The sequence below is a fragment of the Magnolia sinica genome, chromosome 18 (genome assembly GCF_029962835.1).
Source record: "Magnolia sinica isolate HGM2019 chromosome 18, MsV1, whole genome shotgun sequence".
NCBI lineage: Eukaryota > Viridiplantae > Streptophyta > Magnoliopsida > Magnoliales > Magnoliaceae > Magnolia > Magnolia sinica.
The window spans coordinates 49,960,610-50,104,788 of NC_080590.1; the positions used below are offsets into that span (position 1 = coordinate 49,960,610).

General features: G+C 39.7%; 2 protein-coding genes, 1 non-coding gene and 1 pseudogene across 6 annotated transcripts; 3 read left to right on the top strand and 1 right to left on the bottom strand.

Moving 5' to 3' along the window:
* Nucleotides 1-14,454: 14,454 nt before the first annotated feature.
* On the top strand, nt 14,455-62,475 carry LOC131233969 (ubiquitin carboxyl-terminal hydrolase 8-like). 3 transcript variants are annotated; one of them, XM_058230881.1, is made up of 13 exons: nt 14,455-14,715; nt 16,586-16,828; nt 23,278-23,419; nt 25,256-25,315; nt 25,420-25,515; nt 26,130-26,489; nt 27,088-27,228; nt 27,356-27,526; nt 28,208-28,465; nt 28,705-28,853; nt 45,646-46,203; nt 47,475-47,748; nt 61,165-62,475. In XM_058230881.1, exons 1-13 carry the CDS (start codon nt 14,612-14,614, stop codon nt 61,294-61,296), a joined length of 2,688 nt encoding a protein of 895 aa, XP_058086864.1. In that variant the 5' UTR covers nt 14,455-14,611; the 3' UTR covers nt 61,297-62,475. The 3 variants fall into 3 exon arrangements, with proteins under 3 accessions (XP_058086864.1, XP_058086865.1, XP_058086866.1); XM_058230882.1 differs by having other exon boundaries at nt 14,456-14,715; nt 23,256-23,419; XM_058230883.1 differs by lacking the exons at nt 14,455-14,715; nt 23,278-23,419 and having other exon boundaries at nt 16,734-16,828.
* Nucleotides 62,476-65,246: 2,771 nt separating this feature from the next.
* Nucleotides 65,247-95,746, bottom strand: LOC131233120 (nuclear pore complex protein NUP1-like). 2 transcript variants are annotated; one of them, XM_058229724.1, is made up of 9 exons: nt 95,439-95,746; nt 93,135-93,181; nt 83,339-83,466; nt 79,504-79,708; nt 76,890-77,204; nt 76,709-76,798; nt 71,499-72,248; nt 70,809-71,269; nt 65,247-67,789 (listed from the first exon to the last, which is right to left on the bottom strand). In XM_058229724.1, the coding sequence occupies exons 1-9, from the start codon at nt 95,689-95,691 to the stop codon at nt 65,953-65,955; spliced, it is 4,086 nt and encodes a 1,361-aa protein (XP_058085707.1). In that variant the 5' UTR covers nt 95,692-95,746; the 3' UTR covers nt 65,247-65,952. The 2 variants fall into 2 exon arrangements, with proteins under 2 accessions (XP_058085707.1, XP_058085706.1); XM_058229723.1 differs by lacking the exons at nt 83,339-83,466; nt 93,135-93,181; nt 95,439-95,746 and having other exon boundaries at nt 70,809-71,224; nt 79,504-82,598.
* Nucleotides 91,824-91,937, top strand: LOC131234058 (5S ribosomal RNA; annotated as a pseudogene).
* A 30,751-nt stretch (nt 95,747-126,497) lies between the features above and the next one.
* Nucleotides 126,498-126,604, top strand: LOC131234155 (small nucleolar RNA R71). Its single transcript, XR_009165563.1, has one exon. It is a non-coding gene; the product is annotated as a small nucleolar RNA R71 (small nucleolar RNA).
* Nucleotides 126,605-144,179: the final 17,575 nt, after the last annotated feature.

The window sequence follows — 144,179 nt, forward strand, 5'->3', positions numbered from 1 at the left end:
ATACCGATACCAATGAAAAACCACTTGATAGATAGTCCGATCTACAAAATCTTAGTTATAAAAGTATCATTAAGAGAATAGTGGATCCCTTATTGGATTATATGGACCTCAACCGTATCTTAATTCATGGATATAGCAATACCTACATATGGGGCTACTATAATTGAATTCGTAAGGTGGGCTAAAGCGCATTACATCGGGAACTTGTACTCCCCATCTTTTCATATTTAAGGATGATTCAAAGCTTCTACACACATAAATCTATCATGGTCTAAATACGTGAATCTATTGGTCCAGAGACTTAAATGAATCCTCCAATGCACTGGTCCTACTGGTCCAATACTTGGTGCTTATTTGCATGGTTAACACTTACACCCTTATGTAGGGTAGGGCACAAGCGCACTAACTCGTCATCACACAGTAACACTTACACCCTTTATGTAGGGTAGGGCACAAGACTAACTCGTCATCACACAGTAACACTTACACCCTTATGTAGGGTAGGGCACAAGCGCACTAACTCGTCATCATACCTGATAGTGAAGACTTACATCTTGAATCATCATCGATTCCCTCACACAGGTTGACCATGTGAGAATGATAGTCATCGCAATTTTGTAGGTTGACCATATGAGAATGATAGTTACCACAATTTTGTACTATAACCTGTTAGGTAGTCGTGCAATAAAATGGTACTAACATTCATAAAGCAAAACTCTTCCTTGACAAATGACCATTGTGTCCAATCTCAAGTTCCCAAAGACAATTAGAGAAAGATGGATTTAAACTGAAACACAACAATTAAAGGTTTAAAAATATCATTTTTAGTATGAAAAATCTACTTGTTGTTTGTTGTTGTTGATCTCCTAACATATGGAATCTCTCCTCGATTTATCATGGGTTTATGAGGGTGAAAAGCCATGCAAGACCACTGGTAGGTGTCAATGGCTAACTTGAGCCGTTCAAGATGTGGATCCAACGCCAGGGTGTGAACATGTGTATGGGAGAAGAGAGGTGGGAACATCCCAGCTTTCCTCTCTTTTACACTCTGTCCTGCTCTCTCAATTGGACGCCTAAGGCTTTTCCATACCTCTCCCTCATAGATAGGATGTAAGGGAGGGGTTAGGGTTTGAGGAGGGGAACCTAGTATGGTGCTCCATCACCATACATGTTTCTGCGTACCCTAATATGAAGGAAACTTATTTACTTTCCAACTATCCAAATTCTTCCACTATCCGTGATCACCATCCTTGGGCAATCCCATGCCACCTAAGGAATGGATTAATAGATGTTAGCTATTGAATGTCAATCAAGCAAGGCTTAAAATAAATCAATGGTTAAAACTTAAAGTTAATGGTTGAACCTATAATTAACTAATGAAAAACTATAGAATTGCCAACGGCCTTTCAAACACTTGATGTACGGTCCAAACTAAAAGGTCAACCCACATACTAATATGTAGGGTAAACCAAGTAGATCCCATGTTGAATTGTGTGGACTTTGACGACCCTGATGAAACTATCCAACAACACTCACTTTCATTGGATTCTAAGTAACCTTATAAAGCATTAATAAGGATCTCTCCATCTACACATCCTCAAGTCAATAGATTTGACGGAGCTAGTGCAACCACAAAATCTTCTGGTTTGAACATGATGAGCCTCATAAACTAGGTACTTGCAAGTTATTTTGCTAATGTAAGTGATAAAAAGGCCCCAATTTAGGAAACCATCCAGCACACGTGTGCACACTCATGTGGGGTAGGGTGAAGGTGCACCAACATCGAGTCAAGCTCGATGGTGGAGACTGTCTATCTTGATAACAAGTTAGTCCTTTCACATAAGATGACCAATTTGTGTATTACAGGTATGTCCAAATACCTGTGCGGTCATGGCAAAGGCATCGAGATCCATGGATCATAACTTTCCTTGGCCGCAGGCTGTCGTGTCCAATCTCAAGATGCCTAAGAATAAGAAACCTACAAGTAAAAAACATGTTTCACACATATTAACTAGGCCAATGCATGCAGATGAGTTCATGCATAAAACAAATCAATGAGCAACTAAACATTGATTTTGTAGGGCACAACTCTAATAGATGAATGCCTCGCCTTTAACCCATATACATGTACAATTTGTGATATGCCCATATGTTAGTCATGATATTAATGACATGTCTACATAAGACTAATGGTTATTATGATCTACAATCAAGATCACCAAATCAATAATTAAGATTAACACATTGGCTTCACAAGGCACATAAACTAACTGATATATGTATCCAGTTGCACCCACTTTTGTTTACCTCATAAAGTGAGCCAAAGCATGTGTAATCAGGACCTTGAACTCTTTACATGTTTTCAGGTTTAAAGATTCATCAAAGCTTGCACATCCTCAAGTTGATCATGGTCTAGGCTTAATGGGTCTCCTGGTTTAGAGAATTGAACTCGATCCACAAATATAAGTGCTTAATAGGTCCAAAACCAAAAATCTCTTCCCATGTCAAACAAACACTCTTATGTGGGCTAGGATAAAAACACACCGACTCATTGTCATGCTCGATGGTGGGGACCCTCCACTCATCATCGATCCTCTCATAAGATGACCACATAATGATAACAGTAACCACAAGCCTATCTTATAGCTCGTTATGTGTTCATGGCACAAGGTATTGATATTCATGGAACTCTCACTTGGTCAGTGACCATTATGTCTAACATTACGTTTTCAAAGAGAAACAGAGGAATCCTTCTCTTTTAACTCATGTTCTTGTATATTTAAGGTGCGCTCACGTATTATCTATGGCATTGTAACATGTCCATTTCAGACCAAAGGTCATCATGATATGTGGTGAAGATCATCAATATTATTAGATATCATCCATGTCAACAATGGATAAGATTCACATTAATTTTTTCAGGGTATGGCTCCAACAATCTCCTAGCCTCAAAACCAACACGCTCCAGACCCTTAACATGTTTCACAAAACGGATGGACGGATTGGATTTCTCAAAAACATCACGTTGGGCCCCACTTAGGTTTTTAGCGCAAGAACTTCCTACGAAAGGCTTTCGCAGGATATCCGCGTCCTTCTAGCGCGGTGACTTCAAAAGCGGATTAGCTACTTATAAGTTGAGTAGCCAGACTCGCTACTGAAGTGACATCACCAGGTTTTGTGGGCCCCACCATGGTGCATATTTTGTATCCACACCGTCCATCCATTTGGAGAGATCATTTTAGGTCATGACCCAAAGAATGAGCCACATACAAAGATTTAGTGGACCCACCACATGAAACAATGGGGAGAGTAACGCCCACCATTAAAAACTTCTGAGGGCCACAAAAGTTTTCAATTAAGCTGATATTTATGTTTTCCCTTTTTTCATGTTTGAGTTAACTTATGAACACTTTGGATCTCAAATAAACATAATGGTGAACCTTAGGAAGTTTCCAACGGTGGGCGTCACTCTCCCCATTGTTTTATGTGGTGGGGTCCACTATAACTTTGGCTCTGCCTTATTCTTTGCTTTATGCCCTAAAATAATCTCTCCAAATGGATGGACGGTATGGATGTAACACATACATTATGATGGATCCCACAGAACTTGATGACGTCAGTTCAGTATCCAGTCACACTGCTCAACCTATCAGCAGCTAATCCGCGTTCGGTAACTTCTCGCGAAATCAGTGTGGATCGCATCCTACCGTCGCCGGTCTCTAGCTATGAATGGGAAGGAGCTTTGAGTGGTCACGTGATGTATGGGTTTTATCCACACCGTCCATCCATTTTTCCTTATCATTTCAAGACATTATCCCAAAACTGAGGCAGATCCAAATCTCAAGTGGACCACACCATAGGAAGCAGTTAAAATTTTTTTAGGGCCCACCGTGATTTTTATTTGTCATCCAACCTGTAGATTAGGTCATACAGACTTGGATGATGGCAAAAAACAAATATCAACTTTATCCAAAAAATTGGTAGCCTCAGGAAGTTTTTAATGGTGAGAGTTTAATCAACACCGTGTAGCCCACTTGAAATTTTGATCTACCTCAGTTTTGGGTTCATACCATAAAATTATTTAAAAAAATGTATGGACAGCGTGGATTTATCACTAACATCTTGGTGGGACCCACCTAGCATTCCAGCGAAAGGACTTCCTTCGGAGAGTTAGAGAATAGGGAGAAGAGGCATGCTAGAAACGGAAACTCGCTCTTTCAAACTCGTGCACAAGAGCGCCTTCATCCAGACCGTCTGCCTTATTCGACGGTTGATAGCAAGGTTCGCGCATAGTGACATGCGAACTGGTGCGCAGCTGAGCGTCTCTCTCTCTCTCTCTCTCTCTCTCTCTCTCTCTCTCTCTCTCAAGCCTAACCAGTAATGCTCCTACCCTACCATGAAGAGCAAAATGATTCAAAATATCAGGCCAAGCCACTCATCAGGTGGGCCACCCTTGTACTTTGGACCAAATTGATGGTCGTCCATTATTTTCTGATTTGGCCCCAACGATGAATGGTTTTGCCCACTTACACTTGTACTTTTGGACCACATTGATAGTCGTCCATTGTTTTCTATGATGTGGCCAACATGATGAATTGTATGGCCCACATGATGAGTGGGTATATCTAATTTCCGCATTATTGATTCTTATGGTGAGGCCGAACCTGATGAATGGTTTTGACGTCATCCGCACATGACATGTTGATCTAGGCACCAGTTGGATTATAATAATTGTGGCTGAGAACTCGTTATAAAATCTACCAAGAGTTAGGGCGCACTCGAGTGGTACTGGTACCGCCATAAGTTGACGGTGGTATAGGGAAAATGTGGGTCCCATGTGGCATTTTAAAGCCATCTAACTCGTCCATCAAATGGGTCACCTCATATTATCTCCAGAAATTAAACTGTTGCAACTGTTAGGCTCCAATTTAGACTCATGGCTGCACATATGGTGGATAGCCAGGATTCGATCATGTGTGTGAGTATATATGTGCCAAGCATATCAGAGTTATATGCAACTTGAATCAAACCAAATGCCTTGTGATCCCAGGCACCAAAATAGCCAGCTTAAGACCAGAGTTGTGAATATTGGCCAAACTACTCGGACATGATTGACAAGGAATCCAGCGATTTATGAAGGGAAGGGTTACACTTATAAATAGTTCTTTTGCCATTGGATGCAAGGACTTTTATTACAATGGTAATAGTTTCGCAGCATTTATCAACAAAATAAATGCTCAAAGAGAAATTGAAATAAGGGTGAGTGCCGATTTTATTAAACTAAATAAGAATACAATTGACATAAAAGTAAATAAAGTAGAAGAAATTACCGACGACAATTCGAGCTACAATCCGCTACGAAGCAAATCCAAAGCTCAAGTCAACGACATTACACAAAAAAGTGGGGATCGAACAATAACCATTGAAAAGTTTATCATGTATTGTGGTCCACTTGAGCTTTGAATCTGCCTGCTTTTTGGACTTGTGCCCTAGAATGATTTTTAAAAATGAATGGGCAGTGTGGATAAAACATATATTATGGTGGGGTCCACAAAGTTCGTCTCATTTTTCGAGTCATGAGCTACTTAAAAAAGTGTTGTTGTCACTGTCAAGTAGCCTCCATTCACCGAGAAATCCATATGATAAGTAATTATTGTAAAAAATAAAAATAAAAATTGTTAAATACATAGCAATTCACATGAAACATAGCATTTCAAACGGGCCCTTAGGGCTTAAGCTAACTAGTTTTAAAAGGATTAAAAAACTTTTAATTAGATGGATTTTAAACTAAACCGAAGTGCTTTTCTAAATTTTCATGATCGGTTAGTGATTGGTGCAATCCAAGCCATTCATTAATCAAGGTCGTTGCCCCAAATTTAAGAAAAATAATTTTATGATCATGTGACACAAAACAAAGTGTTTATGACTGATTTTTTAGTTTGGGTATTTTCACGGTGATCTAAGAGTAGAGGTTTGATTTGTACTATTAAATCGTGCCCAAAAGCTCAGGTTTAAAATTTGGGTTCACTCGGATCACTGAAAGTGGTCCATTAAATCATTTTCGGTGTAGGTTAATGTAAACCATTATAACTCTTGGGTTACTTTGGAAATCACATTTATACCTCTCCATTTTTAATTTTGACAGTAGATTTAGGGTTTATCAACATGGTGAAGAGAGTGGTCGGTTTACTTTCGGAGCCACATTTTTCAATCGACAGCTATGCTGAGTCGATATACTGAATCTCCATAATCTAGTGGCATGTTTGAGATTTTGGTTTTATAAAATTGTTCTTTTAGCTATTCTACGCTAATACTAAGGTTTACTTCGGAATATATTATCATTATTTGGTTAAAAGATGTGATAGGTCCATAAAGGCATTTTCATAATTTTTGCAATTTATGTTGTATTGGAAAGATAGCTTATTTTAATTGGAATTTATGTTTTGAGTAACTTTTATAAAAGACATTATTCTTAATACATAACAACGAAGGTTATATATGCCATCTTTCATACTGCGGAAGAGAAAACATCTTATAGTACATTTAAGCAAAAAATTTATATGTAATAATTCAAACTTTTTTTCTAAACTCGGGTGTGAAAAATTCGGATTATTCAACTAGTAACTTGGTAGTGATCTCATATGAATGAAAGGGAGCGATCTCATGTGAATGAAAGGGGGGGTTAATAATGCTTTAAGAAAAACATATCAAATTAATACTTAGAGCCTGTTTGTGATTTAATTTTTTTATTATATTTGGTTTCAGTTTTCTCCTTTGCCAATTTTTCACAATAGTTCCATGTTTATACAATGTCTCACACTTTGCGACGTGGAAATTCAATAAATAAAAGCTCTCGGTTACATTATTTAAAACATTTAATAATTTGCCTCTTTAAAGGTCCGATATCACCATTTAAAGGTTGTAAATTCGTTTTTATTATCTAATAATGAAATTTCAAATTTTTTAGAATTTATTTCTATTTTCTTATTTCCCCTCGTGGATTCAAGGTATATTTATGAGGAGTCTAGAAAAACTCTATGGATTTGAAATAGTTATCCTCTTGAGGAAGACGGTGATCGACCTCATCACCCTCATCCCTGCATCATTGGGATAAGCGAGGTAGTATTTAATCCATGTCGGACTAGGCCGTTATATTTTGTTTATATTTTTATTTTAAAATGACCTAGGTATGCTCTTAGATGACATATGCCAAAAAATAATAATAATCTAAAATTCATTTTATTTTCATTTTTACTATTTATAGGAAGTTTTAGTTTGATTATAACTCTTCATCTTTTGAGCTTTAAGAGTTGTGTACGACATGAAAAGTGCTTAGAAAAATTAGGAGAATAACGTGGTTAAGCCAAATAGGACACTTAAATAAAATGAATTTTCGATCGTCGATTTGATGGAATCTCACAAATTCGGCGTAGGCAACCCGACATTGCTGAGTTGGTTGGCTAAAGTAGCTTCTTCTATCCTTAATAGGGTCCCCGATAAGGTTATAAGTAAAACCCATTTTGAGTCATGAAATGGGAGAAAGTTAAGTCCCATATATCTACATGTTTGGGGATGCCCTGTTGAGGCCAAAGTCTATAATCCGCATAAAAGAAAGTTTGATCCAGAAACATAAATAGTTTCTTTATATGATACCCGGAAAGATCGAAAGGTTATCAATTCTACTATCATTCCCAATCCATCAGGATTATTGAGACTGAGAATGCATAATTCATTAAGGATATTAAAAATATAAGGAGTATAAACATTAAGAATTTTGTATTTGAGGAAGAAAGGACCATGACTCTTGTCATGGTCTGTAACTGTAACACCCCAAACTTTCAATACCCGAGTAATGAAAGTTCTCAAGAGTTATCATGGAAATTAACGTAATATGTACATGTGTACAATACCAATGTAGTTATCCTAACCTTACATCTATTCCCCACCACGAATCTAACCCTTTAGAACAGTCTCCATCCATAAATCAAGTCATCCGACCGTTGATCACGTGGTTTGATACATGTACATTTCCCTAACTAAATCAACGAATAACCCTTCATCCATAATGATTTAAAGGTAAGTTCTTTTGTAAGATCTCCAAAACAAACCCGGTTTCCCGCTGTTGAAAATTTAAACGGACAGCATCCGTTTGAGAGATTTGTGGCCCACCATGATCGTCCATCTTGATGATCTGGACCGTCCATCATGTTCAGGGGGGCAGATTTGACTATAACCTAGGTTGTTTCGCACATAGACAAGCTCCCACACACGCACAAATCCAACCACAGTTGGACTACTCCCGAACCTCTCCCTCCTTTCTTGCTCCCACGTTCAGGAAATTTGAACTCGACTAGGATAGAAGTTGCAATGGGCCACCATTTTAGGCCATCTCTCTCATCTAGACCATTCATCATATCTGAAAGAAGGATTCGATGGAACCCTAGACCTTCCACATCAAATCCATTCGAATGACCAAACAAACTCTCGTCCGCAAGTCCTTCCACTTTTCACGCCTTCCTCGCACGAGACAGGGAACTTGACTCCAATCCAGGCCATCCAAATCTAGGAAGAGGCTCTTCCGACCGCACCCATGTCGAGATTGGTGGAAAGAAAGGAATCCGGAGAGATTGCGCTCCCCGATTCCATGAAGACCACCCTAAAATGTGACAGTTGCGATCGTGCAGATCACATTGCAGGGCCACCTCTTGGTCAGTTGACTGAGCATTTTTACAGCCAAGAGCATGATCACAACCTCCTTCGGTGGGCCCCATCCAAGGAACAGTCCAGATCTGAAAGAATCTATGGAGGTAAGAAGGAAGATCTGGAAAAAGAAACCTGGCCCATCCCATCTTTTTTGGCAGCGTAAACAGAAGCTGTGTAAGGATTATTCTGCACTCGTGGCTGCACAACAAGAGCTACATAAGAAAAAAAGTCCAGAGACTAGGATGCATTATAAAATTACCTACCGCCTAGTCAGAGAATACACGGGAAAAGAGAAAAAAAAAAAAAAAAGAAAGAAAGAGAGAGGGAAGAAAGAGAAGAAAAACAAGAGAGAAAAGAAGAAAGAGAAACAGAGGGAGAGACACCTAGCGGATCCCTCCTACACTGAGAGAGAGAGAGAGAGAGAGAGAGTGGGTAAATTGCTGCACGAGCAACCGGTTCTGATTTTATTTTATCTTGTTTCTTTTCCTTCTTTATTTTCCCTTCCTTTCAACAAAAGAGGTGGAGTATTCCATCATGTATAACCGAGTTGACTCGGTGGAAGAATGCGCCTCCAAGTTAAAACTCACCAATGAAGGCGATACATAGATCAGAACTTGAAATTAAGTCCTCTCATATTCACTAAACCTAGTTAAATCTAACAAATTCCTTAACCAATTCAAGTCAGGCAAATTAAGACAAGATTTAATCGTAAAGGGCATCTCCGAACATTTAACCTTATTAGTGGACGATCAAACAACCAAAGGTGAGGGTTTTTTCTTTAAACTTACCTTAATTTAAGTTGATATGAATTATCTTGTCATTTACATATTCTCATGTTACTATGATTCTCTTTCTGCAATTGTTTAATTTACCATCTACAATTATATTACCCTTTGTGATTATGGTAGGATGATTACGAGTGATCTTTATGAATTTATGTGGGGCGATGGATACAAGCCTTGCCCTCGCCTTTACCAATTTTTGAGTTAGCCCTCGCTACTCTTCTTATTATTGAGTTGGCTATTGCCACTCTCCTTATTATTGAGTTGGCCATTGCTACTCTACTATTTATTGAGTTAGTCATTGCTACTCTCCTCCTTACCTTACTAGCTTTGTGCTATTTACCTTTTAGGCTTGGGTATGTGTCTTGATATTCCAGAACTCCCATGATTCAGTTTGTATTCTCTTTGACGCAAGTGATATGTTGAAGGTATCACAACTAGTTATTCAATTATTATATTATGGACGTAATACGCTCTAGGTAGAGACCCTCTTGGTCGACACATAATTCCATAGGTTTTTGGGTAGTGGTACACAAATCGATGTAAGTAATTCGCAATGCGTGTTACATCACTTCCGGGATTGGATATCGCAAATAGTCGCTCCATGAACAAATCGTGTCACACAATTCATCTGACTCATGTGTTTTGCTGCCTCAAGGTGTTCACATAAATCCACAGTAACGTTAGCCATGCCGGCGAATATCCGTAGTTATGGGATGTGGGTCGATTCGAGTTTTATATAAATTGTATTCCACATTATGATGATCACTATGTATAATGAACCGCACACACTTTGCTAGGCATGCATCTCATGTAGGTTGTTTGCGCATACTTATATCCCTTGTAGTAGTGGAGTACGAGGTGTATCAAAACCTTTACATTATTTTTATAACTCTCTTAAATTATTGTTAATCTTAAAGGATAACTATCACTATGAGTAGGGCATTAACCATCTCTAACCGTATAGATGATGCAGGTGATGTACAGATTAAAGACCTAAAGGACCATCTCCCTATGGAGGATTATATTAAAATAATAAGAAGATAGTTTCATAGATTAGTTTTATACTTCCGCTGCGAACTCGATAATTGTAATAAGCTCCCATTGAGAGGGCATTTGATTATTTACTGAATTTTTTTACTTTAATGAAATGATCAATACAATCGATTTTATTCTTGTGAATGTTACTTTCATAAATGTATCTAGATGTGATTTAAATGAAAAATAAAATAAAATAAAATTAGGGTGCGATTTTTAAAGCATCAAATTTATACATTGTTAACACCCGGTTTCTCGAGTATGAGTATAAACTCAGGCTGTGAAAATTTGGGATGTTACAGTAACGCCCCGAGTTTTTGAAACCAGAGTATGTGACTCGTTTTTCAAAAACCTGAGTGTTAACCTTTAAGGATAACCAAATTCCACATGTATTTTCTTTTCTTTTCTTTTATAGAGTTAGCAATTTAGGAGAAGAGAAACAAATCAAACATAAAAGGAATTTTCATATACATTTAAAATATATGAGCGGCTGCCCATAATAACTTATCAAATAAATGTCTCTTTGTTAACAAATATAAGAAATACACAGTTTAACACATGAGAAATAATAAAATGCATATAAACTTAAGCCGTAAGATCGCTCAGTTTCTTTTGGCAGATACAGTTATGCATCCCTGATAATTGTACCCTACTCTTCATCAATCTGGAATAGATATTATTTAAACCACCTGCACTACCTGTACGGTTATATATTCGATGAATGAGTTACCAACTCAGTGTGAATTCCCCTCAAGATTACACACCACCACATTAGTTAAGTATAGTTGTAAACAAAAAGACATTCAAAACAATACACGATGTAGTCTTATTAAATGCATGGAAGCGTGCATGCACATCAACTGGGGATGCTCATCCAGTTGGCTTTTGAGTAAAACTCATGCATGTGGTCGGTCACTAGCGAAAATACATCCCGTACGTGCGTAGTGCCAAACTCATCAAAGTGGGCCGATAGTCGGTGGTATGAGAGCCAGGGAAACGATACCACAACTAAGGCCTAAGGGCATGTGCTACAACATCCAGAATTAACCACCTGTCATCTCTTGTATGCTATGAATGCATGATTAGCCAAACTGTTATTATTCTGATTATAACCAACCAATTTAAGAAAGCTCAAAGGTCACTACGAGGCGCTCATCACCCAGCGTAGGCCAACAACTTAGGCATAGTGTCTCATAGCACCATCTTCGACTCATGAGACTTCAACGTTGGGATGTTTACTGGAACCTCATCGACTAGTGACCAATCATAGTTCAACATGTGGAACTTATCATCATATGGTTGTACAAAAATAATACATCAAACCCACATAAAGGCAAATACGAAAACTAAGCACATACGACAAATATCAAATCAAAGCCACATAAGACAAGTATCAAATCAAATGCCACATAGAGCAAATACCAAATCGATGCAATAAAAAGACCAACTTCAAAAGCCACGTAAACAAAACAATTCATGAATGGTAGGCCCACATTAATATTCCATTTAACCCATCATTCAAGTAGCCACTAATCAAATTACATCCTAAGTCTGAATGCACATATGTAAGTGGGGTTCTCTATTGATAAATGTACCAATTCAAGTTCCACAAGCAATCCACAGGTATTCCAGAAGCATGAGAAAATATACAAGTGCAACATATAGGTGTTCATGCAGGAAAAATATTGAGCACATAATCTAGAGTTCAATTCCAACAACTAGCATAAATAATTATGAGATAGAGATATCAATTATCAATCAAAATTAAAGCAGAAACTATCACTTAAGCTAATGGGAAAGCGAAAAGCTCAAGGGGAATAAATCATCACCTAAAATTTTAATTGGAATGGGTTCAACTCGGATCACCTCTACTAGCTTAAATCCAACGTGACTGGAAAACTAAATGATGATAAGAAAGAATATAGATAATTATCATAAAAACAAAAATTTTAATAACTAACATTCTTCTAGGAGGCTAATATACAAGGTTTTAACTCACCTTGAGGTGCGGTCTATTTGACATAACCTGAACTTAGCATGACAACTCACCCAAGTTGACTTGGTAGGTGCAATGACCACCCATCATTCCTCTTTCTCATCCCATGTTGGAATGTCCAGCTAGGCCTGGACCAACCCCAAGCCCAACTTGACTCAGTTGGACTCGGTTTCAGCCGAGTTGACTCGACAGCCACCAGGCCCAAGCTCCCCTTCTCTCTCTCTCTCTCTCTCTCTCTCTCTCTCTCTCTCTCTCTCTCTTCTTCCCTTCTCCTTTCCCTCTTCTTCTCCTTTTGCTTCTCTTTTCCTTTTTTCTTATTGGAACATCTAACAGAACATGGACCAAACCAACGACTGAGTCATGCTGACTCAACTGAGTTGGGTTGGTGCAACAATCACCGACCCAGCTCTCTCACGTTTCTCTTCCTCTCTTCCTTCCTCCTTTCCCTTCTTATCTGCACCGACCAGCAACTACTAGACCAGACCGCACCCGACTCGGTCTTGCTGGACCTGGTCCCGCAACTCAGCAACTACCCCTCTACCTGACTCGATGCGGAAGAGTAGCCGCACCTCCCTGCCTCTCTCTTTCTCCCTCGTTTCTCCTTCTTCTCTGCCATCCTCTCTCTCTCTCTCTCTCTCTCTCTCTCTCTTCCTCACCCTAGCAACTCGCACATGAGTCAGAGCGTCCGCAACTCAGATAACGGTGTAGTGCGACATCAACGTGCTGACTCGACTCGCTGCCTCCTTTTCTTTCACATTCCCTAGTTCTCTTCTCTCTCTCTCTCTCTCTCTCTCTCTCTAAGGTCTAGCGACGGCACTGGACTCAAACGAACTCATCTGACACGCTCGAACTCACCCCAACTCAACGTGGTGCAACTTCTCTTCAACGTGGAAGATACTGGTAGGTTTCTGATCTGTATCTGTTTCTTTGAAACGAGAGCATTAGACGACTCAGATTGATACCATGAAGCTTGAGGAAGTGAGAAATCACAGCTCCATGTTTGAGAGATGAGTTTTGAGGGATGAGTTTTGACGGGTTTCAAACTCATTAACCCTATGAACTATATAAATAGAGTTGGGTCTCCACGTCTAGGCATGTCTAAAGCTTTCTTCTTCTCATCTGGATGCTTTTCTAAGGGTGTAAGGTAAGGAAGATTCTGGCAATTTATTAGGATTATGATTCATATTTTATGTAATTTATTTGATCTCTATACTTTATCCATAAAATTATCTTTTTCAATTCAGCGTATATTACATCGCATCTCGTTAGCCCACGGGGGTGTGTAAAAACATGGATGCAAACTGGCCTCGTATATCCCTTGCACTTGCCTTTGATCCTAGAGGCCCACTACGACGGGTTGGCTAAGAGCTTCAATATTTGGACGGGGCTTTGGGGGATCCTGCTGGGCTCACCTTGATCTACGTGTCTTACATCCACGTCGACCATCCATTTCGCTGGATCTGTCTAGTGTATGAGCTAAAAAAATTGCAGCAGGTCCAAATCTCAAGTGGACGACACTAAGGAAACAGTGGTGATTGAACGCCCACCTTTAAAACTTCTTTAGCCCATCGGAATGTTTGGCCACAAAGACCTGGATGAAAGGACCACACAAAGATCAGCTTGATCCAAAACTTGTGTGGACCCGGAGAAGTTTTTAACGGTCAATTACCACCATTTCCTGTGGTATGGTCCACCTGAGATTTGGACCTGCCTAATTTTTGGACTGCTAAAATGATCTGGTGAAACGGATGGACGGCATGGATGTAATACACATATATTAAGGTGGGCCCCACAGTCACGGATCCACCGAAGCCGCGCCCCAATCTCTGGTCTTCTGTGGACCACTGCTGTAATTTTATATCAACCGTCTATTTGTATATCATTGATCCAAGGGTTAGGAATCTCCAATTTGGGAGATTTTTTTGGGGAGTACTCCATCCACGATACGCACATCAGACCAACGGTTCTCGATCACCGATTCAGAGACTGGTGCATCAGGACCCTAATATCGTTCTCATGCATCAGGACATCATAATTCCTCCGCCGTCTGCAAAATCCTTCTCTCTCCCTCCCCCTCTCTCTCTCTCTCTCGATGTCGAATTTCTCCGAAATGGACGGTTTTGCCCCTACAGACATCTCAAATTCCCTTCCATACCCTCTTCCCGACACGGGAAGGGTCTATCTCGTCCCTTACAGGTAAATCTCAGAATCTCCCAACTCCATTTCCCTCCCTTTCAATCTCGTCCGTTAATCATAAAAAAGACCCTTTTCCCCCGAAAAATCACAGCCGCATGCTGTCGGGTCTAGTTCGCCCGGCAACAAGTCTTTCTAAGGTCTACTGCCGGCCGTCGATTTCCGCAGCTTGCATCGGGAAACGGAATCTGAGAGATTGGAAGCTCAGTTAATGAATTTAGGGATAATCCATGCTATCCATGGGATTATGGACTTCGACATGCGATAGAGACTAGTTTTGTGGCATGTTTGGATGCTTGATCGAACCAAATTGTGATAATTCAACTCAATATAAAAGGGATGCCAAGCTGGGGGCCGCTGAATTGTAATTACACGCGTTTCAAGTGCGCCTGAAATGATCTCAATCGCGATCCTTTTGGGCAGTAATTGTTCATTAGGAAGATCATTTCCACACCATTCGATTGAACTATAGCCATTTGTCTGTTCAGTTCAGTTGAGCTTCCAAACGCTGACTTGATCATGTGCTCCGAGAAGCATACTAGGTGTAGTACTGCTCAACGTTCGGATGATGAGGAATTATAGGGTCCTGAGCCGGCACTGGGTTCGTTCATGTGGCGGCCATACTTCAGTTATCTGAACCATTGATCTGAGGTCCCACCATGGAGGTGGATGCCCCAAAATCTCCTGATAGGAAGATTGCAGCCCTTCATTCAATATGTCAATTGTCCATTAAACATGAAGTGGTACCTTTTGTTTATTTTTCTCTTCTTAATTGTTTGTCTACTTCTAGGCCATAGTTATCTGAACCATTGATCTGATTGGTCCCACCATTGGATGGTGGATGCCCAAAATCTCCTGATAGGAAGATCCCAGCCCTTCATTCAGTGTGCTCATTGTCCATTGAACATGAACTGGTACCTTAGAAAAAAATAAAAATCTCCCCTTAATTGTTTGTCTATTTCTAGTCTACTGATCAGATTGCTATCAACTGCCAATCTGGGAGATTCCATAGGCATCTCCTATGTACAAATGGGTCTCATCATATCAATGGTTTGGATCACTGAAATTATGGGCCCCGTGTGCATGAAATCCTGTTTTTCGGGAAACTATACATTTGCGGAGTGAGGTTCGAAAGCCTACTTGGATGATACACACAACATGCCGTCAATGATGCTGAAGGTGTTCTAAGGGATTGCTGTCAGGGTTTGTCATTTTGTGAAATTTCCTGTTCTGGCTTTTGGATTTCTGAAATCTCTGTAGCTTGTATTTGGATTCAGATGCTGAAAATAAGAGTTGTAGAGGCTTGGTCTGGGCTAGGCTTAATATATGCTATTATGCTATAAGCAATCTTTTATGGTTATTTTTTGTCATGTTTTGTGAAAATGTCAGCATGTTTAACTTCTTGGGTTCAAGCCTGTTGCTCAATGGTAGACAGGGTGTGTTTCAACATTAAGGTCTTGGACTTGAGCCTAAGTTAACTATAAAAAAATTATAAAAAATAACAATTTTGCAAGAACTTCTGCTGGTTCATGGGTACATGTAATCTCCATAGCCTGCATTTTGATTTTGAACACAAAATCAATTTCTTGAAAGCTCATTTAGTGGCATTAGTACAATTTTACTCTGATGGTGTAGCTAAAGTAATGTCTATCCTTCAAAAGAAAGAAAAAAAGAGAGTCATGTCTCATGTTTTATGGGGTCTTTTTGTGGTTGGGGTTTATTGCTGAAAATTGCTTTTTATAGTCATGTTCTTGAAATCTCCATAGTTAGCACTGGAACATAGATTTGATTTTCGTTTGTCTGTTCATTTTATTATTGGGTAGAATGTTTCTGGTTGATTTGCGGAATGGATCTGTTGAAAATGCCATTTCAGATGGTTGAAAGAAGCACAGGAATCATCTGTTGGTGACACGGAAGAGGAAAAAGGCATTCTATACATGGCAACATCTATCTCTTCTTATGCTAGTCCCATGCAATTGAACATCTCTACCCCAGATCTCCTTTTTAATTTAAGGCGAGAGGAGGATTTCGAGCAGACCAAAAACTCTGGAGATGAGGTTTCGGGTAGTGATTATGCTTTAATTTCAGAGGACGTGTGGCTGCAAACTCTCAGATGGTGAGACGATTGAACCAAATAATTTTTGCCATTGACTTATTCACATATAAAGTTTTTTCCTTCTTTGACACACACACACACATAGTGAAATGCTCACCTGCGCACCAATTCTCACGAGTTCTCGTGAGAACTTATTGAGAACTCATCTCATGTGATATGAGCCCAAAATTTGAACGGTCCACGTGATGCAGCACCCCATGAAACCCCCAGGACCCAACTTTTACCCTAATCCAAAACTTTGGTCGGCCATGGCAAAAGAAAACAATTTCCTCCCTTGATTTTCATCTCTCTTTGCTATGGCCCACCAGAGTTTTGGATCATGTTGAAAATTGGGCCCTGGGGGTTTCATGGGGTGCCACATCACATGGACCGTTTGGATTTTGGGCCCATGACACGTGTGTGCAGGTGAGCATTCCTCTCTCTCTCTCTCTCTCTCTCTCTCTCTCTCTCTCTATATATATATATATATATATATATATATATATATATGAGAAAAATGAATAAATAATGCTGACTATCAAGGAACCCTATGAACTAAATTAATAACCCATGTGGTGAATTTGATTGCAAATGTAAATGCATGATGATGATGCATGCATAACTGTATGGCATGAAATCTTCGGACATTAAATTAAACCACTACACATTACACAAGGATTTCCAAATGGAAATAGAGAACATATATTAATCATCTAATTGTACAAATCGTTTACCAGGGTGCCCCTCCTGCTTTGGATATTGCATTTCCTAGACATTTTGTGTCCTAAAATAGCATAGGTTGCATTTGGATGCAGAATTGGATTGCATGGTGAACATAAGTTCAATTAAGAGAAAATAATGAAATTGCAGTGGCATGTCCTAATATTCGTAATAACAAGTGGATCTCAAATTGCAGTTCCCTTTTTTCCTAGCCCGACTTGAATTAATGTAATATCAGTTGGAGCGTAGTCCCTCGATATGATTATTAAGGTGATTGTAATTTGTTCGCATATATTTTATTGCAATTCATAGTGAATCCAAATGTACCAGTAATGTAGCACTAGGATAGAATTGAATTCGCTTCAATAGAGTTGGAATACATGCCAATTTAGAGATCAAACTGAGATCCTGTCCCAGGGACTCCAATTGTTTGTCTACTGAAGGGGAGCACATAGGTGGATAATTGCTTTCCTTGTTTCAAGAAGAGACAATAGAAGGCAGAACTTGCTAACACGCAAACATTGAGAGAAGCAGTGGTTATTGCAACTTATTGAGGGTTGATCGTTCTCTGATACAGGATGGTTGTCCAGTAGCCTTTGCAGGTTGGATCTTGGGAGGTATAATTGGTTGTGATTTTATTCTGGCCTTGATTGAGCTGACAACTTAGCCTATTCCACATATGTAGTGCTTCAAAAATTCTCAATAATAACCAACTGAAGCAAAAAAATAAAGAAATAAATGGAAAGGGGGATGAAATGTAGAGTCTCCCCACACATATCTATGGGAATATCTTCCCTAGTTTTTTTTTTTTTTTTTTTGAAGAATTACTCCTAGAAATTGTCTCTAGCCTCAACAAACAACAAAAGAAAGCATTATTTTATAGTAGTTCCATAGGTATGTCTATGCATATATAGCCTTCTTTTACAACTGCTACTCAGAGTTAAAGAAACCAATGCTTGAAGCTCATTGGTAAATCCTTCCTATCCTTTCCTAATTTGTCTCAAACTATCCTCACTTGTAATAGAATGAAAAAAAAGGCATAACTAAACAAGGAAACAAAGAGTCCAAGGTGATGCAGGACGATTAACCACTTGCTCTAAAAGCCCAAACTAATAGAGCATGGTGAATCAATCCCTTTATCTCATAACCCAGGCCCCACATCTCATGGGTTAGGACCTCGGCCGAACCCCCCTCGTGGGCCCCACATCACACGGGTACTGCCTCACACAACCCACCCACCCCACACGGGTGGGGCCTGCCTCACACGGGCCACCCACCCCTAGTGTGCCCCTGCATCCCATAGGTAACCCCACTCGAGCCCGGTGTGAAAATGCCTCTGCATAACAAGGTATCCAAAATCCTACTAAGTAGGATGTACATACAAACTGATTGTACAAGCAGTATGGAGATCTAAGCTTATATGATTATACAGGACCTTATTTTGCACTCTGCAGTTTATAATAATGCCTTATAAAGTCTATGGTTGGACTAGTGGCTCCACAATCTGACCAATTGTCAATCTAGGCTATCTGATTGGATCTACGAATCGCACAGTCCAATTGGACCATTGATGTGGTCCTGTTCTTTCATCAAGACCCTTTAACAGAATCGGTTCTGCTTGTGCTTTGGAGATGCCAAATCGTTTGTTTTAGCTTTAATGTTATCCTTAAATATTAGAATTCTGCCCCGATGATTGTGCTGCCATCAACTTTTTTGTTGGCTCGTCAATGTGAACTTCGATGGGTTCCATCTGCTTATCTGTCAATCCATGTGCTGCTTCCACTATCCATCAGTGGATCCATCATTGATCCCCCACTGGATTCAAGAGTTGATCCAATTGACAATGCATAAATAAATCAATCCATTGCTGGTTTCATGGACCAATCCAACAATGGTTCCCTTAATAAACGCAACAGTGGAGTCATCAGCCAATCCAAGCTTCACTTCTATGATCTATCTATCCATTTGTGAACGTGTCCTCTAACCCCATAGATTCGATTGTGGATTTGCCTTCTAATCCGGCTATCGATCCATCCATAGAGATCCATCCCTAGAGTGACCCTTAAAATCTATCGTTCCCATCTCCATCAATTTGTCTTGCCGGGTGATTGTGAAAGAAATCTGATGAATGTCTTCTGGGAATTTTATGACTCAGCTCTCACTTGCAAGGCAATGGCTTCTTTTATTGCAGTTATCCCTAAAAGAGAGAGCGTAGATGTCGCTGTGGGTTACAGATGAATCAGCCTCATTTGCAGTTCCTACAAAATCATAGCTAAGGTTTTGGGTAAGAAGCTTCAGAAGGTCATTAGGAAAGTAATTTCATTTCCTTGGAGTGGTTTTGTCGCTGGCAGGTTGGTATTGGATGGCCATTCATTGCCAACGAGTTAGTTGGCAAGTATGTCAAGAGAGTTAGCAAAGGATTCCTTTCTAAAGTAGACTTTGACAAAGCTTACAAGTGTTAATTAGGCTCTCCTCTTTTACATAATTTAGTGCATGGGTTTTGGGAGGCGGAGGCAGATCTAGGTCAAACCTTGTGTCACAGATCCCTGGTTCTCTATTATTATCAATAGCTCCCAAAAGTTTTACCAAAGGAGAGAGGGGTCTTAGACAAGGAGATCCATGTCTCCCCTCCAATTTTTCATAGGTGGCAAGGCCCTCTCCAAGTTTCTTCAGAAAGCAGGCAGCAAGAATTTAGTAGAGGGTATGTCAGTGGATAATGGCTGATGAAAGTGTCTCATGTTCAATATGCGGACTACATCATGCTTTTTGGGAATGACTTGATCAAGAAAGGATGCTCGAGGACATCCTTACTTGTTTGAAGTGCTGTTGGGGTTGTGGGTTAATCTCTCTCAGAGCTCCATAATTGGCATCAACCTTAGAAGCGACATAGTCGAAGAAATTGCTGCAAATATTGGGTGCAAAGTTGCCCAGTTTCCGGCGAGGCGTCTTGGCATCCCTGTTGTTCAGGGCATGCAAGGAATAATTGCTGGGATGCTGTTATGGAGAGGTTTGGAAAAAAAAAAAAGGCGTCCTCGAAAAGCAAGCTTTTGTTGCTTGGTGGGAGAGTCACTCTTGTCAAAGCTGTTCTATCAAGCAACCTCCCAGTTTATATATATTTCGGGATCCCATCAATGCCGTAGCAAGAATTTGAGTCAATCCAGTAAACGTTTTTATGGGGTAACGCCAAAGAAGCTCATGAGTTTCACTTAGGGCATGTTTGGATTGAGGGTAGATAAAGGAAAACTAAGAAAGCAGATAGTTTTCCTTTGATGTGATAATTTCTCTATTTGAGAAATATAAAAAGAGAAGGAAATTGATTTTCTTTCTTCAAAAAGGAGAAACTTTTTCTTCAAAAAATCAGTGGTGGGAAAAAAATGTTTTCTTCCAATGTGACATTTAAATGGCAAAATTGGAAGGATTTGAAAATTGCAACACACTGAAAAATGCCAAGGAGAAGCATTTTCCAAGACTTTGTTCATAGCAAAACAAACAAGTGCAGAGGGTTTCCTTGCTCTAGTGCTAATTAGTTTACCATCTGCTTATGTGACACTTTTACTTTCCTTTCCCTTAGTTTACCAGCAATCCAGACACACCCTTAGTGGAATGGGTGGATGTTTGGAAGCCCATCAGGAATGAAAATCTAGGTATCAAGAACATCAAAACTATGAACTTGGCGCTGCTTTGTTGGTGGTGGCAGAGGCTTGGGAATGGGGAGTCATCATTCCTAGGGGATGTGCTGAAGCATAAATAGTATACAGGTTAGGCAACTATGGTTAGGATATTGTAGTAGCTTCCTGTAGAAAAAGGGTCATTTATCTGGAGGGCTGTCACCTGGGCCCAGGAATATTGCTGTAGCACCTTCATGTTCAGAGTAGGCAGCGTCAACTCAATGAGGTTTTGGGAAGACATTCAGATTTAGGAGACTGTGCTTGCAGAGCGTTTTGAGGATCTGTACTCAGTGTCAGACAAAAGAGGTTGATGAATCAGTGTCTCGAGCTCATGAACGGTAAATTTGTGTAGTGCCCCACCTTCTGAAGAAATCTAAAAGATGATGAAATCCATTCGCTCACCCATTTCTTAGATACCCTTCAATCGATTTATGTGCCGCAGGCAGGGGTACGTATTCAATAACGGTAATTGTGGCTGTAACAGCCACTGTAATTACTGTTATGATACAGGCCGTAATGGCTCTTACAGCCATTAACAAAGAACTGTATCGGCCCCATAATGGGCAGTTATGGTGTTGTAACAGCCCTTACGGGCCATTTTTGTCTGTAATGGCTGTTATGTAACCTATTTTGAATCTTGGGTAGGTTGCAGAATATGGAACCTGAGTTCGGACGGTATGTTTGGAGACTGATTGTCAGCTTTAGTGGAGTTGTGGCTGGAACTTGCCAAAATATTGGCAAATTAGGGTCAATCTAAGGGACAGGATTGTTGGCTGGATCTGGACAGTTTCTGGGACAAACTTATGGGCTGGTTATAGGCTAGAATTGGACAGGGATTGTCTTGACAGTTTGTGGCAGAAGTCAGGTTCACATTTGGACTATATGCGGATGGCTTCAGACAAAGGTTCTTAGGAACCGTTGAAAGTATAGTGGTTATTTGGGGTTTTACGGTGGATTGAGGGGTGTGTGTGGATTTTGGGTATGAGGGTAAAGCTGCTTTAAGTATATGGTTGGGTTGGGTTTTCATGTCATTTCCCAGTCGCCAAAGCCCACGGAACCTGACTCACTGGATAGAGAGATTTGATTCCAGCTCCCACCCAGCCTACTTTCCTCGGGCAACAAATCTCTCTCACTTAATGAGATAATGTTTGTGGTTTCCCTCTTGTTCCCTCCAAAGGATTCTCTTTGCAGTCTGTCAAGTCTACTGATCATGCTCTTCGGACATTCGGAAAGCAACCAGAGCTGATCTGATTTCAGTAAGTCTCTTTGGTTTTTATGTCTTAGAAAAGTTAGTAAACCAAAATTTGTTTATGTTGTGGAGCCAAAAGACACCCAAAATGCAAGAAACTTTTTTATTTGCCAATATATTCTTTTGCTTCCCAACATATCTTTATAACTTTTTAGAGCTTGGTTTTTTTTTTTGGGTAGATGATGTTCAGGAGGCCCCTCACCTTCAACTGGTATTGATTGACTAACTATCAAAGACCATTATTCATATAACGTACTTCTCAACTAATATCATTAATATGATTAATGTGATAATGGATATCATATGAGTATGTGTTGTAGCCTATGATCTGTAATGCATGGTGTATTGTACATGTAAAGTTGTATTATGTATATGTAATATGGGTTCATTTTCACACAAATATACAACATTTGTGCATCAACTAATTAATAAAAATAGTAAAACTAAAAAACCTATACTCTGAACTAAAGTCCATAGGATTGCTGAAAAATAAACTCAACATTTTCAACACTGGATAGACAGAGAATGCCAGCCATACCACAGTTGATTGCTACATCATAAAAATATACTGGAACACATAAACGTCAAATAGTCACTGTTCATTTTCTTTGATTTATCTGATATTCTTTGGGTTTTTTACCTGAAGAATTCACACCCAGATGACCACTATGTTGCGTGCATTAGCTGCTATGCTCCCCTATGTGTCAGTTTTGGAGCTGCCTATACATTCTCCAATACAATGTTTGATCCTCATGTTGAACTCATGATGCATATTTTTCTTGCCATTGGAACTTTGACTTGTGAGTATTAGTTTCGTCCTTTTTTAACTTCAGGCATAATGATTCAAATGCGGCAACAAGGAGTATTGGGAACCTTTCTGTTGCCAAAGATGGTATGGCAGATGTTTATCCTTTACAATTCAGGCTTTCTTTTATGCCGGAAGGAAATCAGTTGACACTAAAGATAAGCAAAAAGGTCTCTCCCGATATCCCCAGCGTTTTCATATTATTGTATGATTATTGTAGGCATTCTATACACACACTGGTAGTGGTTACCCACTTTAAACTTTGAGAACATAGTTTTCTGAAGCATGTATGCTCACTATAGGAAAAAAAATGAAATTTCAAATAAGCATGAGCAGGATCTAGCATGAACTTAAATGCATAAAAATAAATAATTCTTGAATATCTAACTTTTGGAACAAGATTTTGCAATTGTTGAATGGGTTATTGGAGAGAGTGATCAGGGGAGTGATATGAGCATTTCTGATTGTTAGATGGCAGGGCTCCTAGAGATTTGAAGCCTATGAATGTGTTGAGCTTAGCAACAAAGATGCAGGTGTTGAGGACAGTAGCAATCAGGAATGCAACCATATCCCCACTCCTGAATGAGCGTTGTGTTTGTTTTCTCTCCAAGTGAGACATCGAAAATTTACTGAGATGAGTTGTACCTTGTCCCTACTCATGGAATGGGTATTGCCATGTATTTTGGTGGCACGGATAGGGAAATTAAGCTTAGTTGCACAAAGTGGAGCAGGCAAGGGGATCAGGTGGAAGAGAGGCAAAGCAACGCTATTAAAAATGTAAGGACGCGTGAATACATAGGAAGTGGGAGCAGTAGCAACATCTTGGGTAGATGTTCCTGCAACTAAGAAAAAGAACCCTGTGTCTCATGCTCCCTAAGTTGTTGGTAGGAAATCGAGGAATAGCTTTGCTCATGTCCAGAAGGTTACTAGATCCAGAATTCTGTGTTAGAAAGGGTGAAGTGAAGCTACTCCAGTGGATCAACTATGAAGATCTTATTGCCAAATGGCTCTCTCTCTCTCTCTCTCTCTCTCTCTTTGAGTTTTAAGAAAATGATGCAGAGGAAGGGCTGATAGCAGGCCTAAATAATTAAGTCAACAGTCCAAATGTGGTCTCAGCAAGGCCACACGTGTCGGAAGACATGAGATTGAATTGATTTTCATCAATCTTGATTTTGGCCTGTGCACCAACTTTTGACTGCCTATCAAAGTTACCTTTCTGACAGAATGAAGCATCCATGTTGCCTACTTATTTTTGTTTGTGATCATGCTGAAACATATTATCAGGATCATGCTGAAACATATTATCAGGTGTCCAACTGTCCATGCTTCTTCTTCTTCTTCTTCTTCTTCTTCTTTTTCCCCCCACAGGAATATCACTTTTACATGGACTTTTGGTGTACCATGCCCTATTGTTGGCAACCGAATAGAAACTCAGTGTTTTCTAATAAAGAGTCCAAGAGGGAGATACACATCTCAAGTGGTTGTATCCTTGTTGTAGGCCATCATTGTACACACACAACACCTCACATGCACACATCCAAAAACAATAAGAAGCGAAAAGAAGAAATTTACCACCACCTAAAGAGAAAATAAGAAATCAAAACCTCCCTCTAGCCCAAAATGGACCAAAGTTGAGGCGATTCTGCGTTCAATACATCAGCTCCACCTTAAATGTGGAAGACCTTATCACAGCAGGTGTGCTGGACCCCGTCCAAGACACCAAATAACTGTAATTAACCTAATTAGAAATTGTGCCACCACTTAATAGGTTAAGATTCCAGTTCATATTAGACAGTCAACATCTGAATTAATATCCCATGCCTTTAAGCCCTTTACACTACTGCATATATGCCTTCTCATTTGATTAGGGAATAAATAACAGTGCTGCTTTCTCATGGTTAATAGTGTACAAGACCTTATATTGATGTCTTGAAATGTTCTTATCATAGTATGGCCTTCTTTCTCTTCTTCTTTGAATATTTTCTAATTAATTGTCTGTATTTCAGGATAATGCGGTAAACTTTTACAAAAGAGCCTGCAATATTTTCAGTGCTGAATCTGAGCCAGTATGTTGCCTATTCATCAATTCAGATTTGTTTACTTGAACAGTGATTGAGAATTTTCTAGCAGGTATTAGATGGTTCCTTCACTTACTCTTCTGCTGGTGCAGATACGCATTTGGGATTTCTCTGGGCAGACAAATCTGTATTTTGTTAATGAGCAGAATAGAACTTCTAAGGATTGTCAGCACCAATCAGATCAAGAGGTAGCAGTTGATGTCCAAGGTTTTGTCACATTTCCTTGTATGTGCCTCCTACATGAGAATGATGTGGTACTATTGTGCTATTTTTATTGCTGTAGACCTCTAACTACATATTGTATGCCTGCAAAGGTATCTGGCCTCCTTTGCCTTGAACAATGCTGATTATCTAACATGTACTGGCCATAATTCTAATGTCATGACATGCATGTAGGACATTGGATGTGTTAGATTCTGTAGAAGGATGGGAGCTTTTTTATTAAGTAGGTTAGGCTTGGTCAAACTTGTCAACATTGGATCAAAGGAGTTAGATTAAATAGAATTTCAAGCTTTTCAATGCCAAGGTCATCTCTAAAAGATTGGCTCTGAATGAGTAATATTCTTTTTTTTTTTTTGAAAGGTAACACTACCAGGGATTGAACCCTGGATCACTCACACACACTACGCTCTCTACCAGCTCATCTAATGAGTGGGAAATGAGTAATAGTCATTTATAATCGATTTTCATAGAAGACAAAAGTTGAAGGCTGTGACTTGTACAATTTATATGTGATTTCCTTAAGTAGGCTTTAGCTACTCAATCAACTGTATTCTTGTTCTTTTGGTATCCATCTGTGCAGATTCTTTTGGAGTTGCAAGTCTATGGGTTCTCGGATACCATGAAGTGCATACGTGCAGGAAAGAAAGATGAACTGGAAATGCAGCAATCTAAGACAGAAGTTTCCTCATTTCTCGGATCAATTGTGAGCAACGACTCCACAGGAAATATTGGTTCTGGTCACTTTCTTACCAACTCCCCAGCCTTGATCGGAAGCTCTGGAGGAATTGGTTCTTTGGGCTTGACAGGGTTACAGAATCTTGGAAATACTTGCTTCATGAATAGTGCGATCCAGTGTCTGGCGCATACGCCAAAGCTTGTTGAATATTTCCTTGGGGACTACAGTGAAGAAATAAATCAGGAGAATCCATTGGGCATGAATGTAGGTTACCATTTTTATACCAATTCTTTTCTATGCGTCATATCGAGGGTTTCTGCAGAGGATCACTTGCTTGATTGGAGGTGGAGGCTCTCTCATCTCCAGCATCGCCACCATACATGTGACACAATTTAGGGCTCTTGGAACTGTTAATCTGGTGGGTCACTGTGAGAAGAGCCTATTTCGTGGTTTCATTTTTAGTAGCCTGAAAATAAATGTTAATATAAAAGTTGAGCTACACAATGAGCAGTGGTTTATGTTCAATGGGAGAAATTTTCACTAATTGGATTGCTAAGATTGTCAAATCAATGCGATTCCTGTTCTATGGCCTGTTTCACATGGTGTCCCCCCACATCAATGTTTCATATTGTATTTGATGTATATGATGGAGATGATGGGGGCAAGCTAGTCTCCATCTCCAGTGAGTCTGTGAGCTCTCTTGCAAACTTCATTTTTCATATGCTTTGCATTTAGTGGTGATAGTAGCTTTCCCTTTAATTAGTTAGCTTCTCTTAATGGCCTTGGGAGAGGTTCCATTTGTTGTTGGAACATCTTTATGTTTGTCTGACTCCTAAGAGTATCCTGATTCTCGGTCATTCAGGGTGAGCTGGCTTTAGCATTCGGAGATTTATTAAGGAAGTTATGGGCTCCTGGAAGAACTCCGGTGACTCCGCGATTGTTTAAAACGACACTTGCTCATTTCGCCCCTCAGTTCAGTGGCTTTAACCAGCATGATTCACAAGTAATAATTTCTTGCTCTTAGACAGTACTTTTACGACCCCAAGTAGTAAACTTTTTTGATTTCTTTTCCTATATTTACAATCTCGCAAAGGGAACATTGGTAATTTACTTTAGTGATCCCTCCATAGGAGCTTCTTGCTTTCTTGTTGGATGGACTCCATGAAGACCTGAATCGTGTACAATGCAAGCCTTATATAGAAGCTAAGGATTCTGATGGCCGTCCAGATGAAGAAGTGGGTAACGAGTACTGGGCGAATCACCTGGCTCGCAATGACTCCATCATAGTTGATTTATACCAAGTGAGTGTCATTTAAGGCTGTGTTTGGATTTGTATTGATAATTTGATGTGAAATGCAATAATTGGTTATATTAACTGAAAATGACCAACATTGCAGATACCTTCTTAGTATTCAGGTTGAGGAACTGGGGTGCAAATTGGAATGTTTGCAAATGACAGCTGCTTCCTCATTATGAATGCTAATGGAGGTAATAACAATTTGGTCCTTTCCACTTAATTGGACTGAATTGAATGGACTAATTATTCAATTCATATCAAATCATCAGTGTATCCAAACACAGCCAAAGCTTCTCCATTATTTTAGATTAATGTTATGCCTTTGGATTCTGAAGTTAAGCAAAAGCTGTTTTGCCACTATCTTCCCTTAGTATAAAATAAATTACATTACTCAGATGACATGCCACACCATACTAACAACCTTTTAAATAGCTAATTTACTTTCTGTAGGACTTCCATTCAGCAAGTGCCTTAAACATGTGAAAATTGTTGATTACCTAAGAAGAATTTAATTACACATTTTATTTATTGAAATGCCTTGCAGATACAAGATGTTAAATGCTCCTTAATAATCTAGGGTGCTTTCTGAAGCAATCTGACTGCTCTTCATTTTCACTCTTTAGATTAAGTTTTTCTACCCTTCTTCAATGAAACACCATTTGTTCACCATTTTCTGTGATCACAGGGACAGTACAGGTCGACATTAGTATGTCCTGTTTGTGGAAAAATCTCTGTTACATTTGATCCATTCATGTACTTGTCACTGCCTCTACCTTCAACAACCATGCGGACAATGACTGTAACAGTCATCAGCACTGATGGCAGTGCTCAGCCATCTCCATATATCATAACCGTGCCCAAGAACGGAAAGTGCAAGGATCTGATTCAGGCCCTAAGCAGTGCTTGTTCTTTAAGGAGCAATGAGAGCCTCCTAGTGGCTGAGGTGTGTTTCATAGCCTTATTTCCATGAATCTGTCTTGCATGCAGCAACTGTTAAGACTTGCTCTACATATATCATCATGTGTAATGATTTTGCAGATGGAGTTGTGAACTCGTAATTTTATGTTTATTAATTTTGCCATGAATCTTTCTGGCATACAGCGACTTCTAAGAATTGCTCTACATAGATACTCATGTTTATTCACCTTGCAGACTAAGTTGTGAACTTTTTTCTGTTTGCAGATTTACTCTAATCGAATTATTCGTTACTTAGAGGAGCCATCTGATTCACTATATCTGATAAGAGATGATGACCGGCTTGCTGCATACAGGTTGCCAAATGATCTCGATGAATTCCCATTGGTTGTCTTCATGCATCAGCACATGGAAGAGTAAGCTCATTACAGTTATATTCAGTAATGCCACTGCTTAATTTTGTTGACATTGATTTCTATATCCCCTGTTGAGTGAATAAATTCAGTGTCCATCGTACTACTAATTTTCTGTTCGTTCACCTTATCACCACAATGAAACAATAATGCGTATCTTTTCATTTCTCGGCTTTAAAAATAAATAAATCTGGAAGCTATGGTTAAATCCATTCATCAGAAAGAAATGATACATAAAACAATCTGAACTTGAGGACTAGCATAGCCTTGATGCTAATTGTTTAAAGAGGGCCACTAATTATACCGACCTTATTGATTTGTTGGTGCAGCTCAGAGTGGATTGAGCATGTACCAACGGACTGTGAAGTCTGTGTGCCTCATGTGTCTAAGAGGGCATCCAATCAAGGTTGCCAAAATTAGGGCTTGGACTCGACTTGGTCCATCGACCAAACTTTACTCAGGCAAGCCAACACAGTGACTAGGCCAAGTCATGTTTTCCTAATTAAATTACTTTATTATTATTATTATTATTGATTATGAAAATACAAATAGAAATACCAATTACTTATATGATTCACGATTCAGTTTTAGAACTGCATGTGATTTGACCTTTAGTAATGTGGGGGCATTTTCACACCGGGCTCGAGTGGGGTGGCCTGTGGGATGCAGGGGTACACTCAGGGTGGGAGGCCCGCATAACCCATGGATTTGGGGCCCGTGTGAGGTGGGTGGCTCGTGTAGGGCAAAACCCATGGATTTGGGGCTCACGAGGAGGGTTCGGACGAGGACCTAACCCATGGACTTGGGGCCTGGGCTATGAGATAAAGGTATTAATTCGCCATGCTCTAACAATTCGAGCTTTTAGAGCAAGTGGTTAATTGTTATGCATCAAATTGGTATCAGAGTGGGAGGTCTCGTGTTCGAGACTCCTCATTGGGGGTGATTAATGCAAGGACATTTTCACATTGGGCTTGTGTGGAATGGCCTGTGGGATGCAGGGGAACACTCGGGGTGGGTGACCCACATAACCCATGGATTTGGGGCCCGTGTGAGGTGGGTGGCTCGCGTAGGGCGGAACCCATGGATTTGGGGGCCACAAGGGGGCGGAACCCATGTATTTGGGGCTCATGAGGAGGGTTCGGCCGAGGACCTAACCCATGGACTTGGGGCTTGGGTTATGAGATAAAGGTATTAATTCGCCATGCTCTAACAGTTCAAGCTTTTAGAGCAAGTGGTTAATTGTCCCACATCATTTAGAAGAGGAAATTATTCAAATTTTAGAAGAATAAATTGAAAAGAGTATAGCACCCCAGTTGTTCCGACTAGTGCAAGATCTAGGACATCTATCAAGCAGGTCACTTGCAAAATTGCTTTTCACAAAAGGTGATCAATTGATTCTTTGCCTCTCTATACATAAAACACTGTTTTTTCTGTGTTGAAGATGATCTAACATGAGGACTTAATCTGCGACTACAGTATAATAGAGCGAACCAGTTGCTCTAGATGAGCCAACAAGGGGGTGAAGATATCACTCCATATGATGATAATGCTACAAAGGAAGACTTAGAAGAAAATTCGCCATTTGGTGTCTACTTTGATTCTATCCTCCCCATTTCTAGAAATGAATCCCTCTTCAAGCCATGCAAGAAGATTAAAATATTTCACAGACTTGTCTATTATGTTTGATACAAACCAGGTCCTGCAAATGTGTGCATCTAAAGAGATCCAGAGTGGGCCCCACTTGATTACATGTGTCTGTGATCGCACAATCATTAGGATTGAGTGTTATGGTTATTTATTTAGTTATTTATTTTTAAATTTTATGCTTCTAATAAGTTTTGTAGACTAAAAATACCCCACTTATGGATCATTATGAGTAACCATAAGTGAGGGCAGATTGATCTCTTTACATTACATTAGTGTTTCCTTTAGGTTTTAGCACTATATAAGGTTATTATGGGCATGCAACTCTATAGTTGCTTGGCTATTGATATCAGAAAAGTTCTTTCTTTCAGTTTTATCCTCATGTAGATGGTAGAAGAGAGAGGGTTAAGATCATTAGATTTCAATACTAGCGGGGTCATAGGATTCATCCACACCCTTCATTGAAGCATCTGTGTTTCTTGGCTACATTAAGATTCCTCCAAAAAATTATATTCCAAACAAGTTTCCCCCCATGAACTCATAAAATTCCTTCACCTAGACCTCTTTTGACTCACGAGCCGATTTAAGTGAGGAAACAACAGGAACAAGAATTTCATTTCTAATTGAGTATCCTCCTAAAACCCAGTGTTTTAAGTAGTGAATGGCGTGTAGCATAGCGTTCACCCCTCTAAAGCGTGAGGCGTAAGCTACATAGCGTGTAGCTACGCTACACGCTACTTCTAGATTTTTAATCAAGGTTGCTTTTTGTTGCACCAATTCATGATATTCTACACCAAAATAAACTAATTAATAATGAAATTTAACAACATTTCATGATATTGATATTTTGTGCAATCAAACGCAACCTAAAGTAATAGGAAATGGCAATGATTAAGTATAGAGGTAAAGAAAGAGCAATGAAACTGATTTAATATTGTTAGTTGTTACTTATATTATAATACTACAAGCATTGAAAAGAAAAGTTATTTTTTATTGAAAATAGAAAAAATGTAACAAATCATTAAAAGCATTAATTGATTTATTGTAGTAGTGAAAGATAACTTGTAATGTGAGCTGCGTACAAAAATTGTCATGTAGCGTAGGCTACACATGAGTTAAGCTATTTTCATGAGATATGTAGCGTTAAGGCTAAGCTATGCTACGTAGCGTAAGCTACATGCTACATAGTGTAGCTATTTAAGACATTGCTAAAACCTAACTTTAGCACCCTCCCACACCCTGAATCTCAAGACCCACCTTTAAAGCATCCCCCATCCTTGCAATATTCTCCCAAACCACTGGCCCCCCAAACCTACCTCTTCCCTCTCGTTGGTTCAAACATTATTCCTCACAACCAGTGTTCCAAATATTGGTATCGCGCAAGGTATCGCAACCTTGGGATACAGATATGTATCGGTTATCGCACAAGATATATCGTTTGTATTGCATAATTTATCGCACTTTTTGGGAAACATGGGGATGCATTAGCAAAATGGTTGAATTTTTTTAAGAAACTTCGGGGATTATTTAAAAAGACCTTAATACACACTTTTAAATCATAAAATATCAAAAAAGAAGTGCACATAATAAATTTCCTTTGTATAAGGTACTAAGTTATGCGTTATCCGATTAAACTAAGGTAAATATATTCAAATATGATGCATTCCATTTATAAATGTATAAAGATATGTATGAAAATGAGTCATATCCAAACCTCAATTGGAATTCATTTTAACATATCATTTTAGGGCGTGGGCCGAAAAACAAGGTAGATCCAAATCTGAGGTGGACCACAACACACAAAATAGTGGTCATTGAATGATCACCATTAAACTTTTTTGGGGCTGTAAATTTTTTGGATAAAGCTAATATTTATGTTTTCCCATCCAGGTTTGTCAAACCTCATGAATAGATTGGATGGCAAATAAACATTAGGTGGGCCCTAAAAAGCTTCAATGGTAGACATCATTGCCACCACATTTTCTTGTGGTGTAGTACACTTGATCTTACATCTGTCTCCTTTTTGGGCTCGTGCCTTAAAATGACTCATGAAAATGGATCGAGGGTGTGGATTGGCTGGTGTACCACACATCAGCGAGGTATGGGTATGTGTCATGCGAAGATGGGACGCGGATTTCCTACTAAATCCTTTCGCTGGAGTGGGGCACACCATGATTTTTGTGAGAAATCTACTCCATCCATCAGTTTCGTGAGCTTATTTTAAGACTTGAGGCAAAAATTGAGTAGGATCCAAGACTCAAGTGGGCCGCACTAAAGAAAAGGTGGGCAGGGAAATTCCTACCGTTGAAACCTTCCTGGGTCGACAGTGATGTTTACATTCCATCCATACCGTTCATAACGTCATTACTACTAGGATGAATTGAAAAAACAAATATTAGACTGATTCAAAACTTTTGTGGCCTCACGAATATTTCAACTGTGGACCTTCAATCCTCACGTTTTCGGCCCACTTGAGTCTTGGATCCGGCTCATTTTTGGCCCCATGTCTTAAAATGTGCTCAAAAAAGGGATGGACGGGGTGGATTTCTCACAAACATCACGGTGGACCCCACCTAAGTTTCCAGCGCATGAACTTCATGCGAAGCCGCCAAGACGAGCATTGACGATCGTCGACCTCAAGTTGTACAAACAGTTCAAAGGAGATCAAAGTTACATGGGCCCCACAATAATGTATTTATTATATCCACACCGTTCATCCATTTGGAGAGATCATTTTAGATCATGAGCCCAAAAATGAGTCACATCCAAACCGCAATTGGACCACACCACAAATAGCAGTGAGGACAATCATTCTCACTGTTATAACATTCGTTGGGCCTACCATAACGTTTGTTTTCCATCCAATCTGTTCATGAGGTCACCAAGACCTTGATGAAGAGGAAAAACAAATATCATACGATCCAAAACTTCTGTGACCCCCAAAAGGGTTTCAATGGTAGACGTTCAATATCCCGCTACTTTTTCCAGTGTGGCCCACTTGATCTTTGGATTTGTCTTATTTTTCAGCTAAAGCCTTACGACGAGCTCACCAAATGGACGAACGGTTTGGATATAACATATACCTCATGATGGGGCCCACATAACTTGGTGACGGCAACACACCATCCTGGTCGGTGATGTGCGATACACCAGTCTGTCTGCTTCCTGTAAATAAGGGCTCGGGGCCCTTTTTTTCGAAGCAGAGAGGGTTCCGGACCGGAACTCTAAAATCTCTCCCAAATGCTGATGATTTCGAGGATTTCGACGGATTTCGTGCCCAAATCTCTCCAAATCAGAGGCTTCGATTCGAATGGCCCATCAAACGCAGCTTCCGATCAGGGCGATCTTCTTTATAGGTACCGAAATCTACCGTTGAAAGTTTTTTTTTTTTTTTTTTTTTCGGATAATGATGCTCTCCCAACATCCTAGAGTTTGCTACAGTAGCCTTGGTAGATGTTGTATAGCAAATTTCTTGAAAACAGTAGTAAAATCGCGATAAAAGTGATAGTATCGTTGATATCGCATGATATTTAGAATAATATTTAGTGATATCAAATGATATTTGGTGATATTTCGATCGATACAAACTGTTTTGTAAAAAATTTCAATTTTTTAGTATCTTCCGAAGGGTTTTGTATCGCTGGACCACAATACCGATAATATCGGCCGATAGTATCGATATTGCAAACACTGCTCACAACACATTTGTTACTAATAATTTTCCTCTATAATTCCTCATTTTTATAGGCAAACCTCCAACACCACTTCGAGAGGAGCCCATCCCCAATACTACTGCTAACTGATCCACCATCCTTCTATGACTTCTGAACATCATCCCATTTTATTAAATGAAACCAACATTTCTCACCCCTACCTTGCCAAAAGAATGGTCTTTGAATTATTTATGATATTTTTGCAAACGATATTGGAGTTCTTTTCCTATTCTTAGATATATCTGGGGTGCAACCCACAGGTAGGATTAGAGTAAACTAGCGCCCCCCATCCCTTCATAAAGGATCCGAGCAACTCAAGGCGTGAACATGTCCTTGTCTGACCACAAGTTTTACCCTAGCTTCCCTAATACATCGATCACAATGTTTACAATTAAGTTAGTGTCATCAATGGCCCAAAAACTAATATTCTAATCTCCCACTTGACCTAAGATGAATGTTTAACCAACACTTAATCTGATGAGGAAACATTGAGAGTTCCATACTCGTTGGTTTTACTAGAACATTTTCAATTTTAATCTAGTCATAACTAGGGGTGTAAATCCGGTCCGCCGGCCCACAGCAAAACCAGCTAGCAGACCGGCCCGTTTGTCATGATTAACGGTCGGGCTGGCCCGATGCTCAAATGGCAACTTTTGTGAAATTGATCACTTAACCACCCACCCCCCCCCCCCCCCCACCGGCTTTCTCTCTCAAATCTCTCGAGTTCTTTAGATGCTCATGCTCTTAGGCTATCAATTGATCAAGTCCACGGGTCTCAATTTCATGAAGATCTCAAGCTTCCCAAATTTGAAGCTCGAAAAATCTCGAGTTTCTAAGTTCTTAAGATCTTAATTTCTCAAATACCTAAAGTTATCAAAGTTTGGTAACTTTCTTATTTAATTTTGTTTCTTTTATCTTTTAATTAAAATATTATATAATTAATTCTCATTGTCTATCACCCTTCTTACTATAATTAAGATAACTTTTTTATATATTGTATTTAATATATATTAGTTATGGACGCTAGATTATTTAACACCTCAATTTAGTTTTAGCCAAGCCAATGCTTAGATAGAACAAATCAAATTTATAATTAAAACTGAACAACCATTTACTTTGCAGAAAATAAGAATTTCGAACAAATGGTTCGAAATTCGTTTATCCCCCAGTTTTCAAAATTTTCAAGAAATGCTGCTAGAAATAATGCTTTGAAACTATTTAGAAAAGAGAAGGATGCTTTAATTAAAGCTTTTATAAATATTCCTAGAAAAATAAGTCTTAACTTCAGACTTATGGGCTTCCAATCAATATTTAAGTTATAGTTTTATTTATTTATTTATTTTAAATTTCTTATAGAAACCAAAAAAATGTATTATTATCAAGTAATCTTTCTTTTCTTCCTGTCAATCGTCATAGGTGAGTGGGTGCCAAACTAGTTGGGACGTACTTAACCAATGATGAATTTTGTAACCTTCATTTCAACATTTGATCTACAAGTTAAATAAAGCGTAATTTTTCAGTATATCGGCATGTTTGCCTTCATTTTAAATGGACGGATAGGCACGGCATGGCCCGTTAAGCATGGTAGCACGTTAGGCACGAGGGTTGTGCCGGGCCTCACTTAAAAAAAAAAAAAAAAAAAAGGAATGGCACGACACCACATGACACATCATGAGGCACAATCGGGCCCAAACTATTCAGGCATGGCACGACCTGTTTGCACCCCTAGCCATAATACAACATAAGGCCATTTGTTATCATTATAAAAATAGCTATGCATCAGTGTTACTCTTACTATTTTAAGTATCGATGATATCGGTCAATATATCTTGTATCCCACCCATGTGATACGAAACGCACAAGTAGTGGGATATATCCAACATGTTCGATCCGGTGAGCATTTTTGATTTTTGATCCTTTTTGTTTTTCTGTAAATCATGTTAAATCAGTGTTAGATTGTTACAATCAGTGTTAGATTGTTACAAATTCATGATTTTTCATGTTTTGCATGAAAAATCATGGATTGAGAGGTTCGGTTTTGAGATTTGGAGGAGATGGGCCAAGTTGCGGAAAATTGAAAAAATAAAAATCCAATTTCTCATAAATCGATTGCAATATTTGTGTCCAAACATAAAATCAAACATGTATGTAACTTGATCTAGTGATTCTTCCTTTTCTTTTGAATGTATTGCTTGTGTTTCCATACATCTTCTTACGTTTATAAATTATATGAATAGACTTTGAATATGCTTGCATCAATTCAGCTAGACAATGCATAGATTAGGACCCTATACAAAGAAAACATATTATGTGCACTTGTTTTTTCTAATGTTTTGATTTTTAAGTGTGTGCTGATGTCTTTTTTAACAATCACTGAAGTTTCATTGAAAAATTCAACCAATTTCCCATTGTTTCCCCATATTTCCAACAACAACAATACATTACACGACACTACTAATATATCCCATGCGATAACCGATACGTATCTGTATCCCTAGGGTGCGATACGTAACGCAATACCGATATTTTGAACAATGGTTGCTCTATCATGGTGGTCAAAGTATGAGAGCCATATGCTTCAAATGGGGTTACTTGGAGAGAAACACCTATGATTCCTACAGTTCATATTTGGTCCAATCAAGGGCCTTTGAGAATCTTTTTTATTTTTTTCATTCGGTGGATAGCAAGGATAAGGTACTGAAATTGGATGACCTAAGGAACAAATACATTATCATAATGAATGGATGTGTATTGTGCTTGAGGGATGCGAAACAATAACCACCATTTCATACATTACAAGTTTTCATCGATGTCTGGAACACTTCGAGAAAGCGATAAGTGGGCCCACCTTTCGTTCTTGTTCTTTAATCATACAATCCTAACCATTCAATCAATGGCTAGGAAATGGATTATCCATATTTATTATACCAAAGAAATGTCTAACTATTGTCCATTATGTGGGCCTACCTTTGGATCAGTCAGCTATCCATCTTTTACATGATTTGGACCATCCATCATGTGGGACCCACCTTTCAAATCATTGATCCCTTCTAAAAATTCACTTTAATCAAATGATCCTAGCCACTAATCAACAACTGGGAAATGGATGATCCATGTTTATTATAGCAGAAATATGTTCGATTATTATCCACTATGCAGGGTCCACCTTTGTTTTCCTATCACTTTAAAAGTAAGCTTTGACTAAATGTAGTTGAGTATCTGACCAATGGCTCGAAAAACTTGATGGTCTAGATTGATTATAGTAGAAATGGTCATTGATTTAGACCTTTCATTACGTGGGGTCCACCTTTGATTGCTCATCACTCTTAATCAGTGTTTGCAATATTGATAATATCGGTCGATATGATCGATATCGCATATCAGTGATACGAAATCAATGGGTAATAACCAAAAAAAAGCCTAGATTCCTGAATATCAACGATAATATCGCAAGATATCACAAAGTATCGGTATGTATCGGCGATATCGCGAGATATCAGTAAGAGATGATTTGATGACTAGGGGTGTGGAGAAGAGAGGAGAAACGTAAGAGAAGAAGAGTTTGGGGAAAATATTGTGTGATAGCAACATGCCTTCACACACAATGTTTTATTAGAATAGAACATATAATACACTACAGGAGAAGAAAGTGCGCATATGCACTTACATTAAAAGAGCCACTAAACGCACACTTTACACTAACACGTTCTAGACGACTCCTCAAGTTGGAGGATAGATGTTGATCATGCCCAACTTGTTATGAACACGACGAAGAGCATCTTGACTTAAAGATTTTGTAAGAACATCAACAAGCTGATCCCCGGATTGAACAAAATGAGTGATGATTTCTTTAGAGGCAACTTTCTCCCAAATAAAGTGACAATCAACCTCAACATGCTTTGTGTGCTCATGGAAAACAAGGTTATGAGCAATATGTATGGCCGCTTGGTTGTTGCAATGAAGAGGAATAGGGGTCGAAGGAGAATAGTCAAGTTCTTCAAAAAGGGTGTGAAACCACACAAGCTCACACGTCGCATGAGCCATAAAACAATATTCTGCTTCAGCCGAGGACCAATACAACTTGTTCCTTTTTGCTCTTCCATGTGACAAGATTGCCACCTAGGAAGGTACATAAGCCAGACGTAGAGCAGCGATCATAGATACTACCTTGATGCAGGACATGAAATTCAAGTATGATGTGCAAGATATTCAGGCTTTAGATCACACTAGTTCAGAAACAATTACACAAAATTCCACATCCCACATAAAAGCTCAAACACTCAATTAAGGGGAGTCTTATGTGGATCCAGGCCTACACATGCTAGGGCCGGATCAATCATTATTATATACCAAACAAGAATCAAAGGAGGGTAAATTTATCCACACATGCACAGAAATAATTCCCCCAATCCAAGGGATTCAGAAATTTCAATTTGGGGAACCCCAAGGTTGAAGAAAGGGCATAAAATTGAGGATTTGAATAATCTAAGGTTAGGTCTAGGGATTTTGGGTGAAAGAGGAGTGAAAGATAGGAGAGAGACGAACCAGAGAAGTATCGCACATGTGGATAACAACAATGGCCCAGACGCATGTGCGTGTGATCCTGGCCACACGTGTGGGGCCCACTATTTAGAAAAAGGCCAGCTTGGCCTTGGTCGACCAGGGGTGGACTCCAAAACCCCCAAATTTTAGCTCGATCTGATGGACGGTTTGTGCATGGTGCTCCGCTGAAGTTTTAACCCTCCCGCAGGGCCAGATTCTAAAAATCTACTGTAGAGAGAAAAACGGCTACAATAAAGGATGGATTTGAAGTGTAGATGATTGTAAGAGGAGAAATATGGATGGAAGAAGGTGGGGGTGAATCGAGATAGGTGTGGCTTCGCACCACGATAGTCAGCCCTTCGATGAAGGGAAGGTTTTACACCCAATTGAATCTCTACAACTCAGAATTTTAGTGGAGCAGAAAAACGCAACAATTTTATTAATCTTCATTGAGAAAAAAAAGACTACAAGGGGTGCCTATTTATAATAAAACCCTATACTCCAAAACTCGCGCCATGTGTGCCACCTATTACTTGGAGACGAAGTAATGAAAAATAACAACTAATCAAAGTAATCTAAACCGTCCATGATATTCCTAATAACAATAATAAGCAAAATCCAAAGTACCAGATTAATTTGAATAGTGGGCCACGATCATGAGATCCCATGGTGGAATTCACATGACTATCGGGTCCACTCCAACGAACTAAAACGCAGTCCTCTAACTAGGAGGCCCTCCCTGGACGTCGTCATCGATCCAAATCGATGGTGGGGCCCTTCTCTTCCTTGTGTACGTGCGTAGGGGGCGTGCGTGTGCGTGTGATGTCCTCATCATACCTGCACAATCGACATCAGAATATCCAGAAAGATGAGGATGGCCATGAGACTGAAAGCGGAGGCCAAGGCCCAGGACTGATTTAAGATACCGAAGTATGCAGTAGATAGTTGTGAGATGTGAATAACGGGGAGCGTGCAAGTTGCATGAATTAGCTAACAACACTCACTGCGAAGGAGAGATCCGGGCGAGTAATAGTCAAGTAAATGAGCTGACCTACAAGGCGTCGATACATCTCAGGATAAGAAAGGAGAGTACCATTATCTAATTGAAGCTTCTACAAAAGTATCCATGGGAATGGTAGCAGGTTTGAATCCTAACATGGCGGTCTCCATGAGAAGATCAATAGCATATTTTTGTTGTGACAAGACTACCCCGGATGTGGAACGACCAACCTCAATTCCTAGGAAGTAGCGAAGAGGACCAAGATCCTTTATCTCAAACTTGGTCTTCAAAAATTCTTCGACATCCCTCATTCCAACCGAATCACTGCCGGATAGTACAATATCATCCACATACACAATGAGAACCATGATGCCCGTCAATCGACGACATATAAAGATGGAATGACTACAAACAAAGCCAAATTCCATGAGAGCCTGACTAAATTTTTCGAACCATGCACGCGGGGACTGTTTGAGTCCATAAAGTGCCTTCTTCAACATAAAAGCATAGGATTGTGAGAAGCAACAAAGCCAGGAGGTTGATGCATGTGGATTTACTCTACAAGATCACTATGAAGAAATGTATTCTTAACATCGAGTTGAAACAAGGGCCAAGATAAATTGACGATCAAGGAGATCACCACACGAATAGAAATAAGCTTAGCTACTAGAGAAAATGTCTCAAAGTAATCCACGCCATAGTCCGCGTGTAGCCCCTAACAACAAGCCAAGCTTTATAACAATCAATGGAGCCATCTGGAAGGAACTCGATCGTGTAAACTCATTGACATCCGATAGGTTTGTGTCTCAAAGGAAGAGAAACTAGCTCCCAAGTATGATTCTTCTCAAGAGCGGCATTTCTTCCATTATCGCCTTCATCCAGTTAGGACTTTGAAGAGCATTTGAGAGAGACCGAGGAATAGTTTGTGACGAAATGGAAGTTGTAAACGACCGAAAGGAAGGTGAAAGATGAACATATAAAATGAAATTTCTAATGAGGTGTTGAGTACAAGATCGCGACCCTTTGCACAAGGCATTGGGGAGATCCAGACTCGAGGTAGGAGAATCACCTGAGCCAACATCCAAAGTGAGTGGAAGGGTGGACGGCTAAGCGTGGGGAGATTTATCTCGACGATGATACACTCGCAGAGGCTTAAAGTCTCACCCAAATCACCAATAGGATGTGGAATGGAGGGGAGAAGTCTCCTCGTGATCACTGGTGGCAAGAGGAAGAGGATAAGTGTTATTCTCCCCCTAACTCGCAAGAGGATCACGAGGGGTCATTAAACTTATACCCTTTCTGACTTCGAGTGTACCCATTGTTTGAATTATCTCTGATATTATCGTTATCTCTAGCTTGGCAATATCGATAACACTGATAGCGATATCGATAACACTGGTAGTATTAGAAATTCCATAGATCAGCAATGCATCGCTAACTATTGCCAACGTATCAATATCACTAATATTTTCAATTGTGTAAATTCCAGGCGTCGCTTGTATTGCCAATGCATCGATATCGCCAATGTATCGCCACTAGTTTCGACTGTGTAATGACTTTTGTATCACAAGTGTATCGGCGATATTTCAATAATATCACCAATGTAGAGATATCACAGAAAGTTTGTTTATTAAAGAAAAAAATTCTATTTCAATTTTTTTTTATGAGCACATCGTTGTATGCAATTTCCAATTTATCGTTGCCAATCTTGATAATATCTCAATATTATCATTATCGCAACATGCTTGATATTAAGGCCGCAATCTTTTGTTTTCTTTCCAGTTTTTAATGATTTCTTGGCAAAATATTGTGAATTGTTGATATTATGCAATATCAATGGATGTTTGGGTGGATTATTGGATGGGATCAATGGGACGGTTAGACTGTTTCTTACGACAACACATGCTTTTAAGTTCCCATTAAATGAAAACATATTGTGTATACATTTTTTTTACAAATTTTTTATTTCTAAATATGAAAATATGTGTATTTTAGCATCTCCTGAAGTTTCTCTTCTACTATTTTCCCATGTTTTCCCACATTACCGGTTATTAGTGATATTATCAACGATATCGATATTGTTTCCGTATCCCTGGCTAATGAAACTTGTAGGGATACCGATACTTCGAACACTGAGTGTACCTTAAGAAGACACATTTAGTTGCTCTAGGGCTAAGTTTATCATTATAAGAATGAAGGGTTTTGATTGAGCATTGAAACTAAGTACACACTTTATGATAAAACACTTAAAACACACAAAACACGTCACTCTTAGATTTCAAAAGATAAACCCAAGTCATGCAGAAATAATCACCACTAAAGGTGACAAAATATTTAAATCCAAAAGTGGAGGTAACCAGGTCTGGTCCCCAGACATTCGAGTGAACTAGTTTAAAAGGGTTAGGTTTCCTCCCAGAAGAAATAGGAGAAAACGTAGTGCGATGATGTTTAGACAATTCACAAATATCACAACATAAAAGTTTAGTGACAGATAAGGAGGTAAACAAAAGTCTCAATCTAGCTAATGATGGATGGCCTAAGCAGCAGTGCCACCATGTCGTGGACTCGATGCAGAGAAAGGGTACTAGAAGCGGCAACAGGTGTATAATTGAGAAAATAAACGCCTCCTCGCTCATGCCCCCACCAATCAGTCTTCGTCTATAGGTCTTGAAAAAGACAATGGGAATGAAATAAGGTAATGGAACAATTCAATGATTTAGTAAGAGACCTAACAAGCAATAAGTTTAATGGAAAACGAGACATATGCAAGATTGAGGACATTGGCAAAGAAGGATAAGAGAGATGGAACCAATTCTAGAAATGAGAGTTTGGATTCCTTTTGTGACAATGGCATATTGAGAGTGGTGAGAAGAAGAATAAAAGGAAAAGAGTTGTGACTTACCAGTCATGTGGGAGGATGCTTCAGAGTCTATGACCCAGGAGGTGGGAGAAGAAAATGAAATAAGAGCGGTACTTGACTGGGCCAAAGTTGCGCGAGAAGGATCAGGAACATCACGAACATGAAGCCGCGTTAGGGCATCATATGCAGGCCAAGAAATAATAAGACTCCCTTAAATAAGGCTACTCAACTACAAGGGTGAAAGGTTGTCCCTCAGGAGCAGCCGTGGCAGTAACAAAAGTGGCGACAAATGTTGGACGACCATGGAGCTGCCAACAATAATCAGTAGTGCGATTGGTTCCATTGCAATGCGAACAAATGCAAGAACCATCACGTCCTCGTCCAGGTCCACCCTGACCATGAAGATTAAGACTGCCTCAATTGCGATCTCCCTCGCGGCCTCTACCACGACCACCGTTACCAAAAGTGCGCCCCGAACCCAAGGATGGTGCCTTAAGGCTAAGAAGAAGAGAAGACTGATCGCTAGCAAGGTGTGTCGAACGCTCTAGTGGCACAAATGATTGTAAAGGAAGAGCGAAGACAATAACGTGCTAGCACATGGCATAGACTGTCGTCAACGGGGGAAGCGGATCATTCACAATAACCTGATTCCAAACATTGAGGTAATCAGAGTTCAACCTGGCTAGGAACTACATTATGCGAGTGTCATCCCGCTGCTTACATGCATGTTCATGATCGTCTTTACATTTGGAAGGAAGAGGCTGATACAGTTCCAACTCATCCCACATGCCTTTGAAGTGTCAAATAGTAATATTTTAATGATCTTGAGTCTTGTTGAAGCTAACCAATTTCTTGAATAATTTGGAATACTCGTGAAAAATTTTGAAACTTGGAGAACATATCATGAAGTGTATCCCAAATGCCTTTAGCTGAGGATAAAAACATCAGTGAGTAGCTAACTAAAGAATCCATATTATTCAATAACCATACAATAACTTGATAGTTCTCCCTTGTCCAAGACTTGTAGGTGACATTTGTAGAGCGTGGTGGATCATCCAAAATATTTAACTTCTCATGGGCTCCCAAGAACACTTTTACAGGGTACACCCATTGAAGATAGTTGTTACCATTCAACTTAATGGAGTTGATATGCAGGGGGGTGGATTCAAGAGAGCCAATGCGAAGAGATGAGTGCCATTTGTCTTCCATAGGGGGGCTCCAAGAGAAAAAAAAAAAAAAACTCTTCAACCAACTCTCACTCACTCAATCCTTCAAGGGAATGAGAAACACAACCCACACAACAACAATCCTCCAAAACAACACACAATGCAATCGGATCTGACTTAAACAAGCCAAAAAGGGCATGGTCGCACGTTTGTTTGGGAATAAAACCCACTCAAACATCAATCCTAGCCAAACACTCCTCCATGATTAGCTCGAGAGGAAGATTTCGGTCCATCTTGAGAAAAGAAACTGGAGAAAAACTTACTGATTTGAGATAAATTGAAGAAAATCTGATTAGGGGCCTGGTCTTCAAATCTCTCTATTTCAGTCAAAACAACATTAAAAAATGTCTAAAAAATTCCCCAAAAAATCATGAATAATCCTCTAAAATCAAGATCTATCAAACTCTGAAACTTTCAGCTCAAATGGGTCCATGCATCCGTACAATGCTGACGACAGCCGTACGACTGTTTATTTGTCACCTCTCAATTGGTATGATGCGGAATGGCATGATATATGCTCTAATACGAAGTAGGAGATGATTTGATAGCTGGGGTGTGGAGAAGAGAGGAGAAGAGTGAGATGGAAGAAAGGAGTTAGGGGAAAATGTTGTGTGTTAGCAACATGCCCTCACACACAATATTTTATTAGAATAAAACATATAGTAATAGTACATTGCAGGAGAAGAAGAAAGTGTGCACATGCACTTACATTAAAAGAGCCACTAAACACACTTGACACTAACACTCTCTAGAATATCGATGTTTTTTTGTTAAGGTTTTTCAATGTATCAATGATATCTATTGGTATCGACAGATATTGTCGATCCTACACAGGAAATGCATGCCGCCCTTCCCAAAAATAAAAAAATTTCCCCATTTTTCTTCAGATTTCTCTCTTTTAACCTATTAGTGGGTGGATTTTGGCCCATCATTTGCTTGGATTTGGGAGAAAAACCCACATTCAAAATCAGAATCGAGATTTCTTGCATTTTGGGACCATTTCTTGTTCAGTGAGTAATTTCTCGTTTTGATCCTCTTTTTTTTTTTTTTTTTTTGGTTTAAATAATATAAAATGAGTGTGAAATCATAAGAAATCATTGATTCTTCCTGTTTTGCATGGAAAATCAAGGATTTCAACCTTTGATTTTGAGATTTGAGTGTAGGTGGCCCGATTTGGGGAAATTTGGGGAAAATTCGAAATTTTCTCAATTTCTCCCAAATTGCTTGCAATGTTGCACTCCAAACATGAAATCAAGCATGTATGAGGCCTGATCTACTGATTTGTTAACTATTTGGTGGGCAGTTTGGGAGGAAATGAATGCCAATTGCCAGGTGTTTCAACGACACCAAAAAGCTGGTGGATACTATCTTCCTTAGAGTCAAATTGCTGGTTTGTGAATGGGCTGTTTCCGCCCCCAAACTCTCTAGGGCTGTAATTTGGAATTCTTAGGTGTTTAGCTTGGTTGTTGCCTCGGCATCCTTGCTTCCCTCTTTCTTTCTTGCCTGCTGTAATTTGAGCATTGTGTTTAATAAAATTCGTTAGCTTTCAAAAAAAAAAAAAAAAGGAACTGTTCAATGTGCTGATGATATGCAGGTGAGTATTTGAAACTGGCAGTTCTCTCAATGGTTAAATTGCATAGTTCTCTCTATATATTTGCAGCATTTCATGGCTACTCTTTTACCTTTGCCCCCACTTGCTGAATGAGATTCATTTTTCTTGGTTCTTGGGATTTTTCAGCATTCCCATGGGCACAGTATCATTTATTTTTTTTCCAGTTAGAGCTTGCTGACAGGAAATTTCTATTGCCAGGCATTACATCCATGGTAGCATCACATCATGTTGGAAGCCATTTGGAATACCGCTCGTAACAAGGCTATGTAACATTATTATTGGATCTGATATTCACAACCTGTTTCTGAATTTATTAAATCCATACCTAAGACCCAAAGAAGCTTCCTTCAACGACCAAGACAACAATATAAGCGATAGGAATGGTGAAGATCTTGAGATGGATGACGCCACTAATGCTTCTATTTCAGGTGTCGAGAATCGTTCCAGTGAATCAGGGGATGACCCATGCCCTGAGATTGAATTTGAGTTCTACCTAACTGATGAGAAGGGCATAACAAAAAATTACAAGATAGAAAAGAACCAGCCAGTTTCAGTAATTGAGTTGGGCAGACAGTTGTATCTTCTTGTGTTGTGGCCAGATAAAACAATCAGCCAGTACGATACACGCCTTCTCAATTCATTACCTCAGATTTTCAAGCTTGGGTTCTCTGCTAAGAGGCTTCAGGAGTCTGTTTCTCTTTATGCCTGCCTTGAAGCCTTCCTAAAGGAGGAGCCATTGGGACCAGAAGACATGTGGTCAGTTTGCTTCATCAATTTTCATTAGCTTTGAATACTATTGTGCTGGTTGTGTTGCATGATAATTGCTGGAAAGAGTGCAAAAGAAGGAAAATGGCTATTTAATCAGCATTGGGGTGCGCCACCAAACCGTGGTTCCAAAGTGTACTTAATGACTTGGTGTTGTTTTATGGCAAATCTTTCTCAATCCAATCATTTGTGAATGGCATGTAGCTTTAACCAGCCCCCTTCCCATCCCACCTCTAGCAGCTTGGTCAATTTCCAAGTAGTTCTCCATGTATGCAGTCTTCCCAATGATTTTTTGTAGAATAAAAGCTGTGGTTACTTGATATGACAGTGCACTGTGGTGGCAGTTCTATAATGTTGCCCATTTCAAATAGATCGTCTGAATCCCTTGCTGACTGACTTGTGGCTCACTTGTGCATTGCATGTGTTTGAGATCCAAGCCATTCACTGGGAGTCACCTTGTTGATACGTTGGCCCGATCAAGCTAGTCCTCTTATCTTGTATGCCTTACATGCACCTTGAAAGTGGACTGTAATCTTTATTCATCGACCATTTCTGCACCCACCTGACGAGCAGACCAATCTGATTTCCTGGCCCTTTGCTAGGGATTGGGCATGCATCTCTTATGAGCAATGCTCTTCAAACATCTCAGTGCTGTCCCAGAAGAATTTTACTGGTTCCAGTGGAGTACAAAAGATACTATTGGTTCTTCTGAGAGGCGCTTCATTTATTCCGAGTGATTGCTAGATGGGAGAACTGTTATGTGATAATCAACAGCAGCCATATTTTACTCCTAAACTAATGGCATCTAATTAAGTGGACTAGAACTCACAAATGGAAATTGAGGCACTCAAAGATGCTCGTCATGCAATCCCCACTAAGTAATGCCATGTCTCAAAAAATAGGCAGATCTTATCGGCACACAAACATTGAATTTGGACCCTTGGTCAATTTCTCTGAACTTCATTTGTTTTGGACACATCTGGCCCACTGTATTACATATCATCCTGGCATTTTAGACATGGCTAGATAAGTGACATCCCCCACTTCCATATGGAGGTGAATGCACTTAAAATTTCTAGATAAGTGACATTCCTCACTTCCATGTGGAGGTGAATGCACTTAAAATTTCTCAATTAATAAACAAAAACCTATTCAAAACTGCCAGAGAGTTTATCTGATTGGGTGTGTCCTTTGTTAGGTGCTTGAGCTTTCATGTTCTTTTGGGAACCACAGTGATTGACTTATACAGTATTTTAATGCAGGTACTGTCCTAACTGCAAGAAGCATCGACAGGCTAGCAAGAAATTGGATCTTTGGAGGCTGCCAGAGATTCTCGTCATCCATCTGAAGAGATTTTCATATAGCCACTTCATGAAGAACAAGCTGGAGACATCTGTAGACTTCCCTACTCATGATCTCGACTTGTCAGCCTATATTGCTCGTAAGCATGGGCAGATGCCAAACCATTATGCTCTGTATGCCGTAAGTAATCACTATGGGGGATTGGGAGGTGGTCATTATACGGCATATGTCCATGTGAGTATCATTTATACTTGGTATCTAGTCCTGTTAATCAAATTAGGAGGATATGCTCTGTCCAACAAACTGGACATGTTGGCTGCCTTTGTTGAGCAAATTGTTCATATGGTGGAACCCATGGTGGATGGGAGATAGGCTGAAAATCTCCACCACTGCATGATCCTTATCAACTGATTGGGTCCCAATTTAATGTGAGACATTGTTGTGATTTTCCATTCTAGATGGCTAGCACCATCTGATATGTGGGATATTGGGCAGTGTTTTAAAACCTGGACTGGATGGTTGGACTACCCACCAAAGCAAGCTGGTACACTAAAAGACCGTTTGAAGAAAGAAAAGGTTTTGTCTGGGTCAACCAGTCCAACTGTTTTGTTCAATTGGTCAATCTTCTTTTTATTTATTTTATTCAGTTTATTCACTATGAGTCATGGGTCTGACATGTTGGGCCAATTTGGATCAAAACACCCACAAAAATGGGTCGAGGTCCAGTCCTAATTTTAAAACATTGATATTGGGGTGTGGCTTATTCCTTTACAGTGCCTACCGATTAACAGCTTATGTCAAAAGGGTGAATGAACCTGTCATTGTTGGATCAACCAGAAAAACAGTTTCCTTTGATTGAGCATCATATAATAATGCAGGTCACCTACGACTGCTCTAATATGCAGGCTTCACCATGGATGGGGGGATGCCCCAACAGTCCCAAATTGGAAGATCCTAACCCTTCAATCATTAGTTGACAAGATTAAAGCAAGGGCTCCCATGTAATGAAGAAATGGCAAAAGATCAAAGGTTAGGATCTTCTAGTCTATGAGATTCTAGGGCATTCCCCATCTATGGTGCAAGGTTAGAGGTTTCGGTTTCAAAGTGCAACTCATTTCGTTACATTACAAGTCATATTGTTGATACTGAAATGACTCGTCTAATGCAGGACATGTGGCAACAAATATTTAAAAAACTAGTAAAAATAGAAAAAATAAATTGAATTCAGGAATAAATAAATAAATAAAGAACAAAAAAAGAGGAAAAGTATGGAACTTTTGAAAAATTAAAAAACATACATAAATCAAACCTACATTCACACATTGAGATATTTTTAGATGCATTTCCCATACCCATATGAAGTCATTGTTTTTTTTTTTTTTTGGATGATAATATTATTGAAAAAGAGTGAAACACGAAAACAAAGCAAAGAAAAGCAAGCAAAGACACAAAACACAAAAACAAAGAAAACTAAGAAGCAACTATACAACTCGAGATAGAGGCTAGCAGCATAGCCAAAACTCCACGACCCGGCCAGATTAATCTAGGGGAGGGGAAATGATTGATCTGTCTAAGAGGTCTAGATTGATAAACCACTCCTTGAGCTCCTTGAAAATGTGGACTAGGACTAAAGAAGAAAGGAAAGTCAAATTCTAGAAAAAACGTTCATTTCTTTTGCGCCAAATTGCCTAGAAAGAAGTCATACCCACCAGCCACCACAAAGTTTGGATGTCTTTAACGAAACACGAACCATGCCAGGCATGTAAGAAGCCAGTGATGGAGCTCGGCATGATACAGGGGCCGAGAATTTGAGAGAAATGGCCCACCAAATCTCCACCATGAACGAACAATGGAGGAAAAGATGGAGAATCAATTCTAAGTCATTGAGGCATTGAGGCATAGAGGCAGACATTTGGCAGCATCAAGCCTCAACCCTGCAAGTTATTGACCGTCAAGATTCTCCCTCTAGCAAGGAGCCAGACAAACGTGGAGTGGTGGCTTTGTAAGACCAAAAGAAGGGAAAGAAGCTCCTTGGTTTGATGAAGTGCTTTTGATGATGTTGAAGGAATTAGTTGAGAAGATCCAAAAGAAGAGGGAGACTAGGAGAGGCTATCAGTTGACGTAGGGTTTGGATGGATTCCTTAAAGAAGGTGAAGAGGCTCTAAAAGGGTCTCCATTTTCACTCCAAAAGGGAGGGCACCACGTCCCTGAGCTAACAGAGGAGAAGCAATAAAAAAAGAAGAAAAAAAAAAAGAATTGAGATAGAGTGGTTTGAAGAAATACTAGCCAAATTAGGATAGACAGAGGATAGAGGCCTCTCCAAGAGCCATCTATCCATCCATAATCTGATTTAAGGGCCATCTCCGAGGCTAAAAGTGACTCCTTCAAGAAAGGAATTCTTAATGCCGGCGATGGCTTTCTAAATCGAAAGAGGGGTCAATACACAATCACAGTGAACCATCCTTCTCCTTTGAACCATATTTGGCTACTATGGTTTCCCTCCACCAGCTCCCTATTTCTCATCCAAAGCGCCACTGCCATTTCCCAAGGAGGGCTAGTTGACATCCGAGAGAACTCTAATGCCAATCCCACTCTCAAAATTGGATTTACAAACTTCAGATAAGCTTACCAAATGGAATTTATGATGAGGGTGGTTGCTGTCAAAGAAAATCTCTTCTAAGCTTTTGATTTTAAGACTGATTGATTTAGGGCATCGGAACAAAGATAGAAAGTAGGAGGGGAGATTAAAGAGAGCATATTTGATTAAGGTAAGGCACCCCCCAAGGGAGATAACTGTTTTTCTAAGGAGTAAGCTTCCTTTCCATTCTTTTAATTACTATCCTAAAGATTATTGGCAAGTTTACCAATACAAAGCGGAAGCCCCAGAAACTTGGAGGGAAAAGAACCAACTTTTCGTCCGAACACTATAGCAAGGAAGGAAAGAAGGTCGTCAAAGATGTTAATGCCCAAGAGTTTGCTTTTAAAAATATTGATCTTAAGACCTGAGATGGCCTCAAAACAGCATATGACCTTCCTTAAGTTGCTGAGAACTAATTCTATGGCCTCATAGAATAATAACGTAACATTTGGAAAGTGGATATGAGAGATTGCATGACTACAAGGAGAAACTTTAAAGCCACTGAAGTAGCCAATCGAGATGCCTTTGGACAACTTACAGCCAAAGCAATCGGCAACAATGACAGAGAAAGAGAGGACGTCTCCATGTCTGAGACCTTGGGAAGAAGGAAAGAAGCCTTTTGGGGAACCATTCACCAAAACAGAGAAGTGCGTAAAGGACAAGCATGTATGAATCCAGTTGCACCATTTCAGCCCAAAACCAAACCTACCTAACATGTAGTCTAAGAAATCCCAATGCACATGGCCAAAAGCTTTTTCTATGTCCAATTATAGAGCAAGCCTCCCTAACCAGATCTATGGCGAGAGTAAATGCATTCATGAGCTAATAAGGCGCAATCCAGAATTTGCCTATCAGCAAGAAAGGCTCCTTTAGCCTAAAAAATGATGCTGGAAAGCACCGGTTTGAGTCTAGTGGCTAGAAGCTTAGCTAGAACATTGTGGGGATTCACAATAATTGATTAGTAAACCAATAAACTAGGCAACGATTGCAATAAACTAATAAACTAGAGAACGATTGCAATGGAGTGTGGTTGCAACTTTGAGGCATGGGGTGATGCAAGACAATTAACCACTTGCTCTAAAAGCTCGAACTGTTAGAGTATGGCGAATTAATCCATTTATCTCATAGCCCAGGCCCCACATCTCATGGGTTTTAGGACCTCGGCCGAACCCCCTTCGTGGGCCCCAAATCACATGGGCCGCCCCACTCCGAGTGTGTCCCCGCATCCCACGGGCTACTCCGCTCGAGCCCGGTGTGAAATGCATATTAATCACCCCTGGTGAGGAGTCTCGAACACGAGACCTCCTCCGTGGGCCACACCCACCCCGAGTGTGCCCTTGCATCCCGCAAGCGACCCCACTTGAGCCCAGTGTGAAAATGCCCCTGCATTATGGGGTCTCGACTGCTGAGGTGAGGAGGTGGCTAGAAGATTGTTGTGGGGTGGAGACGGCAGGTTGCTCGTTGAAACCACTATCCGATTCTACAGTACTTGTATCATTGAGGCCAACAACAAACCTAGAGACCATCTTATTCACTGGGGCGCTTTCCAATCAGGGGTCGGTGCTCAGTCGCTAGTCAAATTGGTCGAATTTCAAGGAAGAGACCTACTAAATCCAAGGAACTTGGCCTTGGAATGTTGGTTCTTCGAAGCTTTTGTCTTAGTGGGCTTCTGCATTGGAGAGGTAGTGGCGGGCAGTGTTCGTAATATCGATATTATGGGCTGATATATCAGCCGATATTATCGTTCTCGCTGGCCAACGAAACGAAACCCGTCGAAACCCCTTGGAAATTAAAAAATATATATAGATATCTATGTATCGAGCGATATATCGCACCATATCGCACAATTTTTTGCGATATCACCAAAAAAATCGAAAAAAATAGGGAAAATCATTCAATCCAGAGGATTTCGGTACCTATGGAAGAACATTGCGTGATTGGAAGCAGAATTTGGTGGGCCACTCGATCGATCCATAGCGATGCGTCGTAAGCTCCACAAAATCTCGATTTTCCTTGATTTTCTTCGAGTAGATGATCCATTTACATTGTATAGGAGATTTCAGCAAGAAATCTGCGAAGGCCCTAGAGATTTGGGTTTAATCGAGAGATTTCCCTTGATTTTAGGGATTTTTTTCGAGAGATTTTCCGAAACCCTCTCTGTTTGCAGGTTTTCGAAAATTGGCTTTTAAATCGTTTTACCAACGCGGGTGCGTCGCGCTAGCTGAAGACGGACGATCGTATCACGGGCTCTGTGGGGTCCATCTTGATGTATATGTTTTATCCAATCCGTCCATTCATTATGGAAGATCATTTTAGGGCATGAGTCCAAAAAATAGGAATTTTTAAGGCTAAAATGGACCACACCACAAGAAGCAATGGAGATGAACGCTGACCATTGGTAACTTTTTGATAGGGATAGAAGTTTTGGATCAAACTGATATTCAATCTTTACCTTCATTCTGGTCCGTGTGACCTTATGAACAACTTAGATGGCCAAAGAACCATTACGATGGGCCCTACCACGTTTTGAACAGGTTGGATGGCAAATAACTTAATTACCATTGTTTAATGTGGTGTGGTCTACTGGAGCCTTCAATCTGCCTCTTTTTTCAGATCATGCACTAAAATGATCTGTCAAAATGGATGGACAGCATGGATAAAACATACTTAATATGGTGGGCCCCATACAGTTCTTGATAGGTCCATCCATCTCTTACTATGCACAAGCGGAGGGAGCGGATTAGCTGTTACTGGATAAGAGCTTAGTGGGTGTTAACCTTACTGTGTGGGGCCCACCTTGATGATTTTTATCCATATCCACGACGTCCATCTATTTTATTAGCTCATTTAAGGACGTTTTCACAAAATTTATGTAGATCCAAATCTCTAGTGGACCACACCACTGGAAAAAGTGGTAAATAACTATTAAAAGCTTTTTGTAGGCCACAAGTTTTGGATGAAGCTAATATTTGTATTTTTCCTTCGTTCATTTCTGCTTGAACTTATCAACGAGTTGGATAGAAAATAAACATTACGGATCTGCTTGAAGTAGGCCTTAGAAAGTTTTTAATGGTGAATATTCAATCATCACTGTTTCTTATGGTGCAGTCCACCTAAAATTTGGACATGCTCAATTTTTAGCAACTTGACCTAAAATATTCTGGAAAAATGAATGGACAGAGCGGATATACTAAATGTCATCAAGGTGGGCCCTATAGTAAGGGTAACACCCAAAGAATTGTTACCCAGATAACACCTAATCCGCCTCTGATTGCAACTTGGATGAGTCCCCCAAACCAGCGATATGTGTGGGACCGCCGACCATAGGGCCCACCTCGATGAATGAATTATATATCCACGCTGTTCATATGTTTTTTTTAGTTTATTTTATGCCATGGTACCAAAAATGAATAAGATAAAAGTTTAAGGTGGACCACAGTACATGAAACAGTGATTAATGACCACTCTGTCCATCCATGTGTATTATGTATCCACGTTGTTCATATGTTTTTTAGCTTATTTTTGTATCCACTCCTTCCATCTGTTTTTTCAGATCATTTTATAGCATGATCCCAATAATTAAGAAAATCCAATTATCAAGTGGACTATACTCAAGAAAACAATGGTAGTTGAATGCGGTACTATTAAGAACTTCTCAGGGTGCACCTTAATTTTCCCTATATTTTATTAGGCATCCAATCTGCTGATAACTTCACATAAGTTTGAATGAAGAGAAAAAAACAGTTATCAAATTGATCCAAAACTTTTTGTGGTCCACTAATGGTCAATCACCATTGTTTCATTTGGTATGGTCTACCTGGTTATTGGATCTGCTTCATTTTTTTGGATAATGTCCTAAAATGATATGGAAAAATAGATGGACGGGGTGGAAACTGAATATAGTTGTCTTAGTTCAATGGGACAACGCATAGCTTAGTCCCTATACAAAGGAAACCTATTATGTGCCCTTTTTTTTGAGATTTTATTATTTAAAAGTGTGTATTAAGGTCTTATTTAATAATCCTCGAAGTTTCATTGAAAAATTCAACCATTTTCCCAATGTATCCCCACGTTTCCCAAAAAGTGCGATAAATTACGTGATACAAAGGATATATCCCGTGCGATAACCAACACATATCTGTATCACAAGGGTGCGGTACATTGCGCGATACTGATACTTAAAACACTGGTGGTAGGGATAGGGCAACTCAAGATATGGAGGATCTCCTCGTGACGAGGTTTGTGCATGAAAAGGAAGAAACATAGAGCCATGTTGGACCGACTTATGATGTCCATCGACAATGCTAAAGCTACAATCAGAGTAGCTCGCTTAGGAATCGATATAGAGGATCTTAGCAGCATTGACCGCAAAAGCTGGGAAGAGGCTTGAGGATAAACGATGGGAAAGGCAGAGTTGAGGAAGAAGGTGCACGATTGGCTGGGTGCTCCAGCAAACTATCAGATGGAGGAGAGCAAGCGTGGCAGTCAAAGAGGGGAAAGGCAAGGCAAGGCAAAGGTCAGCGACGCAAGGGAGACTCCACATGACACATGGCACATTGTACGAATGCATGAAAGAGACAGATGAAGTATGAAATGAGATATGTCAGCAAGAGATGATTGTTCTCGACACATTAAATGAGGAAGAGGCGTCGGGCGACGATTTAAATATAGAGTCAACACATGGCGTTGGAAGACTATGGAGTCTGATAGAAAATGATGTCTTGGAGGCGGAAGAGAGTGTCCGCTCAACACATGGCAAGCCTTCCACCTACATGCTAGAAATAGAGGACGTGTGGCTTGAGCACCGTCATCATGATATGACATTCGGCGCATTAATTCAGGAAGAGGAGCGTGACGTCACTTAGCTTATACGTGGTGATGGAAGCATCAAGAGAGAGGAAGTGGGAAGCATTTCTGAGGCTCGGGAGACAGGCTCAGCCGAAAGCTAGCTCAGCTCGCCTAAGCCAACAGATCGCAACACGGGTCAGGGAGAAGCCTTTCTCATATAAGCAGGTAGTTGCGAAGTAAAGGGATGGATTATACGTGGTCTCACTCAAGACAGGTGCCTCCTCGACATGTCTCTAAGGTAGGTGTGGAGATGCCATCAAGTTAGGCAAGTGCGATGATTTTTGACATGTTTGGCCAATCGTGTCATCTTAATAAAGATCCCCTCGTCAACAATATCATCCGACAGAGTGTCAAGCCGTCTCAACGCAGAAGACAATGGAGAGGAACTCTCTTCAACGGACCTCTTCTGAGCATTCTACCAGGGCCTACTTCCACTGCTCTTCAATGGAGCTAGTGGAGCTTCAACATCCGGTCTGTGCCATGAACTTAATGGAGCCATAAGACGTGTTAATGATCCATGGTGCTACTTCCATGGGACAATTGTCAAGCTTGGAGGATCTGCTCTTTGAGGTTTTGGAAATCACCCCTATTTAGGAATTAAGAGAAAGGCATGCAATGCAACCAAAAAAATTCAATGTGTTATACCAATTCAAGTAGAAGACATTGGTCAAGAAGATAGAGATATGACATAGACAAAGGGGCGATATATTTTATGGGTAAAAAGATAGGGGTGTCCTTTTGAGACTGTGAGGAAGACTACATCAAGCTTTTCAAATTGGTGAAGGAGCATGAGGCTATCAAGGGTAGAAGAAAGTTACCGAGGCCCATATGCTCTATCAGTTATGACTCTAGGGGTTCCAATAGATCTGGAAAAAAGGGAAGGGGGCAATCACTATGTCATAATGAAGATGTTGAGTTGGAACCAATGTTTTAAATAGCATCCATAGCATAGCTACAATGCTATGTAGCGTTAGCAAATAGCATAAATCCCTTGTAGCATATAAATAGCATCCGTAGCGTAGCTACAATGTTAGCAAATAGCATAAATCCCATGTAGCATACACTACAGAGGTCGTAGCGTATGTAGCATCGCTATGGGGGTCGGAGCGTACGTAGCATCGTAGCGTACGCGTAGCATATGTAGCATACACTGTTTTTTTATAAACGATAATTGTATTTTGTATTTTGTACATAATACTCTCAACTTGTGGGATTTTAATTTCTTTTCATGCTTGTGACTTGTGGTTTCAATTAGACATTATTAATCAAAGTGGTTTACTTAGAAAGTTGTTGATGTTATAATGATTTGATTTGGTTTATATATGTGGATTGCCTTTTGATAAATGATAATTAAGAACTTGTTTGAACATTCTTATACTTTTTAAAAAATGAACCATATTTAGGCATTTTTATATTTTTTTCTTACTATTTATCATATTTTTTCTATTTTTAAATTAAAAAATAGAAGTATCATGTAGCTTACGCTACACACTACAAAGGGTTGAATGCTACAAAACAGGCTACCGCTATTTAAAACATTGGTTGGAGCATTAGGAGGTTGGGATGCAAGGAGAAGAGGGTGCATGTTAGAGACCTATGCAAATTTGCCATAGTTCAGTTGGTGACCTTGCTGGAAACAAAATGCAGAAACTGGATCAGAATCTACTAGATTCGGTTTGGGGATTTAAAGAAAAACAATGGGTTGCATTAGACGCAGAATGTGCAAAAGGGAGCATAGTTTTGATGTGGGACTCAAAATTGTGGAAGGTAGAGAACTCGTGGTGCAGCAAATTCTCAATTTTGGTTCAATTAAAAGGTCGCTTGAGGTGCAAGTTAGGTCTTCACTTCAGTCTATGGTTTGAACCTCGGAAATCTTATGTTAGAATTCTGGGCTGAGCTCGATAAGATTTGATCCAGATGTCAATTTTCGTGGGTAAGGGGGGATTTCAACCTAGTGCGATTTACATTTGAAAGATCAAATGAATGCAAAATATCGAGAAGTACGTGTCATTTCTTGAATTAGGTGGACAAACATGAGCTGGTAGGTATCCCTATAGGTGATGTAAAATATACATGGAGCAACGGACAAGAAAAACCTATGATGTTGAAGCTTGACTGATATTTGCTATCTTTAGATTGGGTAGATATGTTCCCACATGTAAAGCGAAGAGGCCTCCCAAAACCTGTTTCAGACCACTGTCCAATATCTCTTGAGGTAGAAGAAGAAAATCGAGGCCCAAGACCTTTCTGATTTGAGCTGATGTGGCTGAATAGAAAGCTTTTCAGATCGAGTAAGAGATTGGTGGTCTTCAATGCAAGTTGACAGCCACGAGGGATTCAAGTTATTTAAAAAGTTACAGTTACCCAAAAGGCATCTAGTAGAGTGGAAAAGGGAAGTATTAGGGAAGAGGGAAGCCGAGACCAAAGATATTCAGATTCAGATTCATGCTCTTGATGTGAAGGAAGAGGGCGGCAAGCTATGGGCAGAATAAAGAGAAAAAGGGATAAAGCTATACCAGGACTACTCCAGTAGGCTCATGGAAGAAGAGATAAAATGGAGTCAACAATCTCTCACCTCATGGTTGAAGGATGAGGATAAAAGCACAATTCTTTCACACTATTGCAAGTGCTTGTGCTAGACATAATGAGATTCATAGTGTGATGGTGGACGGTAGAAAAATCGAAGACAAAGCACAAGTATGGGACACCATTGTTCAATGCTATGAAAATCTTCTATCGGATGAAGGTTGGAGGAGGCCAAGGTTAGATAATTTAGCAATTAGCATTCAACCAGCTGTCATTGTTGGATGTAGAAAGCTTGGAGAGGCCAATGTTGATGGAAGAGGTAAAAGAAGTGGCATCAATGTGGGGGGGATAAAGCTCCGGGCCCGAACGGATTTCCCTTAGCTTTTTTCCTAACTTTTTGGGATCTAATTAGGGGGATCCGTTTAGTTTTGTTTCTGAATTTTGGAGGAGGTTGCCTTTCTTTGGAGCTAGGGGCCTCATTTATTGCTTCTATTCCGAAGAAAGAAGAGGTGGCGAGTATTTGAGACTATCAACCGATCAACTTGATTGGAGGGCCGTATAAAATACTAACAAAGATTCTCGCCACGCGATTTCTAGCAGTTTTGCATTAGGTCATATTGGAATCTCAAGGAGCTTTTTTTTTGGGGGGGGGGGGGGGAAGGGGGAATTGGAAATGTCTAGTCTAACTTACCTGTGTAGTACATGTCACTATTCAAGTGCCTAGCCACAGTGGTTGGAAGATTAAATCAGTTGAGAAGGAATTTTCTTTGGCAAGGAGCAAAGGTGAGGCACAAATTCCACCTTCTAAAATGGGACAAGGTATGCAAGCCATATGAAGAAATCAGAAATGTCTAGTCTAGCTTACCTGTGTAGTACATGTCACTATTCAAGTGCCTAGCCTCAGCGGTTGGAAGATTAAATCAGTTGAGAAGGAATTTTCTATGGCAAGGGGCAAAGGTGAGGCACAAATTCCACCTTCTAAAATGGGATAAGGTATGCAAGCCATATGAAGAAGGGGGTGTAGGAATCCAAAGGTTGAGGTAGATAAATGAAGCCCTCCTCGGCAAATGGCTATGGCGATTTGGTAGGGAGGAAAGGAGTTTATGGCTAAAAGTAATAGCTAGCAAGTATGGTCTCCAGATCGATGGGTGGTGGGTCAAAAAGTCATCGCTCTATAAGGCATCGAGGGTGTGGAAGGGGGTCTCATCGGTAAAGGACAATAAGGCAAGCATCCGCTTGACGTGGGGAGATGAAAGTGGGATCTAATCTTGGAAGAATATCTAATTAGGGGAGTTCCCTCTTAGCATGAAGTTCCTGCTAATAGCTAGAAGACCTCTAGGCGAGCTCGAACTGATAGAGAATAGCAAATTAATCCCTTTATCTCATAGCTCAGGCCCCAAATCCATGGGTTAGGTCCTCAGCCGAGCCCTCCTCGTCAGCACCAAATCCATGGGTTCCGCCCCCTTGTAGGCCCCAAATCCATGGGCTCCTTCGCCTCACACGAATCACCCGCCTCACACGGGCCCCAAATCCATGGGCTATGCCGGCCACTCACCCCGATTGTGCCCCTGCATCCCATAGGCCACCCCACTCGAGCCCGGTGTAAAAATGCCCCCGCATTAATGACCCCCGGTGAGGAGTCTCGAACACGAGACCTCCCGCTTTGATACCAATTCGATGCAGGACAATTAACCACTTGCTCTAAAAGCTCGTACTGATAGAGCATGACGAACTAATCTCTTTATCTCATTGCCCAGGCCCCAAATCCATGGGTTAGGTCCTCGGCCAAATCCCATTAATCCCTTTATCTCATAGCCCGGGCCCCCAAATCCATGGGTTATGCGGGCCACCCACCTTGAGTGTGCCCCTGCATCCCACAGGCCACCCCACTCGAGCCCAGTGTAAAAATGCCCTCGCATTAATCTGCTTAACGTGGGGAGATGAAAGTAGGATCTGATCCTGGTGGGATATCTAGTTAGGGGAGTGCCCTCTTAGCATGGAGTTTCCGCTAATAGCTAGAAGACATCTAGGCGACCATAGCCACCGGCATATCCTTTTCAGGTTGTTTTGTGGTTTTGTCTCCGTCGTGCTGAAGGAATTTGTTGGATGTGAAGGCAGAGTACTTGCGGCTTTTTGAAAGTCTCTATCGTCTCAAATGGCAGCCAGGTGGGGAAGACATAATGGTGGAGGCATTGGAGAAATTAGTAGTTTTCAGAGTCTGGTCTTTCTATGACTTGCAAGGGGATCCTACCCTGAGTTAGGAGGGTGGAAAAATGACGTTTGTCTGGTCTTGTTCCCCCCCCCCCCCCCTCTGGTGGCATTCATATGGTTGTCACAAGAAACAAGATACTAATCAAGTAATCATTGACAATATTCAGAAAAGGACAATGATCATTTTTAATTGTTGTGAGCTTTGCATGAAAGAGGTAGTGTCAATTGATCACTTGTTCATCCATTGCTCCTTCGCTTCAAAGGTGTGGGAAGGATTTATTGCTTTTTTGGGTCTGCATGGGTAATGATGGGTTCAATGCCTAGCTTCCTTTTGTCATGGTCTAGTTGTGGCATGGGGAAAAAAGAGGCTAAGTGATGGAAGCTAATGATGATGGCAGCTATATGGGCTATTTGGAGGGAAAGGAATGCACGGAGAGTCCATGATACAAGCCAATTGGAAGGGGAAGTATTCAAAAGGGCAAAAATGAACGTAAGCGGGTGGATTTCTTGTTTAAAGAATTTTGACCCAAATGATGGATCGATTCTAGCAAGATTGTAAATTTTGCAAATTTGAGCCCAGGCTTCTTCCGAATAAAGAAATTGTCATTTCCCAAAAAAAAATAAAAATAAAAATGGTAATACTAATAATAATAATAAACTGGAAGTGTGCAGCATGTAGACGACTTAGGCTAACATAATTACATAGTTCCAAAATTTTGACTTCTTCATTGAATTACATGGTATGACCATAATCTAAAATTTATGCTTCATTGCAAGAGAAATGCAAAAGAAATTTGAAAACAAAAAACATTTTTCAGAATATTTTTAGAAATTTCTAGAAAATAATAAATAAATTTATTAACACGGATCTAAGGTGAAAACTATTCATAACATATAATGTTACAAAGAAAAAAAAAATGAAAGAGAACTTTTTTCTTCACATTTCTAAACCTTTACAACTAGAAATATTTTATATCATTGATTCATGGATCTATCTCCAAATATATGGATCTATGATTTGGAGAGCTCAATACAACCACCAAATACTATTAAATATCAAAACAAACCTTTCGTGAGAAAAACCCCAAAAGAGGTTTTTGCCACGTCAACTTCAGCTCGCAATTCTTGAGATTTGGAAGCTTGTTTCTTCAAAACAGATGTCAAAGTAGGCTCCTATAATTTTCCTGTTCTCTAACCTTTCAACAAAGTTAGTAAAAGAATAAAAAAACCCGGATGAAAATGGGTTTCAAAACGCTATCCACACTAATAATGTTGTAAAGAAAGTCACACGATACATCAAAAAATAAAAATTGCCAAGAGGTAATGTGGCGACACTCAGCACCCAATAATTCATCTTATAGAATGCATGTTTGGGCATCTCGTGCACTAACATCTTTTTCTTTCTCCTTTTTTTTTTTTTTCTGTAGCATCAAGGGGATAACCAGTGGTACGAATTCGATGATAGCCATGTCTTTCCCGTTACTGAGGACAAGATAAAGACATCAGCCGCTTATGTTCTTTTCTACAGGAGAATCAGAACCAGCAACTCAAATACATGAGTCATACCAACAGCGTAAGATCTACCAGTGGACGCCTTCAAAAGCTGAAGTTATTACCCGTTTTGGAGGAGCGGCATTATATGATCCCGGACCCAAGGGAGTGGCTGATTTACTCATCATGTGTTCAGTTTGTACAGTTGCAGCCAATGGTTCAGGCATTCAGACCATTGGCCTGATAGGTCCCCCCCCCCCCCTTGGACAGATTGGGTCATGCCCTGAAGGGCTTCTCAAATAGGGCAATCCAAATTTGTGAATACAAACAGAAATTTTAATAGAGAATTATAGAAAGCTTCCATATTCAATTGAAAAAAGACCCAAGATTGGTGTCTAGGATCATCCAATCTTGGTTATTAGATTGGTTATTTTTGGGTCATGGTCCGCCAATCATGTGGCCCGACAGACCAACACTGTCTGAATCCTGGGCAGCTCTTGTATAAACTGAAAACCAAGCAGAGTACATATCCTTAGGCTGAGGATTATATAGTTCCTCATGGGAGGAAGAGAGAATCACCATGTAAGTTATTTAACTGCCCTCGTGTATTCATCTAAAAAAAAAAGTCATTTTATTGCCGTTTTCTAGATTGGGCCACCTTAGTTGAAGAAACCAAGTATCAGAGAGCAATCAAAAGGTAAGGTTCTTACCATATGCGCAGTCTGGTTCAACTTATGGAGCCCTGCTAATGGCACTGGTGTGAGCTAGACCGTGAAGGAGTCTTGTAGCAGGTGCCAACATGACATGCAAAAATCATGCCATTTATCATGTGACAACAACCATAATAATGCCCTAGTCGAAATATCCTGCATTCCATTCTTCAATTGCACTGCACTTGTACAAGAAACATGGATGGCTACCAAAAAAAAAAGAAGACCCAAAGGCTCCATTCAACATACACTTGTGGCCTACCAGGAGTGAATCGGCCTGATTCTGGGGTCAGGGCTGTTCTTGATAGGGCCCACCTGACAAAAGGCCCTGATCCCTCACATGTGCCACTTTGGCAATGTGGCAAGGGGTGTTCACCTGTTCCACATGTTGCTTGAGGTGTGTTTGAATTAAGCTTCCACTTGTGCCCTTTCAAGGGATGCTAGTGTTTCCTATCAACTTTATTGCTTGATTATTTAGTTGAATTATTTAAAAAGAGAAAAAAATAAAAGAAAAGAAAAGAAGGAAAAAAAAAAAAACACACACGCACAATGTTATTTCATAAGTAAATTGATAGAAGAAGGAAAGTGGATTATAAGGATGTAAGTGAATGTTACGTGGAATGAGATAGTTGCCAACATTAGGAAAGTGGCAAAAGATGTTTCGGGAGCATTTAGAAAGAAAGCTCGATCATACGAGGAAAGTAGGTGGAGAGATGTATAAAAAGCTATTAACGAGAAGTATTCATATTTCTAAGCCTTGTGGAGAGATGTATAAAAAGCTATTAACGAGAAGTATTCATATTTCTAAGCCTTGTGGAGAGATGTATAAAAAGCTATTAACGAGAAATATTCACATTTCAAAGCCTTGTAGAAGACTTAAAATGATGAAATTTTTAAGCGACATAGAAATGCTAAAAAAGAAGTTAGGCTAAACCTAAGGCTTACAATGATCCTTACAATGGATCAGAAATGAGAAGGTGAGATGTTTTCAAATCTGAAAAAATAAGAGAAAGGGTAGGGATTTAAATCACGCTACATGCATCAAGAGTGATAACCAAAGGATACTAGTAAAGGAAAATGAAACTAATGAAAGTTGAAAAGTCTATTTTCAAAACTTATCAAATGGTAGTCATTTTGTGATTGATCACATCGAACTAAAGCACTTAAGAAATTAGACGAAACTTGTAGCCTCATTCTAACACAGTTCATAAGAACTCTGAGAACATGGGGATATAAGAAACCATGAACTCAAAAGACAATGGAGATCATACATACATTCCTAGAGTTAGGAAATCCAAAGTGAAAAAGCTTAGAGAAAGATGAAAAAAGGAGAGGCCCACAAACCAGATGGTATACCAATTTGGGGTTTGGAAGTGTATAGGAGATATTGGGTTATTTTGGTTGATAAAGTTGATAAAAAAAAATTTATAATATCAAAGAAAATACCAAACAAATGAAACTTGGGAGAAACAAAGCTGTAGAAACAATCTTGAGATTAAAATTATGAGCTACACTATGAAACTTTGAGAGTGAGTATTGAGCAAAGACTAAGGCATTGGACAAATGTATTAGAAAATCTGTTTGGTTTCATGCCTAGGAGGTCTACTAAGGAAGCTATTGTCTTAGACAATTAATGGAGAAATATAAGGAGAGCTCCACATGGTCTTTACTGACCGTATAGAAAACATATGACAGGTTCTTAAGAGTGTTACTTTATGGATGTTGAAAGAAAGGAATTTAAAGAGGAATATTGGCATGATTAAGGATGTGTATGAGGGAGTGGTAACAAATATGAGGGTCACGATGGATGAGTTAACAACGCATTTGCAAGAAAGATCCCATGGTGCATATTGCTTGCAGCTGACATAGTTTTGATTGATAAAATGAGGGAGGGCATAAAGACAACTTGGCTTATGGAGAGATGCTTTAAAATTAAAGAGTTTAAAATTACTGGAACTAAAACAGAGTATATGGAGTACGATTTTGGAATATAGAAGAGTGAAAATGAGGAAATAGATTTTTTTTTTTTTTTTTTTTGAGTAAAATGAGAAATTAGTTTGAGGAATTCAAGCTGGAAAAATATAGAGATTTGGTTCTGGAGTTTTATGTGATGGTCATGTACTATCAAGAGGAAAATTTTATAGGTAGCTATAAGATCAACCATGCTTAGGACAAAATGTTGGGTAGTTAAGAAATAGCATGTTCATAGAATGTGTTACTGAAATAAAGATATTGAGATGGATGAGTAACAAAGCGAGGGAGGATAGAATTAGGAGTGAATGCATTCAAGGGAACTTAGGAGTAGCCCCGATAGGTAATAAGATAGGAGAAAAGACTCTTAGATGCTTTGGGCCCGAAAATTGATAACATATACTGATTTCTTGGCCTGAAAATTGGTAAAATCCCAATTTCCTACTCCATGGGCTGGGCCTTCACCACCCAAAATAATGACCCACAAGAAGATGATATTTAAGAACCCTTCTAACGTTTTATGTGGAATTTACTATCTTGGACAAGTATTGTAAATACACCAACCAAAAGTATTAATGGTCAATGATTGAAAAAGACATGGATGTTCATGAATACACACACACACACACACTTTTCCAATGCTTAAGATTTACAAATAATAGGGATGTCGACACCCACGTTTGGATTCTCTCCATCTAAACAGACCTAGCAGACTTGCAACTTGTAGTATATTCAATTACAATTTTACAACTAATGCATTCTTTACTTTCATGCACATATAAATACATTTTATTTTGTATATATTGAATCATTTACAAATTACTAAATACTGTAAACTCTAAAAACAAATAAAATCACTGCAGAATTAATACATTCCAAAAGCTGGATAGATATATGCTCTGAAACGTTCTGAACACAGAATATAACAAACGCCATTTCAAGTTTTTTTTTTTTTTTTTTTTCATGTGAATTTTTTCAGTTTGTTTTACTTGATAAAAGTTCACACCAATACGGTCACTGATACAACCAAAGTGCAGTAACATGTAAGATATATCCAGATTTTTAATATTGGCCAATTTCAAACTCAACCTTGCACGGATGGTTTGATTTTCCACAGTAATTCCCTTCTGGCACTTGTGGCCAACCACGGTAGTTGTTCTTAAGCCCATACATTACTTGCATGGTTTCCTGAATCCATTTCTTGGTCTGCTAAGAATGGTAAATTATCTAACAAAATCACATTGTGGAGCACGAGGGTCAGGAGAATACTGCCCTCAAATTTATCTAAGAAATAGCCACCAGTGGCATCACTTACGGAAGACGGGAGTAAAAAGAAATTTGATATCTGCTGCCCTCACATATATCACCTTTTAGTTTCTTTCTATATTACACCAACAAAAGTACACAACTCTAAAAGATCAGTGCTCATCCCGCTAACCAAACTGACAAAATATGCATTCTCTGATGCTCGCTACAAGTAAAAACCAAAACTGCAATGGTGTTACCCACAAGGCAGGCCAGAACAGACTGTAAGACAGAAAAGCAAAAGAAAGCGAAGGAGGCTACAGAATCTTGCGCCTGATAGACCAATTCATCTATGCCCAGAAGGCAGCTAGACAGCATAACTCTCATTTTAGAATGGCTAGCCACCACACACGTGTCAGGCCTTGGGCCAGCCCAATGCATGCAGGAATGCTAACTGCAGACGCCTATCTACAAACACCAAACAAGCGCCGCAAGCACAAACATGGCACACACTTGTGAGCTTGGAGCCCTGTTCATCAGGTGGGCCCGTGGTGATGTCCTGCCCCAAAATCATGCAGGTTTGGTCTTTGGGCAGGGCCACATACGAATGGACAAATCCGATTTTGGGGCTAAGGCCCATACGTGGTTGGGTCTGCCTGATGAATTGCCCAAGTCTTCCACAAGTGTGCCACGTACGCACATGTATGGCACTCGTGCTCAGAATCTGCAGATGTGTCTGCAAATAGCATTCCTCTGCAGCAGAGGCTCACATCAACTAACCATTAAGCCACATGGTTCCTACTTTTTCCGGAGCTTATTTCTTACTCTAACGATTCTGCGGCTTGACTTGTCGACGCTCCCAGTGCCCAATGAGAAACCTCCACCTGGCAACTCTAAACTACCAGTTGCTGGAAATGGAGATGGATGCTGAGGAGTTGCCGGATTCTGTTGACTGCCAAACTGGAAGGCTGGTGGCCCACCTGAAGGAGTGGCAGAACTGAAATTGAAATTAAACGGTGAGGCGGATTGAGCTGGTTGGTTGAATGCAGGGGCCACAGGCATAGACGCTTGGACTGTGTCCTCAGCCATGCTGTCCTCAACATTCATCTGGACATTTACTGGGGATGCTGATCTGAACCCAACAACTGGAATTGACGTCCCAAAAAGGGGCTGCGCTGGGGAGAGCAAGCTCTTAGTAGGACCAGCAGCTGCTGAAGTGAATGAGAATGGAGAGCTACTTGAAGCACCACCAGATGAACCGAATGTCAGTGGTGCACTGCTAGCAGCAGCAGCAGCAGATGCACCAAAAGAAAACCTCGTTGCTGGAGGGGAAGATGCAGGCGTACTACTGGCAGCAGTAGTGGATGCTCCAAAAGAAAACCATGTTGCTGGAGGAGAAGATGCAGGTAAACTACCAGCAGTAGCAGTGTATGCTCCAAAAGAAAACCCTGTTCCTAGAGGAGAGGAAGCAGGGAAACTACCAGCAGCAGTAGTAGATGCTCCAAAAGAAAATCCTGCTGCCAAAGAAGATGCAGGCGTACTACTAGCGGCAGCAGCGGATGCTCCAAAAGACAACCCTGTTGCTGGAGAAGATGCAGACTTACTACCGGCAGCAGCAGCAGATGCTCCAAAAGAGAACCCTGTTGCTGGAGGAGCAGTACCACCAGCAGCAGGAATTGCTCCGAAAGAAAACCCAGTTGCCAGGGAAGAAGATGCAGTGCCACTGGCTGGCTGACTTCCTGAACTGAATAAACTAGAACCACTGCTGCTGGAACTAAGAGAACCTGCACCAGCTAAAAAAGGTGCTGAAGAACTCAGTCCATGGCCAGAACCAGAGCCGAATGTTTGACCGCTGGGGGCCAATGATGCGAATGAGGAACTGCTGGAACCAAAAGAGGAAGACCCACTCAGTCCAAATGAAGGAGAAGAAGCAGATGACCCAAATGGAGAACTGCCAGAAGCATGTTGACTAGGTTTACTCTGTGTAAATGGCTTAGCGCTGCCAAACAGTGATCCAGCAGCGCCGCTGAAGGAAGTCAAGTTCTGAGACTGGTTATTGGCAGATGATGATGAGTTTGTGGTACTAGATGGGGCTGAAGCACTCAACCTGAAAACATTACTGCTGCCTGAACTTGTGAATGCAGAAGGCGATGCTGGAACAACAGTGCTGATTGTACTACTGAATGGTGATGCTTGCTTGGTTTCTATGAGTGCCGGCTTCAAGCCAGAAGTTGTTGAAGGTAGTGAAACTGAATTCGAATGAGCAACAGCTGCTGAAGTGGTGCCAAGCTTGAACATGGATGCTGCATGAAAAGTAGGTGCTGCTGCAGTTGAAGTAGATGGACTGCTGCTGCTAGAAGTTGTAGCAGTGCTGCTGGAGGAAATCAAGCTGACGTGAACTGCTGGCGTATTGGAAACTGAGGATGCAGTTGGAGTTGGGAAACCATTGCTTGGACTGGAATTGGTAGAAGCGCCAAAGGCAAAGAATGTTGGGGTGGTCGATGTTGATACAGCTGAGGCAACAACCTTTTCTGATGATATGTTTACATCTCTGGCCTTCTGATTTTTATCACTTCTACCTGATGATGTGGCTTCTGGTAGATTTATTGATGGAATTACAGTAGCAGTGACATTGCTGCAGGGCATACCCAAAAGATATGAGTTTCGAAGAAACTTTAACAATGCGACCCAAAACATGCAAAACTTTCAAAACATTAGTATCACCCATGGAAAACTTCGACTGTTCCTCCTTTCTTTCTTTCTATTGTCTATATTTTAGCTGGGAAGATAATGAATACTACAAAGTAATCCAACTTATTTCCACAACGCAAGATACGGATCTTACTAACATAAGAAATGCCTTCACAAGAGAGACAAAGGAAGTGTGTGTTCATGTGAGGGGGAGAGAAGGCTGGCAGCAACTCAAAATCCATTGTTTTCTGCGGTTAAAAAGATCGTCATACAAAGCTAGTCGCCTGTTTGGTAAACGCCTAAAAATGCATTGATCTCATTTTAATTAAGCATGATTATGTATTAGAGATTATGATCTCTAGCAAGAAATATGGTATTAGAGATCATAAACTCTAATACATAATTGCAATGCATTAAAATGAGATGTGCTCATTTTATGTGTACCAAACAGGTCCTTAGAGGTCTCTTTTTTCTCACATTATTCTGTTGTTGGATTACATAATTGGCTGAACCTGAACCTCCCCTTTAGAACAGCCATGCTTTAAACAACTGAACTAATGAGTGGTAGGCAGCCTAGAGTTTTCTCATCATTGAGGATGTAATTTAGCTAATGGATCCATGGTTTTGAATATCGGTATCAGTCGGCGCATCAGCCAGGTGGAAAAATGATATGATACGGCATTGCGTATCAACATCGGGGCCGTATCGGCCCGTATCAGTCATAAATTTCTTTAAGCAACAAAAATATATATATGAAAAAATATTAGAAAAATAGGGAAAATGAGATATCCAAGAATCTCTCTCTTTTGTGTGTGTGTGTGTGTGTGTGTGTGTGTGTGTGTGTGTGTGTGTGTGTTTTGACCATGTATTCAGTGGTGCATCGGTCCATTCTTTGATGAGAATGTTACTGTCGATTTGACTTGTTGAAGGTCAACTAAATGGGATCTAATTGAACACAAATCAAGCATGATTTGGTGAACTAGGGCCCACTACATTGAAATACAACAAAAAGAAGAAGAAAATATAAAAAAAATAAAAAATTACCCTTCTTTATGATTTTTTCCATAATGATCCACTTCGAATTGATTTGTCGAATCTTTTTCAAATCGTTTGTTTTGACCCCAAAATAGGTCTAGATCTAGCCTAAAATGAGTTTTTACGCTTCTTCCATGGTTTAAATGAAAAAAAAATAAGAGAAGACGAGTGAAATTTTGAAAAAAGAAATAAATAAATCAAAATTGGGCTTTTATGGGCGTATCGGCATGTATTGGGCTATATCAGCCCTGTATCGGCCATATCAGCCATGTATCGGTGCCGATATGTATGCCCCATATCAGCCAATACAAGTTAGTTTTTTCGTATCGGGCTGATACGACCCTGTATTGCATATCGTCTTGTGCCGATACAAATACAATACGGCCGTATCAGCTGATACAATACCGATATTCATATCTATGAGTGGATCAAAAGAAATAAATACAGGACCAAAATGGTCAAGAAACCTAGTAGGAGAGTACATGCTAAAACCAAGATCATATCAAATCAGTACACTTTCTAACTGTAGAAAGATCAGAATTTTTGGTAATGAATCTCAGCCTCTTTTATCTTGGTAAGGTAAGCTAGGCTCACAAGATTAATGTTGAAGGAAACATTGCCTCCCAAGGAGCTATGGGCCTAAACACAAATGTTATCTATGGCCAGTGTATCAAGGGTAATAATTGCTTTTAAGTGGCTTTAAATGGAACAGGTAGACACTAATGGCATGTTTGTATAGATGGATTCCAGAGGAAAAGAAACGGGAAATAAATATTATTAAATGATAATTTCCATGAGAACTATTGAAAGTGGAATCTTATATTCCTCTCACGATACTCGCCTAATTTCTCATAGCAAGAATTCAAATTATGGAAAATTGTAAGGATTGCTTGGTGGAATTTGTCATTTTCTTTGCTATCCAAACAACACAAATTGTCACATCAAAGGAAGACACTTTTCCTTTTCCATTGTTTGTCATGGAATCGATGGTTTCCAAATATGCCTTAAAGAAAATAAAAAACTTGAAAGGAATAAATATGTTTCTATTAATGTTCACAAAAAAAAAAAAAAAACTGTTTCTGTTGCATAAGTGGATCCCAACTCATTCATCCAGACTGTTGATCAGACGGGCCACATCGTGGATGGGACTGACAAAGAAATCCTCTTGATCAGCCATTCAATGCTTAGATTTTTCCCAGACTGCTGTTGTACTTCTCTCGACCACTTAGGCTTGCTTATCCAAAGGGTCAGATCTTCCAATCTGGGAGAGTTTGGGGGTACCTCCCATCAATGGAGGGGCAGATTTGATCAGTAAAGTAGATCGTAAACCACGCACATCACCCGCGTGGACTGAGAAGGTAAAAATACTACGTATCTTCAATCTTCATGCATCAGGACATGATAATTTCCTCATTTTGTAATGCCATTTTCCAATTGCTAATGCAAAAGATGCGTTTTAGTAAGAAACCCCAGCTTCTTCCTTTTTAGGGGGAAGGATAAAAAAAAAAAATCTTCAAAAACATTTCTTTTCCACCTAAAGGGGAAAAAAGTGTGAAAACAGAGATTTTCTTCTTCTTCTTTTTTTGCTTTTAGCCAAGGAGGTAGCCAACCCCAATCAATCAGTTGGGACAGGGCTTAGATGATGATGATGATGATGATGATGATGATGATCAGCCCATGAGGTCTCCTAGGAGTGACTAATTAGCAGATGGTGCCATCCAATGAAGTGCCTTAAAACCTTGGGGGAGCCGAGAGTGAGATACTACATGTTACAACACCATTTTTTTGCTATTCATAGTTAAACTAAAACTTTATTAGAAGCCAACCCCATATAGTTGGGACAAGGCTATGGCGACGACAATGATGATGAGAACAACAATGATGATGAAGATTTTGATGATGATGGTCTCTCAAGAGTAAAGACAAACCTGCTCAATAACTCCGTGGAATCAAATTTCAGGCCCAAAGTGCTGCTAGCATTGGTGGAAATTGAAGAAAATGTAACAGCAGCACCCTTTTCAGCACTTTTAGGGTCAAAACTGAAAATAGGAATACCAGTTTGTTCCTTCAGAAGGACCGATGAATTAAACAGTGAGGATGACTGAACAGTGCGTGTTGGAAGCAGACTGGGAGTAGTAGGAGAGGTAAAGGTAGCAGCTTTTTCAGCAACAATATGCCCATCGGAAGCTTTCGTAGTTGTGTTAGCACCTTTGTTGAATGTCAAAGATGCAGCTGGCTGGCTTCCAGAGGAGGAAAGAAGAGGCTTCTCTGCTTTTACTGCTTCAGCAACAACAGTTTTCTGCTCTGATGCAGAAGATTGTCGTTTTTCTTTTTCAGCTGTCGCCTGAGTAGAAGAATTCTGATTATCATTGTCCAGCTCCAGAGATTCCTTCAGGATGAAGACCAAAACATTAACAAGTGTTAAAAAGAGGATCCTTGACTATTGGAATGTAGGCAAAACTGAAAAGAACAAACTAATACATAGAAAAAAGCCAGAAAAGTAAGCAGAAGGCGAATAAACCACGTGATTGAAATAAACCACTTGAAGCGACCTTTGATCTATGAATCCTAATTTCTCACTCTGAATATACAGTGAAGATGAATCTCAAGGTACCTACCTTAGGTGCACTCATCTGAAAAACTTGTTTACCACATGGTGGATTTCCAGCTAAACCAAAAATTGCAGAATCTGCATGCCTCATACCAGACAAGGTATCTTTAACAGAAAAAACTGTCTTTTCCACACCAGAAGCTTCAGAAACTTTAACTACTGCATGAGCAGTTGTCATAGGACCATTCACTTCACCTCTATCTTGATTATGAGAAATAGCATTTCCAGGACTAACTTCATTCCGGGTCCAGCTCAGCTCATTCAAGGTACCACCACCCTGTGCATTCTGAAACTTTGGGGTTTGCATATCCTCCATGATTTTGAGAGGCTGTCCATTTAACATATTACACATTGATATAGCAGGTGACTTCTCCTTGGATATAGTTGCTTTCAACTCAGATGATCTCTCTTTGGGAGAAGGCGCTAACTTATCAAGCTGTTGCAGTATTTTCTGTGCCACCTCACTTGACTGAGGAGGAAGACAAGTGAAATTTGTAGTGGAAATTCTATTATCTCTGTTTTCAGCAACATGTAGATTTGAGGCATTGTACTTAGTTTCATCCATCATAAGCGGCACTTGCATAGACGACATGGAGCCTTGAACAGCATCAGAACCAACCTGAGAAAAGGAAACTGGAGGATTTCTATGAGTTGAGTTCACATCTTTTAGAGGAGAAATCAGATTAGATTTCTGACGAACCCTACGTATAGGACCAACAGATCCGAACTCGATGATGGAACTCCTCCGCTTCAATACCTGTGTATTAATATATATAAAAAAAAATAAAAATAAAAATTAAAAATTAAAAAAAACAGGTATGTGTCATGAAGGTGAAATCCAATAAATCTATTAACTAGTTAGAGACCTATTTAAATAACTGCATATACAATTTTAAAGCTTCCATCTGAATGCAACAGCACAGGTGTACCAACATCTCTTGTTTCTCCTATTCTTGATTTTAAGTTCCGGATTTAATGGCATGCTAAAAGCATGGGAAATTTTTTTATGATTTGCAAACAGAATTGAGAAATTAAAAGTGCTTATAGAAATCTGCTTAGAATAAGTATATGCAGAATTACTTCAAAATAGGCAATCCTCTGAAGTGAGCACATGCAATATATTCCCTCAAAAGTGCAGTTAAATAATCAACATAACTTTCTTTACCAATTCTTTTATTTGGCCGAGAGAAAAAATCTCCACTCTTCGTTGATAATATAATATTTACAAGAAGTCTTTTCTTACTATTTGTGTGGAAATATTCAAAAATCACAAGCATATCTCAGCTATAGGTGCAAGAGGGTCGGGTTAGTTTGGGTAAAGGGGAGTCCTGGACCTGACCGATTTAACAATGGGGTCTATATTTTAACCCCAGACCCAACTTGTTAAAATCTGGGTCGGATCTCGGTCTGGCCCAAATGACCCATTTGTTTAATGGATTAGATCTGGGTATAGAAGAATCTAGATCCAACCCATGAGATCCATGGGCCTAATTTGGATAGAGTCAAGGGTGAGTATGGGTCAGATCAAGGCATTCCCACAATGGTCCCTACATAACAGACAGCCCAGATCTTGTATAATTGTGCTTTGGTGGCATCTGTATCGTGCAAGTCCCCATTCTCCCTTCCTTTTCTTTGCCCATTTGGTAAATAGATGAGAAATGATCAATATAGCATCCAATCTTGCCAACTTTCCACATCCATCCATAATTAAGTATTATATATATTGAAAGGTACCAAAAATTTATTTAAGATGCTCAGAAAACCAGCAAATTACAACAAAACCCAATCCACTGAAGGAAGATAACAACCAGCTAAGAAATCAATACATGAAGCCCACTCCATAACATTCAACTTAGCCCTTCTAAACAAATCCACCACTGACCCACACTGATTTTGATTTTTTTTTTTTTTTTTTAAGATAATATTTCTTTCTTCCCATAAAGCCCAAATACCCGCTAGGAGAACGAGCCTCCAAATCGCCTTCCCTTTCTTCCCCACACCTCCCCCATGGCCTTCAATAGATACCAACATCACCTAATCCATGTTAAAGATTTCCAAGAATCTCTCCCACATTTCTCTCACGAAGGGGCAATGAATAAAGAGGTGATCCATCGAATACGCACTCTGCATACACATAACACATGTTGGGGATGATCATGTCTCCTTTTTCCGAGGTTATCGATCGTGAGACCCTATTCCTTCCCACCAACCATGCAAAGGCCGCAACCTTAAGAGTACTATAATGCCAAAACAAGTAAGGATGACCACAATGCGGAATGATCATCCACAATCGTGAGAAAGTAATGTGCCCCATTGTGCGATGTGGTGAGATAGCCTCCACAAATGTCACAATGAATTAATTTAAAAGGAATATCACTTTTATTGTTGCTTAATTGAAATAATTTAAGAGTCTACTTAGCAAGTTGACAAGCATCACAATAAGAAGAATAAGAAAAATGACACTTGAAGTAGAGGATAAGTGGGATAAGCGGGCCATAGATGGCTGACCCAATTGCATGTGCCAGAGACTTGGGCCAAGAGGATGAGATACGGACATGATGGTAGGTGCCGAGAATGATGGTGGGATATAATGGTAGAGTCCATCTCATACTTCAACCACTCCAATCAACTCCTCGAGGACAGGTGCTGAAAAACACAGAATGTAGGGGAAAAAAAATGATAGCACAATTCAGACTTTGGTTGAATTTACTAACAGACGAGATTGAAATGAAAGTTTGCAACACAAGAAAACCTACCCAAGTGCACTTTCTTCCACACTGCAACAACCTATAGAACGAACGAACGAACAGAAAACCTACCCGAGTGCACTTTCTTCCACACCAAGAAATCTCTCCTCGACAGATGGTTGATGGATGTGGAGACAATCCAAAATCCTAACAAACTCATCCTGCCTCCTCATCCAATAAACAGTTGATCTAAAAGCCTAACAAACTCATCTCCCTCTTTCTTCCACACCAAGCAATCCTCTCCTTGATAGACGGTTGATGGCCATGAGACAAGCCGAAAGCCTAATAAACTCATCCACCTCCTCATCCAACAGGTTCCTTATATGTGTGGGTGGGGTGGGAGGCAAACCACAACACCACCAAACATAAAGAAACACCAAGCTACAAGAATATTTGCTGCAGATCTAGCCTAGCTAACCCTGGAAGCTACTCTCTGAGTGTCACTTCCCCTAGCCATGGATCTTCCCAAAAGCCGATCCTCTCCCCCATCCCCCAATGAGAACCAATGCCTTTCCTCAATTTAGAACTCATCCCTGCAATCGCCTTCCAAAGAGCAGTGGCACTGCATAATGAAGAACATTTTGTCCAGCACCTGCCAACCTGGAGCCTGTACTTGCTCAAAACCACTTGCCTTCAAAAACTATCCCCTTTTGTTCCGAGGCACCAGTCACTTACCCAACAATGTCGAGTTCATAAGCTCTAACTTCCTAACCCCCACTCCCCCATCCTCATAAGACAAGCACACTTCCTCCCACTTTGATAAATGAAACTTCTTCCTCTCTTTTGCACCTTGCCAACAAATAATAATAATAATAATAATAATTCCAACCTTTCTAAAACCACCCTAGGGAACCTAAACAAGGACATGAAGAAGAGAGGCAAATTTGACAAAGCTACTTTAATTAAAGTTAATCTCCCTCCCAAAGACAAGTATCTACCTTTCCTTTTCGAAATTTTCTTCTCGACTTTTTCGATTGCTGTGTCAAAAAATGAATCTTGCCAACGCACGAGAGAGTACCGAACACATCAAAGGAAATGATCCCACACTACACCCAAACACTTCAGCTAGCCACTCCTCCTCCCTGAACATCCTCAATCCCAACAGCTCACTTTCGTATGTTAACCCTCAACCCCGACTCGACCTCAAAATATCTTGCTATTCTTCTCAAATTATCCACTTATTCCGCTTTGGCATCACAAATCAAAATGGTATCATCTACAAACTGGAGATGCGAAAACTAAAACCCATCACTTTCTACCCCGAAACCATTAAATGCCTTGTCTAGCATTCTTACTTGAAGCCTCTACCACCACCACAAACAGAAAAGGAAAGAGCAAATTGCCTTGCCGAAAACCCGTTGAAGATCAAAAGAAACCCTTAGAAGATTCATTGACTAATACATAGAACCTAACCGAACAGATGCACTACTGAATCCAACTCCATTTCTGTCCACAGCCCACACGACCCAGCATATAATCAAGAAAGTCTTAGTCTACGTGATCGTAAGCTTTCCCCCACTTTTCCTAATTAAACTTAGTAATTATAAACAGTTCCTAATTCCCACTTCCCTGGACTTGTGCTAATTAACTACTTTTCTGGGTTTGGGTTAGGTCTGGGCCTAACTTAGGACGGTTTAGGATGGCCAAATTGGACACATTTACAAATGATCCGACTCAGGTTGGCTTAGGTTGATTTTGGGAGGTCCTAGACGCAATCCATTTAGTAATATGGATGAAATTTCAACCTAGAGTCTAGACCCGCTCCAACGAGGTCCAAATTTTGGACCCATAGCCGTTTAATTACAGATTGGGCCCAATGAACCATCAAGTTGACCTGGCCCATTTGAACCCTTGATCTCAGCAGCTAGTTGCTAATCAGTGGGTGATAGAATAGCAAACTACTCAGTCATAAACATTTGTAAACTCAAGCAAGCTTCCCTGCAAGGTTCTCTGATAACAGTGAAAACAAGTTTTCCTCTAGGGTAGTTATGGTATTAAAAAGGATTCTTAACCAAACTTGAACAAAGAAACAAGAAAAGAACATGCATACGTATGTAGAGAGAGAGGGAAGACATCCCTCCACAACAGATTATAAATGTACATACTTTACAAGTCCTTTTTTTCTTTTCAAAGGGTATATACTTTACAAGTTTGTCAATATAATAATGAACAGGCCTCAGAAAGATCATAAGCATGACATTGAATATGAACTTTAACAGAGTAACTTCTTTATTATTGCATGAACCAATTAATAGGCAACAGAGTACAGATTCTTCGCTTTCAAGTAATGCTAGACATGCCTAGAATAAGAAACTGTAGATCAGAGACCAAGCAAACACACTCAAAGTTTTCTTTACAGTACAAATGCATGAAAAATAACTAGGAAAGCATCTTCCTTGTTTTGTTCTTTTTTCCTTTTTTCTGAACAAGTAGGAAGGCATCTTCCACCAACTTAGAAATACAGGCCTACCTGGTTACCATTGGAAAGCATGTTGTTCACCCGTGGCCATTGAGATGATGTTGAGGGGCCAACATGGCCATCATCAATAGGCTCAGTGCCCTGGAACAAAGCAAACAAAGAAGTTACACAGGTAAAGAATCAATGCAAAGGAAATACAAAAAGTAGAACTATATTATTTCTGACCACATACCTTGAGAGAAGCTATGGAATGAAGTCTAGAATATGGAGAATGAGTCATGCTAGACATAGAAGATCTGCCTCGTGGTCTTGGGGTCTGATAGCTATTTTCAGAAAGTGCAGGAACGCCAGAAAAACGGCCAACAGATCTTGCTCCAAGTGACACATTGGGTGACTTTAGTGTAAATTGTAAAATATTTGGGGAAGCTGTATCATCCCTAAATATACGATTCCGCAAACCTAACTTGGGTGGAGAGAGTTTTGAAGATCGACTGCCCATGTAGGCTTTTGCAAGTTCTGCAGGTGAACTAATTTGTTCTTCAGGAACCTGTAGAATGTTATCAGAAATAACTGAATATAAAAGAGAGTCAAAGGAAATTAAATAAGTATTAATTGTTCATCCTTCTACTGAGTAAAAAAACAAGCACATGACCACCTGCTTAGTTGGTCGAAGACAGGCAACTTCAAAAAGGATTGCGTCAGCCCATATTGGTACATCCACCTATAGGGGTGTCAACTTTCAATGGGTTGAGCAGGTCCGTTGAGTACCCGACACAGACCAGGTGTTGGTGCAGATGGATGGGTTTGGTTGCAGATTTGGGTATTGTATTTTAGCCTATTAATGATCAGGCCATATGTGGGTATACCCCTGCCTATACCCCGAACCTGGTTTTATATGCATGCATGCCTACATACATACACATGTGTTCTAATCAACGCTATTTCTTATGTGCATGTAACCGTATAACTCTTGTGTGTGTACCCTGAACCCGGTTTTATATGAATGCATGCATATGTGTATCTAATCGATGCTATTTCTTATATGTGTGTAACTATACATCTGTGCGTGTACCCTGAATGCATGCATACATACATATATGTGTATCTGATCGATGCTATATCTTATGTGCATTAACTACATATATCTGTGTGCACACATATTGAAGCTATTTTCTTACTTATGCAGTTGATAATTCAGTTCAAGCTATTTTCTTCACATGGTCTTTATTGACTTGGAAGAAGCATGCGATAGGATCCCTAGAGAGCTAATCCAGTGGGTGTTGGGAAAGGAGTCTCAAGCAGATTTATCAACATAATTAGGGACATGTTCGAGGAGGTGGTAACAAAGTGAAGACCACTGGTGGAGAGAAGTGAGTTTCAAATTACAGTAGACATACACTAGGGGTCATCATCGAGTCCGTATCTTTTTGCATTTTCTATGAACAAGTTAAAAATCCATTTACAGGAAAAGGTAATTAGACAGAGGATTGATTAATGACCTAGTTTGGATTAATGAGAGAGGATTGATGCAAAGCCAGAAGTACAGAGAACTAGTTCACAGGTTTTGAAATCTTTCCTAACAAAATCACAGTTTACGAAATGTTTTAGCAACAATGAGAGTGAAAAAAAAAAGGAACTAGTTAAGATTGAATGGACATGAAGTACCCAAAATGACCATTTCCGATACCCTAGATTGATAATCATGAGAAAAGAGAGATTGATGAGGATGTTGCTCATAAAATTCAAGCTAGGCAGATGAAGTGAAAATGTGCCTCGGGTGTTTCATGTGATCACCAGATACCAAATCAAACTAAAGGAGAGATTCTAACAGATACCACAAGACCAACCATTCATCAATAAAAGAAACTATATGACAATCAATGCTTTATGGGACAGTGTTGGGCAGAAAGGAATAAAATGTTCATCGAATAATTGTACTGAAATGAGGATGTTGGAAAGGTGAGTGGCAGGACAAGGAATGGGAGAATCAGAGGGAATCTAGAAGTGGCCTCAGTAGGCAATAAGATGAGGGAAGCATACTTAGAAGTCTTGGCCATGTGCATCAAAGACCAAGAACTTCAGTTGTTAAGAGTAAGTTGGTTCAAGTTTAAGGCTATAAAAATACAAGGGAAAGGCCAAAAGGGCGTAGGTGGAGGTAGTAAGAAAACATTTGATGACTTAGGAGGTCCTCTCGGCCCACCTCCTAAGCATCATATTCTACAATTCAAGCGCCCCGACCCACCTCCTCAGCCAATCATAGCAAATCAGCCGTTGCCGACCTCATCCAAGGGACAACAACAATCAAGTACTTCATCGGTTGAGGCTGTGTCTTCATTTGAAAAATACTTCAAAACCAAATATTGGACAGGGCTCTCCGTAGAAGACTATTCTAAAGAAATTGATGAGGGTTTGAAACGTCACCAAGAAGCTTACTATAATAAATGATAGAATAAATGATAGTAGGATAGGGAAAGATTAAACAATCCCAATCTCCCGTTCAATGAAAAATATCTTACTCCTCATCACCCCAGTCCGCCACCATTCCCCACTTCTACACGAACAATGGTTATTATCATAATAATAATTAAAAAAAAAAACCTCAAATCGTGGACAGACAATTCGTCACCTACGTCGTCCGTTCTGATTTAGGTGGAGGTTATTTTCACTTGTATGAAATTCATTCCTATGCAAAAACAGAAGGACCATTTTTGTTTTATGATGTTGTTTGTGCCTGTCTTCACCATTTTATTCAGGCTATAAAACAATTTGCATTTTTCCAAAAGAGAATAGCAAACACCACCAAGTACGCAACTGTCTAAACTGCAAAAGGAAGAAAGAATGTTTACACTTAAATCAATGGCTGGGGTTGAGATGCTTCCAAATAATCTTGAGCTCCTTACATTTTCCTGTGTTGAAATTGTTGCCTTTTCCTGTCCCGCAGGAGGGGCCACCATTTGTGATGTACTTGGTTCAATTTTTTTATCTTCATCATCTGCGGATGCATCGACTGTTCTCGAACGCAGTAGTTCTGTCAAGCGATCAATTTCAACTCTAGACAGCAAAAAAACCACCTCAGAAACAACAAACCAAAATTGGTGTGAATATAGAAGAGCATCTAAAGCAGAATAAAAGTACATAATGCATTGAACAGCAGGAAGAGTTCAAAGTTCAAACAACTAGAAAAAAGCAGGGAAAATTGATAGCTATGATGAACAAATAAGAAATACATAGTTGAGTCAGCAAAAAGGAAAATCCATGTGAAGCTTCTCATCACTGTAACGAATGGGTACATACAGAGCTCATCAAATGCCTCTAGAGACACGACAAATTTGTGCCTCCAGATCATGTATCATCGACGTGTGAGCTTTTCTTACGTATTGTAGAAAGAAGTTTGATATCAATAAAGTTAATTATCCCTCTCTACTCAACTATTCTTGTGGGTGTACTCTTGTCTATTTCTTTGCGATTCGGGTGTCAAGATCTCATCAACTAGATAACTGGGTTGCACCATTTTGGTATCAGAGCAGGTCATCTTTGGAGATTTTCAACTCTACATCATCTCATCTCCTAATGATTTCAAAGCGAGTGACACAAGAAGAGTTTGTGCAACCTAATTGATCCAAACACTCACACAACGAGTAGATCAACTCACGCATACGATGGGCAATCTCACTAATCAAGTGGGAGAGCTCCAATGTTGAGGGAATCCAGACAACGAAGTTGGAGCACATGGACGCGTAAGGAGCTCCAGCGTTCCTACCCGCGACTTATGCACATGACCTCTATCAAAGATGTCGCAATCTACGTAAGGGAAACAAATGGGTAAATGAATACACTGAGGAGTTCCATACATTAACATCAGAAGCAGAATTTTGTGAGTATGAAGACCAAAAGATTTCAAGATAACTTAATGGTCTTATTCTAGACATAAAAAATGAATTAGTTTCCAAAGATGTATTTAAGATGTCCAATGCATAGGCACTTGCATTAAAGCCACGATAATTAATTGGGGGTTTGGGAGACAATTCGATGCCCCACGAGGACTGTCATCAACATTGGGGCAGTGTGCTAACTTCCCATATAAGGTAACCATAGTGCCTCCCATAAGTCGAGGGATGATCGGCCAACGTCCGCTAAAGCCGAACCCCAACCCAGGGGGAGTTGGTTATGGACGAGGGGCTAGTGCACCCAAGAAGGGGCAACAAAATACTCTTTTTACGTGCTTTAAGTATGGTCAACCGAGACATCGTTCTTTTCACTATCTTGAACATCAATCCATAGTCAAAGTGAATTTGGCCGAGGAAGGAGAATATATTGAAAACATTCCCGACCGCATACAAATGAAAGCTGAAGATGACACAGAATATGAAGATAATGCATATGAGGACGAGGTGCATGTAAAGGACGATGTAGCATATATATACGGTGATAGAGGCAAGTCGTCGGTTATCCAACAAACTAAGCTATCGATGTCTCGAGTGATTGATGAGGGGCAATGGTTGTGGAACAATATCTTCCATATCACTTGCACTTCTGTTGGGAAGATATTCGCAATTTTGCAAACAACGAAAGCTATAAGAACATTGTTTCAAATGAAATTGTGGATAAATTAAAACTTAAAGAAAACAAACATCCATACCCATACCAGATTTATTGTTTCAAAAGGGGGTAGAAGTTTTTGTTAACTTTAAGTACTATTTTCATCCTCTATTGGATCTAAATATAAGGATGAGGAGTGTGACCTGATCCCCATGGATGTAAACCACATTTTATTAGGCAGAGTAGTTGCGGGACTGAGATATGGTGCATTTGACTCGGGTTAACACATGCATTTGACTTGAGCTAACACCTATTCCTTTGTCAAGGAGGGTGTTAATATCACATTGCACCCAATGAAACATCTTCCAGCACACAGATCTGATAAAGGCGAGGGTCAAAAATCGCTCACCGTGGAAAAGTTTAAAGAACAAGTAAGGAAACTGCATCATTTATGTCTTGGTTGCTAAAGAAGAAATGGAAAATTTAGATGTTCTGCCTCCCATACAAGAGCATCTTCATGAATATGAAAGACATGGTTTCCGAAGAACTCCTAGTTAGACTTCCTCCTATGACAAACATCTGGCGCCATATTGATTTAGTGCCTGGTTTGAGTCTACCGAATCTTGCACACTATTGAATAAGTCCAACCGAACATCTTAAACTCAAGTGCTCCACAGATAGGTTGTTGGGTTGCTACAGAAGGGTTTAATTCGAGAATGCATGTCACCATGTGTTGTTCCTACATCATTAACCCTAAGAAAGATGGATCTTGGAGGTATGTGGAGTGTGGACAGATGTATGATCGACCAGATTACTATAAAGTACTAGTTTCCTATTTCTCAGTTGAAAAATATGCTGGACAGTCAGCATTGTTCAAAGATCGACCTGAAGAGCATATATCATCATATATGTATCTGGACCGGGGGCGAGTGGAAAAATGCATTTAAGACGCGAGACGGGTTGTATGAGTAGCTCTTTACGCCATTTGGCCTTTCAAGTGTGTCCAGCACTTTCATGAGGCAGATGATATAGGTACTCGACCCCTATATGGAAAAGTTCTTAGTTGTTTATTTCAACGATATTCTTGTTTTTAGTCCTGATTTTTCTCTTCACCTTTATCACTTAAGGCAAATATATAATGTATTACAAAGGGAATCACTATTTGTTAACTTGAAAAGTGTTCATTCCTTATCAATAGTGTAGTGTTTTTTAAGGAGATTGTCTATAGAAGGAATCACATTGAAGTTGCTGGCATTATTTATATCCTTTTGTTCTGTCTACTGCTCAACTTGCAGATATCTTCGCTAAGGCTCTTACCATAAAAGTTGCGACATATTCTTGGCAAGCTAGGCATGATTGATATATATGCATCAGTTTAAAAGGGAGTGTAGACATGTATATTTCTGGACCGTGGGCCCTCTCTCTCTCTCTCTCTCTATAGACCATGGGCCATCTTTAATTATCCTCTTATTTCTTTTATTATTTCCCTTTCTTTTGTTTTTCCTCCTATATCCTTAGTTCTGAGGGTATTTTATGTAGTTTGGGACATCACTTAATATAAATAAGAAAGGGGTTGGACGTCCAGCCCTAGTTAGAGTTCTTTCTCTGTTGAAGGTTTTGCCTCACTGGCAGGTTGAATGGCATATACACACCACATGAGCCCTACTTTCGCTCGACTCCATAACCTATTGTAGAGTTGACTCCTTCCAATCATTCCTCATTAATATGTTTGTGTAAAGAAAGTCTCATACACAACTGTTTCAGCAATAAGTTATTACTGATCAACAAATAACTTCCAATCTATCATGTGTCTATGAGATCCAACTAGTCCAAAAGGTTGGCTTCATCAAGAGGATCACCCAATCCACTCATCAAGTGGGCCACAACATATAAAACAATAGATAGAACTAAATATGATCCAAAGTGCATGTGTTGCCCAGGTGTTGAGCGGATTGGGCTGATTTTTTGCACAAGGTGATCCTCATGGTCGGGCCTACCTTTTGAACCGGTTATCTTAGATATGGTAAGGATAAACATCTCACATATGACAAATGTTTGATTGGAGTATAATTAGATCAAGAAGCAATTCAAAGTTAACTAAATCATAAAGTAATGCAATGTCATGCAACAGAAAATGCTTGCCTTGTGAAGGTCTTCTGCTGTAGCAGTTGCTCAAGTTCATTAATTCCATGGTTGTCAGAACTATTGTTTGGTTTTCCTCTTTCATTGCTTCCTTGTACTTGTGCTTGTGCTTCAGAAGAAGGATTCTGCTTCTGAAAGTTTTAAAAATCACATATCATAAAAGAGTCAGCTTCACCACTTTTGAGGACAGTTGTATCATGCAATCATTGCATGACGATATGAGATCATTCCAAAGAAGAAAATGGATAACTAGAAATGCTAGAACTAATGGGCAAAAAGCAGTGAGGTTTCAAAAGCAGGTAAAACAACAATAATATAAACATGTCATGTACATCTCGCAAAACCTAGAACCAGTGTTTTAAATAGCTTATGCTACATACCTCATGAAAATAGTTTAAGTTGCACGTAGCCTATGCTACATGATAATTTACATTTGCTACGCGCTACATAAGCTTGCACTACACACTACATAGCTTACACTACAAGTTATTTTTCACTAAAACAAAAATCAATTGATGCTTTCAATGATATGTTACATTTTTCTATTTTTCAATAAAAATTATATTTTCAATGATTCTAGTAAAATAATAAAAGTATCGGTATTAAACCAGTTTTGTTGCTCTTTCTTTTATCTTTATAGTTAATCATTGCCATTTTCTATAATTTTTTGTTGTGTTTGGTTGCACCAAATATCATGTAATTTCATGATAATATTTGGTGCAACCAACCGCAGCCTTAATTATAAATCTAGAAGTAGCATGTAGCTTACACTACACACTATGTAGCTTACACCTCACACTTCAGAGGAGCTATTTAAAACATTGCCTGGAACAATAAAAGCAACAAACCATCTATCAGTATATGCACAACATAACTGAATTTAAATAGAAGGACAGGGTGTAGACACAACCGGTTGAAATTTTTTCCAAGTGGCTGCCTTCGCATGCCAAAGTATATGATATGCCCTGCTGGAAAGATTACCATGGAACGCGGTGGGAAAAGACCAACTGATGTTCCTGTCTTCCTGAAAAAATATTTTTAGAAAGAAACCCTCAACCATAGGACCCCTATACTCTAAAAACATATGGAACAAATGATGTGGCCCTTGCTTTCACTCCACCGGTCATCGAGAATACATATGACCAGAAATCAACTTGAAAGACAAAATATAGGCCACGAGAACCCTTTGTGCATAAAGTATTTGACTGCCCTAGGTCTAGATAGTTATGAAAAAAAAAAAGTTCAGGGAAATGCTGTAGTGGGTTTGGTGCATGGGAATCCTCTCATGCACTCAGTTGAATTTTGCATGCATGGGCAATCTATATCATCAATCCAGATCATCCATTTGGCCCTACCCACTCTTCATATGGCACCCTGTAAAAATCATACCAACCAGATAATTGTAACCAACCGACCAATGTCCTGCACATGAAAATACATCCAAGAGTTTTCAAAACAATAGGTCCAATCATCATGTCAATCATCCAATGAATGTGGCCACCTCGGATTGCTTATTTTTCTACAGGATTAGTTTGCTCAGTCAATTATTTATTCTATAGCTCAAAAGTTAGAAAATGGATGGTTATAGAAATGGGCAAATATATGGATGGTTCAAATTAACCAATTGAAGTGATTTTTTGCACAGTGGCCTAGACAAGTGGGTTGTACTTGATGGGCAATCCAGATCGATGATATGACTCTGCCACAAAGTTAAAATGGAACTAAGCTAACGGGGAGATTGAAGATTCCCATGCATTAAGTGCCTTTTTTTGGGACTCTTGATCAACATTACCTGGATCATGGATCGCTCCAGTATGGTACAGGAATGGACAGATAGTATGTTACTTCAATGTATGGTGCGCTAGGGGTAGGATCGTGTGGGTTGCTCCAGTACATACCCTAGGTATATACAGTATAGTTCTACACAGGAATTGATAGCATGTAATTCATCTACTAAATTACTCTCTCAGAAGCAGCAAGATGGAAAATTCTCCAACCCAACAATCTTCCTTAGCCCAAATTTTGGTGTTCCGAATCACCATTAGGCTCCATGTTGATCCCACCACATTCAACACCGCCCTGTCTTAGCGAAAGCCTGAAACGACCTCTCTCAGAAGCAACGAGATAGACAATTCCCCAACCCAGCCTTAGCCCAAATTTTGGTTTCCCAAATCACCAGTATGCCCCCCGCTAACCCCACTATCTTTAAATTTGCACTACCCCCCCCCCCCCCCAAAAAAAAAAAAGTCCACTAACCTTTGGTAGTTTTACTTCCTGGAAAGCAACCAGTTGCAACTTGAACTTCTTGCAGAGATTCCTGATTTGCAACCTTTTTTGTGGACACCCCATGCCATGTACATTCCAGCTGAGCACATTCATTAAGACAATTTTTGGACCCACTTCCCTCTTTTTGCACTTCTGAGGCCTGGCCATCGTAATTAATGGATGAGACCAAGTTGTTCAACTCTCCTACCTTTTGAAGGTTTCTGTCGTTCTTTTCTCACAGCTCTTGCAAATGCAGGCGACCCCTTTCCTCAATAAATTGAAACACAACAATATAGTTTTCTTGCCTGTCTCCGAAAGAAACCCCAATTAGTCGCCCAACATGTCCCAGCACTACCTTTACAAGTCTCATTCCTTGCCCCATTAATACATGACTTGCCTTTCTATCCATGATCTGATCACCGATTCTGATTCATTGTTGCCCTCTTTTGCTAGAGATTCTAGACGCTCGATTTTCAAAGGATTTTCCATTACTTCTATTTGAAGATTCGTGAACTAGTTGCGTCTTGTTCTTCTGACTTCTCCATTGCTTCTTCTTCCGCTGCTTCAGCTAAGCTATGCAACATTCTTCCCAATTCATAAATGTCTCCACATCTTCGTGGACCACAATCATGGTTTCCTTTTAGTTGTATCTCCGTGAAGAAGGGATGGTGCCCGCAACTCGCCGGCTTTGCTTTCCCCTTCATATCTTTCTTCGGAAACCGCATCAGGCAAGAGAGGAGTCTGAATTTCTTTTTTTTGAGAAATTAGAGAGGTTAGAGAGAGAGATTGCCAATTGCCAGATTTTATTCCCTCTGAATCCCTTTCCACACATCACGGATGGAAATGTTTAAGACGTTGACATGTGAGAATTCCATCGCGCATACGAGGAGAGCCTTGAGTGAGTTTCTTGGCTTGGCTCTAACCTACATGTCACAACCTCCCTTGATTTTTTAAAAGCAATGTTGTACCTTCACACATGTTGGAAATCTCATCCATTATCTCCCTACGGTGGCTAGGTCCTCACCACGTGTCGGCTCTTCCTCACGGTAACCTCCCTCCACCCTGACGAGCTATATGTGTCATCTTCCCGTTCTCCCAAGACAGTGCCACCGTCGTCTGACAGGACATGAATCTCCCCTCCGATTCGTTTATCACCAACTACTCCTTGACCATAATCTTATGACAAATCTTGCTCTTTCAATGGGTTGCGAGAGTAACTTATGCATGCTTCGTCTTTGTCCGCCATTCTTTGCAGCATGTTCGTCGCTTTGTCTTTGTGGGAGTAGCCTGTGTGTGCCCTCTCTTCGTCTACTCCTTTCCCGTCCGAAAGCTTTCTGAGCTTCTCATTTGGTTTGAGTCTCCAGAACTACTATTTTGTTCTTTTACCACCCTTACTTCCATGGTGAGCTTTCCAACTTTAATGGTTATTTTCTTTGGCACCGATTCGAGTTTCTTTTTTTTATGCATATATAGGCAAACCTCAACACCTAGCATCCTTCCGTGAGTTGATCAATCTGAATCACTTCCCCGATGCACAATCCAATCTCCACGAGAATTTCACATATCCAAAGTTCGAGTGGTAGCTCCAAAAGCTAGTACTAGCTTTCTTCCCAATCAAAGACAGACCACTGCTCCCACCGATGGATCTCCTGAACCAAATCATCCCTAAATAGGTGCATGCCATTATGAATTTCTCAATGTTTTCTTCAAGACGAAGAAACACCCACATCTATTATTCACAGAGGTGTTTGATGACTATGTCATCCCCTTCAACATTGCAGTTATCTAAGATCCATGCGTCGATCTCCTTCTTAGATGCTCCTAGCCTGACTAGGATAACCAGCCATTGTTGGAATGAGTTCTAGGTGCTCTCCACCACGGCAAAGTGAATAAAGACCTCCTGTCTTCCGTGAATTGCTTCTCTCCAGACCCATTGATCCCGATACAAGGCGGTGTCCTCTTCCTAATTTATATCCTTCACCAAGGGTTTGCTTCCATGGCTTGGAATATTGGAAGCCTCTTTGAAAGATTTTCCTTTTTCCTATTTTCTCTCTTCCTTGTTAGTTTCTTTGGGGCGAACACTACTGTAACCCTAATTTCCATTACTTCTCTTCTTCTCTCATTGTCCTTCTGCAATTTCCTCTTATTGACTTCTTCCAGGCCATATCTGGCTCGATTTATCGCCAATTTCCTACCCCTAAAGTTGGCATTGTTCAACATCAATATTACTGCCTCCATTTTCTCCAAGTCAGTCATACAGACAATGCTGATTCCTTTGATAATAACTGCACCTTTCATTCCAGTGCTACTTCATTCACCTTTGATAATAGCATCCATTTGGGACTCTCTCTCTTGGGTCTTCTTCAAGCCTACCAGAGTTCACTGCCCTTGCTCTGTGTGTCCCCTTTCAAATTTCTTGATCTGTTCACTGTTGTAGCCTCCTTTTCAACTTGACCGTCATGTGCTCCCGATCGTTGTCCCGAGCTCGTCTACGATTGCCATCTCGATCACAAGCATCTTCTCAATCACATGTTGCGAGCCATCGGGAGAAGTCAGTTAGTACCCTATGTTAAGCATATGCAAGTTTCTGTGACTTATGTTTCAAAATCTTTTCTGTAATCTAATCATCAAACCATACACTACCACCATTACCCATATAGGAAACCAGTTTCCCTCACGGTCATAGACTCACATGTGTTCCTGCATCAAGAACCGTTAAAATACTGAACACTACAAAAAAGAGGCATTTCCTACTTTCCATGCCATTTCTTTCGTCTACATTTCTCAGGCTAGAAACTATTTTATGTACTGCAAATCTATTGCAACAAGATATCACTTTCTAATCTATAATTGAAGATGGGGTGAACCGGCTGGAAAGTGACTCTGGTGAGAAAGAGGTTAAGGAGGCTGTACGTCAAGATGAAAGGTGACAAGGCGCAAGGCCCAGACATTTAGGGCCTGTTTGATTTTCCATGATACAAGTAAATCGTGGTAAATAAGTAATTATTACTTTTTCACCTTATTTGAAAATGTGAGAGTAATTCCACCAAGAAAATCGATACAAAAGTGTTAACTTAAATATGTGGACCCCACTGTAACGTATATGATATATTCACACAGTCCATCTAATTTTGGGACATGAGCCAAAAAATGAGGCAGATCTAATACTCAACTGGCCCACACGAAAGGAAACAGTGGCCTTAATTCATCCATCATTGAAAGTTGTTTCCTTTATTGGGGCCCACATTAAGGTTTTTTCATCATCTAACCCGTTCATAGGGTCACACAGACATGGATAAGGGGAAAACACAAATATCAGCTTGATTCTAAACTTTTAAAGGCCCCAAGAAGTTTTTAATGGTAGGCGTTCGATTCCCGCTGTTTCCTGTGGTGTGGTCCAGTTGAGCTATGGATCCGCCTCATTTTTTTGTTGATGCCCTAAATTTAGCTGGCATAACAAATGAGCGGTGTGGATAAGTCACATACATCACGATGGGCCGCACGCTGATTTTGTAAATTTCTCGATTTAAGTGTTAAAAAAGTAAGTTGTCACATCTGCATTGGGAAAGATGTGGTAATTACCTAGGTAAATAATTATTACCCATTTACATGGTAATTACATTTGAGCTAAAAAATCAAACAGACCCTTGGACTCTTGCCTTCATTAAATATGTTAAGGAACAATCAAAGACAATCTAATGGTGACCAAGCACTAATTCACCAATCAGTCACCATCAACTAGAGCTCCAGTGTCACCTTCATCACCCTGCAAAGACTTCATACCAGATAGCCTCGTTTGCAGTCTATAAAACATTGTCTCCAAAACTATCACAAATCAGCTTTTGCAAGTTCATGCACTTGGCGATTTTGTCCTTTCAAAGCATGCTATGAAAAAGCGCCAAATCAGGGACAATATCCACTCAACAACAAATGAAGGTATCCACTCAAGAGTGCAATACTCTTTATGTGGAGTATTGTGCAACATTAAGAGGGTAAAAGCATTCAACCATGCTTATTTTGATTTCATCAATTGCATGTTAGGCCACATTTTTTTAAAGGTAGGCCACATGGGTTATGAGGATAGATTCGAAACGTTGGTTTGAGCTGCATTTCTTGGCATCCTTCTCTGTCCTACTCATAGGTCTGCCTTATTCTTCCATAGTTCGAAAGGCCTCAGACAAGGCAACCCTCCCCTCTCTCCACCTTTCTTTCTACATTGTGGTGGAAAGGAAGCAGTAAACTTTTTTTTTTTTAACGCAAAGGAGGCAAAGGATCTCGATTTCTAATCCAGTTTTGAAGCTGCCCAGTTATTGTTTACCACTTCCGCTATGCAGTTCTTTGTTAGGTTTCAGACTCCTAGATCATCAACCCTAAACCTACTATGAGGAGTTTTGAAGCTCTCTTAGGTCTCCAGATCAACCTGGGTAACAAGCTGTCTTGTTGGGATTACCTCAATACTAAGATTGTGTAGCATTTATCTAGGCCTTCTGCTTGGAGCAGAACCTTGTTTAAAGAAGATTCGGGAATTGTAAGTTTTAATGGTTAAATGTGTAAGAAGAAAGGAGGAGAAGGGGAGAAGATTTTGTATTTTACTTTTTAAGATTAAAGGAACAGAGGAGAAGATGAGACCAAGAACTACGCCTATTAGGAGTGAGTAGGTTCAAGTTGAAGGCTCTAAAACATAAAGGGGAATGCCCAAAAGGACATGAAGGTTCTAAAACGGCAAGGAGAATGCCCAAAAGGACATGAGTAGAGGTATTAAGAAATGATATGAGGATGAATGGTTTAATTGAGGATATGGTCCATGATAGTGGAATGGAAGGGTGGAACAAGATTCATGTAGGTGATCCTGATTAGTTTGGATAAGGCTTAGATGATCATCATCACCACCACCATCATATCCTTCAAAAAAAATCATCATCATCGTCATCATCATGATTTCCTTTGGGAGGGTCAAGGAAAAATAAAATGTTATGTCTAATTTAAGTGGGCTGAAGTTCAAAATCAAAACAAGGGGATCCAACGATCCACATGGAGAGAAATCGGGCCCTTCTCTCCAAATGGCAGTGGACATTTGGCTCGGAAACAAAATTATTATGGAGGTAAGTTATTTCTCGTAAATATGTCACTAGAAATGGGTTGGAACCCGAGTAATAGTGGCAGCCGGTAGGAACCCGCACTACCTGGCAATTTGTGGAAACAATTGTAAGATTGGATACATCACCGAAAAAGACAGCATGGTGCTCAAAGATGGCACCAGATTCATAGTAGTTGATGGTTCCAGGAACTCATTTTGGGTTATACATAAGATGATTGGCCATGAAATCCAATGGTGTTTGCCAGAGTTATCTGCACCACTCCAAAGCCATTTATGAAAGTAATCCTACTTTTTTACCTAACTATTCCAAGTGGTCTCATCCAAACAGGGCCAGATCGTTAACTCCCATAAGTTCATTGGGAAGAAAATATTTTGGAATATAATTTTTTGAAAGAACTCAAAAGAATGGGGAAATTGTTGATTTTAGAAATTCTTCAAGCTTTTTGCTTGTTTCTACATCAGCCCTTTGAAAGAGGTATTTGAAAATGGTTCTATTTGGTAAGTTATCCTTTCTTCACATCAATCACCAACTCCGGCAGGACTGCTCCACCTTGCACAAATGTTTGGGTAAGCTTGTCACCCCTTCGCTTGCTGTCTTATTGGACAACAGTTGCGAAAAAATTACTCTTGACCATCTCAATAATCACCAACACCGTCTTCCAAATGTTTATTTGATGTGCAAGGCAGCAAAGGAACCGGATGATCATTTATTCCAAAATTGTCTATTAGCATCCCCCATATAGGAACATCACATGTTTTTAACTTCTTCAGGGCCCAATGGTCCCAAACAATTTGGTGACTGCTCATTTCCTAAAGGGGTTTGACAGGCCTTTCACTAACGATGTCAAAACCCTTCGGCAAATCATTCTTGCCACTCTCCAAGATTTTTGGAAGGGATAGAACAGTCACATCTTTCATAGCAAGAAGCATATGCCATCAATCTGCGAAAATTAAAGCCTTCTTATTTAGCTGTGCTCATTCCTCCGTTTCCTTTAACAATGTGCAGCATCTGTCCTAGATGTTTCTAGCAAAGGCCCCCATTTGCATGACTCTCGGTCGTGCCACCCAGTTGTTGCTTTTGAACTCGATTTTGGAAACTTTTGATAGGGACTCAAATTCCTGGGCCGTGCCTAGCACTAATGCACCGGATCCCATCAGAACTCCACAGTTAAGCGTGCTTGGGCGAGAGTAGTACTAGGATGGGTGACCTCCTGGGAAGTCCTTGTCTTACACCCCTCCCCTTTACCCAACGAGGTTTGGGCGAATGGTCTTCACCGTAGGTTTGCTCCCTATAGGTGAGGGTTCGATTCCCCTCCTTGGCTTTACCCGATACACGTGGTTGTGGGTGATTGCGTGTATCCACAAGGATTAGTCTCACTTCAAAAAGAGGTGGGGGCACCCTGTGTCTTCCAACAAAAAAAAAGGTTCAACCATCTTTTCTTTTCACAGCTTGGCTGAGGCTCAGCAGCATAATAAGGAGGATATGAAGGCTATTTGTAGCAGGCTTTAGTTAATTCCAGGCTCCTTTTATGGCCCTTCCATCATTGAAGTATGCTCCAGGACCGTCCATGGAGCTAGCATGGATAATTCAAAAGCATAGGATTCTAGATTATCTTTGATAAGTAGGGAGATCTTAGTTAGTCTAAACATTTTGTTTGCTGTGTCAACACGAAAGAAGAGAATTGTGATGTTTCTTGTGAAGGACAGCACACCGCATTCTTTGATTTTTATCGGCGATTACTGTCTGATTCTTATTTTCTTCAACATATTCTGTCATCTATCAAAATGCATGTATGTACGTAACTCAGAACTCTCACCTTCCTGCAAGCACGCTAACTTACTAATGATGGTCCCTTCACATAGACAATTCCAAAGTTATTTCATTGTTGTAAATTTCTTCTTTCCTAGAAACTACAAAGTCAATGACTTTGTGACTCAAGTTCTTGCTGGAAGGTAACATAGACTCTCACATCTTCCATATTTTATTTAACTATAACCAACTACACCAAAAATGGGCACGTGTTGACACTTCTGCATCAGGAGTTCTACGGTTTCCCTCAACTGGCAGCTTTAAAGTAAAACAGAATTAACAGGATGTTTCATTGATGTAAAATAAACAAATAAAACAGCATATATGATTCTGCTAAGGAGTACCATGATTCTGTCCATACTTAGAATTGCAACTCATCTCAAAAATGAATAACCCAACCACATTATCAACATCAGGAAAAATAAAGACAAGGGCAATTGGACAGCACCACATGCACACAGCAACACACCTGCGCCTGCCTAGACACTCACACACAAGCATGAACAAACAAACACGAAAGAGAACTCCAGCAATGAAAACAGAAATATCTAGGATCTTCCAAGAGCAAGAAATGAATCTTAGAGAGGCATCAAGAATAAACATATTGAATGGCTGCTACGTACAATGAATACCGGTCCGGTAAGCTCATGTCCAGGTTCCTGGTTTGCCTCTGTCCACATTACACACTCAAATAAGAAATCATTAAAATAGAAAATTCACATTTACATTTTAATATAACGAGATTGGTAGAGTTTTTTTTTTTTTAAGAAACATCAGTTGAAGTTCACCACAAAATGCAATCTTCAGGTTTGTTTGAAGGTATGAGAGAGAGAGAGAGAGAGACAGAGAGAGAGAGAGAGAGAGAGAAAAGAAGGTTTTACCCGTGTGTTGATATTAACCATAAGTTAAACCAAAACATATTGTTGTCGGAAACAGTATTACCGTAGTAAACAGGCAAAGTAACCATGAGATGTAGCCTTGCATTAAGAGGAGGCTCATTTCACAAACTAAGTCTGTAAAGCACGTCATGTAGAAAGTTTCCCACAATATTGATGAAAACCCAAGTGCAGAAAATAAGCTCCACTAACTTTTTTTAATGGCAACTTCATTTCATTTTGAATATCGGTGTTCAGGGGTGTATTGGCCCCAGCTGAAAATTGATAAGATATGGGAATCGCGTATTGGGAACGACCTGAATCTGATTGTATCAGCCTATATTGGTTGAAATCTTTTGAAGCCAAAGAATTGAGGATATAAGGGAAAACAAGTTATTCAAGAATATACTGTTTTTGTATTTTGGACAGGTAATAATGGTTTATCAAACCATTCTTTGATGAGAATGTTGTCTGTCAGCTTAACCTATTAAAATCCAACAAACTGGGTCCTAAATCCTAATTGAACACAAATTAAGCATGACTTGGTAAATTAAGGCCTGTATAACATTAAAATACAACAAAGGGAAGATGAAAACATGGGGGAAAAAGTGGTGGTTTATTCTTATTCCATTTTTTTCCATAATGGTGCATCTCACTTCAATACATTGAATCTTTTTCTTTTTCTTTTTTGAGAAATGACTGTATCATTAAACCCAGCAAACCAAAAGAGGAACAAGCTTGATACCACCAGCAGGGGTGACCACTCATCACTCTACCCTGCACAAGCCAGAAAAGAAGACTACAATGGACCAATGAAAGAAGAAAAAACACAAAACTGGCTCAGGGACAAGCAAAACCCACATCAAGAGCTGCTAGCCAAATACAATCAAGGCCAAATCCCCTATCATCATCTCAAATGATAATTCTGCGAACTCTAGCTTACCATAGGAAAATTGAGAACCATGAGATAAATGCCCCATTTGAGGTAAGGAAGGGGGAGACTTTAGCATCAAATATTCTGCCATCAATGTGTTGAATCTCCCTCAAATATATTATTTTAATCCCAAAAATAGGCCAAAATATGGTCTAAAAATTCTTTTTAAGCTTCGTCGGTAGTTGAAATAAAAAAATGAAGAGGAAAAATGAGATAAATTAAAAAAAAAAAAATCAAATTTGGACCTTTATGGGTGTATCGGGCCCACATCAGTACCAACACACCCCGTACCAGCCAGGATAGCTCTCTTTTTTTTTTTGGTGGACCGATTAGGCCCGGCCCCATATCACGTGTCATATCAGGCCGAAACGAATACAAAACTAATACTCAAAACCACAAGGATGAGAGATCGATCCACAAATAGCAGAGAACTAGTCTGCCAAGGGGCCTACAAAAGAAATGTGATTACAAGGGGACAAGAACAGAGTAGAATGATTTAACCGAAAATGTGCAGGACTTATCTCGTTTCCAGATCATAATATCAGTGGAAGACTGATCCAGAGTCACATTACATAGGCAATGAAGCAGATCCATGTAATCCTCCACCTCCCAATCGTGCAGGTTCCTGACACAATTAATTTCCCAAACCCCGCCAGTAACTGTTTGGGAGAAGTAGCTTGGTATCATACTCTCTTTATCAGCTGCAATTCGATGAATAGCAGGAAATCTTTCTCGCAGAGTGCAATCTCCCACCCACTTATCTTCCCAGAATCTAATTCTCCTTCCATTTCCCATTTCGAATCCTATATTGCTAATCACAGACGATTTGTACCGGAGGAAAACATTGACGAAAACCACAGTATATGCAACAACCAGACGTGGGAAAAAAAAATCCAAATAACCCAAATAAGGGGAAAAGGAAACAGAAAAGCACTTCATTACTCGCTCTTGAGCAGAAATAACATTTCCTTTAGCCTACTCCAAACAATATCGAGGAAAAAGAAAAAAAACTATCTTTTCCTCAAGGATATCAATTACACTATCCAATGCAACAAAATTACAATCTTTGCCACACCAAATAAACCCTAGAAATTCAAAAAGGAAGGGAGTGATCGGACCTGCGAGTGCCGGGGGAGTGAGGAGGCGCTTGCGGAACACCGAAGAAAAAAGTCTTGCAGCGCTGCTGGTGATCACTCGGGAAGCGGGGTCCACGAGCTTGGAGAGCCAGCCGTTACGGCCGTCATCACCACCGTTAGGGTTTCTGACGGCGGTGGGCGGACGGTCGTACGGCGTCGGGGGTCTCCGTAATGGGCGGCTGCGGAACTTCCCGCCGATTCCGCCCTCGTACGAACCTGTCGAAGCTGACGCCATGAAAACGCGAATGCAGAACCGTTGAGAGAGAGAGAGAGAGTAGGGTTTATATTCGAAAAGGAAAGTATACGATGCCAGATCGCGTATTTCTATTGTCTGGTTTTGATAGGATACGTAATCGTATACAACGCCTGGTTCACGGAGCGCGGGATACACAGGGGCTATTAGTGGCCCACCATATTTCATTTGTAAAATCTACTCCGTCCATCGGACTATAAACCTTATATTCACCATACACGAAAATTATCAGCCCTACAAAAAAACTCATATGGGCCACACTAACTGGAACAATGTAAATTAACACTAACTCCTCTGAATTCACGCGTTGTGGCCCGCCTGAGTTTTGGATCAGGCCGATTTTGTATCTTCCCTTCATCCTGGTTAGTCAGATCTGATGATGAACGGGTTTGATGAAATATACACACCATGGTGGCTGGTGCCCCGTTTCTGTTGCTCCCTGTGAAGGTTGTTTTACGCCCTGCTGTTACCATCCCGATCGAATGGGCTCCATGGCCCGGTAGAACCAGAATCCGATGATGAAACTAGGCTTTCAGCACTGGGCCCGGTCATGTTGACCTGGGCTCATATTCTGATTCAGGCCCAGGCAGTCCACATGGCTAGGACCATTCGGTTCCTAAAGATGGACTAAATCTAGATGTGTACACGAGTCAAACCAAGTCGAGCTTGGCACAGCTCAGCTCGGTCCTTGAGCCTGACAAGCCAACTCGACTCAGTTCGGCCAACAGCTCGGCTAATTCGAGCCAAGATCGAACACGTGCTGCATTTTAACAAACACATGGAGTATACTTTCATTTTCTTACTGTATGTAAAACAGCAGGAGGTGTTTACAGGTATTTCATTAAACACCCTGTAGGTAACGTCAAAAACAAGAAAAAAAGGATATTTATTTCATATACATACCTTCCTTGCCACTAGCCCACACTTCGTTGTGTCATTTCATTAAACACTTGGTGAGCAACATCAATATCAAAGTAACTAAGTCACTGAATTGGTCGATCCGAGTCAAGTCGAGCTCAAGCAAGCTTGAACTCAGTTCGAAATTTTTTCGACCTCAAAAAATCAGCTCGAGATGGCTTGAACTCGGTTCGAAATTTTTTTTAGCTTAAAAATCAGCTCAGCGCAGCTTGAACTCAATTTCTAACCAAGTCGAATCAAGCTTTTTGAATCGAGTCAAACAAACAAGTTAACCGAGCTAACTCATGTACAGCCCTAACTAACAACTTCCAAGTGTTCTCAGATTTTTGTTGGGAACTCTGCCAAGGTTGTGCCCTCCTCATCCCATTTCCCACAACGGGTTCTTCAATCTGGTAAGGCAAGCTAGTCCACTCATGTCAAACGAAGGCCTGAATATGGATTGTTAGAGGGTTAAATCATACTTCTATGAAAAAGGATAGGCAACTCAAGATGTTCTTTATATCCCAATATTAAGCAACTCCCGTCCATAAACCAATTTTATTGGTTCTATGTTATTTTCTTTATATTCCAAAATTTTATTTTAATCCCTTGTCTATTAATTTACTCATTAAAAGTTTAAATTGTGCGATCATTTTTTTCAACATTTTGTATTTTTCAAGACTTGACATCAAAAAAATTTATTGAAGTAGGTGAAGTACAGGACGAACTCTAACACTACATTTCACCTCTAGTCATTGCCCCATCGGCATGCCTGCTACTCAGTACATAAGGAGAACTTCAAGCATATGAGTCATTTTCACTCGTCTGCATTTCTCTTATTTCATATATTGTCTGCTTCAAATATGAGTCCTCGTGATGCTCATCAAAGGGCTAAGCAAACTAGTCGTCCATTTCTATTGAGTTACGATCGAAGCACAAATCATTTTGATTCGGTTCGCCTTGACATTTGGGGCAGTTATCCCACACAATCCTATATTATGCACATTATTTCCTTATTATTGCCGATGACTATTCACGTTGCACTTAAATTTTAAATTTGAAACATATTCTCTTTAAAACCTTATGTGCAATGGTTCATACTCAATTCAAATGCCAAGTTTGCCAAATTCACACAAATGATGGGATGGTATTCCTTTCAAACTCTATGCAAATTTTTATTTGTGAACATGGCATCTTTCATCAGCACACTTGTGCTGAAACTCCACAGTAGGGTGGATTAATTGAGCGCAAACATTGACACCTAATTAAGGTTGTCTATGCTTACATTTTCAAGTTAATTTACCATATATTTTTATATATCTTGACTGCCACTTACCTCATTAATCACATACACACACCTACTTTGAAAGGAAAAACACAAATGAAATGTTGTTTAGACAACCACCATCTTATGATCATCTTCGCATTTTTTGTTTCTTGTGTCAGGCTCATACTATTCATAATCATTAACATGAATTTGCCCCTGTGCTTCTAGATACATCTTTGTTGGGTATCCCTTTGGTCAACATGGTTATCAAGTTTACAACCTAGAATGCAAATGCATCTTCACTTCTTGAGATGTCACTTTCATTGAAACTGTATTCCTCTTTCAAAACACTAATACCACACCCGATGCATCATCTCTCATTATTCATATGCCTATCACTGACCAAAGTCAAGATGATCACTTACCCATTCCTCCCGTTGGCACTCTAGAACCTCATGGTCATCAACCTTCAACCAATGCGCCTCCACCTAGTTCTCGTCGCTCCTATTGTATCATAACTCAGCTTACCCACCTCAATGACTATGTGCATCCCACTCTTCAAGCCTCATCCTCTTATAACTTATTCACAGTCCTCTACAGGTACTCTTTATCCCTTGTTAATTTTCCTTCACACGGTCATTTTTCTCTTAACCATCCATCTCTTTTTTCTGCCACATCTTCTCATGATGAGTTAACATCTTTCTCTTAAGCTATAAAATTCCCTCATTAATGTGAGCAATGGTTGCAGAAATCCAAGCTTTAAAGCATAACAATACATATACCTTACACCATTTACTTCAAGGGAAGAAATTTATTGAATGCAGATGGGTGTATAAAGTCAAACACTACATGAATGGTACTGTTCAACACTTTAAGGCACACTTGGTGGCAAAATGCCACAATCAAATTAAAGGTTTAGATTATCATGAAACATTCGCAGATGTTGTTAAACTTGTCATTGTTCACTACCTCTTAGTTGCATCTACCATTCGTCATTGGACCCTGCACTAACTTAACGTCAACAATGCCTTTCTACATAGAGATCCACATGAAGAAGTCTATATAACAATTCCTTCTAGTTTCTTGAGACGGGGGAAGCAACGCATTTATTTTGTTGGGGAAATGGCGGAATCACACAGAGATGAATCTAAAATAACAATTTAAAAGCACTAAGCAAAAAAGGAAGGATAACACAACGATTTAACGTGGAAAACTGTAAGACCCGTATCCTAAACCGTATCATTCCGTAGGGTTTTGCGGTCCTCCCGGTCGAATTCCGGCAATCCCCAACCTATATCCGATGCTTGTGCGCTATCGTAAGCCAAGTCCTGCATATCGAAGTCGACTCGACCCGAAACGTGTACCCTAGCGACCGCACCATCGCCGCGGTTCCAACGCCGCGATTCACGCATCGGTCCGATACCTGAGCCAGGAGATGTGGGCTTGCCTTCAATTCAAGGAAAAAGCCCCACGTTGCTAATCCCAAAAGAATTCCCATTAATCACATCAAATGTCACATCAATCCATCACCTCATGTCAAGTACAAGCAACCCATACCCTACCATTACCTCTCTCTTACATAAGTACCCTAAAGTCAACAAACACCTTACCACTCATGTCACTCCACCATCCCTCTCTCCCATCACTCCTCTCCCATCATCTCTCTCTCTCATTCTCTCTTCACTCAAGCAACTCCTAAGAGAAGCCAGCGTCCAAGGCATTTCCTAACTCCATGAGAGGCTTTATGTGGCCCACTTCCTATCTCCCATCCCCACCCTCCAAAAACAATCTCAACCGTTGAAGTTCATCCTTTGGCGCTCTAGATCGCGTTGGCGGAAGAAGGAAGAGGAGATCAAAGGTGGGTGCTTTTATTTGTTGATTTTGTGATTCGAGAGCCCACATATGTGGGACGCATCTTGATGTATGCATGTATAGGGAGGGCCCATAGTGGCGGGGCCCCTCCCCTCTCACGATTGTCTCGCCTCTCTTTCCCTCTCTCTCTATTTCCCTTGTTGATGGCCCCATGATGTATGTGACTTATCCATGTCGTCTACCTTCGTAGGACCCACTTGATGGATGTGTTGAATCTACACCGTCCAGGCCATATGGGCTCTATCTTAATGGGTGATGGGAAATATAAATATAAGCTTGATCCCAATTGGGTGGGCCACACTAATGAAGACCAACTGTGATGATGTGGCACATCCACACCATCTACATAGCAGGACGGTAGGACCCACCAACGGTGGGCCCCATACGTGTGACCCACAAACATATTCAGCCATCTGTCCAGGGTCTAACTGAGGAGGTGAACTGACAGTGGAGTGTACTAACCAGCTGACAAAATAAATATTATTATAATATAATATATTATAATATTTATGATAGTGGGCCCTATGTGGGACCCACATATTGCGTTGACGCAGCAGCAGCGTGGGTCCTACCATCCACACAGCAGGACGGGAGGACCCACCAGCGGTGGGCCCCATAGGTGTGACCCACATACATATTCAGCCATCCGAGACGCTGGACGTGCTAACTGAGGAGGTGAACTGACAATGGAGTGTAATAACCAGCTGACAAAATAAATATTATTATAATATAATATATTATAATATTTATGATAGTGGGCCCTATGTGGGACCCACCTATTGCGTTGACGCAGCAGCAGCGTGGGGCTAGCTGCCGCATGGACCTCATCTTGACCATCCATTCTTGTGGGGCCCACCATAATGGATGTGCTTCTTCCATCCAGCCATCCATCCAGCGTCCAGATGGTCTGGACGCTGGCCTCTCTTCCTCTCAAACACACACACATGTATGCATATAAATATTATATATATTGTTTTATAATATAATATAATATATTATATCACCTTATGCTGGTGGGCCACTTCCACATGGAACCCACCTTTCAAATAAAATCTGCACCGTCCAGATTCATTTGGACGGTGGGTTCTGGGCAGCCCTCTGCCTTTTTAAAAATGTATTAGCATATATAATATATAATGTTATGTAATATATATTATATTATATGTTAAACTGAGTTAATGGTGGGCCACTCCCACGTGGGACCCACCTTTAATGAGTAAACCATCACCGTCCAAATGGGTTTGGATTGTGGTTCTGCGCGATCTCAGCCCTATATATATATATATATAATATATATATAAGTACATTGTTATGGGCACCACGAGGTAATTGTCCACCTTGAAGAGGGGTGGCTGCACGTCCATACACCAGCTATATAGCTGATGTATTGACGTCAGCAAGTACGCGGGACCCACTCCCCTATGTTTGATCCACCGTGCAAACGGTGGCCCACCCTGATTCATATATCCAAACCATCCATTCATTTCATCTGGACGAGGTTGGGGAATCCCACCGTGATGCACGTTTTGCATTTCACGCCGTCCATCTAATTGGTGGGTCACACGTATGTGGACCCCACCATGAGATAAGTGTTATATCCCTACTGTCCATCCATTAGTCGCGGTGGCCAGTTAACCCACCCAGCAGCTATCGCTGCTGTATTTGGTCAGCAATTACATGGGGCTCACTGATGCATGTGTGCATCCAAACCGTCCATCCCATTTGGTGAAAGAAGCAGATTCAACTCTATGGGGGGTGGGCCACGTGTGTGGACCCCACCTTGATGTATGTGATTCATCCAAACGGTCCATACATTTGGCTAGCTCGCTTCAAGGCTTGAGACTAAAATTAAGACAGTTCCAGTTATCAAGTGGACCACACTATAGAAAGCAGCAGGTTTGAACGTCCACCATTAAAACTCTTGGGATTACAAAAGTTTTGAACCAATATGATATTTGTTTTTCCTCTAATCTAGGCCTTTGTGACCTTATGATTAGACTGGATTGGGGATAAAACACTATGGTGGGCCCGCTGAAAATTTATCTGTGGAAATCATTATCACCACTGCCAGTTGTGGTATGGTCCAGATGACTTTGGATCTGATTCATTGTTTGGATAATGCTCTAAAATGATCTAAACAAAAAATAAGAAGAATGGTGTAGATGGTGCGACCCGTATAATGTGGCTCATTTGATGTATGTTGGCCCATTGGTGCGGCCCATATGATACGGTCCATGTGATGTATTTGAGGCCCAAGTGCAGGGCCACCTGTTGGCTATTTGAGGCCCACCTGTTAGCTATTTGAGGCCCACCTGTGATGTATATTTGAAGCCCACTTGTGAGCTATATTTGAGGCCCACCTGTTGGCTATTTGAGGCCCACTTGTTATGTATTTACGGCCCATATGTCGTGGCCCAATATGATATATTTCCGGCCTATTTGGTAAGGCCCATTGCGATGTATATTAGGCCTTTGTGTGAGGCCATGGGCCCACTCTATGTTTGGCTCTATGTGGGACACTGCTTGGGAGCGATGTTGGTTAAATGTCCACATTGATGGGCAATGATGGTTGAATGTCCACATTGTGACCTTCCCTTAGGCCTTATTAGGCTTATTCTCGCCGATTCCGATTCCGATTGACGGACCAATTTTCTGATTCCGATTGTCATGACCGATTTGTCGATTCTGATTATTGATCGATACCGATTGTCATGACCGATTGCCGATTCTGATCGACGGATCAATTGACCGATTGCCGATTCCGATTGACGTGACCGATTTGTCAATTCCAATTATCGATCGATACCGATTGACGGACCGATTTTCCAATTCCGATTGTCATGACCGATTACTGATTCCGATTCTGATTGACGGACCAATTTTTCGATTCTGATTATCATGACTGATTTGCTGATTCCGATTATCGATCGATATCGATTGTCATGACCGATTGTTGATTCTGATTGACGGATCGATTTTTCAATTCTGATTGTCATGACCAATTGCCGATTCCAATTGACGTGACTGATTTACCGATTCCGATTATCAATCGATACTGATTGTCATGACCGATTGCCGATTCCGATTGACAGACCGATTTTTTCGATTCCGATGGTCATGACCGATTTGCTGATTCCGATTATCGATCGATACCGATTGTCATAACCGATAGCTGATTCCGATTGACAGACCGATTTTTCGATTCCGATTGTCATTGACGTGACCGATTTGTCGATTCCGATTATTGATTAATTCCGATTGTCATGACCGATTGTCGATTCCGATTGACGTGACCGATTTGCCGATTCCAATTATTGATCGATTCCGATTGTCGAGGCTGGATATCGAGGCTGATTGATGAGGCCTAATGTGATGTATATATGGCTCGTATTTGAGGCCCATCATGATGTGCATTCGGCCCATGTTTGAGGCCCAATGTGATGTATATGCGGCCCATATTTGGGGCTCGTTGTGATGTGTATTCAGTTCGTGTTTGAGGCCCAATGTGATGTATATGAGGCTATGTGATGAGGCCCATTGTGATGCATTTGAGGGCCAGGCGATATAGCCCATTGTGATGTATGTCAGGCCCATGTGAAAGGCCCATTGTGATGTGTTAAGTTCTTGAGTGAGGCCCATGGTGTTGTATATTTGGCCCTTGTGTGGGGCCATGGGGTCCACTGTATGTTAGGCTCTATGAGAGCCATGCCATGCGGGTAATGTTGGTTAAATGTCCACATTATCGAGGTCGATTGTCGATGCCGGTTATTAATACCGATTATGAGTATGCGACTGCATAGCATCATGATACATGCCCATACGCATCATCTGCATGTTTGTTATGAGATGTGGTTGACCACTGCATATGTCATTAAATAGATTGTTATGAGGCTCCCTGATAGGCGGAGGTTATCTCACATGAGCGCACGGTATGCGCAGGATTAATGCATAACTGGATTGTATGACTCACGCATCTTGCATTGTATGCCCTGGCGACATCAGGGCCATAGCCTCCACAGGCATATCGTGGATGGCCAGACGGGACAACGGAAATTTGTTCTAGCATCGGGCTGCCATAGATGACCCTGGGTGAAAATTCCTAAACCATCTTAGTACCATAGGACGCCCTAATGTCAAGACTGAGTGGATACATGAGCGCTCGAGTGCCGGAGGTCGCGTCTCCCACTATGTCGTAGTCGGTTGGGAGGGGATATGGCCTTACTCACCCGAGGTTAGGGGACATAGCTAGGTTGAGTTTGACCAGCTCGTGAATGGGTCCACTATCGACATGCTGAATAGATATTGGCAGACTATTGGCCAGACGGATAGTGAGGTTTCTTACGCTCACTTAGACTGTGCCGCTGGGAGAGGGGCAATGCCATTTAGAGTGTACTAAACCCCGATGATGATCCCAGAGAGGAACCGTATTGATACGTGGACTTATTGAGCAAGAGTTACATACTCATTCATTCATTCATTCATTATTCACTCGGGCTGGTGGTGCGCAACTAATTATTGTGTACCTTCGTATGGTCAGGATTTCGGTTGGGCACGCGACTAACCAGAGATCAGGAGTCTACCACATTGAGTCTGACTATCCAAATTTAGGTATGAGACTGGTTTGGATAGAAGTCCCTTGTGATGGACCTTATAGCCTACGATACTACGTACTGCCATCCTGACTTCACACTCCAGCTTGGTCATTTCATTCGCATCGCAAATCGCATTACATCCGCAGACATATGGTATTTTGGGTTGCTATTTTCTGCACTCATATAGCCTAGACGGACTTAGTAGAATTTACATATTGCATTATATCCTCGACATCTGATATTCGGCTCTCTTTGACTCCTCTTTTGCATAACTAATTTGTATTGCGTACTCTGATATTATATGACTCATGGACCTGTCAGTATTTATGCTCACTTTGATATGGTATGGCTTGTGGACTTATCAGTATCTCCGTTTAATCTGATATTACATTCTGAGCACGCATATACTGCACACACACTTTCACCACCCACTAAGCTTTATATAAGTTTATGCACGATAGATGCGTGCAAGTGGCGTTAGGTTACAACAGCGTTGAGCTTGGAGCATGCAGCGGACCTTTGGAGCTTTAATTTTCGATATATGTATTTCTCTTTCAGCATTATATTCAAATGATTATATTAGTGGATATATGATGATTAGGTTGCTTTGTGATTTGGGTAAACTTATGGTTATGCTTCTTACGAGATAAATGTACGTTGGAAAATCCTCCTTATGGGATCCCAGGATCGGAACCTGGCATATGAGCGCTGGGAGCCGAGAATGGGGTACTACGGAGGCTGTCGGCACCGGATTCAGCGATAAGGATTCCTTTGAATCCGATTTTCGGGTTTGGGGCATGACAAAAACCCTTTCGGGAAAAAAACCACGGCACAAAGTGACAGAAATTCACCATAAAAGCAAAAATTACAAAGAGAAGGCTTACCCGATTCGAACAACTTCGAATCTCATCCTTGCTACACTCCTTTGAAACCCTAGAACTATTTAGAAACCCTTGGAATGCATCCTAACCCTATTTACACCCATATATAGAGCCTTAGAAAGAATCATAAACGAAATCATAAACAAATCCTACAATTTCTCAGTTTTGCGAAAAAATCTGCACAGAATCTGATTAGATTTAAGACATCAAATACAACAATCTCCACCGTGTCTTCAATATTCAAATGTGTAGCTCATTATCCTCTTCTCTTATCTCTGCCTCGCATCATAGCTTCATTGATGCTTTTCGTGCACATTCCGTCTTCTTTTTATGCCATCACCAAGCCCAGAGAAGTTGCACAGAACTTGAACTTCTCTGTAGGAACAACCTTAGTGAGCATGTTCGCCAGATTCACGTTGGTGTGAATCTTCTCTAGAGTTACACCTCCTTCTTTAAGCACATGTTGGATAAAGTGGTGACGAGCATCAATATGTTTAGTTGAGAGTGATAAACAGACTTTTTAGCCAAATTTATAACGCTTTCACTATCACAATTAACCGGCACGACTTTCTGCTGAAACCTCAATTAATTTATCATGCCTCTCAACCAAATACCTTTCTTAAACGCTTCTATCAGTGTCATATACTCTGTTTCGGTTGTGGAAAGAGCCACTATGGACTGAAGCTTCGATATCCAACTAATTGCTCCACCCGCTAGAACAAACAAGTATCATGAAGTTGACTTTCTGTAATCCACACTGCCTGCATAGTTTGAATCCACATAGCATACCAACTTTGCGCCTGTCTTCTCAAAAGTTAAGACGTAGTCTTTTGCACCTCGAATGAATTGAAGTAGCCATTTCCTCGCTTCCCAATGTTGCTTGTCGGGGTTTGACATGTATCTGCTCACAATACCGATTGCCTGTGAAATGTCTGGTCTTGTACAGACCATGACATACATTAAACTGTCAACCGTATTCAAATAAGGTATATGAGACATAACCTGTTTTTCCTCATTTGATTTAGGACATTGTTCCGAGGAAAGCTTGAAGTGAACCGCATGGGCAACGCTCACCGACTTTGTTTGGTCCATCCCATACTTGATCAACACCTTTTTAAGGTATTTTGCCTATGATAACCAAATCTTGCTCCTTTTTCTGTATATATGAATATCTATGCCGAGAACTCTCTTCATAGCCTTCAGATCTTTCATCTTGAATGTCCTTGATAACTGAGTCTGCAGTATGTTGATTTCAGACATATTGTGACTGATGATCAATATATACTACAATACTAGGATGATGAATTTGCCATCACTTAGTGTCTTGCAATAAACACAGTGATCGTATTCACTCCAAATAAATTTTTGACTCATCATGAAAGAATTAATTTTTTTATACCGCTGCCTAGGCGACTGTTTCATGCCGTACAACGACCTCATTAATCTACAAACTTTTTTCTCTACTCCTTTAACTTCGTAGCCCTCTGGTTACTTTATATAAATCTGCTCTTCCAACTCCCCGTGTAGGAATGCAGCCTTGACATCCATCTATTCTAGCTAGAGATTGTATTAGGCAACCAGTGTCAACATGAATCTGATAAATACTTAATCACCGGCGTGAATATCTCTGTAAAGTCGATTCATTCTCTTTGAGCATACCCCTTCGCTACTGTAAGTGTTATAGTTTATAGCCCTCTTTTGTTGTCAAATTTGTGGTGCCAAAGACACTATTATGAAGCTTACATATGTGAAGAATAAAGCTCTACTCAAGATCAGCTTTGATTGACAAGCACTGTTCACAAGTCAAGACTCGAGAAAGTGAGATTGTTCGACTTAATTCAAGACAAGGATAATGCAAGATCTCAAGAAGCTTTCAAGTTCAACCTCAAGATCTCAAGAAGCTTTCAAGGTTGAGCTACATCAAGACTTCAAGCTTTATTACTTTCAAAGATCACTCGTCTTTAAGTTTCAATGTCCTTACTTCACTATTGAGGTATGACTGACCTTAGGTTACCTTTAGAGTAGGCCATTTTGGATACATAATTCATATGTTTTATATAAGTGAGTTTAGTCTGTTCTAAGACTAGTCCTGGACTTTGTTCGACTAGTCCTAGCACTGCTTCGACCTGTCTAAGAATTTCCTGGATCAGTTGTAAGTTTGTTGCAAAATTCAAAAAATTTCTGTTAAGCTTCGACTAGTCTTAGGGACTGTTCGACTAGTCGTATGAACAGTGTCGACTATTTGTTCGACCAGTCGTAGACCTGCGACTCAAAGTACAGTGTTGAAATTCGGCTAGCTTCGACTAGTCGTGAGCAATCTACGACCAGTCGAAGGAGACCTACGACCAGTCGTGAAACCGCCAGATTTTATCGCGCCAGAATTTTTAAATATCTGTTGGTTTTACAACCAGTCGTAGAGATCTTTAGACCAGTTGAAGACGTGATTTGCTCACCTATAAATAGAGCACGAATCTCAGAATAAAATATGAAATTCAAGCTAATTTAATTCGGCCTTCTGAGAGATAAGTCTGTGCTCCATTTAAGCTAAGTGTGCATTTTTAACATTTTTTTTCTTTAGCTTTTAAAATTGATTTTGTTTCTTGTTTCCAATCTGATCTGAAAAAGAGGAAGTTTCATTTTTCCTTTTTCTGGAATCAAAATCAATTAAAGCTAGCCCCATTTGGTTTAATTTAAAATATATTAGAACCTAGAACCATTATAAAGTGAGTATTGGACATTAAACTTTGACATTCAAATCTCTACTCCGACTTGGTTCTTCTGGACTGCTACAACGAAGGAGAAATTCAGGTATTTTACGTTTATGTAATTTACTTTCATTTGGTTTTCTTTTGGAATTTGCTAGAAAAATCTCATTGTATTGGTTATCTAAGGAGAGCTAGGAAAACTCAAAAGAGGGATTTTTTTTTAATTGTGTAAGCCCATAGAGAAAGACACAATTGTGAAGGTTTTGGGTGAACCTGGAAAACCTATCTTTAATAGTGAATGCTGATATCTCCTGTGTGAGGATATTAGCAGTGGAGTAGCTGTGTGGCTGTTTATTAACAGTTGGTGTACACACAGGCGAACCACTATAATCCCTTGTGTTTTATGGTTGTGTGGTTTATATTTCATATCTTTAATTATTCATTTGTGGAATGTATATGTGGATGTGAATGTTGTAATCATTTTATTTCAAGATCAATGGAGAATGTTGTAATAGTTTAGATTTATATTTCTGCAATTTATCTCTTGCTATCTCATTATTAGTTTGAGCTTTAGTTTCTCTATTTGTTCTAGTAAGGTTGTCCTGCCTTTTTATGGTGTATGGTTGTCCTTAGAACAATCAATATTTTGAGATTGCATTCAGCATTGTGTATTGATTTATTTATTTGGCTATATCTCTTTCTTTATTTCCACTGTATTTATTTTAAATTTGGCATAGTCCTATTCACACCCCCCCCCTCTAGGACATATAGCTTGGCCATTTCAAGTGGTATCAGAGCCTAATAGCTCTCTTTCTTATTTGGATTTAATTCCTGAGCTAACGATCTAAGCTTTATATAAGATGTCAAATTTTGATAACCTTTCAGTCATTAGGCCTCCACCTTTCGATGACACTAATTATGCCTATTTGAAAGCCATGATGAGGATCTTCATCAAATCCATGAATGAAAGTGTGTGGCTATCCACAGTGAATGAATGGATCCCCCCTACCACTGAAGTAACCGGGATTGATGGTTCAAAATCTATGAAAGTTACACCATATTTTTCTTGGACCATACTTCAGAAAAATGAGAGTAGTGCAAATGCTAAAGCAATAAATGCAATTACTTGTGCACTATCACCGGATGAATTCAAAAGAATTATATCCTGTGATTCTGCAAAACAAGCTTGGGATATATTGGAAATGACACACGAGGGTACTTCAATTGTCAAGAAATCTAAGATACAAATCCTCACAACTAAATTTGAGGAAATACGTATGGAAGAAAATGAAATGTTCATGGACTTCTATACCAGATTGAATGAAATTGTAAACTCTATGTAGGGTTTAGTTGATAAAATTCCTAAAAGCAAGATTTGTGCTAAAATACTACGCTCACTTTTTGAACGGTTCAATTCTAAAGTAACCGCAATCCAGGAACTTTTTGATACGGACAATATGAAGGTTGAGGAATTAGTTGGTTCATTACAAACTTATGAGTTAACCTTTAAAGCTCCAAAAGGTAAATATTGCCTTAAAAATTTCTAAAAAAGGTTTTCAAGAAAATGATTTAAACTCTGATTTAGAAAACTCTGAAGATGATATGGCTCTTTGGGCAAAAAGGTTTTATAAAATTTTTAAAAGTAAAAAGAGGATTGATCTTCAAAAGGCATTTGATAAAAAGAAACCTAAACCTAAATCAAGAAAATCATTAAAAGATAGTCAATGTTACAACTGCCATGAGTATGGGCATTTGGCTAACAAATGTCCCAATAAGGGCAAGTCAAAAAAGAAAAGTATGATGGCTACTTGGGATGAGTCCTCTGATTATAAAGCCTCCTCTGAATCAGAAGATTTTGAAACTGAGTCGGGTTGTGATGTTAAGGCCCTTATGACTCTAACCAAATTCACTTTTTCAGATAATGATGACTCAACTGGTGAAGAAAATCTGAATAGTGAATGTGAAAATGAAGATGATCTTCAAGATGCATATAATGCCCTATATAAGGAAAGTTGTAAAATTGCTGTGAAATTGAAACTTCAAAAAGAGAAATTTTCTAAACTCAAAGAAATTTATGACTCTCTTGTTTTAGAAAAGTCTTACATTTCAGACTGTTTTGAAAAGACAAAATGCAATTTAGATTTTAAAACCGCCCAGATTGAAAATCTTAAATCTGAAAACGTACAACTAAAACGTGAAGTCTCCTCTCTCTTGAGTTTAAAGAAAACCTGCAAATATGCCCAAGGTGATCCTAAATTAGAAAAACTCTTATTAGGATCGAGAAAATGTGGTGATCGATCTGGCCTGGGTTATGATAAGAATATTTCTACTAAACCAAAGAATACTCCTCCCAAGTTTGTAAAGGGAGAGACCTTAAACTCAAAAGGGAAAGATCAAATGTTTTCTAAAATCTCTAAATCTTTTCAAAAATCTAAAAGTAATTATATCAACTATAAAAAGTAAAAATAAAATCTTTTGGCTGAAAAGATAGTTGATTTATTTAAGGAGCTTCTAAAGTCTAACTTAATAGGTCATACTTATAATTCTTACAAACGAAAGAAGACAAACTATCCACCTAAATCCAAAATGGTTATGAAATGGGTTCCAAAGGTTAGTTATTTGGTTGCTCACACTGCTTTTGAAGCAACAAGCCATTCTAAGTGGTACCTAGATAGTGGATGCTCAAGGCATATGATTGGTGATAAAGGTTTGTTCACCAATTTCAAATACATGACTGATGGTTCAGTCACATTTGGTGCTGGCAACAACTGTAAGATTATGGGCCAAGATACGGTTCAACTCTTTAATCTTCCTTTGTTTAAAAATGTTTTGTATGTTGAAGGACCGAAACATAATTTTCTAAGCATATCTCAAATTTGTGATAATAACCATAGTGTACGGTTTTCTAATCAAAGTTGTGAGATTCTAAACAACAAGGGTTCAATAATACTAACTGGACGTAGAATGTCTGAAAACTGCTATATTGTTAGCGAATCCAGCTCATCTATCAATCGTGTTACATGGTCCATACAGACGAGACTGATTTGTGGCATAAACGTCTTAGACATGTACACTACCGAAATCTATATAGATTGAGCAAACGGGAACTTATAAGAGGTTTACCCAAACTACAAAAATTAGATAAAATATGTGGTGAATGCCAAATTGGCAAACAAATGAGGAACTCACACAAAAAGGTGAATTCCAATACCACATCAAGACCACTCGAGCTTCTCCGTATGGATCTTGTAGGACCTACTAGGACAGAAACTCGAGGTAGCAAAAGATATATCTTAGTAATAGTAGATGACTACCAAATATACATGGGTTGTCTTCTTAAGGGACAAATCAGAAACCCTTGAAGAAGTGAAAAAAGTTCTCAATAGGATTCAAACTGAAAAAGGTTCTCAAGTCAGTAAGATTCGTAATGATCATGGATCTGAATTTGAGAATAGCGGTTTTGAGAAGTTCTATGGCGACCAAGGAATATTACATAAATTCTCATCGCCCAAAACTCCACAACAAAATGGTATAGTTGAAAGGAAAAATAGAGTGCTTCAAGAAATGGCTAATGTCATGTTGAATAGTATGAAGCTCTCTAAGAATCTTTGGGCTGAAGCAGTCAGTACAGCTTGCTATATCATTAACCGGGTTTACACTAGTAAAGGTAATAATAAAACGGCTTACGAAATGTGGTTTGATAAAAAGCCTACTGTCAAATACTTTCGAGTTTTTGGCAGCAAGTGCTATATTTTATGAGATCGTGAATATCTGGAAAAGTTTGATACGAAGAGTGATGAAGGGATCTTTTTAGGATACTCTTTAAACAGTTGAGCTTATAGAGTTCTGAACAAAAGGACCGGTGTGATTCAAGAATCTATTAATGTAGTCATTGATGATCACTCAAACACACTAGTATCAAATTCAGATAATGATGAAGTTCTACTAATTAATAAATCTGATACTTCATCTAATCAGACTGATTCTGAACTGAGGACTGTTAAAGATTATCCAACCACACAGATTCTTGGAAACCCTCTCACTGGTGTTCGTACCCATAGACAACTTGAGGATATATGTAATTACATATGTTTTACATCCCAGATAGAACCATCTAACATAAAAGAAGCTCTTGTTGATGAAAACTGGATTGTTGCGATGCAAGAAGAACTTAACTAATTTGTGAGAAATGATGTTTGGTATCTCGTACCTAGACCTAAAGATAAACACATCATTGGAACCAAATGGATTTTCAAAAATAAGTCCGACGAGCTTGGCAATATAATTAGAAATAAGGCTAGGCTAGTGGTACAAGGTTACACTCAAATTGAAGGTATTGATTATGATGAAACCTTCGTACCAGTAGCACGTCTTGAATTAATTAGACTCTTTATATCCATTGCGTGTTTTAGAAAGTTTAACATTTACTAAATGGATGTAAAAAGTGCATTTTTAAATGGCAATCTGCATGTGGAAGTCTATGTTGAACAACCGATGAGTTTTGAAGACCTTAAAAATGTTGATCATGTGTATCGCCTTAAAAAGGCACTTTACGGTTTGAAACAAGCTCCTAGGGCATGGTACGAGAAACTAACAAAGTTTCTATTAAGCCATAATTTTTAAATGGGATGTGTTGATAAGACTGTTTATTAAAAAATATAATGATCACATTTTAATAGTATAGATTTATGTTGATGATATCATTTATGGATTTACCTGTACTGACATGACTATTTAGTTTGTAGATTTGATGAAATCTCAGTTTGAAATGAGCATGGTTGGGGAATTAAATTATTTCCTTGGGTTACAAGTAAAACAAAAACCTGATGGAATGTTCATTTCTCAATCTAAATATGCTATGAATTTGATTAAGAGATTTGGATTTGAGAATGGTAAGAATTTTGATATTCCTATGAGTACAACTTTGAAACTCTCAAAAGATTCTACAGGTAAAAATGTGGATCCAAAATTATATCGGAGTATGATTGGTAGGTTACTGTATTTAATTACTAGTAGACCCGATATAGCTCTAAGTGTTGGTATTTGCGCTAGATATCAGTCAGATCCTAAAGAGTCGCACTTGATTGCTATCAAGTGGATTATACGATATATCGCAAGTACTGTTAATCTCCGTCTCTGGTATCCACATGAGGAATGCTGACTGGGCTGGTAATCTTGATGATAGAAAATTAACCAGTGGTGGTTGCTTTTATATTGGAAACTGTTTAGTTTCTTGGTTTAGTAAGAAACAAAGTTCTATATTACTTTCAACAGCTGAAGCTGAATATATCGCATCTGGTAATGCATGTACACAGCTTGTTTGGATGAAACGTATGCTAAGTGATTATGTAATTAAACAGGATTCTATGTTATTATATTGTGATAATTCCAGTGCCATAAATATTTTAAAAAATTCAATTCAGCATTCTCGTACTAAGCACATTGACATTAGATTTCATTATATTCGAGAATTAGTAGAAGAAAATGTTATATCTTTGGAATATATCCCTACCGAGAATCAACTTGCTGACATTTTCACTAAATCCCTCGACAAAAGTAGGTTTAACAAAATAAAATTTGATCTTGGCGTGTGCATTTTAAAATAAGTATTTATGCCTATTTATATCATATTGTATATAATTGCTTAATTAGATTTCAATTTTTATATATAATGCTGGAAATCAGATTTTTGGCCGGTACTCGACTAGTCGTGAGTATACACGACGGGTCGTGTACATCCACGACTAGTCATGAATCACGTGAATCACTTAAAATTGGAGAAAATGCTTCATCTTCTTCATTTCCTCTTCACTCTCCAACGAGCTGACGCCCGACTAGTTGAACCTTTCCTTCAAAATCTTCAACGTTAGTGTTCCATTTGCATTTTTCTTGTAGATTTGTATCTAGATTACTTCTATTTTACTCTTGAAGTTATCTATTTTAAATTTCGTTGAGATTTGGAGTTTTTCTTTTATAAAATCTGATTTGAGAAAATCCTCTTCTCATTCCTTTATAACTCTTTATTTTCTTGAAATCCTTGTTGCAAATGGCATCTAGAGGGAGAAAGACAACATCCCGTGGTCCATCTTCTTCCTCCAGATCAGCCCCTATCACTAAACGTCATTTTCAGACTCCCGAGGACGATCCATCTTATGTTCGGGACATCAGATTGCGTAACGTTATTGTTGAACATCATGTTAATACTAATCATGTTGCTCATTTTGATATCCTTCCTATGCTCCAAACTGTAGGTTGGGATAACTTATTGTATTGGGGTGGGCAAGCATACCAGTCCATTGCTCAGTCCATGTTCGCATGCATACGTGATTTTTCATTGAAAAATTTATCTTTTACGATAGCCACAAGAGAATGACCATTTGACGTTGATCGTCATTTGATTTCAGCTCTTATGAAAATTCCTGTGAATGATGAGGGCATTCCTATCCATAACTTATCTGAAAAACCCTCAGTAATTGAAAAACGTATGCTTACTAAAGATTTATGCAATTTGGATGTACAATGGATACATAAAGGGAATGCACATCCCTCAAAGTATCTGTTACCCAAATACAGAGTTCTTCGCAAAATCTTTGTGTCTAACTTGTATCATCGATCGGGTAATAAATCTGAATTGACTTCCTTCATGGTTCGTGTTCTTCATGCTGTTGCCAGCGGTGCTCATGTTTGTTTACCATCCTTGATTTGTCACTCCATCATTCTGTTTCGACTCCATCCAGGTCACAGTGACATTCCTTTTAGTTATTTGATGACTGTGTTGGCTACGCATATGTTAGTTGATATGCCGGTTGGAGAGGCCCATATCCATCATTTGATATTTAACAATTCCAATATCAATAAGATGAAGCTTGATTTCCTTCCTGGTCAAGGTGCTGGTGTTGGCAATGCTGAAGCTGAACATGAGGAAGAAGCTAAGGATGATATTTTTGACGAACTTGAATCTGATTTTGCAAATGATCTAGATTATGAGCCTTCTGAGTTTGCTGCACGTCTGCGTGCATTGGAAGATAAGGTTGAGAATATGAATGTTAAGATGGAAAACATGTCTGTTGCCCATGATTTATAATTCAAGTATATGCGTAGATATCTTAAGCGCTTGAACAAGGGCATGCATCAACTTGATTCTTCCATCCCTGCTACTTCATCTGGTTTAGATTAGTTCTTTTAAGTTTACTAGTCTGTTATAACTTTATTAATCTTGCGCTAGCTTAACTGGTTTTGAAATTGTAGCTATCTTTAACTTAGCTCAGTTTATGAATTATGTGGGTTGTTTATGCTGGTTACTCATATCTTATTATCTCTCATATATCTCTTTACTTATTTCTCCTCAGCCATCTGTTCTGTGCTTCCTTTGTCCTATTGTGACAAAAAGGGGGAGAATGGATATGGATGTGTCTAATGATTATGTTATGAGAAGGGAGTAGCATGACATTTTTTATGTATGTTACTCAGGGGGAGTATGTGCAGAAGTGAACTGTATGTTATGTTGAATATTGATTTACAGGTTTGCAGGATCATGTTAGTATGCCAGTTGATAACAACTAGTGCATGATTCTTTAATTAGATATTCTGCGTTATATAACATATCTTAGAAGTGTGTTTTGTCACTAATTTGACCAAGGGGGAGATTGTAAGTGTTATAGTTTATAGCCCCTTTTTGTTATTAAATTTGTGGTGTAAAAGACATTGTTATGAAGCTTGCATATGTGAAGAACAAAGCTCTACTCAAGATCAGCTTTTATTGACAAGCACTGTTCACAGGTCAAGACTCAAGAAAGTAAGATTGTTCGACTTAATTCAAAACAAGGATAATACAAGATCTCAAGAAGCTTTCAAGTTCAACCTCAAGATCTCAAGAAGCTTTCAAGGTTGAGCTACATCAAAACTTCAAGCTTCATTACTTTTAAAAGTCACTCGTCTCTAAGTTTCAATGTCCTCACTTCATTATTGAGGCATGACTGACCTTATGTTGACCTTTAGAGTAGGCCATTTTGGATACATAATTCATATGTTTTATATAAGTGAGTTTAGTTTATTCTAAGACTAGTCCTGGACTTTGTTCGACTAGTCCTAGCACTACTTCGACTTGTCTAAGAATTTCCTGGATTAGTCGTAAGTTTGTTGTAAAATTCAAAAATTTTCTGTTAAGCTTCGACTAGTCTTAAGGACTGTTCGACTAGTTGTATGAACAGTGTCAACTATTTGTTCAACCAATCGTAGACCTACGACTCAAAGTATAGTGTTGAAATTCGGCTAGCTTCGACTATTCGTGAGCAATCTACGACCAGTCGAAGGAGACCTACGACCAGTCATAGACCACTTACGACCAGTCGTGAAACCACCAGATCTTATCGCGCCTGAATTTTCAAATATCTGTTGGTTCTACGATCAGTTGTAGAGATCTTTAGACCAGTCGAAGATGTGATTTGCTCACCTATAAATAGAGCACAAATCTCAGAATAAAATATGAAATTCAAGCTAATTTAATTTGGCCTTCTGAAAGATAAGTCTATGCTCCATTTAAGCTAAGTGTGCATGTTTAATATTCTTTTTCTTTAGCTTTTAAAATTGATTTTGTTTCTTGTATTCCAATCTGATCTGAAAAAGAGGAAGTTTCATTTTTCCTTTTTCTGGAATCAAAATCAATTAGAGCTGGCCCTATTTGGTTTAATTTAAAATATATTAGAATCTAGAACCATTATAAAGTGAGTATTGGACATTGAACTTTGACATTCAAATCTCTACTCCGACTTGGTTCTTCTGGGCTGCTACAACGAAGGAGAAATTCAGGTATTTTACGTTTATGTAATTTACTTTCATTTGGTTTTCTTTTGGGATTTGCTAGAAAAATCTCATTGTATGGGTTATCTGAGGAAAGCCAGGAAAACTCAGAAGAGGGGTTTTTTAATTATGTAAGCCCACAGAGAAAGACACAATTGTGAAGGTTTGGGTGAACCTAGAAAACCTATCTTTAATAGTGAACACTGATATCCCCTGTGTGAGGATATTAGGAGTGGAGTAGCTGTGTGACTGTTTATTAAGCACCGAACCACGGTGAACCACTATAATCCTTGTGTTTTGTGGTTGTGTGGTTTACATTTCATATCTTTAATTATTCATTTATGGGATGTATATGTGGATGTGAATATTGTAATCATTTTATTTCAAGATCAGTGGGGAATGTTGTAATAGTTTAGATTTATATTTCTGCAATTTATCTCTTGCTATCTCAATATTAGTTTGAGCTTCAGTTTCTCTATTTGTTCTAGTAAGGTTGCCCTGCCATTTTTATGGTGCATGGTTGTCCTTAGAACAATCAATATTTTGAGATTGCATTCCGCATTGTGTATTGATTTATTTATTTGGCTATCTCTCTTTCTTTATTTCCATTGTATTTATTTTAAATTTGGCATAGTCCTATTCACCCTCCTCTAGGACATATTGCTTGGCCATTTCAGCTACCAACCTCACTTTGTATCTGTCTTATTTCCTTTTGGATAACCACTTACATCCGATCGCTTTTCCGCTTACTAGAAACTTCACCAGCTCCCATGTGTTGTTTTTGTACAATGAGTCCATCTCATTATTCATAGCCACCTTCCACTTTTTTGCATCAGGCTCATTAAGAGCCTCCTGAATATTAGACAGATCCCCCTCATCTGTAATGAGGGCATATGTAATATTAGAATCATTCATGTATCTTACCAGTAACCTGCGATCATGCGGTGAGTTTCTTTTCATAAGTGGTTGCTTCACCTTCTCTTATACCTCTGTCTGTGCATATGTGTCTGTCTGAGTATCATCTATGTCAATTTGGACATCCACGATCAACCTTTCTGGTTCCTCTTGCTCCTCTTGATCATTCTTGTGGAATAGGGAGCTTTCATCAAATCTGACGTCAAGGCTAGTAATAACCTTGCGTGTGACCTTGTCGAGTAACCTGTAACCTTTCACACCAACACCATAGCCAACAAAGATGTACTTTTTAGTTTTATGGTTTAACTTATCTCTCTCAACTGACGGTACATGAGAGTAAGCCTCACAACCAAATATGCGTAAATATGAGTAGTCCATCTTATGACTGTTCACAACCCCAAGTGTAGGGCCATGATGTAGTAATAACTCAGTAAGACCGAGGTTGAATCCATAGGGACTAAACTTGTACGTATTTGTTCACAACCCCAAGTGTAGGGTCGCGATGTAGTAATAACTCGTGAGAATGAGGTCGAATTCACATGGACTAAACTTATATGTATTCTGAAAAGAACTAGAACTAAAATAAAAATAAAAATCTAAATATGAATTCTAGAATAAAAGAAAGTAATTGTTAATAATGTTTAAACTATCAATTAAAGGTGGGAACTAGGGTACCAAGGATCCTCAATATATAACTCAATTGGAATAAAAGTCTCATACTATCCAATTGGAAGATAAAAAATTTATATCAAATTAAACTTTTCATTCCTAATTCTCAATAGGAAAGGAAGATTAAGGGTTATCACCACCATCCCGGAATGATTAATAACGATTTCCAATTCAAATCTAAAATAGGAAAAAAGAATCCAAAGTTATCACAACATCTATTTAATTTGAGATGAATAAACATAGAAAACAAAATATCACTTGACTATAAATAAAAGAGGAATAAAACAAGAAAAAGAAAAACTCTCATGCTCAACTTTCCAATCCTTTATTTCTAATGATAATCAGTTACAAGAGATAACTCCTCATAAATAAACTAAAAGAAGAAAAGGTACACCATTATCTCCTTGACCTTTCCAAACCCTAGAAATGCTTTGAAGCATTATAGGGAGTCTTATTTATAGTTGTACTACATGCCTAGTGATGAAGACTGGACAAAAGCTGAACATTAGTTTCTCAAAATTTTTGGAGTTTTACCCTAAATTTCGACTTTCACCAATTTTCCAAAATATACCTTGAAAAATGTTTTAAAAATTTAAGAATTATTTGTTTTTAAAACCTTTATTCAAAATCTTTTACCTTCATTCCCCCCGGTTTTCTTGGTCTTTGGTATGTGAATTCTTCAAACTCATTTCAAATTCCAAATCTTCAATTCTGGTGGACATAAATATTTCTTTTGGATAATTTACCTTAAGTTCAAAATCACCTACACATAAAACTTTTAAATTATTAAGATATCATTTTATAAAACCAAGGTATAAATCAAAAATATAATATTTAATTAACATCCCACCAAGTTTTTTATTGATAAAAATGCATAAGTGTCTTCTTTCAATATTCAAATCACTTTCAAAAAATTTTATTCCCAAGTTTTTAATCTAAAAACGGGTAATTTTGAAAACTTGATTCGAATCAATGGAAAATTAAAAATCTCTTTTCAATATTTAAACTAAACAATAAAAATTTTCTACTGTCTTATAATTTATTTACTTTCCAAACTTTAATATTTAAATTTACCATGTCTACCTCAAGTTTTATTAATAATAATTTGATTTCAACTAGTCTCTTTTCCTTCTTTTTTCATTTTTAATTCTTTATTTTATTTTTCAATTTTCAAACTTTTCACCTTTTAGTTTTTAATCATCAAACCTTTTTGTCCTTTCTGTTTTTAACTGCTTTGCATTTTTAAGGTGGAAAAATTCTAAACTTTTCCAAATTTTAATGTAAATTAACAATAAAAAATTTATACTATTCCTTCTTATAACAATTAACTAATTAAACTTCCTCTTAATTAATTAAACAAAATTTAGACATGTTACTCTTATCAAACTCAAAAATTCAAAGAATTCCATCTTACATCATCTCAAAATTCTTAATTCCACAAATTATCATTTCCCAAAAATATTATTACCGAAAATTTAAAAATTTTAAAATTTTGTCAAAGTGTGACCCACCTATGGGTCCTATCTCCCATCCCCAACCTAAAACCTACATTGTCCTAATTAAAAGTTCATCAATGAAAGAAATGAGAAGTGTTAAAATTAAAGGGAAAAATTTTTCCAAAGTTTTTAACAGTAAATGGGTTAGACAAGCTAAAAAATTAAAATCAAATATCAAAATCCCAAATCCTATAAAACCAATAAACCTCATCAGACTAGGAGGTTAATCCTAGAAAATAAGATTTAATGGAATGTCCTCTGAATCAAATTTTTAACAAATGGCTTTAAAATGTCCATTCACTTTGAAAACATTGTTTGGATTCTTTACGGCCCCATGAGGATGACATTAGTAACAATGAAAGGACCAAACACCCATGTTAGAACACTTGTGAAAAGAATTTAAAAATGTTTTTGATCAATTATGAATGTTTCAAGGATGTTTCCATCATGGAATCCTTCATTGTCCCTTTGTAAAAATTTTTTTAAGTCTTACAGCCCTGAAAGGCGGAGGTTATCTCACATGAGCGTACGGTATGCACAGGGTTAATACATGACTGGATTGTATGACTCATGCATCTTGCATTGTATGATTATGATTACTATACGCCCTAGTGACATCAGGGTCGTAGCCTCCATAGACATGTCGTGGATAGCTAGATGAGACACCAAAAATGTTTTGTTTGAACATCTGGGCACTTTGGATGTCCGTGGGTGAAAGTCCATAAACCTCCGTGGCCAGGAGATGCCCCAACATCTAGACCGAGTGGATATATGAGCGCCCAAGTGCGGAATACCAGGAGGCTGCGTCTCCCGCTGTGTCATGGTCGGTTGGGAGCGGGTGTGGCCTTACCCACCCGAGAGTAGGGGGCATAGCTAGGCTGAGTTTGACCAGCTCGTGAATGGGTCTGCTATTAACGTGCTTGGTAGATACTGGCTAACTACTGGTCAAGCGGATAGTGAGATCTCTTCCACTTGCATGGTCGCGCGTCGGTGGGCGGCGATTTGCATGTAGAGTGTACTAGACCCGGTGATGATCCCAGAGATGAACAATATCGATATGTGGACTTATTGAGCAGAGTTGCTCATTTATTTATTCACTATCCACTCAGGGTGGTGCGCAACTATTTGTTACGTGTACCTTCGCAATGGTCGATTTCGGTTGGGGCATGCGACTAACCCGAGATCGAGTTTACCACATTGAGTCGACTATCCAAATTAGGTATATGACTAATTTGGATAAAAGTCCTTGTGATAGACTCCATAGCTGCGATACTACGTACTATCATCCAGACTTCATGCCCCAGCTTGGTCATTTCTTTCGCAACGCATATTGTATTACATTCATGGCATATGACATTTTGAATTATTGTGTTTCGCATTTATATGGTTTAGATACATAACGGTATTCATAAACTCATTAGGAATTGTATATTGCATTGCATCCTCGGCCTCTAATATGGTAACTCTCTTTATGACTCCTCATTTGCATAGTTGATCCGTATTACGTACTGATATTGTTTGACTCATGAACTTGTCAATATTTCCGCTTACTCTGATATTGTATGATTCATGATCTTACCAGAATCTCTGATATTGTATGATTATGACATTATATTGAATACTTGGCACTTGCCTTGTGCACACACTTACACCACCTTCTAAGCTTTTTATGAGCTTATGTACGATAGATGCGTCCTGGTGGTGCAGCAGCATGGAGCTTAGAGCATGCGGTGACTTCCGGAGCTTTGATTTTGACATATGTATTTCCCTTTCACAATTGTATTCAAATGTTTATATTAGTGGATATGTGATGATGATGTTGTCTTTGTGAGTTGGATAAACTTGTGGTAATGCTTGTTATGAAACAAATGTACGTTAAAAATTCTCCTTGTAGGATCTCGGGATTAGAATCTGGCGTATAGACGCTGGGAGCCGCGATGGGGTATTATGGAGGTTGTCGGCACCGGATGTAGCGATCTGAAATTTTGTAAGCCTGGTTTCCGAGTTTGGCCCGTGACATATAATGAGTGCACTACTGAGACTGGTTATAGTCATTGTATTTTAAGGGAATCAGGGAGATCAAGTCGAGAAAGGTGGTCGGCCACTACGTTTTCTACTCTTTTTTTGTCTCGTATTTCAATATCAAATTCTTGGAGTAAGAGGATCCATCTTATCAGGCGGGGCTTGACATCCATCTCAGAAAGAAGATACTTTAGCGCTACATGGTCCGTGTAGATGATGATATGATTTGATCAGGTAGGACCTAAATTTGTCAAAAGTGAACACTACAGCTAAGAGTTCCTTCTCTGTAGTAGAGTAGTTCACTTGGGCAAAATTTAGAGTTTGACTTGTATAATCAATAACGTAGGGCTTCTTTTCTTTTCTTTGATCTAACATCACCCCAATAGCATAGTCAGATGTATCACACATAATCACAAAAGTGATACTCCAATCGGGTGGTTGCATGATAGGTGTGGTAGTTAACATGCCATTGAGCTTAGTGAAAGCTTCTTGGCATTGTTCAGTGCACTCATATGGTACATCCTTTTGAAGTAAATTGCATAAAGGATGAGAGAGATGACTAAAGTCCTTTATGAATCATCTATAGAATCTGGCCTATCCTAGGAAGGATCGCACGTCACGTACGCTCTTGGGTGAAGGTAGGTTAGAGATAAGATCAATTTTTGCCTTGTCTACCTCAATTCCCTTGGATAAAATTATATGTCCAAGCACAATTCCCTTGGGAACCATGAAATGACATTTCTCCCAATTTATAACCAAATTCTTTTCATCATATTGCTTCAGCACACATTTAAGATTTTCTAAACACTTGCTTAAAGATGGACCAAAGACAGAGAAGTTGTCCATGAAGACCTCTAAATATTGCCCCACCATGTCAAAGAAATACTCAACATGCATCGCTGAAAAGTAGCGGAGGCATTACATAATCCGAATGGCATCCTTCGGTAAGGAAATGTGCCAAAAGGATATGTAAATGTTGTCTTCTCTTGATCTTCAAGGGCCATCTCTATCTAATTGTAACCCAAATATCCGTCAAGGAAGCAATAGTAAGAGTGACCGGCTAGCCTTTTCAAAATTTGATCAATGAAGGGCAAATGAAAGTGGTCCTTCCTTGTGACGGTATTCAACTTCCTGTGGTCAATGCACATTCTCCAACCACTAGTAACTCTAGTTGGCATGAGTTCCTTGTCAGCATTGGCTACGATGGTGATTCCGGACTTCTTTGGAACCACCTGAGTTGGACTCACCCATTGATTGTCAGATATAGGATATATGATACCCACATCCAACAACTTAATTACCTCAACCTTAACCACTTCTTTCATATTTGGATTGAGTCGATGTTGTGGCTGTCGGGAGGTTTTCGCATTATCCTCAAGATGAATGCAGTGAGTACAAATCAAAGGGTTAATTCCCTTGAGGTCCGCAATCGACCATCCAAGAGGTCCCTTATGCTCAATAAGAGTGGAAATGAGCACACTCTCTTGTTCTTTCTCAAGGTGGGAAGAGATCACCACCGGGTATGTCTCATCTTTACCTAAATAGATATATTTAAAATCGATGGGCAAATGTTTTAGGTCAAGCTTTGGTGCTTTGAGGTTAGATGGTAGAGGCACTACATCGGTTTGGGGCAAATTTTTAAAATGTGGCCTCCACCGGTTAACTTCAGGTACCGGTGTAGTATCAAGCAAGGCATCTATCTCCCTAATCATGTCATCATCTAAATCAAGGGAGTGAGCCAAGCATGTCTCTAGAGTGTCAGAGTATAGAGTCAGGAATGTTCTATCTTCCACGAAAGAATCGATCACATTAATGTCGTGGGTATCGTCATCATCCTCTAGCTGTTTATTCATGTTGAAAATGATGTTGAGCTTCAATGTCATATTTTTGAAAGATAAATTCATAATTCCACTCTTACAATTAATGATAGCATTTGATGTAGCTAGGAATGGGCGACCAAGAATGATGGGTATTTGAGTGCTCACATCAATGATGGTTGAGTATCCAGGATAATAAAATCTACTGGATAGTAGAATTTATCAACTTAGACCAGCACATCCTCAATCATTTCTCTCAGTACACGAACTAAGCGATCGGCAAGTTGTAATGTGGTCCAGGTGAGTTTTAATTCACCTAGACCCAATTGTTCATAAACCGAGTAAGGGATCAGATTTACGCTAGCCCTCAAGTCAAGAAGTGCGTGCTCAATCCGGTCGTTCCCAATTACACAAGTGATGGTTGGGTTATTAGGATATTTGTATTTTTGTAGCACATCTTGCTTGAGGATGACACTCACTTTTTCTATTAAAAAGATTTTTTTGTATGTTTTACCGTTTCTTGGTCGTACATAAATCTTTTAAAAAATTGGTATATGAAAGGATTTGTTTAACGGCATTTAGTAGAGAGATGTTGACCTTCACTTGCTTAAGCACCTCTAGAATATCCTGAAAGTTAGAGAAAGGTTTTGGTGTAATCAACCGTTGAGGGAATGACGCAATTGACTTACTTTGAGGTTTCGGTTCTCACCCATGTGGAGCATTGCTAGGTCTATCATTCTCATCTATTTCTAGGTCCTTAGGCTTTTCGGCCCTCACCGGAATAGATTTGTCAATTATCTTCCCACTCCTAAGAGTGGTGATAGACTTATCCTGCTCCATCTGTTTTGAAGAGCTTGGGTCACTGATTTCATATTGCTATTTTAGATTAGGAAGAGGCTGAACTGGAAGGATCCCCTTTCTCCCCAATCGAATTTTTTGTTTCAAGCCCTTGTATGGCCTTTGTAAGGTCTTGAAAGGTGTAACAACTCATTTTATCTTTTTGTTGTTAGTCGAATACCTTTATGCAAACATACAACCTTGACAGAAATAGAAAATATAATAAATCCTTAGAAATACTAAAAAATAGATAGTCCTCACCCCATTCATGGTAAAAGTGTTGAATTTCGGGGATGAAATTCTCTTTAAGGGGGGTAGATTATAGCACCTCATACTTTCAGTACTTGGGTGTTATTATGAAAACCCAACTTGCTATAAACATAGATCTATCCTACATAAACATCCAACTTCATGCTGGCCTAACTCTAACCATTTGGGAGTAAACGTAACCCATAGATCGAGCTATCTAACTATATAATCATAAACAAAAATTTAGATTCTCAACTACAGAGGCCTTAGGACGCCTGGAATGGGTGAGAAACACTTTTGGGACAATTTTGAGTTGAATCCTAAGATTCGATCCTTAAAATTTGCAATGGATCATTGGATTTGAGATCACTTAAAACCTTACATCATACAGTGAGGGGTCTGATCATCAAATCAGATATTAGATTTAGATGGAGACTTTAAAGGACTCTTGGATCATTGCGGATCTGTCTTGAAATGATTCAATCATTCAGATTCATGATCGTTAGTTCAATTAAGATGTAGGAACAACCAACTATAAAAATAATCATGAAATAGACTACTGACATCTGTTACCGTTGATGGTCAGATTTAATTGCAATTTAGCCATCGGATCTACAAGAATCCATAATTGAATACCCATATCTAAAAATATGGCCCACAACCCTCAACCTACCGATCCATCATTTAATCATCACCATTGAATCATCTAATCATTGAAATTACCATTGAATTCCACATGGGCAGTCCCTAGGATCTTTTAACTAGAAATGGATTAAGATTATAATAGAACCGCAACATGATTAAAAATACATGCAAAGGAATGGCATGATTTATAATAAAATAAATCATAAATAAATAATACTATTCAAATAGCAACCTATCATGACAATATTGAATATACAAATAACTAACTCGTAGGACCTATTGACCGTTGATTGTCATATTGAAATTAATTTGACCGTCGAATCGACTTAATCAACACTTTAAGATTGTAAATCAATTGTTATGGGCCACCTTAGCTTCAGATCAACCTCATTCCAGGACTCATGGCCCAGAAGAGGTAGACTAAGTGAATGGATGAAGTGGATTTGAAAAATACATCATGGTGGGCCCCACACAAGTGCACATGTGCACAACCCATGTAAACCCGCGGTGCACCGAGATGCACAACCTCGTTAATCGGGCGTTGACCCAAGCAAGACCCAAAAAAGGGAATTTTATCTCCTTGTTCTGGCACGGATTCGTTTCAAAAGGACGGTCACGGTTTGTTTGAGATAGGTCCTAGCACCATGAGCATTGATTACATCTAGACCATTCATTGCACCCAGATGTAAATCTCGAACAAACCCCAAGTGGTTTCATCCATCCATATTCATTCATGAGCACACAAACACGAGCGCAAGTAGGGTTGCGTGCAAGCGTCATTCCAGAAATGGAAACTTCGTTCCTTGCTGACAATTCAGGAGCACTACTCTCTTGCTTTGAGACCATTGGATGCAAAGCATCTCAACCCTTCATAGGTTTAGGGTTTTTTAACAAAAGAGGGGCAACTTAGAGCATTTCTATTAAATACGGTTACCCTATAAAGGATCTCAGCCACTCGTTTGCCTCTGGAAACTGTGTGAGGCATCCTAGTGGTTGATGCTAGGGCAACCAACAAGGCCATCTCATGCCGATTTGAATTCTCGCAAAAAACTTGTGATTGCGTGAGTTGGCGCATGCGTGAGCTTAATCCCTCATAGAAAAAGCTTGCTATATGCCATGTTTTGTAGCCATGTTGTGGACATGAATTTATGAGATCCTTAAATCACTCCCAACATTAGAAGAATGTCTCATCATCGTTTTGCGCAAAATTCATGATTGCTTTCCTTAAGGCTTTTGTTTTATAATAGGGAAAGAACTTTTTAAGGAACTCCCTTATTATCTTAGCCCACGTGTTAATGGACCTTGGTCTTAAGGAATGTAACTATGACTTAGCCTTTTCTTTCAAAGAAAAAGGAAACAATTTCAGTCTAACTGTGTCCTCAAACATGTTTGGGAAGTGTAATGTAGATATGATTTCATCGAACTCTTTCATATGCAAGTATGGACTTTCATATCTAGTCCATGAAACTTAGGAAGGAGTTAAATTACCCTTGGTTTAATATCCACAGTTCTTGCATTCAATGGAAATATCATGCAAGAAGGTGTACTCACCCCCGTTGGTTGTAAATAATCTCGTAAAGTACGAGGCGGGGGTGCATTATGCACCTTGTTTTCATCTTGAGCTTCCTCAATTGGTGTTTGAGGTTGATTTGCAGCCATTACTTCAATTAACAGATATGATCTTAAGTATTGTCTAATCCTTTGATAGATATGTAACCCTTCGACTAATCTTCCTTCACTTAAGAGACGTTGAGTGTTTTCATGAACCTACTTGGGTATGAAACACGCACAACCCTCAAGCACCAAACAACAAAAACCTAGAAGAAAGAAAACTAAAGCAAATAAGAAATCTAGAAAAGAAAGAGAGAATTAGAAAAAGGTTACTGGATTGAGGTTGCTATGTTAAGATCCTACAAAATAGAAAACAATATCAATTTCTAAAACAAATTTTAGAAAAAATCATAACCTAAAAAAAAAAGAAGCAAAATGTTAACCCTAATCTTAACCTAATTTTAATACCAATTAATTTCAGAAAAACTTAGCCGTAGTCCCCGGCAACGGCGCCAAAAACTTGTTCACAACCCAAAGTGTAGAGTCGCGATGTAGTAATAACTTGTGAGAACGAAGTCAAATCCATAAAGACTAAACTTATACGTATTCTGAAAAGAACTAGAACTAGAACTAGGAAAAAAAATCTAAATATGAATTTTGAAATAAAATAGAGTAATTGTGATTAATGTTTAAACTATCAATTAAAGGTGGGAACTAGAGTGTCAGGGATCCACTTGTAGCTATCAAGATGCTACCTTACTTGATTCAAGGAGCACAATTGGAATTGGAGTCCTATTATATCCAATTGGAAGATAAAATAATTTAAATCAAATCTGAACTTTCATTGACCTAATTCTTAATGGAGGAGAATTGTGAATATTGGAAGGGATTCCATCACCCTACCATGCCCAGGAGACGATGGTGAATAACAAAATTTATCAATTTAACAATCTCAAAACAGGAAAAGAAGATATTCAAAGCTATCACGGTATCTATTGTAATTTGAGTCACAATAAATCATAGAAAACTAAAAATATTCCTTTAATATCAAACTAGAAATCAATGAGGTTCAATAAAAACCAGAATTAAAGTAAGATAATCATCTAAACACGCTACAAGCTTCACCTCTTAGCCCTATCTAAGAGGTTTAGCTAACCATAGACATGATTGAAACCAAATCTCGTAAACGAAGCATGAAAAATAAACTAGGGAAAAAAAACTCTTTGACGGCTACTCCACCCTTGTGCTATGCTCCTTGAGACCTTTTCAAACCCTAAAAGATGCTTTGGAATATTTTAATGAGTCTTATTTATAGTTGTGGAACTCTAACTTTAGCACCTAGTTGGAAAAATCTAGAAACTACCACAAATTTACCCACTCTGCGCAGTTTTCCAAAATAGTTTCAGAGTTTAAACTGCCTCAAATTTACACACTCTGTGGAGTTTCCCAAATTAAGCTCAGAATTTCAGGAATATGTTTGTTTTCAGGATTCCTTTTCTTCACTTCAAATCTTTGATTCTCTTCATTCCTCACTTAGTTTTCTTGGATCTTTGGCATGTGAATTCTTCATTAATGACTTAAAAATCTTTAAATCTTCATTTAGTAATCTTTTGAGCATAAATCTTCCCGTTGACATCAATTTCACCTTAAGTAATGCTTCGAGTTTTCAGAACCCAAGTATATAACTCGTTCTCCAAAAACCCGAGTGTTAAACTTTAAAGATAGTTGAATATAGGTATTTTTTTTTTCTTTCAGAGTTAACAGTTTAGTGAAAGATGGATAAATCAAACATAAAAGAAAATTTGTACTTACATTCAAAATATACAAGTGGCTGCCCAAATGACTTATACAAACCAATGTCTCTATATTAACAAATACGAGAATTACACAATTTACACATGAGAAATAATAAAATGCATATAAACTTGAGCCGCAAGATCTCGCAGCTTCTCTTGAAAAATACAACCATGCATCCCTGATAATTGTACCCTGCTCTTTATCAATATGGACACGAATATCTTTTAAGCCACCTGTATTACCTGTATGGTTATATATTCGATGGATGAGTGACCACTCAGTGTGAATTCCCCTCAAGATTACACACCTCCGCCTTAGCTAAGCATAAATACGAGAATTACACAATTTACACATGAGAAATAATAAAATGCATATAAACTTGAGCCGCAAGATCTCGCAGCTTCTCTTGAAAAATACAACCATGCATCCCTGATAATTGTACCCTACTCTTTATCAATATGGACACGAATATCTTTTAAGCCACCTGTATTACCTGTATGGTTATATATTCGATGGATGAGTGACCACTCAGTGTGAATTCCCCTCAAGATTACACACCTCCGCCTTAGCTAAGCATAGTTTAAAAACAACAAGGCATTCAAAACAATACATTATGCAGTCTTGTTTAAATGCATGGATGCATGAATACACATCGACATAGGGATGCTCATCCAGACGAACTCGGGCTTGTCATCCATGCATAAGACCGGTCACCAGCGTAGCACATCATGTACAACATAATGACCAGGCCATCGTACATCACATGCGTGGGTCGATAGTCGATGGTCTGGGAGTTAGCGAAACAATACCCCACTAAACCTAACGGCACGTGCTACAGTATTTAGAATTAGCCACCCGTCATCGCCCGTATGCCATGAATGCATGATTAGCTAAATCTTTATTATTTCAATTACAACCAACCAATTTAAGTAAACTCAAAGGTTAATATGGGAGGCTTGTCACCCAGCGTAGGCCGACGGCTTGGGCATAGTGTCCCATTCCCACCATCCTCGACTCATGAGATTTCCCACCTTAGGATGTTTAATGGATGCCCATCGACTAGTGGCCAATCTAATTCAATACGTGGGAATTACCATCGTGTGGTTATATGAGAATGAATAATCAAAGCCACACAAGGCAAATATCAAATCATGTGACAAATACTTAAATCGAAGCAGTAAAAGGTTGCACGAAGTAAATATTAAATTGAAATGGTAAAAAGGTTATGTAGGGCAGTGTTAAATCAAAGTAGTAAAGAATTCATTCCCAAGGCCATGTAGGCAAGACAACCTATGGATGGTAGGCCCACATTAGTATTCCACATCCCAAATAACCTCCAAGTCGAGGGTCCATTTCTAACACATTCTATCTCGTTACATCGTTAGTGTGGGCTCACATATACAAGTGGAATTTTTCCACTAGTAGGTGTAGTGAAATGAGTTCCAAGCGACTTACAACAATTCATTAACATATAAAAATGTATAGTTACAACATCCAAAATATATATTAATCATTAAGCCCATAACTATCACAAGAAATCATAAATCAAATATATAAGCCATCAATTGGAGTTTAGATGGAAACTAACATGTAGGTAACAAGTTATCAACTGTAATTCAAATGTAAGTTAACCCTTGAGATTCAATAATTAGTGTAAGTAATCGCAAGTTATAAAATAACAACTATAATTCAACAAAAACTATCCCTTAGACTAATTAGGAAGTGGAAAGCTTAAGGGGAAAAAGTCATCACCTGACGAGTCTGATCGCCTACTGATGTTGGTAGAAAGCGCGTGCGCCCTTAGGATTTAGTCTTCAGTGGGAGTTGGATATGGCCCAACTCAATGTCAGGTGGGATAATACGAGCAGAGACAACAACCCGATTCAACCGAGTTGACCCGACTGTGACTCAACCACAACTCACATCTCTCTCCCTCTTTTCTTATCCTTCATGCAAGTCCAACTCTATATGGACTCGGCCCAAACTCGATCTAGACCCGACCAAACTCGGTTCGAGTTCGAAGCGAGTCGACTCAGTGCCGACATGATGATAACTCCACTTTCACTCATCTTCTTCTTCACCTTCCTGGTTTTCTTTTCTTTCTTTCTTGCTTTCCTAGGATAACCTAGGTTAAACTGGGCCTAACCCAACCCAGCTAGACTCATTTCCAGTCGAGTTAACTCAATCCCAGCCGAGTTGACTTGGCCCCCTTTCTCTCTAGTTTCTCTTCTTCTCTCTCTTCTCTCACTCTTTTCCTACTTCTATTCTTCCTTTCTTTGCTGTTGGAACGTCCAGCAGGTACCTGACTTCAACCAACTGACTCGACAGCGAGTCAGTTCACACTCCAACCCAAACTCTCCCTCTCTCTCTCTCTCTAATTCCTCTCTCTTCTCTATCACTCTCTCCTTCTCTTTCTCTATTTCTTCTCCCACTCTCTCTCTTCTTCTCATTTAAAGAGGTCCAGCAACCTCTGGACTTGACCTAGCCACAACCCAATCAAGTCGGGTTGGTGCAACAACTTGGTGACGGTGCAGCCGCACCACCCCTACTCTCTCTCTCTCTTGATCTTCTTCTAGCTAGAAAAAGGGTCCAGCAATGGCTGCTAGACTCGGTGGCATAAGCTAAGCCAACTCAGGGATGAGTTGCATGGCTCGGACCCAACTCGAGTTCGATTTCAACTCGAATGCCAACAAGTTAATCCCACCAAATTAATCTCTCTCTCTCTCTCTCTCTCTCTCTCTCTCTCTCCCATCTCTCTTCTCCTTCTTCTCTCTATCTCTGCTTTGCTGGAATCTAGCAGGGCCTTTAGCCCGAACCAGGCCTGGAACTCAACTAAAGAGTCGACTGAGTCGAACCAACGAGTTGACGACTCGATTCAAGCAACGCACCCATTCTCTCATTTCTCTTACCCTCTCCTCACTGCTTTTCTTTCCTTCTCCTTCTCTCTCTCTCTCTCTCTCTCTCTCTCTCTCTCTGGGATGGCTTGAACTAAGCCAGGACTTAGCCCGACCGCGACCCAAATCCACTACAAGAATAGTGACTCGGGCAGGCCGTGTGGTGTCGCACCAGCTCGAGTCATCTCTCTCTCATTCTCTTTTTTTTTCTCTCCCTCTTTGCTGTAATCTCGGTTGCAATCTTGAGGAAAATGCAGCCCATTTATAAGTGTAGGGCTAGGTTTTGGATCACATCCAATGGTCATTGTTTCATGCTGCAATGCTCGGATAGGGTGGCTACACCCGTTGTTTTTTATTTGCATGGAGCTGACCCATCATGTGGGACAGATTCCCACCACCATGGCCCACCAGATGAGTCGCTTTGATCGAAAAATGGGGCCCACATCATCATGGTGGTTTTCATAGCCGAATGGAGAAGATGAAGTCACCTCTCATGGCGAGTTCTCATCAATGGTCTAACTTGAAAATCCGGGCCATTTGGATGGACCAGATGGGTCTTCTGATCACTGTGGGGTCCACTAATTTCATCTTGTTTCCCCCAAGTGCAACGACTCGTGAGAAATTTCACCGTAGATTTCTTCTCGCGCAGAGGGAAGATTTTCTTGGGAGAAGGGCTAGGGTCGTTGCTGCCCTAGTGTGGATGGCTGAGATCATCTACGGAGCTCGGGCGGAGGGCTTGGATCGCGCCAACGTGATTTCCCGAAATGGAAAGGCTTCCCACGCCCTTTCCGTCTCTCAGTCGAGTGTCTGCCCATTTTTTGCATCGAAATGTAGGGCTGGAATGATGCTTTGAAGGATGGCTAGGATCGAGGGAGGAAGGCTTATACGGATCGCCAGCTTGGCAGGATGAATCTGCCTTCCATTTTCGAAAACTCCCATGCACAACCTCAGTTTGGGCCGAGAATTGTGCACCTACAAGTACCAGGAAACCCATGAGATCAGTTGGGTCTTGTTTAGGCCCGCTGTCTGAATCAGATGAGCAGTTTGGATCAGCCTAAGGTGGCCTACATTAATCACAGTAGGGTGATGTTGGGAGGGCTGGAAACACAACTCCACCCATATGCTAGCCCACTTGCACTTGTCACTGTGAGCACGCACGTGTGCATGGATTTGCACGAACGACATGGATTTTGTCAGTTTTGGCGTCTCGTCATGATGGATGGCTCAGATCACTTAGTTGATCACAGATGGTGGGCCCAGATTCGCATAAGCGAGCATTGCCTGTTCCTTGGCAAGATAATTTGAAAGAAGGAAGGAAATTTCCTTCCTGGCTTGGGTCAACCGGGTTTGACCGAGTCTCCCAGTTCAATGTACAGCAAGTGCACGCCCCATGGTGCACTCGTGATCTTAAATGTGGGGCCCACTATGATGATTTTATCAGATCTAGCCTGCCCATAAGACTTTACGGGTCCTATTAGGACTTTTGGCCAACGATGAGGTAGATTCAAGGGTTAGGTGGGTCATACTCTTAAATTTCAAGTTTTAATGGTGGATTCCCATCGATTTAATGGTCGGATCATTCTGAGTTTTAATATCAGCGGTTAAAAGGGTCTTAAGGATCCTAAGGAATGTTCGGGCATGATGTAGGGGTTGATTTGAAACTCAAGTGGGCCATGCCGAGTGATTCCTAGTTTAGTTTGCTGATAAATATCAGTTGGATGGTCAAATTGACTCTAAGCCTAATTGTTTGCGACTCCTTGAGTTTCCTGCCTAATTTAGAGGGGATGTGATGGTTCTCTTCATAATTGAGTGTTTAATTTACTTGATCAAGGGTGGTTCCATTGTTGAGTGACATTACATCATCCAACGATTATCAACCATACTTAAGTTTTACAACCCAATGTAAGTTAGATTTTACAAGTGATTAGTAACGAGATTTAAGGCCCGAATCTCGAGTTCTTACAATCATAGTTGTGTGTTACTTGGAGCTTAGCTTAAAGTAAATGAAAAGTGGGTTTGGCGATTCAAACTCTACAAAAGATGATGTACGGTCTTGTTTGTCTTATAAGGTGATTGAAATCTTTTTCAAAAATAGACTTCTCTTGTGAAGCGATGGTCCATCTTGCCAGTCAACGGATGGATAACTCAATTTATAGATGCAGTTTACTTCAGATGGTCAGATTCATTCGAAATCTGACCCACCTCAAAACAAAAGGTTGCCTGACTTGTTTAAAAGGACAATGAGTGGTAGTTTTAAGTGGTAGGATAATTTACTCATCGTAAACAATGATGGATTGTCCATTAGCAGTTGTAGATCAGCTTAATTATGGATATGAAGTGACAAGACGTCGTGGCCCTGATGATTCAGGCTTCAAAGTCTAAGTTGTATGGTTAGGTTTAGGCTAAAATAAATGGGAATGTTCAATGAACTATGTTTATATTACTGAGTTAGATCTTCACGATAACACCCGAGTGCTGAAAGGTACGAGGTGTTACACCTTAAGCTCTCGAAATCACCTCGCACATGAAAACATGTATAATTAAATCGATTAAGCACATTAGTTTTATAAAACCAAGGTATAAATAGGGGGAAATATACAATATTTCACACTCAGCAGTACTCTAAAAATAACTAGAACTAGAACTAGAAAAAGATCTAAATTGAAATCTGAATAATTGAGAGTAATGGTGAATAATGTTGATTAAAACTTATGAATTTAAAAGTGAGAACTAGGGTGCTAAGGATCCACTTGTAGCTATCAAGATGCTACCTTACTTGGTTCAAGGAACACAATTGGAATTGGAGTCCTATCCTATTCGATTGGAAGATAAAGTAATTTAAGTCAAATCTGAAATTTTCATTGACTTAATTCTCAATGGAGGAGAATCGTGATAATTGGAAGGGATTCCATCACCCTACCATACCCAGGAGATGATGGTGAACAACGGGATTTACCAATCTCACTATCTCAAAACAGGAAAAGAAGATATTTAAAGCTACCATAACATCTATTGTAATTTGAGTCACAGTAAATCATAGAAAACTAAAGATATTCTCTTAATATCAAACTAGAAATCAATAAAGTTCAATAAGAACAAGAATCAAAACAAAATAAACATCTAAACACGCTACAAGTTTCACCTCTTAGCCCTAGATAAGAGGTTTAGTCAACCATAGACATGATTAAAACTAAATCTCTTAAACAAACATGAAAAATAAACTAGGGAAGAAAAACTCATTGGCGGCTACTCCACTCTTGTGTATGCTCCTTGATACCTTTCCAAACCCTAAAAGATGCTTTGGAGCATCCTAAGGAGTTCTATTTGTAGTTGTGGAACTCCAACTTTCACACTGAATTGGAAAAATCTAGAAACTGCCTCAAATTTACGCACTCTGTATAGTTTTTCAAAATAGACTTAGAGTTTAAACTGCGTCAAATTTACGTACTCTGCGTAGTTTTCCAAAACAAACTCAGAGTTCCTTTTCTTCATTTCAATTTTTTTATTCACTTCATTAATAACTTTCAGATCTTTGATTTTCTTCATTAATAACTTTCAGATCTCCAAATCTTCATTTAATAATCTTTTGAGCATAAATCTTCCTTTTGGCATCAATTTCACCTAAAGCTCTCGAAATCACATCGCACATGAAAACATGCATAATTAAATAGATTAGGCACTATCATGTTTATAAGACCAAGGTATAAATAGGAAAAATATGCAATATTTCACACTCAACACACCCCCCAACCAGCATTTTGCTAGTCTCGAACAAAACATGTGTGAAGTGATCTTCAATCTTCAATGTTCAAATCACATTCAGAAACCAATTTCAAATCACATTCAGAAAACAATCTTTTGTGCAATCAAGTATGAATGAGTATATGATCCATTCATCTTTTCAATAAAACTCAGTGAAGTAAATTCTCTACCATTATCAGTACTCAAAACTTTTTTTTTTCACCCTGTCTATTTTTTCACCATTGCCTTCCATTATTTGAATGTGGTGAAAACTTCATATTTAGGTTTATGAAGTGAACCCAAATTTTTTTAGAGTAGTTATCAATGAATAAGACAAACCATGACAGCCCTCTAACAGAAACCTCTATCGATGGCCCCCATGTGTTAGAGTGCACATAATCAAGTACTCCCTTACATTCATATTTTTCATATTTAAAAGATAATTTAAATTGTTTACCATATGCTCACATATATATATCTAAATCATAATTATTAAAAACTATAATTAAATAATGATCGGAAAGTACTTCATGCCCTGAACGCTCATGTGGCCCGGACGAGCATGTCACATACATGTAAACATGGAATCTGTAGTAGTCATCGTTGCTCCACCTATTAAAGTGCTCCTGATCAACTTGTAAAGGTTATCGTGCCTCTACACTCTCATAACTATGAGTGCCTCCTTTAAGGGCATCATTAACACCAGTGAACTTGCACCCTATTTCCTCAAGTACACCGAGAGAAATCAGACTCTTCTTCATATTAGGAACGTGCCTGACATAAGTCAAGGTATGCTCTATCTCATTAAACATCTTGATGCTCTCCGTACCAATAGCCATAACATTACAGGTATTGTCATTGCTCATAAAGACATGTCCACCATCGTATTCTCTGTAACTGGCGAACCAACTTCGATGATGAGTCATATGATATGACACTCCTGTGTCAAGGATCCACTCATCTTTATGATTGTCGTGCAAGTGTCCGATCATAGACACGGACAGAACATCACCTCCACTTGTCTCTTCATCATATGTGACAACATTGGCCTCCTTGGAAGAAGCCTCTGAGTTTTCTTTCTCTGCTTTAGGATTTGTACAATCCTTCTTCATGTGTCCAGTCATCCTACAGTTCCAACACTTTAATTTTCCTTTGCCCTTGCCTTTGCCCTCGGATTTGGATCCAAGTCTTGAAGATCTTATACTTCGATCAGTATTTCTGCCTCTCATAAACAGTGCATCATAAGATATCCCTACACCACTATTTATCTTTCTCATAGCTTTCCCTTGAAGGGCTGTGATAACGGTATCCACACTCAGGGATTTATTTGTAGTGCACAATAAGTTCCTGAATAACTCATACAATGCCGGAAGAGAATTCAACAACATGTATGCCTGATCTTCATCTTTGACCACTTCCTCCATATCCAACAACTTGCAAATCAATTTATTAAAGTAACTGATGTAGGCCTTCGTATCTCCACCCTCTACCATCTTGAAGGTGAACAACTGCAGCTTTAAAGGGTGTGTGTAAGCCCCGTATCCTAGACCGTACCGTTCCTTAGACTTCCGCGGTCTTCCCGGTCGAATTTCGACAACCTTCGACCCTTAACCAGTATTTATGCGCGACCTTGATTCTCATACCGTCAACCTGAGTCGACTCAACCTAAGACCTTTACCATAGCGACCGCGCCATCGCCGCGGTTCCGATGCCGCGACTCGCGCGCTGATATGATGCTCTGGCCAGGAGATGTGGGCTAGCGTTCGGTGCGAGGAAAACGCCGCGGGTGCGAATTTCGAGAGAATCTCTACAAGATGTCACATCAATCAATCCCATCATATCAAGTACATGTCAAGTACACATCACCTTTCACCCTTTCCCAAGCAAGCCCCAAAAGTCAAAAAGATCTTACAAGCCCATACCTTTCTTACACCAAAAACTCCTAAAGTCAAAAAGTCTCTTACACACCCATCCCTCTCTCTCCCATCCATCACTCCATCACACATCACCCATCTCTCTTTACAACTCTCTCTCTCCTTCATTTTCAAATTACAATCCAAGCAACCCAAGAACTCCTCACGTCCAAGCCCTTCCATGGAGAGAAAAATGCATATGTGAGGCCCACCTTTCCATCCCTAGATCTCCCATCCTAGCCATCTATTTCTCATCTTCCTCCATCAAAGAGAAGCACAAGGAGTTAAGGAAGCCAAAGGGGTAAGAAGATCAAGCGGTGGGTGCTTTGATAGGGTAGTTTTAATGTTTTTAAGATGGGCCAAGTGAGGCCAATCGATCAATGGTTTGGATCTCACTTTGGACCCTAAGATGTGGCCGATGGCCCACTTAGATCATCATGATCATTCCATGATGGGGCCATTCTCCATGGACCCCATCACGATGTTTATTTTCCTTGCATACTTAGGGTCATTTAGACCATCGAATTTAGTGGAGAAGGGATCTCCACCGTTGGATTTCGATTTAATGGGCCCGCATGTAATGGCCACTTAATTTATGTTGTAGATCAATGAAGGGAGGGCCCATAGTGCTAGGGTCCCTCCATCATGCGTGCCCCACTCCCTCTCTATCTCTCTCTCTCTTCCTCTCTATTTCTTTTTCTTTATGAGATTATGATATGGTTGTGTGGCCCACTTGGATGGACCCCTCCATCAGGTATGTATTCCATCCAAGATATCTATGGGTGGGGCCCACCTTTATATGTACTGTACCCACACCATCCATCATTGGTGGCCTACCTAAGCAGGCCCACCTTGCACGGCCAGACCGTCCAGCGTCCCTGGACGATGGACGTTTGTTGGAAAACACAAATATTAGCTTGGTTCCAAGCCTTTGGGTGGCCCACTCATGTAGGCCCCACCTTGATGTATGTATTAAATCCACGCCGTCCATTCCTTTCCCAAGCTCGTTTTAGGCGTTGAGCCGAAAGATGGGACCAATCAGACTTTCAGGCGGGCCATAACATGGCAAACAGCGGGTTTACCGTTGAAATATCCCCTGTTGTTTCTATACACCGAAACAGGCCCAATATTGGGCTTGTTTTGCTTGTCTTGAGCCATGGAGGGCCATTGGACGGAGTGGATTCTCAGACCTGGGCCCCACATGTGAAAAACTACAGGAAAACATAAAAAAATAAAAAAACAAAAAAAAAACAACAGCAGCCTGCGCTGTAGGCGGGCGGGCGGAAAGCAGGAACCCACGGCCCCTGTCGTGGGCCCCACCATGATGTATATTTTATATCCACTCCATTCATCGTGTAGGCCACTTCCTGAAGTGGGCCTACTCCAAAAATTAGCCTGATCTAGAGCTCAAGTGGCCCACACCATAGGGAACAGTGGGATTAAACGTCTGCCCTTGAAACCCTTTTTGGGTCCACAGAAGTTTTGGATCGGGGTGAAATTTGTTTTTACCCTTCATCTAGGTCTACGTGACCTTATCAACGGGTTGGATGGCGTATCAACATTATGGTGGGCCCCACATGGAGCCCACAGTGATATATGTGTTTTATTGCCACCGTCTACAATGGAGTTCTACGGAGGCTGTTGGCGCCAGATTCTGCGATTGGAAATTTTGTGAGCCCGGTTTCCGAGTTTGGGGTGTGATTATATATATATATATATATTTATATATATAATATTATATTATATATATAATATTGTATATACTATATATAAAATATATATTATATTATATAAAATATGTGATGGTTGGCCTTCATGTGGACCCCCCCACCATGAGGCAGGTGCTGCATCCAATCTGTCCATCCATTTTAAAAAGGTTATTTTATGGCATGGGCTTAGAGAATGGGCCAGATCCATAGTCCAAGTGGACCCCACCTTGGCATGTTGTAAGGCCCATTAGATGTATTTATGGCCCATGGGTTAAGGCCCATTAAGATGTATTGGGGCCTATGGGTTGAGGCCCATTTGATGTACATTTGGGGCCCCATTGGTGTGGCCCATTTGTTACACATAAGACCCACGAGATTAGGCCCATTTGATGTATTCAAGACCCAAGGGGTTATGGCCCATTGCAATGTACAAAGGTCCCATTGATGTGGCCCACTTGATGAATATAAGGCCCATATGATATGGCCCATTTGACGTATTTAAGGCCCAATGGGATGTACCTAAGGTCCATTACAATGTACGATCCCAACATGGGTTATGTAATGATGTTTACATTGGGCTATGCCTTGGGAGCAATGATGGTTTGACATCCACATTGCAAGTATAGTGTTGGTTAAATGTCCGCATTATGACTTTCCCTAGGGTCCATTGTTAGGCTTGTACGTGTTATGTGAAGGCCGTCTAGGCCCATCTTCGTTATGAACATCATGCATCCCATATAACATGTTTAGTTCCATGATTCATGATCATATGCATCATATGTATGCTTGATATGAGAAGTGACTGGTCATAGCATATGCCTTCTGGCAGATTGTTTAGGGGCTCCCGGATAGACAGTGTTGCCCTACATGAGCGCACGATACGCATGGGATTACTGCATGACTGGATGGTGTGATTCATGCATTCGCAATATGTGACATGGTTACCATACGCCCTAGCGACATCAGGGTCGTAGCCTCCACAAGCGTATCATGGTTGGCAGGATTGGATACCAGAAATTTTGTTCTACATGGGGTGCTATAGATATCCCTGGGTGAAAGTTCCTAAACCCTTATGGTACCAAGAGGTTGCTCCAACGTCTATACCGAGTGGGTGCATGAACGTCGAGTGCCGATTACCAGACGGTTGCGCTTTTCACCGTGTCGTGGTCGGTTGGAAGGGGGTGCGGCCTTACCCACCTGAGATTAGGGGGCAATGCTAGGCTGAGTCTGACCAGCTCGATGAATGGGTCCGCTATTGACGAGCCGAGCCCGATATTGGCAGGCGATAGTGAGGTCTTTTCCACTCACTTATTGCGCGCGATGGGGTGGCAATCTGGCTTGGAGTGTACTAGACCCCGGTGATATTCCAGATTTTGAGCTGTATTGATATGTGGACTTAGATGAAGATTTGTATTCTTGAGTTGCATTTCGCATTATATGGTCTTGGTATGGCCGACATCTTTCATGTTTTGCACCGCATGGCCTTGGTACAGCTAATGGTATTCTTGGCATTCATCAGCATGTTCCGCATTACTGATACTGCATATCTGCATTACTACCTTGAGCATACTATTTCACCATCCTCTAAGCTTTATAAGCTTATGCACGACCGTTGCGTGCGGGTGACATTGGATCGCAGCAGCCGGAGGCGCGTGGCCGATCATTTTGGAGTTTTTGTTCATCATCATTGTATTTCCCTTTATGCTCGTTGTACTTGTAAAGTTTTTATCATAGTGGAAATGTGATGGAGTTTTGGTTATTGTTTGTGGGTTGTGCCTTTGGTTATGCTTATTACGAATCAAATTGATGTTGAAAATCCTCCTCGTAGCATCCTAGGATCGGAACCTGGAGAATGGCATTGGGAGCCGAGAATGGGGTTCTACGGAGGCGTCGGCGTCGGATTCGAAGGTGAACAACTGCAGCTTTAAGTGTAGGCGATTCTCAGTGAATTTTTTTGCATAAATATCTTCTAACTTCCCCCATAAACCAGTTGCAGCTTTCTCCCTCAAAACATTATAGAGAACGTCATCCGTGAGACAAACGGATCGAGGATAAGGCCTCTTATCAAGAGTATTCCAATCATCATCACTCATAGTCGACTTTTGCTCCTCAAGAACACCATCCTCACCTTGCTCAGTTAATAAACTGATCATCTTGATCTTCCATAACTTAAAGTTATTTTTACCTGAGTACTTCTCAATGTCATACTTAGTGTTTCCCATTAAAGTTAATCCTTTAGATTCAGGCCTGCGCCCCAATGATTGCTCTGATACCACTTGTTAGGGAAACAATAGAATCACACAGAGATGAATCTAGGATATCAATCCAAAAGCACTAAGCAAAAAGAAAGGAGAATGCAACGATTTAATGTGAAAAACCCTTTCGAGAAAAAAACCACAGCACAAAGTGACATAAATTCAATATGAAAGCAGAAATTACAAAGAGAGGAGGATTACTCGATTAGAACAACCTCAAATCTCACCCTTACCACACCCCTTTGAAACCCTAGAACTATTTTGAAACCCTTGAAATGCATCCCAATCCCGTTTACACCCATATATATAGCCTTAGAAAGAATCCTAAACGAAATCAGTTCGGCTCCTAACTCCCAAATGTCAGGTTACGATCCTGGGATCCTACAAGGAGGATTTTTAAGATAATTTATATATATATATATATATAAAGGAGCATAACCACAAGTGTACCTAAATCACAAAAATATCATCACCACATATCTACTAATACAATCTTTAAGTACAATGTTGAAAGACAAATACATGATATAACAAAACTCAAAAAGATCAGGCACATGCTCCTGCTCAATGCTGCCATGGTCTAGCATTACTTGAATGTAACAAACATGTGTAAGCTTACTAAAAAGCTTAGAGAGTGCGTGCATGTGTGCGCAATGCATGTGCCAAGCATACAAATGTTAACCATACCAAAGCTATGTAATGCAAAGCATACTAGCCGAATGTCATATGCTAGAGATGTAACGCAAACATGCTGATCCTCAACTAGTCCACGTATCAGAACAGTTTGTCACTGAAAACATTACCAGGGTCTAGTACACTCCAACACTGGCTGTCACCCCATCGCACGTATGACCAAGTGAGTGGAAGAGACCTCACTATCCACCTTGCCAGTGGCATGCCAATGCCCACCCGGCTTGTTGATAGCGGACCCATTTGCGAGCTGGTCAAACTCAACCTAGCTTACATCCCCCTACTCTCGGGCGAATAAAGTCACACCCTTTTTCAACTGACCACGACACAATGAGAGACGTGACCTACTAATATTTGGCACTCGGGTGCTCATGTTATCCACTCGGTCTCGACGTTGAAGCTTCCTACTGGTACCACAAGGGTTTAAGGACTTTCACCCAAGGATATCCATAACGCCCTAATGCTAGAGCATATATTTCTGGTATCCAATCCGGCCATTTACGATATGGTTGTAGAGGCCATAACCCTGATGTCGCTAAGGCGTAAAGTGATCGTAACATACAAGATGTAAAATACATGAGTCATACCATCTAAGTCATGCATCAAACCTGCGCATGCCGCGCGACCATGTTGGGCAACCCTATCTCGTATGGGGTGCCTTAAGTATCTTAAGCCAAAAGGTGTATGCTATATCAATCATCATCCACAACATGCATATAAATGATGCATATAGACATATAACTAGGCATGATATCAATTATACTAGACATGTTATCAGTGTGTCCTATCAGGTTAAATATACCATCATGTTATCAAACATATCATGAGATAATTGGTCTTAATTAGCACATCATATATAGAAAGTGAGAACCGAACGGTAGGCGCCACTAGAAATATAGAGGTCTATGTGGTGTGGCCCATGTTAGATACCATCGGCTCCTCATGTAGCCTATAAGGCATGGGTAAGATACATACACCAAGGCGGGATCCACTGGGAGTGACATGGATGGACACCACATGTACAACATATGTCCCACTAGGCTACCAATCTATTTAGGTACATGGCCCACTGATGAAATCCCAAAACAATCAGATTATCAACGACATCTCTATAATTACTTTATTAAGATGATATGCATCACCTGAACATTTCTGATATAAATTGATGGTTATAGATCGATGGTTAGTCACTAGGATGTGATCCTATGCCTATGGCCACCTGAGTCTTGGGATTTCATCATTTGAGCCAAGGTATATGCTTCAATAGATTTAATATAACCATAGTGTTAACATTACACACACCCACTAATAGGGATTTAAATCGATTTAATTTCAAACCTTTAAAAGTATATTATGCATATCACTTTAGGATTACAGGGATTTTGAATCTAGTATGCCAAACATAACTAAAATCTAATGGATCCCGAATCCAGGGACTTCCAAGTCCAAGGGATATCAAAACTAGGGATTCTCAAGTCCAAGGGATCCTAAGTCCAATAAATCCCAAGTCAAAGAGGTTTCTACCCCCACAGTTCCCTGTGGTGTGGCACACCTAAGATTTGGATTGGCCTAAACTTTTGGGACTATAGTCTAACATGACCCAAGAGAAGGATGGGTGGCGTGGATGACACATAAACATCAATGTGGGCCCCACGAATGGGACCTAAGTGCTGCCAAAATGGGGCAGCACTCCCTGCCCACTGTATTCCCTGGTGCAGTCTGCCTGAGATTTGGATCCACTTGCTTTTTAGTCCCATGGCCTAAAATAATATGGCAAGATGGTTGAACGGCATGGATGAATCATGTACATCATGGGGTCCCACGAATGGGCCCCATTCCCACTCCCCCACTGGGTGTTAGCCCATCTGGGCGTTGCTAACAATGCTCTTGGCGTCTAGCAACCATTTTGTTTTATTTTGTTTTGTTTGATTTGGTCACACCATCAAGGAGGGCCCCACTTGGATAATTTACTCTGTTCACTGCGTTGGCCAGCTCGAGAGGGCCAATGAGCTCTGATTTGGACTAATTTGGATGAATAGTGACTTCACAATGGACCTTGGAAGATTTCTATATATAGTAGGAGTTTATTTCCCTCAATGTGGCCCACTTGAGACTCGGATCTGTCTCATTTTTCGGCCCATGGCCTAAAATGATCTGGAGAAGTCGGTGATCAGCTCAGATTAAATATATACATCAATATGGGTCCCACTTGTGAGACCCATGCTTGGCCAGGATGGGTTAACGCACAACATGTATG

What these genes read in the sequence shown, in the direction of transcription:
- LOC131233120 (XM_058229724.1), bottom strand. Translation starts at nt 95,691, where the DNA reads ATGGCGTCAGCTTCGACAGGTTCGTACGAGGGCGGAATCGGCGGGAAG. An exon ending in TTACCGGACCGGTATTCATT is followed by an intron (nt 83,467 to 93,134) that starts GTACGTAGCAGC and finishes AACTTTCAGAAG; the next exon opens with CAGAATCCTTCTTCTGAAGC. An exon ending in CCCCAGCCATTGATTTAAGT is followed by an intron (nt 77,205 to 79,503) that starts GTAAACATTCTT and finishes AACATTCTACAG; the next exon opens with GTTCCTGAAGAACAAATTAG.
- LOC131233969 (XM_058230881.1), top strand. Translation starts at nt 14,612, where the DNA reads ATGTCGAATTTCTCCGAAATGGACGGTTTTGCCCCTACAGACATCTCA. An exon ending in TCATAGTTGATTTATACCAA is followed by an intron (nt 27,527 to 28,207) that starts GTGAGTGTCATT and finishes CTGTGATCACAG; the next exon opens with GGACAGTACAGGTCGACATT. An exon ending in TTGGGACCAGAAGACATGTG is followed by an intron (nt 46,204 to 47,474) that starts GTCAGTTTGCTT and finishes ATTTTAATGCAG; the next exon opens with GTACTGTCCTAACTGCAAGA.